At 44.1% G+C, this 129,952-nt stretch overlaps 2 protein-coding genes across 4 annotated transcripts; one reads left to right on the forward strand and one right to left on the reverse strand.

Annotated features, from left to right (window-relative positions):
* Positions 1-15,557: 15,557 nt before the first annotated feature.
* sgms1a (sphingomyelin synthase 1a) lies at positions 15,558-92,603 on the reverse strand. 3 transcript variants are annotated; one of them, XM_084322252.1, is made up of 6 exons: positions 92,408-92,603; positions 37,979-38,870; positions 31,768-31,885; positions 28,743-28,896; positions 24,621-24,787; positions 15,558-17,446 (listed from the first exon to the last, which is right to left on the reverse strand). In XM_084322252.1, exons 2-6 carry the CDS (start codon positions 38,593-38,595, stop codon positions 17,270-17,272), a joined length of 1,233 nt encoding a protein of 410 aa, XP_084178378.1. In that variant the 5' UTR covers positions 38,596-38,870; positions 92,408-92,603; the 3' UTR covers positions 15,558-17,269. The 3 variants fall into 3 exon arrangements, with proteins under 3 accessions (XP_084178378.1, XP_084178379.1, XP_084178380.1); XM_084322253.1 differs by lacking the exon at positions 92,408-92,603 and adding an exon at positions 66,496-66,581; XM_084322254.1 differs by lacking the exon at positions 92,408-92,603 and adding an exon at positions 52,595-52,686.
* Positions 92,604-93,819: 1,216 nt separating this feature from the next.
* Positions 93,820-115,066, forward strand: LOC311234063 (multiple inositol polyphosphate phosphatase 1-like). Its single transcript, XM_084321158.1, has 5 exons — positions 93,820-94,460; positions 101,699-101,893; positions 110,093-110,190; positions 111,979-112,109; positions 112,489-115,066. Exons 1-5 carry the CDS (start codon positions 93,875-93,877, stop codon positions 112,871-112,873), a joined length of 1,395 nt encoding a protein of 464 aa, XP_084177284.1. The 5' UTR covers positions 93,820-93,874; the 3' UTR covers positions 112,874-115,066.
* Positions 115,067-129,952: the final 14,886 nt, after the last annotated feature.

Consider the following 129,952-nt stretch of genomic DNA (forward strand, 5'->3'; position numbering starts at 1 on the left):
ATGCTGAGTTACAGCCTTATACGTCAATTATACTATAGATGTTGCCGTTTCTTGCCTGTATACGCTATTATTCCGAAATCAAATCTATATCATAGGTATTATGTTCCATTACGAATGCATGAAAGGGGGGGGGGGGGGTAGTCCTTACCTGTGATCGGGAGTATTCCAAGAAATTATATTCCAATTGTTTGATCGCCATCTGGTACATCCAATGTCCATTTGGTGCACGGCATAACCCACCACAACATATGGATCGAGGATATTTGACGCGCTTCTATGGAACCGGGAGAACCGCTCCGCTCGGCTGACAAGGAAAAGTGAAACCAGAGACATTTGGCCATTCCACAGGCCAAGATACAAGGTTACAAAGGGTGCTCGATACCGCCGTCTAGCTGGATGCGGCCGGTATTGCACTTTGGCGACCTCAGACTCATTCCCTATGGTAACACCAAGGTCCCTGTATGAATAATGAATAAAAATATCGAATAAAAGAATAAACGATCAAAACCCGAGAAATCTCGGGTCTGGCGACTTATCTCGGGTTTGGCCTCCATTGAGTTAAGTGTAGCCGGTCTCGTATTGCCATCTCTGCGTTGTGTCAAAGTTCGACCCCGAGTTTAGGGGGGTGAGTGTAACGGAGGTACCGCGAGTATATCCACAGTCACGATGGACTTCAAGTGTTGTGAAGTGACTGTGGACGTTAACGGTACTGCAAGGTAAACTCACTCCCCCTTAAAAGGCATACAGACACGTTACCAAAAAGTGAATTCACCTCTTGGTATAGTGGTCTGCGATGTTGCCCGCGGTGCGGGAGACCGGGGTTCGAAACTCACTCGGGGCAATCCCTTAACACTTTCAGTGCCAACGACGAGATTTCTCGTTAGTTCATGCCAACCGTTGAGTGCCAGCCGACGAGAGATCTCGTTTTTAATCGTTATTTTTTTTATTATCGATTTCCATAAATTTTTCATCAATCTAGCCTCACGTTACCAGTGGGGATCTGTCTGAGCTCGAACAGGGAAAATACCGCCCCCTATCGTCTCTCCGGATGGTACTGCACCCCATTGGATTGGATTGAATGAAACGCATGGAGAAAAAAAAGTCCTGCTTCCACATTTTACTTGTCAGGCATGTAATCCGAGCCTACTGCAGTCATCGCCCACCATCAGAACAGCAGAGAATATGTGTTTCCAGTACCCAGCGTTGGATCAATAAACACGATCGATATTTGGAATGGCGATCAGGAATTGGAATCATCTTTTTGGAGAACATCTGATCTGAGGTGAGGAATCTATTTTACCAGTCTTGGGATAATCAGAGCTATTTTCACCTATATATCAGCGTGTGCCATGTGTGTGTGTGTGTGTGCATGCGATCAGGAAATAAGATAATCGATTTTTCAGCCCGCTTCTATAGCGTGCATAAGTACCAGTGATGGGAATAACGGCGCTATAAGTAACAGCGTTACTAACGGCGTTAGTTTTTCAGTAACAAGTAATTATCTTCCAATCTTAATAACGCTGTTACTGCAAAAAAATGCGGCGCGTTACTATGAATGAACCTGTTTCTTTCATCAGACAGATATCTGCGCTGAGAGGCATCTGTTCTTCCTTGTTTAGTGTGCGAGACAAGCACAAACATGCTGACGATTAGCTGAGGTTGAGTAAAATGTCATGGTAAGCCAATCAGAGGTAGAGGTGGGGGGGTGCCTCCATAGTCTGACACACAGCCACAACACGAGCGATTCAGTCAGCGTGAGACCGCGGGTCCGTGTAGTGTACGTTTTGAGCCCAAATAATCCAAAACGAATCCAACGGAACAACACAAGCGAGCAGTCAGCGTGAGACCGCGGGTCCATGAGCGTTTTTTGTTCACTCTTGTTGTGTTGCAGCGCAGGGCACTATACAGTAGTGGAGGCTACTGCTGACAGGCTCAACATAGTGCTGCACTTCCTGGTTTAATAGCACAGTCTGGTGCGCAGAAATATATATTTGTATGTCATGCATGTCTTAAATGTCATGATTAGATTAGTTTAGATGATTCGATTAGATTCTTATATCTGTATGTTGTGTATGTCATAAATGTCATGAATTGAAAATGGGGGACCCTGATGTAAACAAGACGAAAGTCTTTCTCTGATCTGCTTCCCCTTAACAATTGTGTGTATTGAGCCGTACTGTATTGTACCCATTCTGCAATCTGTTAATTAAAATGTTCAATCAATCAGTATATATTTGTTATTTATTTTTGGTATAGTGCTTAACAAGCATAATTTAATGTTGCCCAGTTGTGGCCTGTTGAGGGGCAATACATATCAAAAGTTCCAAAACATCTATTGTATTTGTATGATCCACTATATAAACATAGTAATTATAATATCTACATACATGACATTTGATTGGAGGCTAGTCTCACTTTGTCCCACAGCAACATTAAAATAGTTTAGATTTGTGTATGTTGTTTATGTAAAAATAAATAAATATTGAAAGTAACGCAATAGTTACTTTCTGAAGTAACTCGTTACTTTAATAATTTGTAACTGAGTAAGTAATTTAGTTACTTTTTGGAAGAAGTAACTAGTAACTGTAACTAGTTACTTTTTAAAAGTAACTTGCCCAACACTGATAAGTACACATATACTATCGATAATCTAGCGTTTATTTGAAAACTATTCATAAATAGGCCGAAAAATGACAACGTGTTTTGTGTATTCCAGTGTATTCCAGTAAAGGCCGATTATCAGAGAATCTCTTTTTTTCTGAAACTTTCCAAAAAACGAGCGTTTTTCAAAATGGTATAAAACGGAAATGAACCGATTAAAAAACTATCCGTTTTGACAATGTTGACTGCAAACAAGTCATTGATAAGCGACGGCCATATTAGACACATACCTATAATTTAAGATATAGTTTATGCGCTCGCAAATATGAGAGCTCTGTCATTGAATATAGCGGTGGCACGCAACAGGGTTCCTAGGCACCGCATGGCTGGCATGGAAAGTGTTAACAGGGGTCGAACTTTAAAACAATGCAGAGATGGCAGGAGGAGACCGGCTACATAAGCACTGTAATGACTGAAATGAACGAGTCGCTGAAGCACACTGATATCTGTGCAACCCAATGAAGAATACAAACTCGTAACCACTAGCGTTCTATTCACATAACTGGATTTGTTTATTGATGGAGCTTTGAAAGCTACACGGGCAGGGCTTGACGTTGACACCTGCCCACCTGCCCAGGGCTAGTGAAAATGCTGAGTGGCTAGTGACTTTGGAAAACCACTAGCCACAGTGGCTAGTGAGCCAAAAAGTTAACGTCAAGCCCTGCATAGGTGTGTCAATGATAATGTTCACAGCGTTTGGAGCAATAATATAATTGCTAGGTTCAACACAGCCAAGGCATAGGTGTGTCAATGATAATGTTCACGGCGTTTGGAGCAACAATGTAATTGCTAGGTTCAACACAACTCTTCCACATCTACACCCTCCATCTTGTCCCAGTCAGCCGTTGCCCCAACTGGAGCTCCTTTTGCGGCTGAGTCACTGGTCGCAGGCAGTAGTAAACAATGGAGTCAACAGTCAGAAGCACAGTTGTACAGTTGGCGTGTAGCAGTATGATTACAATGATACTGTCCCCAGCAGGGGTTAGTGAAGAAAAAATGACCTATATTTATTACTTTTTGGGTGGGGGCGCGAGTGTGGGGATTTTTGGCTAGTGAAAATGCTGAGTGGCTAGTGACTTTGGAAAACCACTAGCCACAGTGGCTAGTGAGCCAAAAAGTTAACGTCAAGCCCTGTACACGGGTACAGTCTATTGCTCCGATGATGTTGGGTATAACCTGGAGGAAAATCCTCTTTAAATTTTTTTTTTCTTTTTTTTTTTACTTTCTCTTTTTCCCCCCTTTCTTTTTCAGTTTTTCTCCCATCCCAATGTTAGTCGTTATGCCAATTCCCAATCCCCTACCTGGTCGTTGCGTGCTCTGCCCCCTACCGTCGGTCTGGGAGGGCGGAGACTATCACAATATCACATGCTTCCTCCGACACATGTGTAGCCAATCCCCACTTCTTTTCACCTGGCAGCGCGGACTCTCACTGGGGGAGTGTAACGTGTGGAGGACACTACCTCCCGCAGGATCCGACCTCGCTGTGCAGGCGCCCCGACCGATCTGTAGGAGTCGCTGTTTTACAACGACCAGGACGCCTGTAGCTGTTCCGCAACCGTTGCTATTTCTGGGGTAGGCCTGATTGGCCCCGACAGGCACGTGACCCGCCGCGGCCACGCCCCGCGGCAGCCTCAGGACGCGGCAACGAGGCTGCTGTGGTTCACAGGCGCTTTCCGCCTTCAACGCCGCCCGCAGCATTAGGAAGGAGTTCGCGGCGCCTTTCACATCGCAGTCATCAGTCATAATAATCGCGCCGCAGTCGGCAGTCATGCAATCATTTATCATTTAACATTTGAAAGGCATACATTGTTGTATGAAATAAAATAGTATAGAGACATATGTACAGCGTCGCGCCGCAGTCGGCAGTCATGCAATCATTTATCATTTAACATTTGAAAGGCATACATTGTTGTATATAGCGGGGAGAATATGCTCACGCGAGCAGCATCGCTGAGCTCTGGTGACGGTCTTATTGGGGCTTATGCCGAGAACAGCAGTAACACAACATTGCAACTGTTGTGTTACTGCTTTCTGACCGAATTAGTCATTCATTTGTAGCTATAAAGACATATTCATAATCCAACATATGTGTAAAGAAACAACATATTCCGATTGGAAGGACTCCCAGCTCCTTCCTGCTCGCGTCTCACAGGGCTGAGCTGTGCACGGCTTTAGTCTCACTCGAGTGAGGAGGAGCGGAACTTCGGAAGACCGCTGGTTCTCCAACATACAGCGGTGTGCTCTTCAGAATGTACCGGGAGAAACGTTTACTGTACCCCGCAGACATAATAAGCATATAAGCAGTGCTTAGTGCTTACTAACGTTATTAGTTACGTTATTTCTGACCGAATTAGTCATTCATTTGTCTAGCACAGTCTCTAACAGTGTAACAGTAAGAAGCATTTTGGATAAAAGTATTCTGTACTTCTGTATGACAACAATGTATGCCTTTCAAATGTTAAATGATACACAGCGAAATCTACGCTCTCGCCTCTCATCCTGCTTTCGCAAACGGCAGCGATGTGAAAGGCGAAGCGAACTCCAACAGTAGCGTGCTTGCCGCTGGGGCTGCCGCGGGGCGTGGCCGCGGCGGGTCACGTGCCTGTCGGGGCCAATCAGGCCTACCCCGGAAATAGCAACGGTTGCGGAACAGCTACAGGCGACCAGGACCTTTTTTTTTTTTTCTTTTGATTGAATACTTTATTTTGACACAAATCGTATGACAAAAAAAAAAAAAAAAAAAAAAAAAATTAAAAGACAAGACAATAACAGTGTCAATAACGCTGGTCAAAAATGGATAAAACACAATAAAGCCAAGGCTTGTTTCCATTGTGGTCCATACATGGAACATAAAAAGGCACAGAAACACAAATGGACATGTACACTGACAGGACACATTCAATTTTTTTTTTATAAAAACACCTAACCTGACAACTCGTACAGTTAACTAATGTTAAAAGAAAATCCGCAAACCCTTAAAAGCAACTCATGATAAAAGAAATAAAAGCCAAGTTATGATAAAAGAGATAAAAAAAACATTTTAAGACCAATTTGAGTTGCTGCTGAGCCATGTTTTTAGGGCGGATTTAAATCCGAGAGGGGAGTTCAGGAGTTTTATAAATGTTGGCAGGGCATTCCACATTACCGTAGCCGAGTAAAAAAATGCATCTTTCCCCATGCATGTCCTGACTCTCGGCGGGACCAGGTCCGTGGGGCTTCCTCTTGTGGCGTGTTTGTGGACATCTCCTACTTTATTAAAATAATTTACTAGGTACTTGGGGACCGTTTCTTTTAGTACTTTAAAAACCAGTAGCATTTTAAGCTGGTGTACCCTTTCTTCAACCCTAAGCCATCCCAGCCTGCTAAAGTGGGCTGGCGTTAGGTGAGTCCTAAAGTGAAGGTTGTGCAGGAGTCTCACTAGTTTGTTTTGGGAGGTCTGGAGCTTTGTCTTAATTTGTTTTGATATGTTGCTGTACCATGAAGTGCAAGCATAGTCAAAGTGACATTGGATGAGGGCTCCAGCTAGGGTCCTCAGAGCGTTTTTTATTTATGAACGAGGAAATTCTAAATAAAAATTTGGTTTTTTGATTGACCTTAGTAATAACTTTTTGACCCACCCTCGTCGGGTTTTCCCACCCTCTAACACTGCCAATTGTGTTAGTATGGACGGTCGGCCAACCCGGAAGCACCACAGCTGGATTCGATCCCACTGTCTCTGTGGTGGTGGGCAGACGCTTAGACCGCTGCGCCACCCGGCCGCCCCGGAAAATCCTCTCTTGGCCTCGGCCTGCTGTTATTATTGATATATGGATATTGTATGTAGTTGGGCTGGGGGAAATTATGACATCCAACACTGCATTTTGTTCCACGCTCCAATTTCATATTCTACCGCTTGGTGCATTATGTTTGTACACACGGTCGGAGCTGTGCGTATAGATATACGCACAATCTCAAGCACACGTTCAATTGATAAATCCCACACTTTGCTTAGAAATGATCATACGCATGGTTTACGCACATATCTGTGCGTGCCGTACACACCATTGATAAATGAGGGCCTGCAGGTCTTCGTTGGCGTGTGACCCGTGTGTACCATGGTCACTCAGCCGTCTCCATCTGGCCGCGAGGCTATAGGACACCGCAGCACTCATTGGAGCCTTTCACAATCCACAAATTACACTGTCAGGGTTTTGACCCCACCCCCGGCCCATACTGAAAAATGCATACAGTCAACCATTGTAAAGTGACAGTGGGCGACAGTGGCTCAGGAGGTCGAGCAGTCATCTGGTAATCGGAATGTTCCCGGTTCAATTCCAGCTCCTCCCGGTAGACACTTAACCCCCCGACTGCTCCTGATGAGCAGGTTGGTACTTCGCATGGTTGCCTTCTCCATCGTTGTGTGAATGTGTGAATGTGAGGCATACATTGTAAAGCGCTTTGGATAAAAGCGCTATATAAGTGCGTGTACTAACACTAGAGCAGAGCCATAGAAACGTCCATACCATGGTGTAGTATAGTCTACACAGTCATTCAGAAATCATTACCCAATCATTGATTCCCAATAGATGTGCCTTTTAACCTTAGTTTAAGACTGAATTCCAACCCCTATACATATTTAACCCCCCAGAGGATGAACTTGACCTTATAAAAAGCCCGGTCCACTAAATGCATTTACATTAAGGCACGGCACACATGACACAAGCATGTTGGCCCATGCAGTGAAGCAGAAATTACTAAAGTGCACATACATACAGTACTGTACATACCCACAGCTATTGTGAACTGAACTGCTGCAGGGTCGCCGTCTAATTGACACTGACAAATGTGATGTGACGTATCATTCTACCATCTGGTCAGCCTTATGTGTTAGTGATGTGCCCCATTTCCAACCAAAGATACTCTTCAAAAAGCCAGAGATGGAGGCGGCTAGGTGGTGCAGTGGGCAAGGCACTCACCACCAATGCAGGAGACGCTGGGTTCGAGCCCAGCTCTCTGCATTGCTATCAGCTTGGCTGGTCGTTCATACTAATACAATTGGCAGTATTAGGGGGTGGGAAGCTGATGGGTGGGGATCGGACGTTGTGGACAGCGACTCCTACAGGTCGGTTGGTGCGCCTGCGCAGTAGAATCAGGAAGCGACGGGGGTGGCGTGCCCTCCAAACGCAGACCCCCGACGCTGAAAGATCGCGCTGTGCAAGTGAAAAGATGCGACGGCTGCTTCCTCGAATACCGGAGGGGACACGTGATGTAAGGCTTAGTCCACATTGCAGCCGGCTTGTGGGAGGCATGGCCTAACAGCGTTCGAGACAGGGGAGGGTAGAATTGGACGATACGAAATTGGGATGGGAGAAAAATAGAAAATGGGAGAAAAAAGTAGATAAAAAGAAAAAAAAAAGCCAGAGATGGCAAGTGTCTTTTCTAGGATGTATCGTAGAGATGTGTGCATGCTTTCTGCTGTGCCAGTGCGGCGCTGGTGGGTAAGCTAATTCGACAGATGGCCCAGGGACTGTTTGTTTACATGCGTCGTGACCAGTGCTTCCTTGGTTAGCGTGAGTTGACCTTTGGCTTGTTACATCACACATGATGTCGTTCTCGGAGGCAATCCTGGCTTGCCAAGGAATTCTACCAGAGGATTTTCCCACACGTTCCGACATTACAAACTCAAAGCTGTAATAATCTACCCAATGTATTTACAGACATAGTAACGGACCTCAGACCTTGATCTTCCTGGAATTTAACTTGGTCGCATTATCACCGTCGTGCACCACAGGTGACCTCCGCTCCTGAAAACCACATCCCAGCTTGCATGGATAATGTCACACCGTTTCTCTATGTATTTTACTTGCTATTTTGCTCTTATTCACTCAAACTCACAACATGTAATCACACACAAAGCACAACTACTTTAGTATTATACATAGTCTGGTAAAGATTTGCAAATCTCACCCAAACTTTATTAAAAAAATATTTCACTTTACTGTCCTATTTGTAGTCAAAATGTTTTTATCTGTAGACTTCTGTGTTCTTCTTCTCCTGCTGCTTTCATTTTTGAAAAAGCTGCAAGAAGTAAACAAGGAGAGGGAGAAGATTGCGGAGGCAAGTGTTTCAACTACAAATTGAGCTATAAAAGTGGATTTTTTAATAACATTTCTCACCAGACTAATAATATATGAAGTAATTATAATAGTGTGATTACACGTTGCGTGCTTGAGCGAATAGGCACGATCTCTGCAAGTACATAGGGGAAATGGTAAGACACAATCTCTGAAAGTACAAAGGGAAAATGGTAAGACACAATCTCTGCAAGTACATAGGGAACATGGTAAGACGCAATCTGTGGCGATGCTCTGCAGGGACACTGCTGCTGCAGCGCTTCATCACGGTCGGCTATCATGAGTCAACACTGGCCTGGCAAATGCACTATTTGAGTGGTGCTATTTGTAGTGTGCTTTACTGTACGGTACGCTGAGCAGGTCTGACAGGGCAACTGACCTTTGAACTGACGCTAAACCCTGGCAGGGGTTAGTGGGATTTCTGGTCCAGGGGCTCTAATGCTGGTCGTTTCCACGGCCCCTTGGGAAGCCTATCATCGTCATAATTGTCATGATCACCATCCCCCGGGTTCTCCCTGAACACAGAGCACCTCGATGCAATCTCAGTCGCTCTCAGCCGAGAGGAAATTTGAAATGGAATTGCTTGCTTTAAAATGCCCCTTAACATCACTGTGTTTCATACCTTTTGACTTTACACCCCCTAGAAAGGTATCAGGCATCAGAATATAAAACATCTGCGATGCCCTTATAATGGTAAATGGCTGCATTTATATAGCAGCTTTTATTCAAAGCGCTTTACAATTTGTTCCTCACATTTTACCCATTCACTCACACATTCACACACAGACGGCGGAGGCAACCATGCAAGGTGCCAACCTGCTCATCGGGAGCAATTAGGGGTTAAGTGTCTTGCTCAAGGGCACTTCGACAGGCTGCCTGGGAGGAGTGGGAATCGAAACGGGAACCTCCGGTTTACCAGACAACTGCTCTACCTTCTGAGCCACTGTCGCCACTTATCTTAGCCTTTCACAGCTTTTGCTGTTGTGTTGCTGCTATTTCAAATCCCTGTACAGTTTATATTCAGTAACATTATATTGTTACAAACTATATATAATAACTAACCTTACTGTCATGCACTTATCCTAATATACGAACCTACACTGTAGCACTCAACACTTTGATGAACATTGTTACTCAGCTGATAGAGTTGTGCCCTTCCTGATGAAGTCGCTTTGGATAAAAGCATCAGCTAAATGACTAAATGTAAATGTAAATTATGTATTCAGGCTCCAAGACAGCCATCAAAAATACATATTGACGAGTGAGTGCACTTCATAACGACCCCCCCCCCCCCCCCATCACACTAGCAATCATGACTGGATGAGAGGGTGAGAGAGATGGGTGATGGAATCCTGCTTATCTATCTATCTATCCATCTATCTCTATCTAAATAAAGGAGAGTACTGGAGGTGAAGTACACACCCATATTAGCAGGCCTCCTAAGCAAGGAGAAGGAATGAAAGCATGAGTCCCATTGGTCACTATTGTAATGGCAGCTTAATTGACCTGCAGATCTTTCCCACACAGCCCGCTTTCCAAGTCGTGCTTTAATAGATAAAGCTCCATTTCCACTCCAAAAGCTTGCATGGCCACAGTCTAAGTATGGTATCTTGTGGAAAGACCACACAGCTGCTGCCTGGAATAGAGTTGCTTTGTGAACTCATCAGAATAATGTTTATTTTGGCTATGTCACAGTGATGGGGGGGGGGTGTATAACAGCAAAGTGAAATATCTTAATTTAGTTACGTGCTGTATTATGCTGTTGACTTGGATTTGGGAGACTCGGGGTCAGGAAACGGTTATGTAATTGTGAGGATGAATTGTATACTCAAAGTCGGGCTGGTTCATCCCGTAGAGCAGACACAAGGCCAGAGCGGCCCCTATTCGAGATGTGGGGGAAAACACACACACACACACACACACAAAGTGTTTTTCTTTGTATATGAAATCACATGACTTTTTGGGGGGAGAGAGGCAGTCTTTCATTGCCACTTAAAAACCAATCAAACTGTTCCAGTTGTGGGAAAAAAACAAGACTATAGGCAAGCTTAGTGAAGCCGGAACCGGACACGCGCATGCATGTTTCGACAAAGCCTAGTTAAGCCCGACCCGGACACTCAAGCGTGCCTGTTTCAACTGAGTCAGTCAGTCAGTCACAGTAGTAATTGTAAAGTAAAATTGCATTATTAACTTGTTCAAACTCGAGATGTACAAGATGTAGGCAGTGCAGTGCATTAGCTCACTGTCTCTTTGGCTCAAGGAATTGAAATGCATCGAGACAATTAGGACTGCAAATTAGACTGAGAGCCCCTGTAGAGATCATGCTCTGTTTATGGAAGTAGACTGAAACTGTGGATTATGAACACAGAATGTCCCTCATTTGACTGAGTACAGTGTTGTGTGGGAGTCAGGCTCGGCTAGCCAGCGCAACCTCTCTAGGGGCGCCAGCAAATACTTGAGTGAGCCGAGGGCCGAGCTTTTCAGATAAATATACCATCATCTTTTCATCCCAAGAATTGATGGGGTCCACAGCAGGCCATTTAAAGCAAAAAAGGTCGTCTTGCCCTAGTCAACTAGAATTTATATACAGCTTAATTCAAGGACTGTAAATCCCTGAACTATTAATTTTACTAAATAAATACCCGTCAGATACAGTACTGTATGTGTTTGAGTGTGATATTATGAAGTGTGGTAGCTACAATACCATCCTATGCCTCCTATCACCCTTCCTATGACCATTCCTATGCTTCCTAACATCCTCCCTATGCCATAACATGCTTCGTATGCTTCCTATTAAATGAGGAAATTATGTCTATAGTCACTGTTTGAATGAGGAAATAATGTCTATAGTCACTATGTTTGAATGAGGAAATTATGTCTATAGTCACTGTTTGAATGAAGAAATAATGTCTATAGTCACTATGTTTGAATGAGGAAATCATGTCTAGTCCTGTTTGAATGAGGAAATAATGTCTATAGTCACTGTTTGAATGAGGAAATAATGTCTATAGTCACTATGTTTGAATGAGGAAATCATGTCTAGTCCTGTTTGAATGAGGAAATAATGTCTATAGTCACTGTTTGAATGAGGAAATAATGTCTATAGTCACTATGTTTGAATGAGGAAATCATGTCTATAGTCACTATGTTTAAATGAGGTCTATAGTAGTCACTATGTTTGAATGAGGAAATAATGTCTAGTAACTATGTTTGAATGAGGAAATCATGTATAGTCACTATGTTTGAATGATTAGTGGGGGATATTTTAAAGTGACTTAACTTCATTTGTAAAAGTGAAACAGAATAAAGAAACCACGTCAGAAATGATTCAGCTGTCTGTTGTGAAATAGGAAAGGGGTGAAATGCTGCCCCCCTCTGTAGAGTTATAGTCTTACAGTTTGTTGTTTGTTCTGTAAACAATATATCCCAAACAATTAAGATTAGCAAATGAAATTAAGATAATTTCAACAAAAAATCTAAGTGAAATGCAACCTTAATTTTTTTTTAACAGATTGCTGATTTGTCCAACAGTTTTGCTAAGGGGACAATCACCATGTTGTGATTTGGAAAAACATGAGTCAGAACATCATCCATGCTACTAAACTCCAGTCACTACAGCTCAGCACAATTAACACAGGCTTCAAGGTGCAAACAATAGCAAGCTTAATAGTTGTGTGATATAAATATAAATATGAGATTCATGCATTTGTGTACTCATGTATAGAAAACATTAGACGTTTTCCTATTATTTGTATGCCATTAATATAACCACACGAGTGACACCAAATAATTTGGTGTCACTCATGTGGTTGTATTATTGTGATTATTCTGAGCCGTGTGTGCTTAGCTGGGCTTCTTTAAGACAAAAAAAACGATTCATTTTAATTCCATTAATTGTTTACAACGCAATTGGAACTTGGTGAGGGTGACCTTGTGTTGTGGAACAACAGAATAACAGATGCCATCAGTAGAGAGAGCTGGAGGTGGACATGGAGAGAGCTGGAGGCTGACATGTAGAGAGCTGGAGGTGGACATGGAGAGAGCTGGACATGAAGAGAGCTGGAGGTGGACATGGAGAGCTGGAGGTGGACATGGAGAGCTGGAGGTGGACATGGAGAGCTGGAGGTGGACATGAAGAGCTGGAGGTGGACATGAAGAGAGCTGGAGGTGGACATGGAGAGAGCTGGAGGCTGACATGTAGAGAGCTGGAGGTGGACATGGAGAGAGCTGGACATGAAGAGAGCTGGAGGTGGACATGGAGAGCTGGAGGTGGACATGGAGAGCTGGAGGTGGACATGGAGAGCTGGAGGTGGACATGGAGAGCTGGAGGTGGACATGAAGAGAGCTGGAGGTGGACATGGAGAGAGCTGGAGGTGGACATGAAGAGAGCTGGAGGTGGACATGGAGAGCTGGAGGTGGACATGAAGAGAGCTGGAGGTGGACATGGAGAGAGCTGGAGGTGGACATGGAGAGAGCTGGAGGCTGACATGGAGAGAGCTGGAGGTGGACATGAAGAGAGCTGGAGGTGGACATGGAGAGAGCTGGAGGTGGACATGGAGAGAGCTGGAGGCTGACATGGAGAGAGCTGGAGGTGGACATGAAGAGAGCTGGAGGTGGACATGAAGAGAGCTGGAGGTGGACATGAAGAGAGCTGGAGGTGGACATGGAGAGAGCTGGAGGTGGACATGAAGAGAGCTGGAGGTGGACATGGAGAGAGCTGGAGGCTGACATGGAGAGAGCTGGAGGTGGACATGAAGAGAGCTGGAGGTGGACATGGAGCTGGAGGTGGACATGGAGAGAGCTGGAGGTGGACATGGAGAGAGCTGGAGGTGGACATGGAGAGGGCTGGAGGTGGACATGGAGAGAGCTGGAGGTGGACATGACCGATGAAGTACAAGAACATTTAGCCCACTTCTGATGAGATGTGTTCAACTTTGAACCATGCTCTAGGGATACCTAAGTGACAGGTATTCAACTACAGGCGATGGTTGTTTGTGTCCACTGCACAGATTCTTGACACCGATTTTGAGTTTCTTCTATGTTCAATAAATGGAATGAATGGAAAGCCATCGTCTGCCTGCAAAGTCTTAAGGAACGCGGCAACATTTTGAGAAATTAGCCTACCGTCTTCTCCAGAGTGTAGGGGTGCAACGGTACACAAAAACCACGGTTCGGTACGTACCTCGGTTTTGAAGTCATGGTTCGGTACGGGTTTTCGGTACAGTGGGGGAAAGTTTGGCTTTCCATGTTCCACTCAGGGGTGATGTAGTGTGCAGTAACTAATTGTACTTGTAGGGCCGTCAACAAATATTCTATATTGAAATTAATAATTGATTTGTTAAAAAAAATTAAAAATTATATTAGATTGGGGAAAAACAGCCCCCGGTGGGGGGTGTATTCGTTCGGTACACAGCCGTACTGAACGGTTCGGTACGGATACGCGTACCTTTACACCCCTAGTAGAAAGCTATCCATCTGGAGAAGACGGTACTCCACGTGTCCATCTACTGGTCACTTGTGTGTCTCCTAAGACGTCATCCTAGGCACTGAGCAAAGTGAATGAACACAATTACACAACACTTTTTCTCCTCTGAGGAGCAGTTACAGAAAACATTGGGGGGGGCAGGACACAGTACAAAGTAAAATACAGAATAGTAAAACATTTTATTTCAAAAGCCTCCCAAGTAGAATCCTCCGTCATATTTATTTATCATAGCTTACAAACATCTGGTACACACACAAAAAAGGACAAAATTGTATCATTGATTCACACGGAAGAAACAGAGAATAACAAACTTTCATTAATTAAAGGAAAGGAGTAAAAGAGACATATTTCCAGCTTGATTGGCAACAGACGGGCGAACTAGGACACCAACATGTAAACGCTAACCTTCTTCTTAATAACATGACCATCACATCCACACCTGAGGACTTAAGCCCCGATTTGCACCGAATGTTTGACTCCAGTTCAACTGGCCTCCGTGCGGAATGTGCTGTGCTGATGTGTCCCGATATTTCAGAAAGGGTTAGTTTATTATTTTCTTTACAGTCTGCCACAGGAAATGTTTTGATGAAAGCTACAGGGAGGGCATTTTAAAACTCCATGCCAATGGATTCACACAGGTTTAACATTTTGTTACGTCGAGAGACTCCTTCTGACCTCCCACACCCAGATATTACATCTCGACTAGATGTTCACCACTTTAGTAAAATTACCGTCAAATCGCGTCACGGTTTAGTGCAGTCTTCCTTTGGGGCCGCTACCATAAAACACAAATACTACAGAATATTGAAGAAACTTGGTTGCAACTCGGTACAGGGTTACTGTACGTTATCGTCAGCCAATCCGTTTTGCCGTGACTTAGCATACCACCCCCCCCCTCCCCCCCAACCATTTCCAAAAAGTGCTATGCAATTATTATTCAGTCTCCCCAGACAGCTGAATTGGGAGGAATACGCTCCTTTTTGTAATTCAGTCAATAGTAAAAAGTTAAAAACAGAATGCAAAAAGAGAAACAAGATGTCAACACATGCATGTGTGCTCAGAACCGTTAAACAAAAGACATTTTCACATTCATGGAAACCCATTTTGCTTTTCTTCTGTATGCATACATTTGGCCAAACATCAACGCTGCCAGCCCTATAGCCTGGTCTTCCCCAACATTAGCTTCATCTATGCCATTTGGCCAACTACACTAGCGAGTAGTTCTAATGATTTTTTTGGCATTGCACTTATGAGGCAATGTAAAAATCATACAAGCCCCCCCCCCCCACCTCCCCCAATGGACCTCTCTCAGGCCACGCCCTCTTTTCATGATGTTTTAACAGTTGTGATTAGAGGTTCAAGAAAAGAGGGCAGGGTTCAACACCGGTCCGTTACCAGGTAATAGGGTAAATTAGTACACTACACATATCACCATAACAACCACATACGTACCCATTACAAAACATGCTCGGAAGCTTTGCCTGAAGCTTCTGTTCCCATGACTAAACATTCCTCAAGCTCAATACAAATCGCCACAAATCGTCTCTAGAGGTGGCACGGTTATTATTACACCCACATTGAACATCTCGTCCTCCGCCCCGAATACAGAGGGTACAGATATGATACATAAAATCACAAGAAGACCATGTTGACCACATTCTGTGATGCCGCAACCCAGCTGCGTTTGCTACGCGGCCAGCGGTTTTATTATAGTGAGCGACTGTACACTGTAGGGAACAAGAGACGGGCTCAGTATCTCTTGAGCTACAGACTCGCAGCCGTGATGTCAAGTCCAGTGGCCAGACTTGTTTTAAACCCTTTCCAATTCTCCACTAAGGGATATTCAATGGATAATATTATGGTCAAATTGAACCCAGCTGATATGGTAGCGTTGACGGGTCACTGAATATCACTCACTGGAGAAGAAAAGTTTGGAACAAGGTCAAGACTGGCTGATAAGCAGGAAATTATGAAGGACATACATTTAAAAAAAATAATAAAACAAAAAAATTAAATGAACGGTCATTTTCTTCTGTTACAACAGCACTGACCAAGTAAGCATAAACTGATATAGAGCATCAATAAATAGACACGGACATTTCATTCACTGCACGTCATTTTGGGAAGACCAATCTTCAGGTAAGGCTGGCATAAGTATTCTTACATTCATGCGAAACAAGACTATATAACCATCGTTAGGTTCCACCCCATGCCACCCTGTGGGCCGCCCTACACACGAGGCCGAGGGACACGTAGGTACATCAACTGTTGTACAATCAAGCTAAGGAAGGCACTGGAATAATGCTATACGCCACATTATATACTCTTACTCTCAGTTCTCCATCTTGAAAAAGGTAAAAATCTAAAAATTTTATTTTTGGACATCATTCATTTCGAAAAATAAAGTAGTTGAAATACTTAGAAAAGTATTTTTTTTTCTCTTTCTTTTTTCACCTTTGACCAATTTACCAAGGATAGTTTACAAAAAGGTATTTGTTATAAAAAAGAGGGAAAAAAACTGCTTATAGCATTTTGGTTATTAAATAAAACATTTGATTGACACAATTTGCACTAAATAGATCATATAAGAATGTGAAGAAGACATTATTTGAAAAATATGAGTTTTTTTTGTGGCGAAAGTATTTTCAAAGTCCTTATGGTCGTCAAGGACACCGCTTTGAAATGTTCTTTTGAAATGCTTGTGAGATCTGCAACAAAGCAGAGATTGCAATGTGGCTCGTTTTTTTTTTCTTCTTCAAAAACCTTTCGTCTCAAAATAAGAGAGTGAGGAAAGTAAGAGAAAAAAATGGATTCAAAGAACCGATGGGTCACAGTGCAGCCATTTGTACAGATGTCTGCTAGGACTACTACTACTACAGGTAAAAGGACAGTGCTAGGTTAAACAGTGCCATCTTCCATGGATTAAAAACAGCACTTTGGGAAGTCTCTCTTTCTCTCTCTCCCTCTCACACACACACTGAAGCCCTCGCTTCCTGTCATGTAACCGCGGTCACTGGTTGTCCAGTCTGCTGTACTTCACACTGCGGCTCCACGGTGACACTCGCCATGACAACGGCAGCTGATAGTTCCGAGGTACGACGCCCTTGACGTTCTCCTCAAAGTACTGGAACAGCCGGTACCACCAGACCCGAGAGAAGGGGTTGCTCTGCGACGTCTCCTTCAGCGACTAGAAACAAAACAAAACACAAACAACTGAAAGCTTTGAACTGGATCAAGGTTTATCTAGTAGGTATGTGTGTGGGCTTTGTAACAACAAATGTTTACATCTCACTGTACTTTTGTGCATTTCTATGCAACAGATAAACACGGAACTTGACCGCTGGACCTAAACCCTGCAGAAGTGATAGACTGCTTGCCAGGGGTGCCCTACCAGCTGTGCACTCGAGGGAATGACATGGGAATAATATACACCACATGTCCTCCATGTTTTTTTACATTGTCATTTAGCTGACGCTTCTATCCAAAGCCACTTACATGTTCTGTACAACAAGTCAGCAGGAGAGGTACAACTCTGGCAGCTAAGGGTCAGTAACAGTGGGCCTCATGCATGAAGCGATATAAGAACAGATTTTGTGCTTTTTTTCTCAGGCAAGAACAAATTATAAGAGTGGTCGAGAGCACTCTTACCGAAATAAGAAATTCTTACCCCCCCCCCCCCCCCCAAAAAAAGAAAGAAAAAAGCCTACCATTGGTCAATTGCTCCCAAATACGACTTTAAAATCCCAGAACATCAAAAATAATAATAATAACTTATTGCGTGTGTTATGCTTCTGAAATGGATTATATATTGATGTTAGAACAGTTAGATGCGCTGGCTGCCCAGGCCGTACGCATAGAACGCATATATTCTAGATCTATTTGCAGAGCCAGATGAGTGGCTGCTTAACCGTTTCAGATTGAGATGTATGCAATACTCTGGAGCATCAACTCAGACACAACACATGCCGCAGTCATTCAGTATTGACAAAGCCTACATTGCTGGAACGATTCATTTCACACATATACAATACGTATAACATATAAGTATAAGTCTTCGCGGAGAATATTCCATTATTGAAAAAACGCTGATCAGAATTGACACCAGTCTGCCCCACTTCTCTGCGCCTCCGGGAGTAACAGCAAAGTTAGGTCTTACCTGGAGCAGTTTTGCAGGGCTTGACCTTAACACTTTGATTGCCCAAGCTTAATTCCATTTTACCCCCTTGAATGCCCAGCACCATTTCAATGTTAGCGTTAATATCACCTAATCTATGTTTTAAATTATGGCTATGTGTCTAATCTGCCCGTCGCTTATCAAAGACTAATTTTCCAGTCAACATTGTCAAAGCAGATTGTTTTTTTATCGGTTCATTTCCGTTTTCTAGCATTTTGAAAAGCACCCGATTTCACGGAAAAAAGAAGACATTCTATGATAATCGCCCTTTACTGGAATATTCTAGAACGTTGTAATTTTTCGGCCTATTTATGAATAGTTTTTAAATAAACGCTAGATTATCGATAGTATGTGTGCGCATGCACGCTCGTACCGCGAGCTGAAAATCGATTCTCCTAGTTACTGACCGCTCGCACAGTGAAACAGCCATATCACGTAATCACATAAAAGCTTATATCTCCGTGAAAACGGATCTGATTATCCTAAGCCTGGTAACATAGATTCCTTACCTGAGACCAGATGGTATCCAAATGGATTATTCCAATTCCTGATCGCCATTCAAAAAAATCAATCATTTTATTGATCCACCGAGTATAGTGTAAAAACACAATCTCCGCTGCTCTGAAGCTCCAGAGTGAAACTGGTCGACGGCGGTTGCATGAGTGAGAAGTAAAACATGGATTCCGGGTTTTTTTTCTCATTCATTTTCATTGAGTTCAATCCAAAAGGGTGAATGACCATCTGGGAGACGATAGGGGGCGCTTTTTTCCACATCCGAGCGCCTGGAGTGGTTGATTTTCCAACGGTAGACTTGGTTGATGAAATATGATTTCAGATCGCTAATAAAAAAAAAAATACGAGAAAATACGAGAATTCTCGTGATGGGCCTTCAACCAGCGGGGGTAAACCCGAGAAAACTTGTGATGGGCAATCAAAGTGTTAAGGCTTGTCCTATTGTCTGGGACAAGTCAAATAAATGGTCGGACAAGCATAATACAATTTAACTCGTCAGACTGGACAAGTAAAAAAAAAATATATATATATATTCCCCAAACAAATAGTAACGTTATTCCATCTGATCAGAAAGTGCCTGTCTCAGTGTCACACTGGAACCTCTCAATCTCTGTACGTCAATATTACTTGTCCCGGACAAACGGCGAGCGTCTTCTGAGTGCTCGCTTAGTTGACACTGACTGGCACGAGACCCGCGAAAATATCAGAATGTTTAATAGAATGTTTAATAAAAGTTGGTTGTTTTGTTGTTACCCGTTGATCTAATGTGCCTATTGTTAAAAGAAATTATTTCAAATAAAAATACAATTATTTATGGCAATAACAACTATACCATAATAACAACTATACCGTAATAACAACTATACACGTAGTCCAGGGTTTAACCCCTGGTCGTCAAGAGAGAGGGGAGATGAGAAAGATGAGCTGGTGCTGATGGGGAGTGAAGATGAGCTGGAGGACTGATCATAAAGTATATACCCCAGGGCGGCTATGTGGTGCAGTGGGCAAGGCGCTCACCACGAATACTGGAGACGCTGGGTTCGCCTGTTCGAGCCCAGCGCTCCACATTGCTTTCAGTTTAGCTGGTCGTCCGTACTAATACACATTGGCAGTATTAGGGGGTGGGAAACTGATGGGTGGGGATCGGGCGTTGTGGACAGCGACTCCTACAGGTCGGTTGGTGCGCCTGCGCAGTAGAATCAGGAAGCGATGGGGGCGGCGCCCCTCCAAAGCGCAGACCCCTGACGCTGAAAAATCGGGCCGCGCAGGTGAAAAGATGAGACTGCTGTTACCTCGAGTATCGGAGGGGAATCGTGCAGCCGGCTTGTGGGAGGCAAGAAACAGCGTTCGAGACAGGGGAGGGTTGAATTGGATGATACGAAATTGGGAGAAAAAGTGGATAAAAAAAAATATATATATATACCCCACACACACTGTGTTTAAGTTATTAAATCATAATAATTGTCCAAATCTCTTGTCGGTTTTATAGGCCTTTATTTTCACAAGTACATTTCGGACAAGTAGGTTTAGCTTTAAGTAAAATATCTAATAATCTAATATCAAAAAGTTAATGTCAAGCCCTGTTTTGTGTTCAGTGTCCCCCTGTACGCTCTATCATGTCTCTGGAAAGTAATCCGCTCGCAATCTGACATTGGTCGCACACACACACACACACACCGAGTCGTGAGTCGTGAGATGCACGTGCGTGCGTGTGTGTGCAACCAATGTCAGATTGCGAGTGGATTACTTTCCAGAGACATGATAGAGCGTACAGGGGGACACTGAACACAAAACTGCTCCAGGTAAGACCTAACTTTGCTGTTACTCCCGGAGGCGCAGAGAAGTGGGGCAGACTGGTGTCAATTCTATAATGGAATATTCTCCGCGATGCAACGAAACGCATGTCTGGCATACCTCTGGCAACACCGCAAATCAAAGGCAATCAATCCCGCCCCAATATATTTGATTCCCTGTTTATGTAATATAATTTGAGGAACCAAATAAAGTATTAAAATGTGTGTGCGTGTGTCATGTGTGTGTGCACTCAGACGTGCGCTAAGGCTGCCTCGCTAAGCCGTTTATTTATTTATTTATTTATATGTATATATTTCTGGAGCATTAACACTATCCCGCCCAAGCACGGAGATCTCCGTGTTTCGATTCCACCCGTTGTGGACAGAAGCACGGATATATCCGTGGCAAGTTGTTATTGCTTTTATTCCATATTAATAACCTATTCAAGGTCGCCGAGCTGCACTGCAGATTTACCCTATTCTTTGAATTCGAGAAGGTGCAATACCGGCCAGACCCTCTTAGGGGCGCTATCGCGATAATGCAGTGTGCACTGTGGCTGAAGGGAGCATTCTTTTTTTGGATTTTTTTTTTGAGTTTCCAGTAGCTGGATTCTGGATGTGTAGCCTGTACCTTGGATTACGTTTTGCATCGCAGATTTCACCATGCAATAAGGGGATTCATCATCAGCCAATGGACATATCGATCTACCAGATGGCGATCGATAACGGGGAAATGCTCGGGGGGGATCCCACCGGACCACGGTAAGATATTTTTCACGTAAAGTACAGCCCAATCGGGCATTATTATGATACTCAACCAGGCGTTCGGCCTATGAGGCTAACGCGGTTATTGGTAATCAATAAATCAGAAACGACGTCCCCCGCCCCCCCCTTTCATGCATACATGCTTGAGGATCGTGCCTAAAGCATTAATGGTTTATGGACTCAATTGACAATGAGAATGGACAGATAGCAATACTATAAAGTATAGATTTAGCTCTACAAACAGCCCCACGTCTGTTTACATTTCCCGGTCCTCTTGAGATTAATTAGACTCATCCCAGTGGCCGCGATTGTGTTAAATGCATTTATCCTCTCTGGTTGGATGGTGTATTGTACTTGTGCTGTATAATAACAATACATTTGAATCTAATCTCATTTTGAGATCAGTCGCAACTCGCAAACCGCTTCCTGTTGAATGGATCAGCATGCAATACCAGAAACTCTCAAACTGTTTTGCATACACCTCAACTGCCTTATAAAGAGCATGCGAGCGTGACTCTATGCAAATGAAGTGAGCGCGAACGCGCATTTGAGTTTAAGAATGAGTGGGATGCATGATGCAACCGACCTGGGTAAGGACGTTAAGAACGGCTTGATGAATGTGGCGGTGGCTTTTCTTATTGTTCTCTTAACAGACAGGTAAGCAAGAATATAAGACAAATAATAAGAGAGTATTGTTGAATGAGGCCCACTGTTCTTAGTATACACTCACCCATCGGTCTAATAACCAGCTGAAATATATAGATGTGACCCATCGGCAGGCCTGTACAGTGCGACATATATATCGCACGTGCGACACTGACGTCAGTCTGTGCGATGAATGAATTGACTTTAGTAGCACTGGTGCGATGGCCCGTGGCGCAAGCAAAAAAAAAGAAAGTGTGACGGTAAATTGAATGGACCACAGCGCCACGCTATCCACTTGGTACTTGTAGTCTCGTGCGATTAAAAGCAATGTCCTGTCTCGCGTAGAGTCCATAATCAAACACCAAATCCCATAATCCCTAGCGAACAATATCCCCGCGACTAAATTGCGAGCTCAATGTACACTGACTGGGTGACTTCGACAAGATGAAGCGCTTTTTTAAGGTATTAAATCCAACAAAAGAAGTACAAGATCAAAACCCCAAACGAGCCCGAGAGGGACCACCGTTAATAGAAACGAGACAAAAGGAGAAGATTAACAAGATGTACAGATATAACGCAGAGTGGGAAAATGATTTTCCGTGGATATTTTTTAATGAGGAAGCACAGCTATTATTATTCTGTCACTGGTGCCGGGAGACTCCGGAAAAGATCCGATCAGAGAATCCCTATGTCGCGGGTAACAATATCCTAAAAAGGGATAACATTAATAAACACAATACGTCCCATCGACACGTTCTTGCCCGGGATGCCTTCAACGCTAAATAAACTCCTGAGCGGGCCGGCACACTCTTGCACTCGCTGACTAAACACGACCAGAGCGGATGATGCTGATCTCCGTGAGGTAAAGTTTAAGATGAATGTGACATATTGCATCGCCAAGGAAGAAATGCTGTTCACTAAATTTAAGCCGCTAATTTTACTCTGTAAAAAGAACTCCATCGTATGGCTACTTAAAATTCCCCTCCGGGATCAATAAAGTATTAATTATCTATCTATCAATCAATCTATCTATCTAATAACGAGACAATATGCAAATAAGGTAATAATAATAATAATAATTAATTTAATTTATAAAGCCCTTTTCATTCATGCAGAGTTCCTTGTACTTAGTTCTGATTAATGCAATAGTGTGTGTGTGTGTGTGTGTGTGTGTGTGTGTGTGTGTGTGTGTGTGTGTGTGTGTGTGTGTGTGTGTGTGTGTGTGTGTGGATCTGAAAAAGTGGCCAGCAGACATGATGCTGGAACTGTGACACGTGTGCAGTGCACACACACACACGCACGCACACACACACACACACGAATAATTATAATAATAATAATACATTTATTTATTTGGTTCCACAAATATGTACAGGTGTTTGTATGCATTATATCTATTTGTTATGTTGGTTTATAGGTGTTTCTAGGTTGGTTTCTAGCTTTCCCTGTAATCTGAGTCCACACCAGCGCTGCCTGGTCTTGGACTGCTTCATATCGGTTATATGGTTATGTCCTTGTTCTTTTTGTTTTACATTATGGGCAAATAAAGAAAGAATTTGTCTAAAAGCATTTCTTGTTAAAGTTTGGATTTTGTGTGCCCTGTATGCAAGATTCATGTCCCTTGCCAGTCACATACCTATTTAAGTAATGAACTGCACTACTTGTGGTTGTTTTTAGAGATTTTAGAGACGTTTTATACTCGTGCTACAAGATTTTGGCCTGTGCTACAAAACTATCAACCTCTGTAGCACCAGTGCTATGTGCAAAAAAAGTTAACGTACAGCCCTGCCCATCGGTCTAATAACCAGCTGAAATATATATGATGTGACCCATCAGTCTAATAACCAGCTGAAATATATATATATATGATCGGGCGGCTAAGTGGCGCAGTGGGCAAGGCGCTCGCCACTAATGCAGGAGACGCTGGGTTCGAGCCCAGCTCTTGGCGTTGCTTCCGGCTTGGCTGGTCGTTCATACTAATACAATTGGCAGTATTACGGGGTGGGAAAGCCGGTGGGTGGGGATCGGACGTTGTGGACAGCGACTCCTACAGGTCGGTTGGTGCGCCTGTACAGCAGAATCAGGAAGTATCGGGGGCAGCGTGAGCCTCCCACGCGTTACTCCTCGCCACTGAGATATATATATATATATATATATATATATATATATATATATATATATATATATATATATAATGTGACCCATCAGTCTAATATCCAGCTGAAATATATATATGTGACCCATCAGTCTAATAACCAGCTGAAATATATAGATGATGTGACCCATCAGTCTAATAACCAGCTGAAATATATAGATGATGTGATCCATCAGTCTAATAACCAGCTGAAATATATAGATGTGATCCATCGGTCTAATAACCAGCTGAAATATATGATGTGATACCTCATGTTCTCAGCAGTATATACCCTCCCCAGTATATACCCCTTTCTCTACCATTGTGCTGAACCCACCTGCTGGTTGGCCAGGGTGTGGTACCACCAGAATAGACGTGTAGTGATGAAGTATGCCACCACCACATCCACGGTGTAGTGGTCATGGGCCAGAAGGATGCAGAAGATCCCGACCGCACTCAGGGTCCAGCAGAACCAGTGGTACCACCAGAAACGCTTGGGGGAATCTGTCAAAACACACGCAAAACACAGTCGAGTTAATTTTTTTCTTTTTCTTTTTACAAACATCAAAGCTGGAGATGAGGGCTGTGGAACTGACTGGACTGGTTTTTCGTCATGGTTTGGTGGGAATGCTATGCGTTTGTATGCGGGTACTATGAACGTGTTGATGTTGGGGTGATGATCACAACGCTTTTTAACGATTCACGTTCACGATATGCATCACTGCATTTTTCACTTCAGTAAACTTAACTGAACAGTACAAACTGACTGGTAATGATATGTTACATTTGTAACATTCAAAGTGTAGGCCAAAAATAAATATAAAGATTATATATATTTTTGCATTAAAGTTTATACAAAAAAAAAAGGGAAATGTCACCCATTTTAAGGATTCGCATATGTTCTTCCTGTGCCCCGGGACAGTTCTGTCAGTATTTGTGAACGACTCTTCTAAAGCTAGAAATCAAGAGAAAAAAAACTCACCAATAGGTGATGTAACTGGGATGTAAAATTGGAGACTTAGACAATGAGCTACAAGGTTTGAATCAGAATTAAAACCGCATTCCCCTGTAAACACGAGTAAAGTTAGTCAGTATAAAGCAAGCAGTGTCATAGTGGCTATGGTGAGAACTAAGGTATGAATAGAAATTAAGTGTGGATTGCGCAAGAACACATTGCAATTTCCCTGTGAATGCATAATGATTAAATCACACAAATAAAAAGTTATTCTGATACCTATGCCACCTTCATCTTCATTAAAAACAGTTCCCCCTCAACACCACTAGATGGCACTGCTGCATCAACCATGCTTCAGAGGACAAGCTTAATTAAACAGCAGCAGGTCAACATCATGGGACACGGTGGCAGAAGGCTTGTTTACACAAAATGTACAGTACACAGGAGAAATCTATTAATCCCTTCATCTTGAGAATGCACTGCAACTCCAGACCATTGTATCTAGGGACCCGGAAAAACGTAAGGAGGTCAACCCCTGGTGCTTTTGACAAATACTAAATCGTTGAGCTCCAGTTCTGGTCTCAGCCATAATCATTAGTTCATTCCTATACTAAAAGCCCAATCGGTGATCCGAATGTAACCAAATGGGCAGCCACCACGAATAAAAATAGAGACGTGTTTCTCTAGTTAATATAAGGACAAACACTAGAGAACAGGTAAATTATGAGTTTAAAATGTTTTATTTGCTGTATTTTATGGCTGTGAAAGATTTGTTTAGAGTAAATAAGTTAACTTATGTTATGTTTGGAGTAAAGCAGATTTACAATGGGTGAAGAAAGTTCCGGAGTATTTTCCATCTACAGATCAAACTCTTCAACAGTGTATGTAAATATACCCCACATTGATGTGGTCACAGAAATTCTATTGGGGCTTTACATCTCCAATCAACTAAAACCGATTGACAAGAGTACATCCCAGTTTTTCTACAATGAAGTAACTTAACATTTTGAGGACCAGCCCAATATATAAAAAAAAATTATGCAATTTAAACATGACAAGACAAACCTAGTTGAATGCGCAAAACCTTAATATCCCACACGTGAAACACCCAAATAAAGTACGATATACATGTGAATAAACTAGATTCCTGGAGCACCGTTTGAAAGCAGAAATGATTTGTTTGGCTGTGGTGCACCTGCCCTTCCCAGCACCATGTTGTTTCACTTTGTTTCAAAAGGTTCTTTTTGGATTCCTGTTGAAAGTACATGGTGCAGCTTTAAGAGATAAACCCAGCCAGTGGACAAAGACGCCAGAGAACATTTTACAAAAAGGAGAGGAAACTCACTCCATTGACCATATTCACACGGTGGCCATTTTGCTCTCATGTCATGCTCAGGTTGGGATTCCTTTCCACCCTCGGGCATACCACGGCAAAATGTGGTTTATATAAGATGCTTCCGTGGGGCGCACAAATCTTTCCAAATCTACGGAAAGTTCAAAGTGCTCGCCAACAGTGTGACATTTCCTCCACGTTTCCTGATAAGCTGGGATCAGGAGTTCAAAGGGGAAGTGGCGCAATACAAAAGCTAGGGATTTAACACCATCGGTGATATACACACAGATCAGTCTGCAGCGCGAAACCGCCTCCATCTTTTCTCCGTGACTGAAGCTGAAAGTCCCATGTCTGCAGTTTTTCCCCTCAATTCTACCCGGATGGCAAATTTAGTTGCTCGGAAGTCTAATGATAAGGTAACGTGTTCACAATTCCTACCCTAAGCAACCAAACAACCTAATGTGACGTTAACCCCTTCACAACCACACTACAGAAGGTTAACCTTTCACTACCACAGTGAAAGGGTTAACCTTCTGTAGTGTGGTTGTGAAAGGGTTAACCCTTTGTAGTGTGGTGCGCCCAAGTGGCAAACCTGCGTCGCGGCACGGCCGACCCAGGTTCGATTCCCGGACCCGGCGTCATTTGCCGAATGTCTTCCCCCCACTCCGTCTCCCGCTCTTCCTCTCTCTCTCTCTCTCTCTACTGGACTGCCCAGTAGAAAAAAGCGATAAACGCTAAAAAATAAATCTTAAAAAAAAACAACGTTGTAGTGTGGCAGTGAAAGGGTTAACCTTCTGTATCGTCACAGTGAAAGGGTCAACCATTTGGTAGTGTGGTAGTGAAAGGCCGTAAGAAATGTCCCTCCACGCTAGGGCTGCACGATTAATCGATTTTAAATCGAAATCGCGATTTGGAATGATGCAATTATCAAAAAAAAAAGAAAAAAGGAAAAAAAAATCACAATTATTTTTCCTTTTCTTTTTTTGATTTTTGATTTAACCAGGAAGTCCCATTGAGATACAAGAGCGGTTTGGGAGAGGGAGGTAAGGGGTTTTAGATTGTGTGTTGTGAAGTTTAGACTTCAGAGAGGGAGAGTAAAGTACAGAAAAAAAAGGTACCGTTGGGTACCGGTATCGATTCCCAGGTAAAAAGAAACATTTTCAGGCTCTGTGTCCTGAAAAGACCCACCGCGTAGGCCAGATGCAAGCCGCATTTGACAATAAACCTCTGTGGGGCTGTTAAAAAAATATATATTTATAAATCGCAAATTTAATCGCAATCGCAATATCTGTCCGAAAAATCGCAATTAGATTATTTCCCAAAATCGTGCAGCCCTACTCCACGCTCATCTATCTAGAATCTGAGAAGGAAGGAGGATGTAAACGTGGACACATAACCGGTTCATGACAGACAGATTCAACCAGATATCCCACTCTCGGATTGAGATACTCGATACGGAAAAAAACATTCTATACTAAAAGTCAGAGTCTGAATGACTGATAAGCACAGTCGACTATAGACCCGCTCCCCAATCCAATCCAATCCACTTTATTTATAAAGCACATTTAAAAACAACAAAGTTGACCAAAGTGCTGTACAAGTCCACAACATAATATAAAACATAAAAAATTGAATAAAAGCACCCAATAAAAACAGTACAATGTGTCACATAAAAAGGCAGGTCTCTCAAAAACGGTTTAAAAACCAAAAGCCAGAGCAAATAAATGTGTTTTGAGGCGTGATTTAAACACCTGCAGAGTGGGGGCCTGCCTAACATGCAGTGGCAGCTCATTCCAGAGCTTTGGGGCTGCCACAGCGAAAGCACGGTCCCCCCTAAGCTTCAGCCTGGAGTTTGGAACGGCCAAGAGGAGCTGGTCGGAGGACCTGAGGGACCTTGGGGGAACATAGAGAATTGAGCCCTGGGGAACCCTGCAGGGGAGAGGTGCTGTGGAGGATACAGCGTTGCCCAGGCTAACACAAAAGCTTCTCTCAGACAAATATGATCTAAAAAACTCCAGGGCTTGGCCTTTAATGCCAACCCAGTGCTCCAAACGGGAGAGCAGAATATTGTGATCCACTGTGTCGAAGGCAGCAGTGAGATCTAAAATAACGAGGATAAGGAAGTCACCAGAGTCAGTGGCCAGAAGGATATCATTAATTAGTGTACTTACACTCCTTGATGAAGAGATAGGTGAGCGTGAGCATGACCGTGTGGCCACTGTACAGGTAATCTCCGCACATGGTGTGAGAGCCCGTGATAGACAGGCCTCCGCCGGCGATCATCTTCATTATCCTCCTCATCTGGGACTCCCAGTCCCCGAAGAGCTGCAGGGGGAACCAGAGCAACGAGTCAACAGCTGTCACTCAGACAACATACAGTTCCTACCGCTGTAGCAGATTTCCATTTCTCCCTGAAGAGGGTTTAACACATGCACGCAAGCTCGTGTCAACAGCCGTCGCTCGAAAAACATACCTACCACTGTACCATTTTGCATTTCAGTTAGATAACTACCTCGAGTGACAATATTTTATAAAACATTTATTAATAATAAAAAAAAAAGATTTTGGCTACAGTGGGAAAGGTGTTTTAAGACCGTAAGCACAGGAAAATAAAGACGGCAACAACGAGACAGACATGGTAGTACAGGTCCGTTGTCCCATACGCCACCCACTCTTTCACGCTCAGGTAAACAACAAAAAAAGAAGTAAGCGCATACCCCCATGAGGATAGAGGAAGAAGGCATGCAAAGGCACACACACACACACAAGATCCTTGCAATGGAGGACAGCATGTGCCGATTCAGATAGGGCCTTAAACAGGAAGCCAGACCCCAGGGTCCTGAGGTACTACAGAGAGAGACCTTCATCTGTTCATCTGGTACAGGGCGAGGTGGAGGGCGACACAGCACACGCTTTCCTGCACTGTCAACTCTCTGAAAGGGATTGATGCGTTTCCATTTTGTCATTTCCTGATGCTCTGTGGGCCTAGACTTTGCTTCAGCGCGTGTTTCATTTTAGACAGATGAGTGAATACGTGTCATTTACACAAAAGAGATGTGATGATTTTAAGCTCTTGGTGCTGTTTGGTCAAGGGGTTGAATGAGTGCATTGCTCCATTATAGCAACCGAAAGTAAACGTAAGCTTAAGTGTTTTTTTTTCAAGTTACACACACACACACACACCACACACACACACACACACACGAGGGGACAAGGATAACTGAAACTCAATGCGCAGGTGTGTTTGCTCAGTGCAACAAGCAACAGAGTCAGTTAAATGTTATGTCCAATGCACACGGCGAGCGATTTCTGTTATGTTTTTTGTAGGGATGCACGATAATTATTGGGTCGATAATTTTAATTTTTTTTACACTTTAAAACTTTTTTCTTTTCATGTCAACGTTCACATGCACAATATATGCTTACTTAGGATTTGACTTGATTCAACAACAAAGCAGTCGGGGCAATGGCAAGCCGACTACCTACCTACCTACAACCGAGGTAGGTAGATTCTATTTTTAGAGACTACCGGTACCGTATCGGTTCAAATGTGAACGGTACCCATCCCTACTGACAAAGCACAATACCTGTTGGTTTTTAGTTCACTCATTGTTCAGGGAAACACATTGTTAATGACATTGACGGATTGTGAATTTTGGGATTGACTCAAATTATATTCATTTGGAAAAATAAATATAGTCACTTTATTTGAAGAGTCAAAACTGTTCTCTTGGCTTTGTTTTGTTCATAGTAGTAACGCTCATGTCATGATAAATCTGGTTAGGTCAAAACTACAGGAATATAGATAAAAAAAAAAAATATATATATATATATATATATATATATATATATATATATATACACACACCGGTTATTGGTATCGACCTTGAGGAGCAGAAAGTTATCGGTATCGATATCAAAAAATCGATATCGTGCACCCCTAGCTTTTTGTTTCCATTGTTATGAATGAGAGAACCCACACAGCAGCAGATTTTCGAGCGATGATCGCGCAGCAACTTCTGTCGCCTGGCTAAATATCGCCTCAATCCTATAATTTGTTTAGGCAGACAGGCGACATGGCAAGGACAATGAGGAAATAACATGACTTCTCCTGGTGTATCATTTGTAATATAAATAAATGTATCAATACATTCATTGATCAATAAGCTACGTATGATTACCATGCTACTTATGTTAATTATTAATTAACGGGAACAATTAAAATAAATAACGTTAGTTGGAGAAGGGATGTCTCCTCTGATGTCCCGGTAACATTACATCCTCGCCGGTTTGGCTTTAATCTTTTTCTGATTTACCAGAAATGCGGACTCCAACGTGGTCTGGTGAAAACGCACCTCCTGGATAGTCTTCACCTTGTTGTTCCACTTCATGATGATCTCCAATGGTTCGCTACACACCGATCAATATTGCCACCTCTCTCAAACAGTTTGCACTAATATACTCGTTATTAGCAGTCAATGCTGTCATAGCAGTGGTCATAGTAGGCTATCGTAGATCTCTCAGGACATCTTCAGGCCAATCGGTGGTAGTGAACGTATAGCTTACTATATTACCTGAAAGGTTGTGTGCGGTGTGGGGTGCTAAGCGATTGTTGTTGAGCGACAGCTGATCGCATCGCCAGGCAACGTCGCTCACCCGCTGTGTGCTTTGGACTTTACACTTCATACACATGACAAATACAAACTCATGTGGACAAAGATTTGCTTGCGTGCCTGAGCAAGAACGTGAAAATGTACATTCGATACAGTGTATCAAAACTGAAAACGGCACTGATCTCTCGTTCTGTTCCCTAGGTCTCTCACACACCCCCACACCAGGTTTGTCGTACAAGGCATCTGCCTGCATCCCATCAGCGTAGAGTGAGTGGGGGAGGGTACGCTATGCACACACAATCTGGCTTTTACAGAGCCAAACCAAGCTGTGATATATATATATATATATATATATATATATATATATATATATATATACACACTTTAGGTAATATCTATATATTTCTTCTTCAGACAGTTACAGATATCGTGCTGTACCGTAGATGAAATGTCTTGCAATATATATAGATTATGGCAGATATTGTGTAGTAGTTGAATATAGTTATTGAGGGCCACATTCATCACAGTATGGTATCATGAGTTACTCCCTAGTTGCACCTTGTAATAAACCTGTGTGTTGTACCTTGGGAGAGCATTTGAAGTGCATGCCAGGGACAGGCAGCGTGGTGATGTACATGGTGACACAGCGGTACAGATACAACGTGCCTACGATGAAGAAGAACCGACGGCCCGCTATAGATCTGGAAAACGAAGAGGAAGAAAAGCAATTACTACTTTGACACTTCTGATTCAACCTGGAAGTGAAAAAAATGCATACAAAAATGTATCGACAAGAAACAACAACAAAAAATGTATTACTGTATATCGGCATTGCACTATGGCCCCGGGGGCACTATATTTCATTCTGATTTTTGCATAACCTGTAAAAGAGAGGCTGACAATAAACATGAGAAGGTTTAAAGCCCCAATCTGTTATTTTCTTTGTGCTGTATATTATAAATGGAGGGTATATTAAAATGCATAATGTTGATGGGAAATAATCTTTTTTCTGGAACTTTCTTAATAACTCATAAAACCTTCTTAATCACAGATAATAAAACCTTAATAACTATGAATAAAACCAATAAAACCTTAACACATTGAGTGCCAGCAGGGGGCGCACTATTTATCGCTTGAATGCCAGCCTTTTTGGACTGATTTTCCGATATTTTATGATTTTCGCGGAGCTATTTCTATATTCTATATTATGGCTGTGTGTCTAATACGCCCGTCGCTTATCAATGACTTGCAGTCAACATGTACGAAACGGATTGTTTTTTCATCTGTAGGTTTCTGTTTTATACCGTTTTGAAAAACAGACGTTTTTGAAAATTTCCAGAAAATAAATGATTCCGTGATAGTAGCTCTTTAGTGGAATACAAGAGAAGCGGGCTGAAAAATCGATGATCTATTTCCTGGTCAGTGCTAACATCATACACGCGCACACGCACACACACACGTTCAGATATGTGAAAAATACATCTGATTACCCCAAGACTGGTAATATAGATTCCTTACCTCACATCAGATGTTCTGCAAAAAGATTATTCCAATTCCTGATAGCCATTCCAAATATCAATCGCGTTTATTGATCCAACGTACTCAAAACGCATATTCCACGCTGTTCTGAGGGTCCACAATGAATCCGATCGGCTCAGGTTACATGCCTGAGAAGTAAAATGTGGAATCCGGATTTTTTTTTTCTCATACATTTTCATTGGGTCCAATCCAATGGGTGCATTACCATCCGGGAGACGATAGGGGGCGGTATTTTCCCTGTTCAAGCTCATAAGACAGTCCCAATGGTAACGTGAGGCTAGATTGATGAAAAATTAATGGATACCGCTAATAAAAGCAATACCGATTAAATAACAAGATTTCTCGTCATTGGCACTCAAAGTGTTAATAAACTATAATAAAACCTTAATAACGCATAATACAATTTTCTTAACCTCTTAACTCAGTGTTTCTCAAAGTGGGGGGCGCAGAGGCATGACAGGGGGGGCCTTGAGATTTATAAAAAAATAAAAAAACGATTTTTTCTTTTTCTTTTGGATTACAGAAAATTATCACTAAAGTGCTATCTGTTGCAGCTGCACTGTTCTCCATGAAAATACCATTTCTCAAAATCTGAAAATCATTATTTAATAAAACACAGAAAAGGATCACCAAGTTACTCTGGATAAAAAAAACCTTTACAGACAACATTGAGACAAAGCTTCCTGACACATCTCCATCCAAACTCTTGGAAGAACTCTTTGAAATCTCATCTGATACCACCTAGAGAGCTAGATTTAAAAGTGTGGTGCTGAGTACCAAGTATCTCATCTCATGGCCCACCAAGTGTCTCATGATGCAGCAGTTAAGGTGTTGATACCATTCAGCACCACATACAGTATCTGTGTGAAGCTGACTTTTCTTCCATGACAGCTCTGAAAACAAAATATAGGGTTTGAATTTGAAAGGTCACGATATTGGTGTTATTTCAATAAATTTAAACATGGCCCATTTCATGACTATTTGTTGGGGCGAGGGGGGGGGCAAAATATTTTGGTCCGCCAAAGGGGGGCCTGACAGAAAAAGTTTGAGAAGCACTGTCTTAACTCATTGGCCGCCAAAAACTAGAATACTTGTGTTTCGTCGCCAACCGCTGAGCGCCAATAACGAGTTCTCGTTTTTAGATCCTTTGATCGCTATTCTAAACACTTGCGGACCTACCTATATCTCCCTTGCACCGCTGCCTACGTTAAAATTGCAATGACGATCGAATCCCGCCAGGTGGCAGTCTCGCCTACCTTTTGAACTGATAGTTTAGTGTGGGGAGTGCCTGCAGGAACTCCTCCCCCTCAGAGGGAATCCGGACAGAGCAATCGATCAGAGATTTTATCGGCTCAAACCTATTGTTTCCCGTATGATATTTTAGGTATATTTGACCGAACCTAAAACAAGCTTTTGTATCGACGTTGTAACAGTGTCGTCTTTTACCGAACCTTAAAACATGCTTTTGGTAACGATCGCAGTTTCGAGGTAAAACGACCCCCCCCCCCCCCTTGATGATTTTATGAAGAAACATATATATATATATATATATACCTTTGATTTGGAAATATTTGGAGTTTCAGGCGAGCAACCCGAACGATTTGGGCATATGCATACAAGACGTCATATCTCACAATCTAGAAGAAAAGACTGGATTATTTTGGAAAGGGGCGATGTTTAGCATGGAATAGCGCACAAACTGTAGTATGTAGAAATGAACTAGTTTGTCAGTGTTGGACTATAAACAATGCCTGTCAGATGAGCCATACTATTGTCTCCATAGCTATAATACAGAACACACGATGGGTCCGCAATAGGGCTGTCTTAAATACTTCGAAGCTTCGTTCGATGGGCATGGGATTGGAAAATTTGAATATATAAAAAAAAAAAAAAAAGTCTTGCGCTTCCAATGCAACGAACGTCATATGCCTCATTAACTCTGCCTCTCTTCGTTAACTACAACAAGCAATGCCGTTTGTTATTGAAGATGAGGTCGGACTCGGCACTGACAGATTTGTGTTCATTGTGCTGCTTTTATAAAGCCTCAAATGACTGCTTACAATAAATATTTCATGAAAGCAAAGTGTCTAAGATTTAAACTTTACAGCACTGACAATTCTCTATAGTATTTTTTATAGTGTCCCGACCCATATAAAAACATGTCTTAATAAAAAATTAAGTCGAATTCTGGCTTTGTCTCTATTAACTACATATAAATATATATATTTTTTTAATCTACTTTTTCTCCTTATTTTCTATTTTTCTCCCATCCCAATTTCGTGTATCCAATTCTCCCCTCCCCTGTCTTCAACGTTGCTATGCCCCCCACTGGTTGGTTGTAGAGAGGATAGAAGCCTTGCATCACTGATATTCTATATTCTATAATCATATTTCAAATTGCATGTGTCCGGATGGCAGAATTCAGTACTGTATCTACAAAACCTTCTGTTTAATCATCTTCCATCTATTAATTTGCTTAGATTTTTCAGGTCTGGTCAATTTGAGCATGGTGTTATTCACAGTCAAAGATAAAAAAAAAATGTATTGATATTCTCATTTGGTTCATTACAATTACTCAAAATAAAATGTTCATTCAATCAATCACCGCGCAGATTGATTGATTGAATGAAAATGTTATTAACACTTTGAGCGCCACTCACGGCTAATCTCGGGTTTACGATTGTGACGTTGAAAGCCACGTCACGGCTTTTCTCTGTATTTTTTTTTTATTTTTTTTATTAGCGATCTGAAATCATATTGCATCACGCAAGCCTACCGTTGGAGATCCAGGGGCCGCCGGCGATCCAGGGGCCGCCGGCGATCAGATGTGAAAAAAGCACCCCCTATAATCTCCCAGATGGTAAATCACCCTTTTGGAATGGACTCAATGAAAATGGATGGGGAAAAAAAATATTCCAGTCCACATTTTCCAGTCCACTGATGCAGCCGGAGTTACCAGAGTTCATTCTGGAGCCTCTGAGCCGTGGCGATCATGGGTTATACTGTACACACGTTGGATCAATATACTTATCGATTTTTTTGAATGGTGATCAGGAATTGGAATATACCATTTGGATACCATCTGATGTCAGGTAAGGAATCTATGTTATCAGTGTTAGGATAATCAGACTAGTTTTCATGGAGATATAAGCGTTTCCACTATATGTGATATGGCTGTTTCACTGTAAAAGCCATGAGGAAATAATAGCAGCGATTATCAGCGCACGGCACGAGCGTGCGTGCGCACACATATACTATCGACCATCTAGCGTTTATTTGAAAACGATTCATAAATAGGCAGACAAATGATAACGTTCTGGAATATTCCAGTAAAAGGCGATTATCATGGAATGTGTTTTTTCTTCGAAACCGAGTGGTTTTCAAAATGCTATAAAAAGGAAATTAAGCGATAAAAACAAAATCTGCTTTGCCAATGTTGACTGGAAAATGATTCTTTGATAAGCGATGGGCAGATTAGACACATAGCATAATTTAAAACATAGATTAGGCGATATTAACGTTACATGGGCCGTGGACCGTGGCATCAATGGGGTAAAAAGGAAAACACGGCCCGGCACTGAAAGTGTTAACAGATTGCAGAATGGGTACAATACAGTACGGCTCAATACACACAATTGTTAAGGGGATGCAGACCAGAGAAAGACTTTAGTCTTGTTTACATCAGGGTCCCCCATTTTCAATTCATAATGAATTGTAAGTAAGGGTGCAACTTGCACCGTGCAATCCATTCTTTGTGGATCTAGCCCACAGTATTTCTGACACTGGGAATACATTCCCTGAGATTCATAGATGTCCCTAGAATCAGATACCAAGAACATGCAAATGGATCATATTAAAAAAAAGTCTGTAAATGTGTATTCTACATTCTTATGGAATGAATGATACAAAAACATTTATTTAAAAATATATATATCTTTATTTATTTTTTTTGTAATAAATTTTGAGTTAATTTTCATAACGTGATAATTTGCTGTGTAATTAATTAATCTAATTAACGCGATAAACTGACAGCCCTAATAAATATTTATATAATTGTTTGCTTTATAGACGAAGGTTGCAACATAATTATGTAATGTAATGTTGTTGGCTGTGTAACGGAGAGCAGCCGCCCAGGCAGCGCAGCTCCCGACTTAGTAATTTAATTAATTAATCCAATCCACTTTATTTATAACAAAGTTGACCAAAGTGCTGTCCCACAACATAAAAAAAGTTAAAAAAATATATACAATTATAATATATATATATATATTTTTTTATCTCGAAGCTTCGAATTAAAATCAAATCTCGGCCCTGAAGCTTCGAATGCCTAAAAAAGCTTTGAAAGTCAGCCCTAGTCCGCAAACATGGCGAAAATTGTCAATAACGCTGGCGCCATAGAGTAGAGATGGGAAAACAGCATGGCAGTCAATGAGTTAATTGAACGCTACTTTTCCTCCTCATATTATATCATATAGTTCCTCCTCTGATGTCAGATGGCGGATAATCCACTGCACTTCATGCTCACCGCAAATAGGTTTGTCTAGCCTGGATGGAAACAGGCTTGGCGACATAGCGCCACAGATACAATCACAATTGTCATGTGAATCGACCCCCCCACGATAAATCTTTTCATATTGTTCGATAATTATCGATATTTTTATTAGTATTAAAAATATATATATTTTTTTATTATTATTTAAACAACAAATGTATGTTTATTTTGCAGCAATTATTTGTCGTTGCCGCCATCTTTAGTGTTACAGCCCCTCACACTCCAGTTCTCAGGCTGCAGCTGGTTTGAAAGCGAAAGTACCAAAAAAAGTGGCTGTGGCTCCAAGGGAGTTGAACAGTTCTGGCTCTGCTAGTTTATTTTCTATCTTTTTGCATATAACGCGTTTTTATCTCACAATCTATGGAAAAAGACAGGATTATCTTGGAAATGGATAATGTTTAGCGTGTAATAAACTACAAACTACAGTGTGTGGAAACAAACATGTTGGACTAGAAATAGTGTCTGTCAAATGAGCCATACTATTGTCTCCATAGCTATAATATAGAATATACAATAGTGTCCGCAAAGCTCGTGAAATATCGCGAAAATGGTCATGAAAAGCTGGCGCTAGACAGTGAAGAATGTGGGAAGCTTATGGCACTCAATGTGTTAAAATATATCGCGATAATTATCGTTATATCGCCCAGCCGGCCCACCCCTACCGAATGTCATAAAGATAAAACAGAATTATAGATGTCTTTACCTGTACTTGAGCAGAGTCCACTGCATCACCCACAGCCCCACCAGCAGCATGCCGTTGATCTCGCAGATGGAGAAGGCCCACTCCACCCGGTCGAAGAGATCAAAGAACTTGTCCGGCAGGGGCGGGGTGTGCTCTTTAGTCGGCACCCTCTCATGCACCACCGAGATGACCACAGTGGTGGTGATGAAGCACACCACCGCGTAGACGAATGCCACGCCCGTCTTCCCCCACTCGGCGGGGAACGGCGAGCGCTCCGTCTCAATCGCCATGGGGATGGGAATGTGGACCATCTCCTTCCGGAAGCCGTTGATCCCCAGCGAGCCGTTTCTCTGGGCTTTGCCAGTCCCGTTGGGCAGCCCGCCGGCGTGGCCGTTGGCGTGGCCATTCTTGTGCGCCTCGATGTGGGTCTCGATCCGCAGCGTCTCCAGCCGTTCCAGCAGCCGCTGCCCGCCGTCGGACGAGACCAGCGAGAGGGGCGGTGTCCGGAAGTCGGCCTCGGCGAGCCGGAGCAGGGCGCCGCCGCCGGTCTGCCGGAAGGCGTCGCCGTACTCCGGCATCCCCTCCTCGCTCAGCCAATGAGAGACATCCTCTGCCGACCACGCCCCCACCTCTTTCATCTTGGCCCAGTGGGGAGTGTGGAAGGTCAGGGACGTCCTGGGACGAGAGGGGAAGGGGCACAGTCTATGGAGTGGTGGTGTCGAGTCCTGACCAGGTGCGGTGCATGGCGTTTCTGGAGCATTTGATGGAGGCGCCCAGAGGGACTCCAGTCTCCGCCTGGAATTAAGAGTGTTTGGGGGGCAGCAGATGGCCGGGTCGGGGGTCAGGGTCAGCTGGTGATGGTGGAAACACAGTAGCCTCTTTCGTCTCCCTTCACCTCATCACTTGTTTTCCCCTATGGTAAAAAAAATTAAAAAGCAAAACAAAAACATTGATTCCAAAAACGTGACAATGACTACAAGTTTTAATTTCCACCAGAGCACCGACAGCTCCTAATCCCCAACCGGATGCCTGTACAGAGCCGGGCGGCCAGACTGTGTGAGTTCTGTGGTGTAAGGATAGAAAAGCATGGGTCACAGGTTGCTTAGCCGTTTCTAGCCTGCACTTGAAATTACCACTGAGCCCACTAAAGCTCCATTTCCTAGACATCCCTATGAATTATTCACACCATTCAAAAGCTTTTACAACAATAGGAGCACTAAAGCGACCAGCAGGTTTCCCCCTTTGATCCTCACAGCGGGAGAAACCTTTCAGAGACCAGTGGTTAACATCCCCTTTTTTTTTATATACACAAAGGCCACAGAGAAAGTTTGGGGCGTAACGCGATACCGCCTGCTCACATGTAAAACCTAAAGAGGAAATCAAACGCAGCCACAGCAACACTTGCCAGTCGTGCTAACACAGAGTCAACAGGACCATATGGTGCGCGAGTCGCAGCTTTAGAATGGACAAGTCCTAGTTCAAAGACACCTTTAATCACAGCAGTCTGGAAACAAGATCCATGGTGAAGTGATGGGTAGCAACTAAGTGATGGATGGGAAATAAGGGGGCAGGGGTCCCGATTTAATCGAGGACAGTGATTAATCGCCAAACAGTAGATAACTAAAATCATCACTTCTACAGTACTAGGCCTTAAAGGAAAACTCCAACATTTTGGGAAAATAGCTTCTTGTCTAACTCTTCCCTGGAGTTAGACAAGAAGATACATACCTTTTTTGTCTCTGTGCGTGCATTTAGCTTTGGGAACAGTCGCTCCGTTAGCGTAGCTTAGCTTCATCACTGGAAGTGGGGGAGATCCGGAGCCTGACGTTCCCTTACACTGTATACAGTCACGAAATACACTCCAAATACAACTCTAAAACGTTCATGTAAACATGTTGTGACCCGTGTATTCACCACGTGGAGAAATAAAAGATAATTGAATTAGACAATTACGTTTTATAAGAAAATATACTCTGAACTATTTTTTGCCTAACCACTTCTCTGAGCGCAGCCAGTGATTTCAACGTGTCGTCGTGATTGTTGACACTCATTCATTCAAAGGATCCGAACCGATTGAAGTTTATGGATACCATGACTTAAAATCCTCTTACCTTGACGATTAAAAGCCTCCCCAATTTAGAAAACAGTAATCCAATGGCTGGTATTGTTATAACGGACGCTCTGAGCTAACCGGAGCTAATGTAGCACTTGTGTTAATACCAGTAACAGCTGTTTGCCACGGGCACAGTTCTAGGTTCGAATGCGACAAGGAGTAATATACACAATTAAAAGAATTGTAGACCAGAGGCAGAGTTATAACAATAACCGGTGTTTTAATTAAAAGCGCGCTAGCTAAACAGTAATAATACATACGTACGTAAAGTACAACTTATGTTTTGAAGTATCCCTTTTAGATTAGGTCAGTAACCTTTCCTTGCGGGAGGGTTAGGTCGATATCCAGGCCTAGGTCGATTGGATCAACCCATTGGGGTTCATTCAGACGTCTCTGAGGTTATCATCGGTAACTCTATATTAGTTTATCAGGGAATGCAAATACCTTATTAGGTGAATTGGCCCATTAAACTCTTTAAACCAGGAAGTGATTCGGCGATAATCGAGGTCTATTATGACATCACCACAACCGGTGTAGAAGGTTCTATGTTCTAGAAGGTTCTATTATAACATCATACAATGGCAGAATATCTATATCCATATATCCAGTTAAATCAATTCAAATACAAAATACAATATCAAAATAACATAAGATGAACGGGATTGCCTCCCTTGGAAGTCCTTGTAGTCTCGTTCAGTTCAATCCTACCGGACTAATGGTGTAGCAATAGTTGAGCCCTAGTTGAGCATCATGGGTATTCACATCAGGCTGGCATTAGTCTTATCAAATGTTCCGGGGTTGGCTCGCCATCGGGTATCTATCCAGCTGAGCACGCTTGGTGGTGGGTGGTCTGGACTGCGCCGGGATGCTGGTGGAGACTTGCGGCTTCCAGTCGGTTGGTTAGTCCGGTCCGTCTGGGTGATGTTGCGGGTCCAGTGGTTGAGGAGAAAGAGGCTGGCTGCTTGAGAGCTGGCTGAATATATAGGAAACCAAGAGGTTCCGGAATGTTCTATATGACATCACAAAGGTTCCAGAACCTTCAAATCATACGCTATATACAGGAAGTGGGACCTCATGGTAAAACAGGAAGTGGTAGCAGAGATAAACAGGAACTATTTATGTAATTGATAATTATGAATCTGAACCCGGGGTTACACTAACACAGAACAGGATGGTAAAGCATATATAATGACTTCCTTTCTGGGGTTTTCAAAATAAAAGTGAGACGTTTATAGCAGCGGAAAACGTTTATTTTGTACATTATCTAACGTTAACACGAACCTAAACTAACGTTACAACTAACCTAAAGTTAGTTTAGGTTTGTGTTAACGTTAGATAATGTACAAAATAAACATTTTCCGCTGATATAAACGTCGCACTTTTATTTTGAAAACCCCAGAAAGGAAGTCATATATGCTTTACCATCCTGATCTGTGTTAGCTCCGGTTAGCTCAGAGCGTCCGGTATAACAATACCAGCCATTGGATTACTGTTTTCTAAATTGGGGAGGCTTTTAATCGTCAAGGTAAAAGGATTTTAAGTCATGGTATCCATAAACTTCAATCGGTTGGGATCCTTTGAATGAATGAGAATGTCAACAATCACGACGACACGTTGAAATCACTGGCTGCGCTCAGAGAGGAGTGGTTAGGCAAAAAAAAATTCCGAGTATATTTGCTTATAAAACGTAATTGTCTAATTCAATTATTTTTTATTTCTCCACGTGGTGAATACACAGGTCACAACATGTTTACATGAACGTTTGAGTTGTATTTGGAGTGTATTTCGTGACTGTATACAGTGTAAGGGAACGTCAGGCTCCGGATCTCCCCCACTTCCAGTGATGAAGCTCCGGATCTCCCCCACTTCCAGTGATGAAGCTAAGCTACGCTAACGGAGCGACTGTATCGATATTGTTATCAGTATAAAAAAAATAATAATAATAATACATCCATTTTATATACTGCTTTTCCAGGTGCTCAATTGTATGTTTATTTTGCAGCAATTATTTGTCGTTGCCGCCATCTTTAGTGTTACAGCTCCTCACACTCCAGTTCTCAGGCTGCAGCTGGTTTGAAAGCGAAAGTAAACAGGATTCTCTGCTGGCTGTGGCTCCAGGGGAGTTGAACAGTTCTGGCTCTGCTAGTTTCTTTTCTATCTTTTGGCACTTTTTAGGTGGACAAACCACCGCACATGTGCACCGTGACTGGAGACTAGCTCTGCTAGCACACATAGCCTACTGTGCAGGGTTCGAATTATCACCTGAGAGCTATGGGGGCCCCCTGAATTTTTTTTTTTTGCTATTTTTTTCCTGAAATTGTGGCTGTTTTCGAAGTCATATTTAGAGGAATATCTCATTAGGATTAGTCTAATACTAAGTAATAATGACATCACACAACAGTCTAATCATTACACTATTGTGTGATGTCATTATTCAGTCTCATTCTTAACCATCAATATTTGTTCATTTTCTTACTCACCTCTGATATATAATGCCATATTTACTTATTTGCATTTTGCATCTGATAAAATACAACAATTTAATTTGAAAAATGAGACCAAATTTATGAACTTGAATTAACATTTATTTGTCTCTGCACTTATAAATCAAAAACTAACAAAATAATCTAATGGAAAATAAATAGTTGTATGGCACAACAGCCGCATTTATCAGGATACAGTAAGTAACATTATCATCTGATAATAAAATGAACATAAAATGAACATAAAATAAATACTTGTATAAATCAAAATAAATAATGTTATAAACAAATATGCACAGGTAATCAAGAACTGAATGAAAAATAAATTAGAAGTAGCAGCATCTTCTTAGAACAACAAGAAGAAAAGTAACTACTGCAGCATGTCACCGACATGCAGACTGGAAGAGCCGGGATTCAAACCACTGACCTCTTTTATCCAAAGCGAGTAGTGACGACTAGCTCTACCTCCTGAGCTACAGCCGCCACATCATGAGCAATGCTATCACTGTGCAAGTATATTTTCTTCCTCAACTTCTTGCTCTGAGAGCTACAGTAGTCACAGTCCCATTCATCCACTGCTCTGCCAAATGGGCTCCAAATGATTGATTTAACAATGTCTTGGCGTTTTTACATGGAAGGCAGCCAATGCATCCCTCCTTGGCAAATAAATTTTTTTCCAAAAGGTCCACTGACTCGGACCCCAGCATTGTGGTGGTTGAGTAGCAGCACAGTCCAGGTCTAGTGGTGGAGACTCGGGTCTGGCAGTGGCAGGCCGGCGGCGTCATTACTTTTACCAAACTGTTCGTGCGTTTTGCGAATCTGATTGGCCACTGACGTTTCTGGTCATGTGACATGTGCACCCAATCGTGTGACTGCAAGTTATTTCGACGGTTAAGCTTAGGCGCTCTTTCGAAGTTGGTTAAGGTTAGAGTTTGTCTTAGAGCATGGCGATAGAACGCCAGCCCTGATTCCAAACTCTAACCCAACTGCGAAAGAGTCGCCTAAGCTTAACCAGTGATAAACTAGGCGTTAGGTCGTTTGCAGGCTGTTCGACGCGGAAATGGGCTAAGGCACTGCTCGTCACGCGATTGGGCGCACATGTCACATGACCAGAAACGTGCGTGGCCAATCAGATTAGCAAAACGCACGAACCGTTTGGTAAAAAACTAGACGCCAACCGGCGCGTTAACAATAACAGCTGCACTGCGCACAGGAGCAGCAGAGCTAACACTAGTACTAGCACTAGCAGTGTCAACTTCAGTGACAGTAGCGCTGCTAGCTGCTGCACTAACAGCGTCAGTCTTTGGCCTTTTTATAAAACCAAAGCTGTCCAGCTTTGTACAGCCTTGCGGCGGGTTGAGCCTTTTTTTTGGCGGCATGTGGCGTACTGTTTAGTGTTTATGTTTTCAGTTGTAGGACACGGACCGGCAGCCTTCTGTTTACAGCAGCTGCTTGCTGCTTCTTCTTCACTAGGTTGGAGTAGCGCTAAACTTATGGGCGACGCTCATGGGCGACACATAGCGGCTTGGAGGTGAAATGCAGCCTATTCCACAACATTAATTACTCAGTTCTTTTAAAAACTGAAAAGAAAAATATGATCTATTAACCATTTATTTAGGTAACATAAATAATACTAATTCGTACATATAAAAAAAAAAAAAAAAAAAAAAAAAAATATATATAAATTTTTTGAGAGACCCCCACAGGGGGTCTTGACTATGGGGGCTCAGACTCTAGCTATGGGGGCTGAGCCCCCATTGGCCCCCTCATAATTCGAACACTGCTACTGTGTACAGACGGTTTCAAACTGTATTTTAAATTAGAAAGCAAACAAAATAAATGGACAAGAGAAAAATAAATCTCAATTTGGTCAGTATTGTCATTTGGACAAGCAAATACTTTAAGTTGCAGGCAAGAAAGACAAGTCTGTCCACTGCTGCCCTGTTGCAGGTCACAAAAAAAAGATATTTTTTTTATTATCCATCGATATCGATTATTAAAATATATCGCGATAATTATCGTTATCGTTTTATCGCCCAGCCCTACTAGGCCTCCAAGCAGAGGTTCAAGAATCAACCAACCGACCATCACATTCCAGTTATTATATCCTTTTAACATTGAAAACAAAAATAACTCAGAGCATTCAAATCTCTATGCCATCTTAAATACAGCATTAATATTGCAGCACACTGCCCTGACCACTCTCCCCTCCTTGTTGTTCAAGTCTGGTTGCCAAACACACTGCCCCTAATTAAAGAAGGAATTCCACCACGATGCAACATAATTAACGTTTCCCGGATTGAACATAAGTGATTGATTTCCTCTATGTGGACAAAGCCATCTCTGCTAATCTGGTAGAACCTGACACCATAATGACACGGTAGCTTTATCACTCAAATTGAGCAGGTCATTTTCATTTCCCCCATATCTCCATCATGTCTCTCGATCAGCTTTCCACTCTCCCTCACCAGGTGACAGAGTAACCAGAAGTCAATGCTCGGCCCACTCAGGGTTTCCTCCCAGTGTACTGCAAGTCTGGCGGCGCGCCAGGCCTAAGTTGAGCCCCCGCCAGGCCTAAGTTGAGTCCCCTCCAAGCCTAAGTTGACCCCCCGGCCCCCGCCAGGCCTAAGTTGAGCCCCCGCCAGGCCTAAATTGACCCCCCACCAGGCCTAAGCATCCGGGACATTTTTATTTATATAACTATAAAAGAAATGTAACTAGTTACAGTGTGGGACAGCTTGGTTGGAAAGCTCAGTCACCAGCAACATCCGTTGGTTAAAACGTGAACGCACTATAAGAAAAGAGCAGGTCTGAGATCAGTGTTCTTACCCTCATTGGAGGAGGTATCGCCTTCATGTTTAACAACAATTGGAGCGATCCAACTAACGTGAAGGAATTATCCAACCACTGCTGCCCAGACCTGGAATATATAACCATCAAGTGTCGTCCTTTCTTCCTCCGGAGGGAGTTAATGGCGATCGTCCTGATCGGAGTGTATATTCCACCGCAAGCCAGTAACAACGTCGCGCTCTCCAGACTCCACAACGAGGTAAATAGAATACAAGCGGCGAACGTTAACGCCGCCATTTTAGTGCTGGGTGATTTCAATAGCGCCAATCTGAGAAAGGTATTACCTGACTTCTATCAGCATGTGACTTGCAACACCAGAGGCGGTAACATCCTAGATCACTGTTACACGCAATTTAAGGGTGGCTACAAGGCTCATTCTGATAGTAACTTTGGTCAATCAGATCACGCGTCCATTTTCCTTTCACCAAAGTACAAACAGAGAATCAAAAGCACTCCTGTAGTCTCGCGAGAGGTGCAGAAATGGGATTTGACGTCTGAGGAGACGCTCCAGGCTGCGTTTGACTGCACAGACTGGAACGTGTTCCGCGACACAGATAACATTAATGTCTACACGGAGACAGTGCTGGACTATGTTTGTACTTTGGTGGAAGAAACAATCCCCACTACCAAAATGAGTTTACCCAAATCAAAAACCCTGGGTAGACAAATCCGTCCGTGAAGCTCTGAGAGAGCGCACCAAAGCATACAACGACGGCCTAGTGGCAGGCAACATGAATGACCACAAGGTGGCGCGATACAACGTAAGGAGGACAGTGACAGAGGCCAAACGGCGCTACAGGGATAAAATTGAACTCCAGTTTGAACAAGCTGACTCTAGAGCTATGTGGCAGGGGCTCAAAACGATGACAGACTACAAAGGCGCCTCCCTCAAACTGAACAGTGACATCTCCTTAGCAAATGACCTCAATACCTTCTATGCGAGGTTTGATGCTGGTAATAACAACACCAGCCCACAAGCCACGGCAAAGGGGGGGGGGGGGGTCTGCTGCTGATGGAGACTCAGTGTTCAGGGTAACAGAGCATGAGGTGAGGCGGACCTTTAAAAAAGTGAATAGCAGGAAGGCAGCAGGTCCGGACGGCATCCCCGGCCGCGTCCTAAAAGTCTGTGCCGACCAGCTAGCCCCGGTATTCACTGACATATTTAACCTGTCCTTAGAACAGGCTGTCATCCCCACCTGCCTGAAGAAGTCCACTATTATCCCTGTACCCAAAAAATCCAAGCCTGCTTGCCTCAACGACTACCGCCCTGTAGCTCTCACCTCCATAGCCATGAAGTGCTTTGAGAAGCTAGTAAAGGGCTACATCTGCTCCTCCCTCCCCATCAACATGGACCCCCTGGCCCCTGCAATTTGCATACCGCCCCAACAGGTCCACGGAGGACGCCATAGCCCATGTGCTGCACACAGCAGCATCACACCTGGACAAGAGGCAGGGGAACTATGTGAGAATGCTATTCATCGACTACAGCTCGGCATTCAATACCATAGTCCCCTCCATACTCATAGCCAAGCTCAGGGACCTGGGCTTGAACTATGACCTCTGCCAGTGGGTCTTGGACTTCCTGACTGGCAGACCCCAGGTGGTGAGAGCAGGCAACTGCACCTCCTCATCCATCACCCTCAACATAGGGGCCCCCCAGGGCTGTGTTCTGAGTCCCCTCCTCTACTCCCTGTACACACACGACTGTGTGGCTCAGCGGAGTAGCAATACAATCATCAAATTTGCTGACGACACAGTGGTGGTGGGCCTGATCTCTGCCAACGACGAGAGGGCCTACCTGGAAGAGGTCAAGGTCCTGGCGGGATGGTGCCAGGATAACAGCCTCTCCCTGAACGTCAGCAAAACAAAGGAGATGATTGTGGACTTCAGGAGGTCGGGGGTCAAGGACTACAGCCCCCTCAGCATCGACGGGGCACCGGTTGAGAGAGTCAACAGCTTTAAGTACCTCGGAGCCTACATATCCGAGGACTTGACATGGACCACACACATTGACAGTGTTGTGAAGAAGGCACGACAACGCCTCTACTTCCTCAGGCGCCTAAGGAAGTTCCAAGTCAGTCAGAAGATCCTTAAGAACTTCTACTCATGTACAATAGAGAGCATCTTGACTGGCAACATCACCTCCTGGTTTGGGAATAGCACTGCACAAGACCGAAGCAGACTACAAAGAGTGACACGTTCAGCCGAACGCACAATTGGAGGGGGGCTCCCCACCCTCCAGAACATTTACAACAAGCGTTGCAAGGGCAAGGCTAAGAGAATCATTAAAGACTCCAGTCACCCGAACAACTGCCTCTTTGAACTGCTGCGGTCAGGCAAGCGATACCGGAGTCTCAAGGCGAGCACAGAAAGACTCAGAAAAAGCTTCTATCCCCAGGCCATCAGACTGCTAAACGAACAATGAACACTACACAACAACAACCACCAAACGCACATAGCACACACATCCACACGCACTTTAAACAGACACACTGTAGCACCCACTCCACACACTTTATATTTATTGATGAAGGATTGCACTACAACTCGTACACCTTACTGTAAATTGTACCTCATCCCATTTCTGCTTTGCACTATATAGTACTGTACATTAGTACACTGCATAGTATTGTATATTATATGGTAACTCAGAACATTGTACATATGTCTATACCGAACACTGTGACCTCATTTTCTTCTTCTAAATTACATGCTATACTATGTTATTTGATACTATCTTGTCTAGCACAGTCTCTGGAGCGTAACAGTAAGAAGCATTTTGTATGAAAGTATTCTGTACTTCTGTATGACAACTATTAAAGAAACTTGAAACATTGTGTGTGCATAATGATGTTGCAACACTAGGGCTCAGCCCAAACGTTTGACCGTTCAGACCTTCGTCACGTTGGCATTCAAATCTTAATTAATAGGTTCGAACTTCCGCTTTTATTTATTTATTTTTTTTACGTGAAAAATATATATCAGCATGTGATATATATCAGAATATCACAGTACTGGGGCGGTTAGGTGGCCGAGCGGAGATTGCGTTCGTCACCAACCCCGGAGCTGTGAGCTGGATTCGCCTGTTCGAATCCAGCTCACAGCTCCGGGGTTGTCACCAGCTTGGCTGGCCGTCTGCACTAATACAATTGGCTGTATTAGAGGGTGGGAGAAGCTGGCGGGGTGGGTCCGGGTCGTTGTAAACAGCGACTCCTACAGTTCGGTCGGGGCGCCTGCTAAGCGCGGATAGGACTTGAGGGGGATAGTGTGGTCCTCCCACACGCTACGCCCTCTCGATGAGAATCCGCGCTGCCAGGTGAAAAGAAGCGGTGATTGGCTGGACGTGTGTCGGAGGAAGCACGTGGTAGCCTCCACTCTCCCAGATGATCTGACTGTGGGGGGTAAGTGCGCAGCGACCAGGAAGGGACTGGGAATTGGCATACGACTAACATTGGGATGGGAGAAAATCGGAGGAAAATGGAGGGGGAAAAAGATCAAAAAAAAAATATATATATATATCACAGTACTATGTTGCGTTTACAATAATTCTAAAGTCACGCGCGACAACAACATAGTCTAGTGAGATGAGGAGGGGTCACCGTCGTATCAGGAAATGAATCATCATGCAAAAAAGAGAGTTGAGTGACTCACACTCACCAGTCATATTTCATAATACGTTTCTGAATGGACGTTTGGATTAAAGCAAGTGTATGCAGTGATGCTGATGCTTTCCCAGCGGAACACAAGTTACTTAACATTACACAGGTAAGTCATGTTATGCACGTTAATTAAGCTATGCAGAGCGCAGCCCTTTAGCTTGCTAACGTTAAGATAGCAGGAGCCGTCGGCCAACAAAGATGTTTTCAACAAATGGATTCACAAAATGGATTATCATCCAAACGTTATTGAAGCCTCCCGTGACCAGTATGTAGCCACTAGCCAGTACTTTTAATAACCGCAGCAATATGCGCTACCGTCCGCTACGTTATATGCATAAATGTGTGCTAAGACTCGACAGTACTGAACCAGAAAAAGTATTTTAGGAGCACATTTTTTGCACGATTAAAAACGATGGTTCGAACGTCCGTTCGAAAAACCCTGGCGAATGTCCGAATCCCAAAAACAGGCTTGGGGACAGCTCTATGAAACACTTGTCGCTCCTAATCACCAGATCCAACTTCCATGTCTAGAAACATTAGCTAACCAATAACGTTAACAATGTCAACAACGTTAGCCCAGCCTAACAGTGTATATTGATAACATTAACGTTACTTCAAGCAGAAGTGTGGATGGATGGTCATGGATGATTGACCCCGAAATAAGGCTAGCTAGACAGAACACTAAGTTAAAACCGGTTATGGCTATTTTAACATAATTATATGCATAGACGTGAGTGGCAGTCAACTTGCAGGAGCGAGACGGCAGTGAACATGGCTCTACAGCAGTGTGAGTGAACATGGCTCTACAGCAGAGTGAGTGAACATGGCTCTACAGCAGAGTGAGTGAACATGGTTCTACAGTAGTGTTGTCAAAAATCGATTTTTCGATACATATCGATTCTGAATATTTAAAACAGTTTCAATACTCATTTCCCGCAATATCGATACTTTCTGCACTATCGATACCAGCTGGCTTTCTCGCCGTCTTCTCTCCTACAGCAAGTTGTTGACACACAGGCACACACACGCTGGCTGCAGTGCACGCATTGCCCATCCCCCTCCCCCTCACAGACCAGTCTCGTCAACAAATCCTCTCATTCACTCCAAGTGCAGAGCCTCCGGCAACTTGTCGTGACAGCTCCTCTTTCAACATCACTGAACCATTAAACAAAATGGCTCAGTAAACTACTAACTTTAGTTTAATACACGAGGTGTGGCGTTGTCTAACATTATCTAGCTGGCTAGCTACTGATAGCTCATAATATGAACAGCTGATAACATCATTGGCGTTCGTTTTTGCAGCTGTTGGCTAGCTAGCTATCGTTATTCCGTTGGCTAACGTTAGCTACCTAGTCACTGTAGCTAGCTAATACGGGCTGTGGTGGCTACCTTTTAATTAGCAATGGAGTGGCTATCTAACTAACTGTACAAATCGATGTGATTGGCGGAGACCGTATTTTGTACGGTTGGTTGGTGTTGTGGATTGTGGGTGGCCAGCTGGCTAGCTGGTAGTTCGTAGTGCAGTAGCTGGCTGGATAGCTGTTGTATTGTGGGTTAAGGGTAGACAGCTAGCTGGCTGGCAGTTCATGGTGCAGTAGCTGGCTAGATAGCTTGCTAACGTTGGCCAATATAGCTGTAACTGAATGCCAATGATGCTAGCCTTGTTATGTGATCTTATGAGTTTCAGTTCATAGGAAAATACTTTGACTATAATGGTCAGAAGTAAATTAACTTAGATGCTGTTATGCTTAACACGCAGAACTATTAACTTTACTTAATTTCAAAAGATTAGATAATTTAGTTATGGTCTGATCTAAAGAGAAACAAAGGGTTTTAAAAGTGTTATATTTCTCTTCTCTTATAGTACCAGAGAGAAGCTGAGGAGCAGCAACTAAAGCTAAATTTAGTTAATTATTTTAATAAAATACATAAAAAAAATATTACATTTTAAAATTTAAAATGTTTCCCTGTGGTATTGAAAATGGTATCGAATATCGATACTTTTCAAGGTATGTATCGAAGTTCAAAATTCCAGTATTGTGACAACACTACTCTACAGCAGAGTGAGTGAACATGGCTCTACAGCAGAGTGAGTGAACATGGCTCTACAGCAGAGTGAGTGAACATGGCTCTACAGCAGAGTGAACATGGCTCTACAGCAGAGTGAGCATACGATACTAGAACCAATTAATTGCTTTCAAAGTTTCCATGGCTGTAATATATACATTTTATTTTATTTATTTTGTTGTTGAAAACCGCATTCCAAGACTGTACATTGTTCTCAGATTCTTTGTTAAGACTATATGCGCTATAGACTGTTCTAACTTTACATACACATTCACATAAATAGGCCCCTTTGTATATTATCAGTAATATAGTTGCCGACAATGAAACTAGGAAGGGTCAACAGTCAGAAAGAACACCAGTGTTCGAGGCTTTGCTTGGTGCCACACTTTGGTGGCAGTTCTATTGAAGCCTGTATTCAAATTATATAAATATAGCAGCTATCTGAGGAAATATACATCAACCGATATATCAAATCATGTTAGCTAGTTAACAATGCAACAAATCACAGAATTCTGACATCAGAAGTAATTACCTAGTTAAATTACATATGGTCATAAACGAGGAGATGGATGCCGGCCGAACTGAACGTTTCCACACTTGGCACCAATATGCGTTCACACGCTACACAGTGGCGATCACTTTTTTGTATAGTTTCCTTGGTTGCCGACAGGATAAATAAACAGGGGATAAAGTTGTTCCTAGCAACAGAATATTTCTGAAAACAGTTTTGTTGATAGAAAAAAAAAAGTGTGTTGAATAAATTGTGTATTTATAACATTCACATTAAGTAGTCATATTTTCAAGTTTCCAGTGAGCTTTTAAAAACTTCGCCAGCCCCGTCAAAAAATACTAAAGAAATTGGCGGGTTTACCACCGGGCTAAACCACTTTTCTGGGGGGAAACCCCGCTCCTTGTGTGTTTGGTAGGAGTGGCAAACTTTGACTGGCGTTGACTGCCCTTGTTTGCCTCACTGTAGTTCTTTGTGAAGCTGGAAGCTGGAGCATGCACAGTAGTTTATATCTCTGGCCTGACAATATGTACAGAACTGGCTATCAGCTCATTTTAATCTATAGTGAGTTCAAGTATAGCAACACTACTATCACCGACAGTTTTTCCTCAACATTGCCTGTTGCTAGGTTTTTTGTGAGGTTTTTCCTTACCTTCGCTGGGGTATGTCTGGGAGTGTTGCATTTATTAATTTTACATTTATTTTGGATTTCATGGTGTTTTTTGTTTTTGTTCTCGATTTATTGTGATGTTTCTTCTTGACTCATTTAAAGAAGACGTGTCCGGCCCATGGGGACATTAACGTGTGCCTTACAAATAAATTAAGATTTGATTAAGTTCAATAAATTCATGTGGTTTTGGAAGGTCAACGAGTAACTGTTAAATAATCGCAATCTCAATATCGAATGATTATGATATTCACCATCATCTAGCAGCCCTAAGAGATATCCAGAATTACCCTGTAAGTCCTCTACCTTCTACTTGTCAGTCTTCTGTCTACCGTCAGAGCTCAGCATCAACAGGGAGATGAACGCAAACCACCCACATCTACTGCATAACCCGCATTTGTTTACAGAGCGATCGACACAGGGTGGCTCTGCTAGTGTTGCGGGGAATGAAGGGTTCATCTGGAGGCCAAGGCTGGAGCTGGGAGAGGGGGGGACAGATAGAGGGGGAGAGAGTGAGGGCCAGGAGGAACTTATAAATCAGACAGGCGGAGAGGGTCACTGTCGAGCACTGCTCAGCCCCACCCGGCTTGTCAAGAGGGGAAAGCAGCCAGGCAGTCCAGCCCAGCCAGCAGATCCCTGGCCAGCGGCAGTAGCTAAACACACCGCCTGACTGGCTGCTCGGTGAGTTGGCAGGGAGACAGAGCCCACATCCACTACCTCAGCTCACCTCATCCAGGCCAGCAAAAACAAGCCCCGGTATAATGGGCTTTAAGCTGGGCCGCCTATGGCTCGGAGGACACTCCCGCTGAGGTCACCAGCACGATCTGACCAAATAATCTATAGCAATTTTGAATGTTAACTCACTCCCCGCCAAAAACGAGTTTAACTCGTTATAGCCTGCCAATCGAATACTGCCAACAACGAGTATACTCGTTATTGGATCGTTATTCCTTTCATTCGCTATTTCCATTCATAAACATGCAGGCAGCTGTGTCTCATCACTGGGGATGGTCTGAGATCGCAAAAGTCCAATACCGCCGCCTAACGCCTTGCGGCCGCTATTGCACTCCATTTGAAACTATGTGACTTGGTGTCTGGAAACACGATTGTGATCAGTACTTGGAATGGCGATCAGATAATTGGATTATTCTTAGGGATGCCCTGATCGATCGGCCAGCGATCGGTATCGGCCGATAATCAGTATAAATATGAGATCGGGGAATTCCGATAATGCTTGCTACTTGCCGATCGCGGAAACCGATCGATGACGCGCACGAAAAAACATAACAGAAAGACAACTCTCAGCGGAGTTGTAATGAGAGAGCGAGTGTGAGAGAGAGCGAGTGAGTAAGCGTGTGTGTGTGTGCGAGCGTGAGAGAGCGCGTGTGTGCGAGTGAGCGAGCATGAGAGTACGTTTTACTTACTGTGTAGTCGACTCGAGGCGACGGAGCCCGGCTAACCCATACGCTACAGTGCCCCAGGTAGTTCAGACAACCAAGCTTGCAGTGCGTGAAGAACCGCCCTACTCTGCTCTGATTCGCAGACCCACAGGTTGCCGGTGGGGGAATGTGATTGGGCCAAAGCAGTCACACACACAGACAGTGGCTCCAGTCACATCAAGTCAAGTCAAATCAAGAGTTTTATTTGTCACGGCATACAAGTATACAATGAAATGCGGGTGGTCTTGCCCGCAACGATGTGCAATACAGTAGTACAACATATAATGGAATCCAATAAACAATAAACAACATTGTGCAATAAACAGGTAACATAGTGGGACATCACGGTATTTGTACATAGTTATTTACAGAGCATGAAGGACATGCTAGGTCCCTTGGTAGTGCAATACACTGTTACTATACTATTTTTAAAGTGACCTTTCCTTTGTGGCCATAAGTGTGGGCGTGTGCAGCATGAGTGAGTGCTTTCTCATGTTAAAGTGGCTGCTAGTGTGCGAGCGTGCACAGCGTGCGTGTCGTGTGCGTGCTAATGTGTGCTTGTGTGTGGAGAGTTCAGTGTTCTGTGACCCTCAGTGTTCATTGTTCAAGGCTCTGATGGCCTGGAAGCCTCTCTGTCCTAGTAGCTGGTGTTCGCAGGCGTCTGCCTGACCTCAGCAGCTGGAACAGGCTGTTATTGGGGTGGTGAGGGTCTTTCATTATTCTGCAGGCTCTGGATTTGCACCTCTTGTTGTATAGAGCCTGCAGGGGAGGTAGTGCAATACCCGTGGTACGCTCGGCAGAGCGCACCACTCTCTGTAGGGCCTTCTTGTCCTGTGCCGTGCTGTTTCCATACCAGGCAGTGATGTTTCCAGTCAAGATGCTCTCTCCAGCTCCGGCGTAGAAAGACTGGAGTATCTTCCCCGATACTCTGAACTTCCTTAACTGTCTCAGGTGGTAGAGGCGCTGCTTCGCCTTTTTTACGACTGTGTCTATGTGTGTTGACCATGTCAGATCCTCTGAGATGTGGACCCCCAGGTACTTGAAGCTGCTCACCCAGTCCACGGTGGCCCCGTTTATCCTCAGTCATGCGTTGCAGACAGACGCTGCTTGCAGAGAGAGCGGAGAATTTCGACTTGTTGTGTGTTGGCAGCTTGGCGCTGATAATACATGCAAATGGTTCAAATGCATTGAATTCAGCTCAATTCGATTTCAAACGGCAGTCTTTTTTATTATGTATAGGTTACTAATAATTAAATTATTTAATAAATATTAATTAACCCAAATCCTAGTTTTTACAATATAACAAAACCAAAAACGATCTGTATCGGCAGTGTATCGGCCGATATGGCTCATATAGTGATGCACAGATGTGAAAATTGTGGCCGATACCGATAACCGATATTAATATTGCTGTTCTGGCCGATACCGATATTTACCGATGTCGATATCTCTGTATAGAAAACACTTTGATAATCAAATAAAGAGCTATTTTCCAAAACGATTTTTTTTTTTTTTTGTAACTTATTTTCAGAAATGACTGATATTTAACACATCCTGCGCCAAAAACGAGTTACGCCGTTTTTGCCCGCCATGCGTTGAACGCCAAGAACGACTTACGCCGTTTTTGGGATCAATATTAAATTTTTTCACCATGGCATTCATAATTCATCCAGCCAACCTCCGGACTCCAGCGAGACCCTGTATGAGATTGCAACGCCTCAATACCGCCGCCTGGTGGATGGTCGGGCGAGTTACAGTCTCGCCAAAACCGGAAGTGCCGATCAGTGCGTCGAGGAAATCCCTCCGGCAGTCACATCTTGTTACGGGACTCCAGACAAACACTATAGTGCATTTGGATCGCTTTCTAAACTTAATAGATATGATTTCGGCATTTATTGCGCCATACAAACCGGAAATGGATGTAGGAGATCGGCATCAAATAATTGGGATATTTCTCCTCCAGTCTCATCGGCGAACGGTAAGAGGACACTAACATTATTTTCTGCTTGATTATTTATTAATTTCACTGCAAACCATCTGATCAATATATCAACCCATACTAAATAAAGCCGTTACTGACGATCAAGGAATTATAAACGACCCCCCCCCCCTTTCCTTCACGCATGATGAAGCATAATGTATACCGATTATACATTTGAATTTTTTTATATAGCGTGTATAGGAAAGAAACGCCAATCGATAATCTATCATATGCATCAGGGCCTATAACTCGTTTTTGGAATTACTGCTAAACTGTTTAAAAACACTTATATTCTAGACTGTATTAAGACAATAATGTATGAATGAAAAAATATAACGTTCCCACATCCTGAACGATAGATAATCGATGTTGAATGGGCCATAGTAATGTCAATATAGCAATAAAATAAAAAAAGTTATAGCCCTGCAAAGAAGGTAAACATCTCCATAGGCTTTCAATGGTGGCAGACTGGGTATATTGATGGATATAACCCATGGCGCCCAATGTGTTAAGGCTAAACATGTAAAAAGAAAAAAAATACACTTTTCTTTTTATATCTGCCCATATCGGCCCTATCTTGATATTGGACCGATACCGATGTGTAAAAAAACTGCCATATCGGCCGATATTTCGTGCATCAATAGGCGATAGTGATCGGTATCGGTAGCAAAAAACGTGATCGGGGCATCCCTAATTATTCTTTTTGCAGTACATCATAGACTAAGGGCTATACGTTATCAATCTTGCGTTGATCCGATAATTCTTTCCCCGCGATCGGAGCGTGTGTGTGGCGTGTTCCGTTGGTTGCGATCAAAGCATGGAGGGGCGGCCCCCCTTTCATGCATCCATGATGAAACATAATACCGATAATCTAGCGTTGATTTCAGATTGATTATTGATCCAGGCGAGGAATGGCACGATTTATAGTGAAAAGCAGTAAAACACTGTTTGGCAGAGTTTCCTGGGATTACACAGAATTACTCTAAAACTATACTCATATTCACCACGGTATAAAACGGGAATGTCTTGATGAGAAAATTATCAGTTTTTTTGCATGTTGACCAGAAGAAACTCAATAACAAATCGACAATATCATTAGATCCATAGCTATAATATTTAATATAGTTTTAGTACTACAAACACCGGCATGTACCCCCATTTCATTACAGCACTGGCACACACTGCCATACGCCCACAGCGATCTCTGGCGTCCAATGAGTTAAGAGACAAACACTAATGGTAACAAAATAAACATGGCTATGGAATATGGATACAGTGAGATGAGACCGGATTGCGACAGCTACAATCTGTGAGGCCCCAGCTGCATGTTTCAACATAGTGTGAAGGAGGATGCAAAGGAAAGCAGAGAGAGAGAGAGAAAGAGAGATTGAAAATTGTATTAACAGATTGCAGAATGGGTACAGTAAATACAGTACAGCTCAATACACACAATTGTTAAGGGGATGCAGACCAGAGAAAGACTTTCGTCTCGTTTACATCAGGGTCCCCCATATTCAATTAATCATAACATATATGACATAGATGAAATACAGGTAGACAGTACCGTTACATCTAGACATTTATGACATACCAGATATAAGTCTGTACTGTTTATGAGTACAAAAATAGTCTAAAAAGAGAGTACATTTGAGGGGGAAGAAACTGTACATTGGAGGAGGTTGGGTAGGTGGGGTGGGGGGTGGTTGGGTAACTGTACATTGGAGGTGGTTGGTGGGGGGGGGGGGGGGTGGGGGGTAAACTGTACATTGGAGGGGGTTTAGTTTGGACATTTACAGGGGCTAGTTTCGAATTGCAGTCTCCCGTAGGTGCTCTTTGAGAGTGGTTTTGAAGGTGGGTAGTGATTCACATTCCTTTACAGCTGTGGGTAGGGCGTTCCGGCATAATTGCGAAATGTGTTTAGTCCCTTGTTTGAGCCGAATCTGGTTTTAACATGATTTGTGGAGCTCCCTCTGGTGTTGTGGTCACGGTATTCACGGACCATGGTATTCACTGAGTATTCTTACATGTACATGGGTAGAGAGAGAGAGAGAGAGAGAGAGAGAGAGAGATGTACATGGGTGGGGGGAGAGAGAGAGATAAGAGAGAGAGAGAAAGAGAGAGAGAGAGATGTACATGGGTTGGGGGGAGAGAGAGTGAAAGAGAGAGAGACACACGCACTGAATGAGTGCTAAACAGTCTAATTGAGAGAGATTAGAGATTAGCAGTTCATGACTCAGCTATGTGCAAAGGACCTTTGCTCAGTGAATGGGTTTACAGGGTAACCAGTGTAAATAATGACTAAACTCCGCCAGCAGGGGTAATAACAAACCATGCCTTCATTCACCTTGATGACACACCATTGACTCAATGTGGGGACAGATGGAGAAAGAACTGTATTAACATATAGTGTAGGTGAAATTGTGACCCTTCACTTACTAAGAGAAGAAACCACCACGGCACACAAAACCCCACTAATGCAAACATATGGTTAGCCTCAAACATATGGTAATGGAAATGGTAACAACAGATGAGGTACTCAATAAACTGAGCGCCCTCCAACCTAACAAGGCCACTGGCCACGACAACATCCCTTCCAAATTCCTCAGAGACTCAGCAGCCGCCATCACCCCAATCATCACACACATAATAAACCTCTCCATAAAACAGGGACACGTCCCCAAGGACTTCAAAATTGCGAGGGTGACCCCTCTGCACAAAAAGGGCAGCAAATTAGACCCAGGCAACTACCGCCCTGTTTCTATTCTCACCTCCATCTCGAAAGTCATGGAAAAAATAGTCTACGAACAGGTCGAAAAGTACCTAGCGGAAAAAATCTAATCTACGAATTCCAATCTGGCTTCAGAACATCCCACTCCACTGACACATGCCTTCTCTATTTGAATGACCACATCAAACAAGAGGTGGACGCAGGCAAATACTGCGGCATGGTCATGCTGGACCTACAAAAGGCCTTTGACACGGTCAATCACTCCATTCTGATTGACAAGCTAAAAGCAATTGGTTTTGATAGTCTATCACAGGGTTTCCGTTAGAAAAAATTGTTGTCGGTCTCCGTGACCTGCAAGATTTCAATCTACCGGACAAATGAGATTAATTCCGGTCATAGTTTAGAATAAAGAATGTCATCCTCAAGGCATGTAGATTTATAATATTATTACTTAAAACTAGGCTACTTTTGCGTATACAGTCATTAATTAATATATTCCAAATAAAATAAGTCCCTCGATACTCCGTGCTGCTGCTGACTTGAACTAAAATAGACCGCGTATGTGGGCAGTCGGTCCGACAGTAAACAGCAGTCTGTTATAATCACATTTTTATGAGCTAACGAATTCCGTTATATTGGACATTTGTATTAATTATATCAAGCGAAGAACTGAGAAAGCAGAGAGGCGGCAACATTATCGTGGTTTGCGTGACGACTCTCTCCACCTCGCAACAACTTATTTGCAAAGAGTATGGCGCTGCAGAGAAGCTCATTCAGCTGTTATTGGCTCTTTTCTGGGAACCGCACAACAGCGCCCCCCACCCAACATTGGCTGAAAATGGCCGAATTGGAGTACTGATGGAATACTGCATTGTGCCGTTGCCTCTCTGGCTCTGCAGCTTCACATGCACTCGCACACCCAGCACTAAGCTCTCGCTGACAACGTCGTTGTCATTATTAGAAGCAACGAGGAAACAAATGTAATGATCGTTTCGTTCATCGCATAGGCTATTTAATTTTAGCCTATTTTAATACAATTCAAATAATCAAATTGTGCTTAGACTCAGGGAATTATTTTCACCGGACATTAAGACCGGAGATATTAAATAAGTCGGACTTCAACAGATTTTGCCGGTCAAAAACCGGTAATTACCGGCTAACGGAAACGCTGGTCTATCAGTGAGCTGGATGCAATCCTACCTTGAGGGGAGGGAACAGATGGTGGAGGTAAACGGTACCCTATCCCCCCCCCTCACAGTGAGCTGTGGTGTTCCACAAGGAAGCATACTAGGACCGCTACTGTTCCTAATTTATGCAAATGACATGTCGTCAGCTTGTGACTGCAACTTGTTCCTGTTTGCGGACGACTCAGCCCTGCTGGTCTCTGACAAGAACAAGTTACAGGTTGAAAAAACCCTCAGCTCGGAACTAGGCAGAATCTGCATATGGCTCGCTGATAACAAACTATCATTACACATGGGCAAAACAGAGTCCATTCTCTTCGGTTCAAATAACAAACTCAGCAAGACCGACGGCTTCTCAGTTACAGTGGGTGACAATATTGTCACAAGAAAAGATGAAATTACCTACCTGGGTTCCATCCTAGAGGCTAATCTCTCCTGTGACAAAATGGCATCCAATGTAATAAAAAAAGTCAACCAACGAACTCGATTCTTGTACCGGATCTCCTCTCTGGTAAACAAGAATACCCTGAAGACTCTGGCAGGAGCACTCATTCAGGGGTACTACGACTATGCTTGCACCTCATGGTACCAAAGCACCTCAAAGGCGCTAAAAACAAAATTACAAACATCTCAAAACAAACTGGTCAGACTACTGCTTGACCTTACTCCTAGAACCCACCTCACCCCTGCCCACTTTGACAACCTAGGATGGCTTAGAGTAGACGACAGAGTACAGCAACTTGCAATGGGCCTGGTCTACAAGATACACTACACGACCAAGGTACCCATGTACATGTCAAAATACTTCCCAAAGGTCAGTGAATACCACGATCACAACACCAGAGGGAGCTCCACAAATCATGTTAAACCCAGATTCGGCTCAAATAAGGGACTAAACACGTTTCGCAATTATGCCACATCAATGTGGAACGCCCTACCCAAAGCTGTAAAGGAATGTGGATCACTACCCACTTTCAAAACCTCTCTCAAGGGACACCTACGGGAGACTGCAATTCAACACTGGCCCCTGTAAATATCCTAACCCAACCCCCTCCAATGTACAGTCATTTACCTAGTATGGTTGTCAATAGTCCAATGTACAATTTTGATTGTTTGTACATTGTCCCCCCCCCCCCCTCAATGTACAGTTTTGCTTGTATATACAGTGTGCCCCCCCCCCCCCCCAACCACCTCCAATGTAGATTACCCAGTATGGTTGTCAATATCCCAGTGTACCCAACCCCCCCCCCCACCCAACCTCCTCCAATGTACAGTTTCTACGTCAAATGTATATACTCCCTTTTCCTGACTCCTTCTGTATCACAAACAGTACTGTATTTGCAAATCTGGTATGTCATAAATGTATAGATGTAGCAGTACTGACTATCTGTATGTCATGTATGTCATATATGTCCTGATGAATTGAAAATGGGGGACCCTGATGTAAACAAGACGAAAGTCTTTCTCTGGTCTGCATCCCCTTAACAATTGTGTGTATTGAGCTGTACTGTATTGTACCCATTCTGCAATCTGTTAATAAAGTTTTCAATCAATCAATCAATCAATCAATCAATGGTGAGCCTATCTGCACGAGGTAAAAAAGGAGGTGGCATATCTAGACATTTCAAATTCACACACAGGAAAATCTTTGGGCATGCCACCCGGATATACAAGCATACTCTGATCAAACCATCTGTGACTCATGCAAAGCACACAGAAGTGAGGTCAGACTAGACTTGGACCCTATATTTGCTCCTGGCCGAAGAACTACAACGGCAGTTTAGAAAGGATACAACCTAAAAAGGAGCCATGTGTAATATTGAATCATTTGGACGGAGGATCACAGGTTATTACACGTTATTTGCAAGTGGTCGAGTCAGTGTACATTTGGTCCTCATTACAAATGATGTAATATTATACACATGGCACCTTTACGATGGAGATGGACTACATATCAGGCAGCACAGCTTCACCCTGTGGATTTCGCTATCGGTTTCACTTGATGACAAGAGGGGTGGTGGTTCCACTTAGGGGTGGGACGATACATCGATCCAGATCGATACATCGATGTAATTATCAACGATCGAATCGGATCGATGCGATGTAATGAGATCGATTCATATCGATACTCTTATTTTGAAAATCCTGTGGCGAGTCTCATAACTGATTGTGTTAAATGGGCATATGATATCATCTCATATCGATCGCAGGCACCTGAATCTAATCGTATCGTATTGTATCGTGAGAGACTTTGTGATATCGGCAAATATCGTATCGTTGTCCAAAGAATCGATATCGTATCGTATCATGATGCAACTGGTGATTCCCACCCCTTCCACTTCAAGTGAACGCCGGCTGGTTCGCCAGAAAGCACCAAAGGTTCCGAGACTCTATAACGGAACCAGAGCCACTGTCTGTCTGAAAGCGGTGTGTTTCATGAGTCACCGTTTTCTCTTGTTCAGACCAACTTGACTCAACTGTGATTTAGCTTACTAAAGTAGTAATATTTTTTTGTAATGAAAAACTGCCATAGTACAGGGGCCAGTGTTTCTAGCTACAACAAGAGAGGAGGCATACACACAGACAAAAAAACACAACCACACACAGGTGTAAACAGGGTGGTGTCTTTGAAGATTTCTTTTTACGAGTGTCACAAAACCCAACCATATCCTGCTCAGAGTGTGATATATTGAAGTAAAATAGCCTCAACAAATTGTCTGTCGATGTGTAGCCTACTCATGTCACTAGAAAATGTATCTGGGTGTTGTACAGTCCACAACAGTCTTTTTAACAAAACAATCCACTCTCTCCCCTTCAAAATGCCGGAATAAAAGCTTTCATATAAAAGTTGCTGTCAAACTCTGAACAGAAATGCGATTGGTGTCCAAATTTGGCCAACAAATGCTCCATCTCTTTCTAAACCTGATAATGTCAGCACGATTATAACAACACAAACACAGGCCCGGGTAATTTAGATGTCAACAGGCAAACAATGATGATCACGGATTCAGAATTATCATTCACCGAAGGGAAAACAGTCCTGCGACTTCATTCATCACAAAGCCTGTGTCAAACTCAAGGCCCACGGGCCAAAAACCTGGCATCTTCCGGTCCGCATACTGAACGGGCCGCTGCCTCTCCTCGGCACAATTCAACTGGCCTGCGATGGAAATTAAGTGCACCTCGTTTCCCTGCTCAGTAATAAAAATTACTTTAACTTTTAAAAACAAAAAGTAAAATCAAGTGAATTATTGCCAATTCATCATGCCTACTCTGAAATCAAATCCATGGAAATTATTTGTTTTGCGCAAGATAAGTGAAAGCTATGGTAGAAAGAGATGAGATTCTTTGCTTATACGTGACCCGTGTGTTTCACTTAAACCCCTTTTGGACATGCACTCAGGACAATGCGCATGACATATGGAAATATTGCACTTGTTTTAGGTGAGGGGTGGCGCCTAGGTAGAGCGAGGGCATGTGCAGAAAGCCCACCTCCTCCGCCTGCTTACGGAAGATCAGAATTTTTTTATATTTATTTAAATGACATGATACATCTCCAAGTCCAGGACCCGTTTAACCTAGAATTGTTAATCTAAACAAAACAACAAATTAAAGAAACTGCATTTTTTAGGTATTATGTGTCATGTGTCATTTTGGCCCCCTTGGTAATTGAGTTCGACAATCCTGCATTAAAGCAAATGCAATAATTTGCTAGGATACTCAAGGAATCACATTATGTGAAATTAACATTTGGAAGATCCATCTTGATATGCTTTGTTATCCTCCATGTCTCAATATTCCACACATGCACCAGTTGTTTAAATGGATTCATAAACTTGCAGAAGATTTTGTGGAAAGGGTGGTCATGACCCAAAGGAGGGCTGATAATTAACTGTTAAATTGTGCAAAACAGAAGAGCGGCAGTGGGAGTGGCCTGGCGCAAAAAGGCACAACTTCTAAATGGATTCACGCAGGGAGCGAAATTAACTTTTTGACTCACCGGCCAGTGGCGGGTAGATGGGAAGAGTCTACCCGCCAAGCATATTTCTTACCTGCCAAAATTGTTTTGATTAAAAAAAATATATATATATATTTTATATAATTTTTTTTTAAATAAAATATATATTATATAATCATACTTGTAGTTGTATTATCTGCGAGACATCGCCACCACGCAATAAGTCAAAATGCTTGCTATCTGCAAACAGCTCCACGGTCTGTGTGTATACTTGAGTAGCCTCCAGCTCCAGCAAGGATTCTCCGGCCCTGCAGCTAGACCCTATATTCAGCTAGACCCTACATTCAGCATGCAAGGATTCTCCGGCGATGCAGCTGGACCCTATTTATAACGTTACGGTTATTTTGTCAAATCACATTCAACATGCCCTCAGCTAGAATACGCATTCAATCAATGTTATAAGACATTGATATCAGGAGCTATCTGTAGCTACTGCTAGCCCGGTAGATAACGTTAAGACAATTTAGTTTACTGGGACAGATCGATCTAACGTGCGCTAGCTAACGCGAGCTAACGGGGGAACGGAGGTATTATGCACTCGAGTCGACTATTGCTGGAGCATTTGTTGATATCAGCAGCTATCAGTAGCTAGCCAGCTAGATACCGTTAGACAATGCCTCGTCATGTGTATTAAACGAAAAGTGAATAGTTGACGGTAGCTCATGGAGGTCCGCTCTTCTAGAGCAGACTGCCTGTGTTGACATGAGCACTGCGAGCAGAAGCCCTTAGCCAATAGTATCCCGCTGCAGGGCTGGGCGGATATGACTCGTTGGCACGTTTTTTTTCAAAATAAGAGTATCATACGAACCTAACCGTTATGCAAGTTATCGATATGACTGGAGATGCGCTTGGGGCGGAAATGAGACCCGCACAGATTTTCAAAATAAGAGTATCGTTATGAACTTGATTGATTACACGCCACACGGCGGGCAGCCCTCTAAGTGTCAAGCGTCAAAGGTAAAAACTGACCGCCCCTGGCGGGCGGCGGGCTTTAGTTTCGGTCCCTGGATTCACGGTTAACATGAACAAACGTTGTGGAAATCTTGATCATGGGGCAAGGACACAATCATACGTAGGGATGGGAATTGATAAGATTTTATTGATACGATTCCATAATCGATTCTGCTTATCGCTCCGATTCTTTATCGATTCCCTTATCGATTCCTGATACATTTATACTTTAAATAAATAAATTGGAAATGCAACAGAACTAAGCTGGTTAGAATAACAATATGCAACTTGACATTGATTGTCATTTATTGTTGAGCCCCCACCAAAATGGTCGCAATTTCGAGCCCTTACAAATTTAGTGACTGCTCGCTCCGTGACCTTCGTTCACCTTTTCCTGAGTCAGTTTACCCCGCTGTGCTAGCGTGAAAGGACTAGCTGCAGCCTCAGTCTATTGTGATCATCTAAAATGGATGAAATGGGAGAATATTTATACAGTGAAAGCATTAGTTTTCATTTAGGTTTTCCTAGTCAAGGAATCAAATAGTCTGCTATGGCTGCATGCCTGGCGCTAACGTTATTGTTTTAAAATGCGCAACTGTCGGAAAAACATGGCATCGATAAAAGCAATCGATAGTCACGGAGGCATGCGATTCCAGGAATTGGACAATTAGGAACCGGTTCCCAACCGGTTCCGGTTCTCGATTCCCATCCCTAATCATACGTAGATGCATGCTTCACCTCTGCTGCTACAAGCCGGTCCTAGGGGACACACTGGTTCCCTGCTGATGTCACAGCGCCCTTGATGGCATCACACCTCCCTTTACCTTTTCCATTCAGGTCAACAAAACTAAGATTACCTCACTATCCACGTTTAACTCTTAAACACCGTCAAAGAAAAAGCCTACTTTAGAGAAAACAAAAAAAAGCAGACGTTTGGCTTTCTTTTTGGGGTAAAAGAAAAACGGGAAGCCACACTGAACTCAACTCATGACTTGATTTGCGGTCTGTGGAAAAGGTGACAGATCTAAATAAATACGTGTTCATGTGGAAACGCATCATAGTCAAATGACATGTTCCCCAAACGCCACTCCTCCCATGTGGTGGCGGCGGCGGTGGGCAGGGTGAAGCCTGGCTGGGGGATTAGGGTTAGCAGCACAAGGCAAGGCAGCCTGTCGGACATCATGTATATTTCAGTAGATAGTAAATTATAACACTACCTTATGCATACTGCACCTTATGTGACACTGTGAATATTGTGAATATATTTTTCAGTTAGTTAGATAGTAAATTATATTGACCCATTTGTTTACACTGCTTGTGTTGTTTTTACTACCTGTACCCCCCCCCCCCCCCCCCCATGCTGCTATGATGCCTGAATTTCCCCAAGGGGATCAATAAAGGAATATCTTATCTTATCTTATCACCAGAAAGACTTCAAGTTCAACCTCAACCCACCCTCAGGCGATATGTCAAAGCGGACACAAACACATCACCATCCACAGCACAGCACAGCTGAACAGTCCACAGCTCGCCCCCAGCACTCTGGCAACCAGGGAGGGAACAGAATGACTCATTCACAATGGCCAATGGTGTGTTCCAGGGATGAGGAGTCAATGCAGACTTCAGACCAAATTTCCGAATGAAACGGCCCAGACTAGGCCTGTCGTGGCCTACACCAACAGTGGCGTATAGACAGACATATTGATGCCGACCCCTGTGTTTTCAAAAACAGACGCAGAAGTTATTCCCAGGGAACTAAAGAGCTAGCAGCACCGCAGCTAGTTCTACAGAAACCTGTTGGGGAGTTTCAATGTACTTTGTGTTTCAAAGCACCCGCACTGACATTTGAGATAAAAAATTAAGCTCAGGCACCTGGGCCTCACAACTTACCCCTATGTCACGTGGTATTCCTTTGCTCCCTCTTCACCTTCTCAGAACCATGTGAGCCGGAGGAGAAAAAAACGCTCTGAACATGTTTCTCTCAATCCCCTCCTCCCAGCTAGCCGCCCTCCTCTCTCTCCTTTTAGATGAACCCCGCCCATTATCAGCCAGCACACACCTCTCTCTCCTTTCAACCCTTTCCTCCATCCCTCACGCCATCTCTAGCTTTGCACAGGTCTTATTTTGTTGCCTTCTAAATCCAAATACGTAGTCTGCCTTGTCTTTTGTCCCCAATCACAAGTAAACAGTTGAGAGGCCTGGTAAATCCTCACAACTTTTAAAGTCGGATATATGTGTTGTCACACCACAGACAACTGCATTATTAACCACCCAACCACATTTGAATAATTAAAATAAAACATTTTAAAATAACCATTATAAAACCCAAACCATTATTATGGTCAGAGAAGTCTATTAATCCATGTACTGCTCAAGAGCCATTTTATTTTTCCATTCAAAGTTCTAACTTTGTTATAACCCACCAAATATATCAAATGGATCCTACTTGGTTAGAAAGCTTGACTAATTAGCAAACTAGGTTAGACTACCGAAATCTGTGTTTTTATTTAACTATACCTCACGGAGTATGGCGCCAAATGTTTGCATTTCTCATTAACATACAAGATATGGTTAGCACTAGCTTTGCTACTAACCTTTGAGCTACTTATAAAATCTGGGGGAGAACCATGCTAATGCACCAGTGAGTCATCAAGCCATGATTTCCGGCCAGCCCCAACTCCACAATTCAGTACTACATAGTTCAGAGTATTTTCAGTGTTCTCTAGTGTTTTCAGCAACTATTTAAATATTTCTAACATGTATAATGCGTTTTAAAAACAAATATCTGAATTTGCTTTACATGTTGAACAGTCGAGGAGATAGGACAACACTTTACACAACCCGACACACACTATGCTAAGCAAACCGGTAAGCACACACAAACAGAACGCTGCAGCATAAAACTATAACCAACCAGAACCACCAGGCTAGATGAGTAAAATAGTAAATAGTCGGCAAAATACATTTTGCAGTTTCACTGAGAAGCAAACCACACCTTAAGATGGATGACTGCATTAATTTCAAGTACTATATTTGATACAATTTATAATAATAAAAGAGGAGGCAAAATCTTTAAGTAACTGTCAACATGGGTCACCATCACTCACCTAAATCCTTTGTTTGCCGTTCTCTCCCTCGGGCACTTGTTCTCTCTTTCACACTGCTTTATTGAAACGGTTCTCGTATTACAGAACTTTATCTTATTTGAGACAAAGTGAACAACCACCCCATGGGTGAACTTGGTGCTCCCACCTGCATCATGTTACACCTGGCCTGAATGACGTACAGGCCGACATTGCGAGGCAAATATCAAATATTTACCTTTGATGCTTGAAATGTGTGAACTTAGTGAACATGGCAAACATACCTGACTGTTATGCTACCTGGCTTAGTCTAGCGATAGAGGGGGGTATCATGCACCTCCCGGAAATATACTTCTAACCAGACTTTCTAGATTGGAAAAAAGGTGAAAAGAAATGATAGGCTATGTTAACAAAGTTGTCAGAGTGTCCCATGTATAAGGCGTATGCTATGGAAGTTCCCTGCGGCTCCACTTTGTTGAAATGTACATATAACTAGGGCTATAGGATAACCACCGGTTAATTCGCGATTTTATATTGGTTTGTCATGACAAACCAATTACATAATCCAACATATGTGTAAGAAACTAACATATTCCAGTTAACGGTATATTTTTTTAATGATTCGTTACGGCAAAATCAATACTTCCATTTGTATAAATTACATTAACCGAGGATAGTAGAGCAGAATAGGGATGTCCCGATCCGATCACGTGATCGGGGCCGATCACGTGATTTTCCGAAGATCGGGATCGGCAAAAAATAAAAGATTTTTTTTTTTTATTCAACAAACATGACCATGTTCACGTCTTAAACTCATACTGAGGCCTTAGTTTTTGTTTTAATTTGCATATCATCATTCATTTATTTATTGTCACAGAGCAGAAGAATTTTGCCAAAACAAACCAATAGTATTCAGCTGCAGAACAGCAGACCAGCCACACTCTCACATCCAAATTATTATTATTATTTATTTTTAATCCCAATTTCTCACATTACATTCACCCTGAAAAGTTAACTTCATAAATCATTTGATGTATAATTAAATCAAAGGAAATGCGTTTGGGTCCGAGAGTGTGGCTGGTCTGCCGTTCTGCAGCTGGATACTATTAGTTTGTTTTGGCAAAATTCTTCTGCTCTGTGTGACAATAAATAAATGGATGATATGCAATTTAAAACCAAAACTAAGGCCTCAGTATGAGTTTAAGACGTGAACATGGTCATGTTTGTTGAATAAAAAAAAATTAAAGTAAAAAAAAATTTAAAATAAAAATTAATATTAAATTATTATAATTTTTTTGATCGGATCGGGAAATATCGGTATCGGTAGATACTCAAAATCACATGATCGGGATCGGATCGGGAGCAAAAAAACATGATCGGGACATCCCTAGAGCAGAACTAGGCGTAACGCGATTGGCGCAGAGAGAAACATCAGTGGCCAATCAGATTGCAGAACGCGGAACTGCAAGTGTGTTGGTAAAAGACTACACGCGACCCGCCTCTACCATGTCAGCATGACCAACCTCTCCATATACCGATGATCCTCCTCTACCATGTCAGCATGAACAACCTCTCCACTAGGGCTGAACGATTAATCGATTTAAAATCGAAATCGCGATTTGGAATGATGTAATTATCAAATTGCAAAATATATATATATATATATATATATATATATATATTAGGCTTGGGCGGTATGACGGTATACCAGGGTATTTAGAAATCCCGACGGTATTGAAAATCAATACCGTCCGTCACCGTCAAAATCACAGATGCGCTTCGGTTTCTATAACAGTGAAACGGAGTTGAGTGTAGTGCACACACACGCCAGCAGAGGGCGAGACCAGTCTAGTGGAGCGAGTGGGTCACAACGGTGTTCACATTTTAAGGTAATGTTGCGACAGTGCTGTGAAAATATCGTAAAGCGTTGTGACGAGAGTTGGTGTGTGTTGTTGTGGAGCAACTGGTGGAGCAAGCAAATAATCAGTCTCTTATTATATGTGAACTAAAGAGTACAAGGTTTACACAACAGCCCCCACTCGCCTTTTTATTGTATTTGTACCATCCTGTACTATCCGCTGTCAGCTGTTTATCTCTCTCTGTGAGCTACTGAGCTTGATTAACTAGCGTTAGCTCACGTTAACTAGCGTTAGCTCTGCGGCTAATCTTAGATTACCCTGAACTAAATCAATGACTAGGTTATAAAGCATTCGAGTAGTTTTCACTGCACATAGAAGTAGCCAAACAACGGGAGCATTTCGGGAGCATATGACCAAAACCCAGGCAATTTCTAGCCCTTAAGGAATCAAATAGTCTGCCATGGCTAGGCTAGATGCTAACGCTAAAACGGTGCAGGCTTCTACCGGTGCGGGACTACCATTCTGAGAGCTGACGATGATTTGTTTACTTGGTAACACGGGTTGCCCCCCCCCCCCCCCCCCGCGCTGATGAAAATAAGTCATACCGTCAAATACCGTACACCGGGGTATTATGTCATAAAGGTTTGACGGTGTGAAAAAAAGGATACCGCCCAAGCCTAATATATATATTCTTTTTTAATGTATTTAACCAGGAAGTCCCATTGAGTTTAGGGGTGGGCAATTTGACGATATTAAATAAATATCGGGTACAGTTCATTAACGATACACTTTTTAAACATATCGTGGACATCGTGATGTTTTGCACAAAACCTCACGTCAGTTTCTAAGCCGCCGCCGCGGCTGAGATGAGACTTACTTTAGCGCAGCACTTTCCTCTCTCCCTCACACAGACACACACACACTCACCCAATTTACGTCACGTACACACACCCAGAGACAGAGAGGCGGTAACTAAGTTAGCCGCTAACTAACGTTAGCTGCTAACCCTGGAAACACTCACAGGAGAGTGATCTACGACACCAGTCCATTAGTATGGAAAGGGGTGGGGGGGGGGGTGTTATATTGACGAGGCTTGACAACAGAGGTTTATATAATCATATTGGCGTAAATGTATCCATCAAAGGGTTAAATCAAGCATTTTTTAAGTGCTTTAGAGGAAATGTAAAAATATCGTAATATATATTGTGTATCGTGATGGAGCAAAAAAAATATCGTGATATCATTTAGAGGCCATATCGCCCAGCCCTAATTGAGATACAAGATCGGTTTGGGAGAGGGAGGTAAGGGGTTTTAGATTGTGTGTTGTGAAGTTTAGACTTCAGAGAGGGAGAGTAAAGTACAGAAAAAAAGGTACCGTTGGGTACCGGTATCGATTCCCAGGTAAAAAGAAACATTTTCAGGCTTGGTGTCCTGAAAAGACCCGTTTCCTGTCTCTCTGCCCAGGTTGTAAGCAGTGGTGCGAGTTTTCAGAGCTGCTCTGGTAGTACTGTCCACCCACGGTTTCTGGTTCGGGAACACCCTCGCCTTCTTTGTGGGGACGTTACTATCAGCTAAGGTTGCTATGAAGCTAACAACAGTGTCTGCGAACTCGCTGACGTCACTGGCGCTTCCTTGAAACATTCCCCAGTCTACGTCCTCTAGAGCGTCCTGAAGCGTGGCCTCTGATTGGTCGGACCATCTCTTTACCTCACGTAACACGACGGCGTCACGTGATCTCTGTCTGTAAGCAAGAATCAGGAAAATGGAGTCATGATCAGATGTGCTTGTAGCCCCCGCTAATGGTGGAGCCGGTACAGCCTGTAGCCGGCTCTGAACGGGGTGTAGCAGTGGTCGAGCGTGTTTCCTCCCCTGGTGGAGCAGGCGATGTGCTGAAAAAAGGATGGCATCACTTTCTTCAGATTCGCCTGGTTGAAATCGCCGGCTATAATCATTGCTGCGTCCGGGTGTTTAATCTGGTGGATGTTGAGATGCCCCTGTAGCTCCGCCAGGGCCCTGGCGGTGTTCGCTTGGGGAGGGATGTACACCGCAGTCATGATGATCGCGGTAAACTCTCGGGGAATGTGGAACGGGCAACATTGAATGGCCAGATGTTCCAGGTCCGGCGAGCATGAACTGGAGAGTATCTTGATCTCCTTTGGGCTTACCCAGCCGTTGTTGGTAAGGCGACCGACACCCCCGCCGATGCTCTTACTGGAGGCTTCTGTACGGTCCGCTCGGAAGACGGTGAAGGAGTCCGAGGGAGAGACGCTGTGGTCCGGAGTCGCTGGTTTCAACCATGTCTTCGTGAAGCACATGATGTTACAGTCCCTCACCTCTCGCTGGAATCGGACCCTCGCCCGTAAATAGTCCATCTTACCCTCTAGCGAACGTGCATTTGCCAGAAAGATGGATGGGATCGCCGGACGGTAAGCAGATCTTTTCAGCCTTAATCTGATTCCGCTTCTCCTGCCTCTATGTTTTTTCCTGCTGCCGCCGCCTTCGTCTCCGTCCCTGTCCCGCCTGATCTCCGATGGCCAATCTCGGCATAAAGTGACTCTAAACTCCTCTTATTTCTTTTATTTATTTTTTTATCTTTCCCCCCCCTCCTTTTTTTCGATTTTTTTCTCCCATCCCACTGTTAGTCGTTATGCCAATTCCCAACCCCCTTCCTGGTTGTTGCGTACTTCCCCCTACTGTTGGTCCGAGAGGCCGGAGACTGTCACATGCTTTCCTCCAACGCATGTGCAGCCAGCCGGCAGCCAGCCTGGCAGCTCAGATTCTCACTGGGAGAGTGTAACGTGTGGGAGGCCGCACTACCTCTCTCCAGATCCTACCCTCGCTGAGCAGGCGCCCCGACCAAACTGTAGGGGTCCTAAACTCCTCTTTAAGTCCGGAGTTTAGGTCAATAAGTGACTGGCAGTCGTATGACGTCCCCGCCAGTGTTGTTTCCATAAAAAAAGTAGTAAAAATAAACATAATGACTAAAAGTAAGCACAATCGTTGCGGGGCAAAACCAATGGCGACTAACCCGATTTAATGACTTAATGACTATTCGAAAACCAATGCCCATCCCTAATACTGAATGCATCACATCAGCTTGTCAACGTTGTGATCTAGCTAAGTGACATTGTAACGTTGTGACGGTACATCACCACTAATCTTCAGTACAAAATACTGAAGCTGCTCCATAGACTTATACTGGGTCCAACTAGGCAAGCCTTGTCTCGTTTCATCCGTCCTATCATTTTCTCACCAGATAATATCATATGGGACATGTCATTGTAGCTAAGCGACATTTACATCTTATTTCATGTTTTATTTAGTGCCGTCAGGCGATTAAAAAATGTATCTAATTAATTACAGGATTTGTAATTAATTAATCTAATTAATCACATTTTAATCGCATAACCATTTTATGCCTGATATTCTATAATCATATTTCAAATTGCATGTGTCCGGATGGCAGAATTCAGTACTGTATCTACAAAACCTTCTGTTTAATCATCTTTCATCTATTAATTTGCTTAGATTTTTCAGGTCTGGTCAATTTGAGCATGGTGTTATTCACAGTCAAAGATAAAAATCTTTTTATTGATATTCTCATTTGGTTCATTACAATTTACTCAAAATAAAAATTTTTAGCTCCGAAGATGGCAAGTGCTTGTGGATAAAGAAAACAGCAGAAGTGCTGTTTGGAAGTACTTCGGGTTTGAAGTAAACGACGAAGGAAAAGCTAAAGATGCCACGATGCCCATTTGCAAGCGTTGTTAGAGCAGTGCCAACGATACAGCCATTAGCTAACGTTAGCTAGTCGTTCCTCCGTTAGGTTATGCTAGCTAGCTGGCCACCTTTATAATTACTTCATGGAAACGGAGTAACGTTAAGTCGAGTTCATTCATACTACACGACGTATGAACTCGACATAACATTACCCCGTTTCCATGAAGTGTTTAATTAGCAGCAATCTTGTTGAAAATGTAACGTTAATAAATGCTCCAAGCATAGCTCCGGTATCTCTCTCTCATGAAAATTTTTGTAGTTGTTTTAACCAAATAAAAAGCAGCAGCACTATTGCATGTATTTCTTTCTTTAGGAGAGTTTGTTTCACAGTTTTAGCATGATGTTTTATAGATGGCTAGGTTAAACGGGTTTTTGTTTTTAACCCTTTATCTGCCAGGGATTATTCTGATTTTATACCCCTCTCTGCCACCACTGTAAGTCTATGGAGATGTTCCCCTTCTTTGCAGGGCTATAACTTTTTAAATTGTATTGCTAAATTGTAGAGCCATATGGAATCCGCGATCACGGAATCGCGGAATTGAGCAATAAAAATAGAGTCTACTATAAAAAAATTAAAAATAAATTACTTTGCTTTCATGAAATATTGTAAGCCGTCAATTTGAGCCGACCTCATCTTAAATTGCTTTGCTTGTTGTAGTTAACAAAGAGACGCAGAGTTGATTTTGCAAAAATATATACAATTATTATTATTTTCTTTAATAATAAAATTGTATTTTCATATTCGAATCCCATGCCCATCGAACGAAGCTTCGAAGTATTTAAGACAGCCCTATTAAATGGACTGTTATATCTTATTAAATTGTGGACATTTATTCATTCCCACTTATTAGACACTATTTCTGATGGTAAAATGAGCGTACAAAGCAAAATACAGTTCTGAAATATTAAAACGGAAAAAACGGAATTTAAAAAAAAAAAAAATGGAATTTGGAAAAAAATTAAACGGATTTCATATGGCTCTACTAAATTGACATTACTATGGCCCATTCAACATCAAGTATCTATCGTTTAGGATGTAGCAACGTTCTACTTTTTCATTCACATATTCATACTAAAATACGGTCTAAAGTATAAATATGTTTTTATCGTTTTCTGCAGAACATGATTTATAGCCCTAAATACATATATTACATCATCAAATGTAGTTTGATACCGATTGTGTCATATTAAAACTTTCAATTGTGCAAGGTCCTAATCGTCATGCCTCATCATCTGCTGGTGACCGGATGGGGGGGGGTTTATAAGTCCGTGGCCGACGTTAAATAATTCATGTAGTATGGGCGATACATAGATCACAGCAGTTTATATGGATCATAATATTCAAACACGCTAAAACTTACTGCAGCTACCTCTGACCGTTGGGTGGTCAGCGTGGAGCAGAAAGTTCGCGATTATGGGATGTTGATATATGCGATCCATTTTCAGGTTGTATAATAATTAGGGCTGTCAGTTTATCGCGTTAATTAGATTAATTAATTACACAGCAAATTATCGCATTATGAAAATTAACTCAAAATGAATTACAACATTTAAAAAAAAAAAAAATCTCATTCATTCCATAAGAACGTAGAATACACATTTACAGACTTTTTTTTATATGGTCCATTTGCATGTTCTTGGTATCTGATTCTAGGGCCATCTATGGATCTCAGGGAATGTATTCCCAGTGTCAGAAATACTGTGTCCGTTACTAGGCTCCAGTGTATCAAGATGGAGTCCCGCTAACGATAGCGAGTGCCCGGACGAAATATGGGCGAGCACCACTTCCGGCGAGTCACTTCCTGTTTGGGCGATCCACCACCAGATGGCGCTCTTGAACCGTTGGAGAGTTGAGAGCAGATCAACAGGAGATCTCAAGACTCCGTGGGTAAAATATGATTGCCATCACAGATTTTTTAAATATTGATCTCAAAGACGCCTTACGGCGTCATTGGCAGATTACGCATGGCGGAGAATGACGTGGGAACACGTCATTGGCGAATAAAGGGTTAAGAGGGGTTTGATTTAGATTCGATAATTTAGTTATTTTTAAATGTCTGATCTAAAGATAAACAAAGGGTTTTAAAAGTGTTATATTTATCTTCTCTTATAGTACCAGAGAGAAGCTGAGGAGAATCAACCAGCAACAAAACTTTATTGTAAAAATAAAAAAAAATAAAAAGTAATTTAAAAATAAATAAATTAAAACTCATCAAATAAATTGGGTTGCACCTAAATCGGCATGGTCTGTCGGCAACCGGAAACGAAATTTTTTTTCTTTTAGGCCTAAATTCCCAGTCGAATGTATAAAAATGAATTCATACAAAAACATTATTGATATGAGGTGAACTTATTCTTGTCAATCTTTTTGATTTTAGAAAATGTACCTTCTACTGTGACGGATATTTATTATTTATAAAAGAAAAAATTGTAAACATGTTTTGATAAGAACAACTGTTGGCATGTTTTGTACATTAACACATTGGGGACGAAGCACGGATATATCCGGCTTTCGAATCCATGCGTTGTGGACAGAATCACGGAGATATCCGTGGGAAGTTGTTATTGCTTTTATTCCATTTTAATAACCTGTTCAAGGTCGCCGAGCGGCACTGCAGATCTTTCCTACTCTATGAATTCGACAATGTGCAATACCGGCCAGATCCTCTTAGGGGCGATATCGCGCTACTGCAATGTGCCCTGTGGGCGAACGGATTAGTCGCTTTGTTTTCTTTCAATGGAGTTTTCAGTTAGCAGGATTCTGGATCTGCAGCCTGTAGCTTGGCTTACGTTTCGAATCGCAGATTTCACCATGCAATAAGGGGATTTATCATCAGCCAATGGACATATCGATCTACCAGATGGCGATCGATAACGGGGAAATGCTCAGGGGGATCCCACCGGCTCATGGTAAGATCTTTTTCACGTAAATTACAGCCCGATCAGAGCTTGCTATGATACTCAACCAGCCGACCAGCGTATGTGGCTACTTAGACGAACACGGTTATTGGTAATCAATAATAATAAACGACGTCCCCCCCCTTCCATGCATACATGCTTTGGGATCGTCCGGATCATATGCAGTTTGAGTTATTTCTGTAGCATCTGTAAAACGGAAATGCCATTGGATATAACGTTAGCAGCTATTAGCTCTATAACTAGCCTTCCAGAAAATATACTAGCCCAAATCCGCTATAAAGCTTATATTCATGGCGCTATAAAATGAGAACCTATTGATGAATTTTTTTTTCTTTAAGCCATTTTGAAGGGACGGTTTATGCACTCAATTGACAATGAGAATGGACAGATAGCAATACAGATAGCAATACTATAAAGTATAGATTTAGCTGTACAAAAGCCACACGTTTGTTTACAAAAGCTGGTCCTTAACCATTATATTAGACGGGCCCCAGTGGCCGCGAAAGTGTTAATGATGATTTCACCTAATTGTAAGCAAAGGCTTATTTGTTGAAATACATTACTAATCAGGCTCCAATACAACGGTACACTAACGGTCCAGACCAGGGACTTAAGTGTTGGCATGAAACAGACATAAGGACAACAAGCTTCAAACAAACCCCTGCGGTCTGAGATCACTGAACTCACCAAGTGCCTGTTTGGAACCTGTTTGCACAAGCAAAACATTGCCTACGCCCAATACATTCAGCAGCTAGCAAAGACAGGCTGTCTTTGTCCCGACATTTCAAAGAGTCTCGGCTTTGCTGGATACAGAGAGGAGACAAAAAAAAATCTTGGAATGTGGAGCATTTTGCAGATTAAATTCCTTGTGTTTTGAGGACAGACCAAAAAGGTATCAGTAATGAAAATGAGCACTGGCAGTTTCCCTAGCTGTTGTCTGTTCTACACTGCTGGAGGGGAGCAAACATATGCTGAGAACTGTTTCAGTCACAGAGTAGGCTTATCATAGCGGGGGAAAAAGATTATTTTGCAACATGTTACTTTGTTTGGGGGTTTGGCTCATTTCTTTACTCTTTAAGTCTTGAAAATACCTCTTAATTTTGTAGGGATGGGAATTGCTTGACTCGATGAGGAAAATGGAATTGTTCGCTAGGAATTGTGGGATTTAGTGTTTGATGTATGGACGCAGGCGGGGACATGGTTTTTAATCACATGATAGACTACAACTAAGTAGAATAGCGAGGTGCATTGATTCACTTCACATAAATCCTCACACTTCACAGGCAAAATATATTTATTTTCTCACACAGACTATCGCACGGGTGGCATTACAGTAAATTAATTCATTGCACAGATGCCCTGTCTCAGTGGATACCTTAAGTCCCACCCTAACCCGAAAAGAGATGGATTTTTTTTTTTTTTTTAAATGTATTATCGATTTCTGAAGAAGTATCAATTATGGCCCATGAAATATTAAAGGGGACATACATTGCTATTCCTTTCACTATTTGGGCAACTTTACACAATTCCTGTGAGTCTATGGAACACATTTGTATTTCTAATCAAGTACTCTAAAGCAGTGGTTCCCAAACCTCTCCTCGAGACACCCCAGCCGTTCCATGCATTTGTTAAATTCCACCACCAGCACACCTGATTCAACTTAACTAGCCCTTTATTAGGTGAATCAAGGTGTGCTGGTGGTGGAATTTAACAAATACATGGAACGGCTGGGGTGTCTCGAGGAGAGGTTTAAAACAGCATTTTTCCACTTCAAGATTTCAAGCTGTTTTGGGCTGGGCTCCGCCCATAAGCGCTTTGAGTGACAGTCACCCACAGTCTGCACTGGCAGACCGAGAGAGATAGAGGAGGGGGGATACCAATACATTTTGCCGCGGGGGGCATAATCCCACGGGACAATGCATTGGTAACTTGTTTTAAATGACAATATATACCCCTGTGAATGTTATTGCACGGATCGGAATACAGGCGCGTGTGTGGGAGCGTGTGCAACGATATTTTGACAGTGATATGCAAGTGGAGAAGCTCCATCTCTCCTCCCCCCCCCCCCCCACACAAACACAATGGAAGTTGTGTGTAAATGCTTATGTCTCTCTCTCTCCCTCCCTCTCGTTCTCTGCTGTCTGTCGGCACCCGCGCACGTCAACGCCTTTGAGGAAGTAATTCCACTCGCTCTGTTGTTGAGCGAATTGTTGATTGTGGGCGGCCGGTGCCTTACTCACATCAGCAAAACAGTCAAATCAGAATGGCTTAGTTGAGTGAGGGAGGATCTCGTGAACTCGATGAGTCAAAATGAGAATTAGAGACACAGACCCCATTGATCTAAACCCCCATTGCTAGGAATTGGAAACAATGCTAAACACTGGAAAAGGCCATTTATAAGACACGGGACCTTTAAAGCTGGGTTACAGAATGACTTTTCAGGCCACTTTGTTATTTCAGTGCTATATATATATACATGGCCGCCTAGTTATAGTTGAAAGTGGGGGTGCAAGATTTTTTTTTTTTTATATATTTTTTGACAGGCAAGGTGTGGTTTGGAGGGGGTCCGGCACGACCCCCTCCATGGCAGATTTTTTTTTAAATTTAATGAACCTGTACGTGCAATTTCCTGCAATATAGAGCCACCACTAGACCCCTGGCCCTTCTATCCTCTTTGTTTTACTGTGTCCTACCAGTTTTTATTACTTTCATTGGTTTATTATGTTTTTAATCCTATATCTTGCACCATACTGTTTGTTTTTGTTGCTTTCATTGCTTTGCTATGTTTTTTTTCTTTTTAATCTTATACCTTGCCTCACACTAATTTGTTTTTATCAACTTGCTTGTGAAGCACTTTGGTGTCAGCTGCCGCTGCCTGGAAATGTGCTATACAAATAAAACTGACTTGACTTGAATCTTGACCAATAAAGCTGCTCTTTTCACTATAAAACTCAGTTTATATTGCAGTATGATAGCCAATTACTATAATAATAATATATTAATATATATATATACTGTATATACACTGTATATTGATTTTTTGCTCATTAATTTTTATTAAATCAATCTCCTTTCAAATAGGCCAAGTTTTAATAAGAAAGAGAAAAAAGATATATTTCCATTACCTGTAAATCTTGTGTCTCTTTCTATCCTTCTCTGCCTCCTCCCTGAGTCTGCAGTGCACAATCATGACATCGATCTCAAAAAAAAAAAAAAAAAAAAAAGGTAAAAAAAAAAAAAAAAAATGGAGGCCCCTCGTCACTATAGGCCCACAGGCCGCGGCCGTCGTTAATCCGGCCCTGCTCGTCTGCCATATAGATAGCGTTAACGTTTGCAAATAAAGTCAACGTCATCCAGCTCACACCACATATCTAGATAACGTTAGCTAGCGGCTAGCACTAAAGCTAACGCCAACCAGAGAGGGAAACGTTATTATTTATTCGAGGAAACCGTATGACCAGATCGCAATTCGGGACCGTGAAACACTTTTATTGTATTGCGTGGTAGAACCGTAGAAGTTCTACTACCACTCAATAGTAACTTATGTCTAACATAATCCTTTTATTTGAACAACTTACTGGAAAAGCCTGCCTGCCTGCCTGCCACCAATATTATGACACACGCTTTGATATTTACACTCAGCCTACCTGCAGCCAGACTGCAGCGCTGTGAGCCAAGGTCTACGCGCTGGAGATGGGAGGCACTGGATCAAACCATAATGGGGCAGGGGGGGGGGGGGTTCGCAATCTTTGGAAACTTAAAAACTTGTTATTAAGTGTCATTGCGTATTATTAATTTGATTGAAATTACGTAGTTATGATTAGATAATATTTATATATTGGGGGGGGGATATATCAATGATCAAAAAGTGAGGGAGCAAAGAGACAAGCTTGCTCCCCCAAGTTCAATACTGGTAGAGCACCCGCTTCGTCTGCTCAATTACGTAGGCGCCTATGTATATATATATATATATATGCTATTAGCACTCAATGGCAGATGGATGATGTTTTCTGGATCCTACTACTGTAGGGCTGTCAACAAATATTCTACAGGTATATTCCATCAATGCACTGCATGAAGGACAGGAGTCAGCACCAGGGTTTCCGTTAGAAAAAATTGTTGCCGGTCTCAGGGTCCGGTAGATTTAAATCTACCGGTCAAATGAGAGAAATTCCGGTGAGAGTTTATTGAGCTTAAAAATAATTGACATCCTCAAGGCATGTAGATTTAATATTTTAACTTAAAATATTAAAGGCTACTTTTGCATATACAATCATTATATTCCAAATAAAATAAGTCCCGAGACTCCGTGCTGCTGCCGACTTTAAATCAAATAGGTGTCTGTGGGCAGTCGCCCGACATTAATAAACAGCAGTCTGTTATAATCAAATTTTTATGAGCTAACGAATTCCGTTATATTGGACATTTGTATTAATTATATCAAGCGAAGAACTGAGAAATTTGGCAGAGAGAGACGGCAACATTATCGTGGGTTTGCGTGATGACTCTCTCCACCTCGCAACGACTTATTTGCAAAGAGTATGGCGCTGCAGACCAGCAGATTCAGCTGTTTTAAGGCTCTATCTGGGGACCGCTCAACAGCGCCCCCCCACCCAACAGCTGAATTGCCAATGGCTGAATTGGAGTACTGCACTTTGCCGGTACAGATGGGTGGGTTATGGTGGTTTCTGCGGCTCTGCAGCTGCATGCAGTCGCAAATCTAGCAGCAGCCAGCTCGCGCTGACAACAGCAGTGTCATTATTATACCTGCTTGGTGAAGCAACGATGAAACAAATGTAATTGTAACTGAGGGGTACAATTCCCTGACTGTATTGAATAAGTATGGTATCATTAAACCACTACTGAGTTATGTACATTACTACTGGCCATACAGTACACATGTATATGCAGGAACCGAAACTAAAGCCTGCCGCCCGCCAGGGGCGGTCTGTTTTTACCTTTGGCGCATGACACTTAGAGGGCTGCTCGCCGTGTGGCATGTAGACGTGTAGTTCATAAGCAGGCCCCTAAAAATATTTGTATGCGAACGGTAAAAATCAATTACGCGCACGCTGTGCGAATACAGATTATAGCCTCTCTCGTCTTTTTTTTCCTCCGCTGCGAGATCGTTAAAAAACTACAAGTCCCACATTGCACTCAAGCCAACGGTCCAATCACAGTAGAGTGAAGTGACTGGTTTCATGGGAAATAAAGCAAATGACCAATCGGAAGCTCTCATTTTTCTTGTTTACTTCCTGAAACTCCGCGATCAGGGCTCTCGTTTTCCGAGACACCAACTTATTATAGTCTCTCTTACCAATAGCAATAGATTTTAGAACACCTAGATTTATCGATAGCAATAGTAATATAACGTTAATGCAACAAAACGAATGCCTTGCTTTGTTAATCATAACGTTGATGCAGTAGCGTATGTCGGTGTGTTGGCTGTAACGGACATGACAAGAACATAACGTGTACACATTAAAATTGCGATAATCTATTCTAACATTTTCAAATCGATGCAGTTAAATTTCCCCCTTAGGATCGATGCATTGTTACACCCCTACACCAAAGTCACTGGCCCACTGTGTATCTGTGTGTATAATAACTTGGCTAGCGTTATCAACAGCTGAGGTGGGCAATGGGTCCAGCTGCAGCACCGGAGTGCAAGCGATGTGATGTAATTGGCAGACTCGACTGTCAATCAATGGTCTACCTGACACGCAAACTCAAACAATGTTTCTGTACTGGAGGTGTGATTGATTGATTGATTGAAAACTTTATTAACAGATTGCATAATGGGTACAATACAGTACAGCTCAATACACACAATTGTTAAGGGGATGCAGACCAGAGAAAGACTTTCGTCTTGTTTACATCAGGGTCCCCCATTTCAATTAATCAGGAAAGTGTACAGTAGGAAAGTGTACAGTATTTCAATAGGCAACCCTGAAAGGATTATTTTTCTAGAAGAGCAACACAGCCAAAACAGACAGTGGAGCTGTTTGCAGATAGCAAGCATTTTGACTTATTGCGTGGTGGCGATGTCTCGCAGATAATACAACTACAAGTATGATTATATAATATATATTTTATTTAAAAAAAAAATTTATATATAAAATATATATATATTTTTTTTTAATCAAAACAATTTTGGCAGGTAAGAAATATGCTTGGCGGGTAGACTCTTCCCATCTACCCGCCACTGGCCGGTGAGTCAAAAAGTTAATTTCGCTCCCTGTGTATATGTGATGAACACCCACACAATAACACGGCTTAACAAAGAAAGTCCTGTTTGTAATATTTATTAGAAGAGCATCAATATTATCTTACATTATTGAGAATTAGAGTTGCGCTTGTAAGGCGAAGAATGTGCATGAATAGGTCAAGAGCGTAAGTCCATGAGCATATTACGAAGGGGGTAATTAATACCACCTGTAGCATAAGAATTATATAAGGTACACTTGTAGGTCAGCTGGAGATACTAGGGGGGTTCCCTCCGGTTGTAAGCCAGCAGGGGAGAGGATTTGTCGGTAGCAAAAGTCTGGATCAACGAGGAATAAAGAGACTCCAGGTACAGGAGACGGTGCAATAATCCCTTGATCCGTAGACAAAGCAACAGCTATTCTCCGGTATGCACTGCAGCATGGATGAAAGCTAGCCAGCCTCAGAGTCCTAGAGGCGGGCTCGACGGGGCTCCTCACAGGGTAAATCCCACACGGTAGTGGGGGTAGACGATTCTCTGCTCCAGCAGCCACAGGACCAAAGCAATATAATCCAGCCGAAAAGGGCTCTGTAGTCGTCGGTGTAGGTTATCCAGTGTACATATCCACACGGTTCTCGTCTAGGGCTCCTCGGATGGCGGCACAAGGTTAGGCCGCCCAGCCTGGATAAGCACACTAGCTCGGTACGATGAAACGTTGGTAATGCTGGTCACTGTAGAACGGTAGCCGCACGATACACTATACATAATAGACTATTACTTAATAATAGAATAGGTCGAACTCGACGATACAGCGTTAAACTCTGACACTTCAGCTATCAATTCGCACGCGGTCTCAAGGCTCTATTTCGGGGCAAAACGGGCCCACTTCACAGCACGTTGTATCGTGGTGAAGGCTTCAACTTGTTACTAAGATTACTGCTGTATCCACCTGCGCCGTATTTATACGTAAGGTGAATAATCTAGTACCAGCCTTATTTCTGTCTCGTATTACTGCGCAAACCTGGGCATGTTGAGACATGTCTTAGCGGTGACTTTGAACTAGACATTGGGGGTATGGCCGTGGCGCCTAGGGGGTCGCTGTCCAATAGGAGAACGAATATTATGGTCTGGCCTGTACTAGGTAAAGGGATATTCCGCGTATATGTACAAAGAATATACAAGGGATATCAGACGATATACAAATACTATACAATATATCTCAAGTAATAAATATATATATTCGGTTTAATCTGACCCTTTGTAACAGTAATGATTGTTTCGTTCATCGCATAGGCTATTTAATTTTAGCCTATTTTAATACAATTCAAATAATCAAATTGTGCTTAGAGGGAATTATTTTCACCGGACATTAAGATCGGAGAGATTAAATATGTCGGACTTCAACAGATTTAGCCGGTCAAATACCGGTAATTACCGGCTAACGGAAACGCTGCCTGGCATGTCATCCTTCATGTCCTCCTGGCATGTCATCCTTCATGTCCTCCTGGTATGTCATCCTTCATGTCCTCCTGGCATGTCCTCCTTCATGTCCTCCTTCATGTCCTCCTTCCCAGTTCGGAAGTCATAGAACACATCATCCATTCAAGTTTTGGACAGAACTTCGGAAATAACAATATATTATGGACACGTTCAAATAACTTATCTAAAAAATAAAGCCAATAATGAATGAACCTTTAAGAATTTGTGTGCAAGTATGTGTATAGGCACACCCCCAACTTGGCAACTCGGGTATCCCAGAATAATCTGAAATGTCCACCTTGCTGGGTCGCTCATATGTAGGGTTGGGCACCGAGAACCGGTTCTAATAGGAACCGGTTCTGGAACCGGAAGAACATATTTGCATTTCGATTCTTGAAAAAAAAAATGTACTTTGTTAATTAATACCCTAGTTACAGTAAAGCAACCAAATTAAACTGTATCAAGTCAACTGACAATGTGAATAGCATGAAAACAATTTTAAGATACAAAAAAATAATAAAAAATCTCCTGCGAAATAAGCTGTGACCTGTACCTCAAAGAATCGGAATCGAGAATCGTTTAGAACAGAAATCGAAATGGAGAATCGGAACCGGAATCGTTCAAATCCAAACGATGCTCAACCCTACTCATATGTGCTCCGGTCGTATTTACAATATTTCTGACATGACAGGTGCAAGTGGCTTCGGTAGAACACTCTGGAGAGAAGCACAGAACGGCACAACAACCCCCATGCTAGCAGGTGCTACCTGCTAATGAAGAAACCACCTGTGGATTCAGGAACCACTGATTAGCACGTTAGGCTGCAGTCGCAGACCCAAAGGAGTGAGGAGGAGAACACCACCACACTACCTGCAACAGAGACACCAAGTAAGTATATCTATATGGGAGACTGAGGAAGATTAGGTCACCAGGGAGTAGTAAGCTTGTGCCACAACATGCGTTCTCTCCTACATCCAAACTGCAGCTTATACTACTACTATACAACAGCCTAGCAACGTCATTTATTAGCCTAATTCCTATAGCAATGACAGCATTGTTGGGTCATTAAGCACACATTTTCTCAAATTGGTGTGGTAGGAACTAGGAAGAGTGAATAGAACAGATGATCTTGCTTCTTATAAAACACCGTTTGCACCTTTGCAACTGATCCATGAAACCCAGCAACAAGGTCTGACTGAAGTGTCTCCTTACTAACATAACACTCATGTGTTTTGACAACCAATACACAGCAGTTGGCCATGGTTGCCACTTGCCAACTTGCCATTGAATGGTTAATCATCACCCGTTAGGACGTTTCATATCAATTCCCTGTTTGCTGACCAATAAGCCTATCTATCTGATCTAATATTGTGAAATTGCGCTATTTGAATTTTCACAATGATATAGCAGTGTTGCAGTTAAAAAAAAATTTAAAGACTTACAATTCTGAGTGCATGTTATCATGTGGTTTCACTTTCAGACTTGCACATAAACACCCTATTACTGCATTGTAAAATTGTTGTGAAGTGATAGTCTAGGCTTAGTCCAGTTCTACAAACCACCTAAATTTAGCATGTGGCCATTTCACCATTTCATGAACTAGGCCAAAACATGCAAAAATTAGGACAGGAGCTTGTTTATAGCCTCCTTTGTGCTCTAGTGTTAGGTCGACTACTACCAATATGGCTGGCTCCCTTCAATGAAGATGCTCTACCTTGATCAGCCAAACCAAACACCCTGAGAAACGCCGGTGACAAGAAAGGAATGTGAGAAAAGGTCACAGTTCATTCTGAACAAGTCAGGACAGGGGGGCTGCTGTACTCAGGTGTGCGTGTGTGAGGTAATGGAAAGATAGTAGAGAAAGACAAGAACAAAAGTAGGCCTAGACAGGGGAAGCCTGTAAAACTGGAAATTACTTATCCGATGATTTTTGGCCAACTGACATTTTCTTTCCTATCTCTCCATCAAAAATGATAAATACGTTGAGTAGCAGCCACGTCTGCCATCTTTTCTTCTTTGCAACCAGATTGTGCAACACCTGTAACTGCCTCCTCTCGAAGTCTTGCCTACTGCGAAGGGCTGCAGTTGGACTAATGGACTCTTTTGCTCTCAGGTCGATTGAGAATGAAGGTGGTGACATTTCTGACACTAGGCGTGTTCGAGATTGATTTCGGCTCGCCACGAGAGTAGCCGAGTGAAGCCAGGGGAGGAGTCAGAACGTCAGACACTTCAGATTGGACAACAGCCTCTCGCCTAGTCTCGCATGGCAGATACGCGTTCACGTTACCACACACACACACCTGTCCAGCTCATTATAATGCGATGGCCATGTACAAAATTAGATCAGATTCAAATGTACAGCACACCATATACCTGCTATAGTGGAATATACTATTCATATACCATAATGTATACCATCTTGTTGCACGCTCCTGACCACCGCAGCGCGCACGCACAACACACTGCTGAATCATTCTGTTTTGCATCAATATATATATATATACAGTATATATTGAGGCAAAACAGATGACGTGTGTGTATGTGTGTGCGCGGGATACAGTATCTGCTCAGCTGCTGCATCGTTAATAAACTATAGATTTATATGGAATTCGTTAATCTATCTAGCGATTGGGTTAACTGAGAGCAGACATCTTATACTGTACATAGAGCGGTAATGCTCAGATTGCTCATTGAGTCATGACTATAAATGCAAAACGTAATTGTCGTATTTATTATCATTATAATAATTTAATTCCAATGATAGAAACAGTCCGTCTGTAGAATCGACTTGAAGAAGCAATCACCATTTGTTCAGGGGGGTTGATAAATTGTTATTTTGATATAAACTCCATTGGAGAGATGATTAAGACAGCATTCATTACTCTGATAAAAATAATTTAGTGTCTGACAGCTTGAAGTTTATCATGATGATAACGCATAACGTTATTTGAGGAAGCTCTTGGTACCCAAACTCCTGTATCCAATAATAAATATATCTGATAGACGGGTAGACGGGACCCGTACTGTAATAAAGTTATCAATCAAACGTCTCATAACTTCCTCTTGTGGGCGTGGCTGGTGGTGACAACCAGGTGACAACTTTTCTGAGCCAATAGGCGCTTTGCGCAACGATAGCAAGTCGTTCCCCATCATGGATTTGCGTAGAGCAGTCGGGTTGAGAGGTACTGTGGAGCCTCGCTCTGAAGGCTGTGCGTGGCTCGCCTCCGCGAGAGTTCCTCGCCTCGCCTCGTCAGATTTCCAGAGCAAGTCGGACAACATTTTAACCGGCATGCAACGCGCTTGGCAAGGCCATAGTAAAACCTGCGCAGATCTGCGTCCGCCTCGCCAATCTCGAACATGCCTATTAACTGGACAATGCTTGCTCTCCCTTGAGTAATGTTGAGTGGCAGACTGAGGCACTGCTTGCAAGTAACCTTCCCTGGTTGGTCAGTTTTACAAAAGCAATCCAGTGTTAGTGTGTTTCCTAGTGTGTTACAGCATCTCGTGCCACTCAACAAAACTGCTAACATTATCGATAGCCAATGAAAATCTGTTATGCAAGAATAGCAGGTCTGATAAATGTTGCTTTCGCGTTTCACTTTAGACCAGGGCCCTATTCCCCGTACCTGGTTCAACTAAGTCGATCAAGAGTCCCATTATCCAGATTCAATTAACCCGATGTTTGAAGCCGGGATTTTCCTGTTCCTCGAAGGTGGATTCAGTCTCGTTAACTCGAACCAGACTTGAGACCCAGGATAAGTGCGCGCGGCCGCTTCAGTTGAAAAGCCAGCACGTATCGATAGCAGAGATCCTGATTTTCTAACGGCATTGATTGATTAATTGATTTAAAACTTTATTAACAGATTGCAGTACGGCTCAATAGCCTCGCCGACAAGTTAAATGCATAATCTATAGGCTAATTTTAAATCCCTCATTACCCCAATCAATCAGATTATATTTCTTTAAACTTGCCTGCTGGCAGTAGGTTTATGGATTGAATAATCAAATGAGATCTTGCTAGCGAAAACAATTAGTTCAACTGTTATACAGAATAAGGATACGGCTCTCTTACCCATTGATTGATGTATGGTGGATCGTTTACTTATCTGCACTGTGGTGTGACGGTTTGTGGTTTTGACTTTCACGCAGACGGCCCGGGTTCGAATCCCACTTCTCCTAGTCTTTTCCTTCTTTTTGCAATGTAGGAATAATTCAATTTGGTGCACGTTGAGAGCTATATAAAGAATGACATCCTCAATGCATGTAGATTTATAATATTTTAACTTAAAACTAGGCTACTTTTGCGTATAATCATTAATATTATATTCCAAAAGAATTATATTGGAAACGCAGGGTTTCGAACACCGGTCGCCCGGTTGCCAGGATTGAGCACTACCGCTGCGCCACTGTGCCAGACGGGATATATTCATTGTTTATCCATTAATGGACGAGAGACCCGTGTTTAGAATATTTTTCTTTTGAATGAAGTTTTATCTCTTTATTCTCAAATGCATTAATGTGACGTCAACGGCTCATTCAATTTCTCAAATCCGTCAAACAGCGCATCTCAGACATTTTAATCCCAGTTACAATATCACACAAAAACCACAATCCACGCATAGACACTTCAATTTTATGCTTGAATGAAACACAATCCGGGCGCTCCGTTAAGCAAATCTACAGCGGAGAATATATGAAACTAATCAGAGCCAAACGGCCGATATTTTTAAAAATATCCCTGCGGGATTCACATTTGCAATGCGCCGTTATTAAAATAACCACATGCAGCGTGTATCGCGACTCCGAGCGCCGTATATGACGTGCATTATTTTATTTAGGACAAAGTAAATCTATAGGCTCAATATGATTTATTATCAGCATTTAGTTCTATTATTATACATTTCAAAAGCCCCCTCTAGGAAAATGAAGCACAGAAACATAATTCAGAATGGTATAAATGGGATCTCTAGACTGTGAGAATCATTTCAGGAAGCGAGCTGTCATTTATTTGCGGGGGCGTGGCCATGGTTCATCCGGCTAACTGAAGTTAACCCTGCTCTCGACCAGGCTCAAACTTTTTGATCTGTTGTCATGGTGATTTGGACAATCGAGCGTCGGGGAATGGAAAGGTCCGGCTTAAGTCAGGCTAGACTGGAAATTATCCGGCTAACTCAGTTATCCAGGTACGGGGAACGGGGCCCAGGTGGGAAAATAATCAAAACATATAAAAAATTAAAAAAGTATGCATTTTTTTTATCATGATTTTAGGTCAGAAAAACCGGAAATCCGGTTAAAAACTGAAAAATCACATCCCTGACAAAGGCAGGCTGCAGCGTGGTGTCATGCAGTCTGCCATCTCTCTAGGACCTGTACGCCTCCAGAACCCTGAAGCATGCAGGTAAGATTGTGCCCGACCCCTACCACCCCGGTCACAACCTGTTTGAGACACTCCCTCTGGCAGGAGGCTGCGGTTCATCAGGGCCAAAACATCACGCCACAAGAACAGTTTCTTCCCCTCTGCAGTGAGCCTCATCAACAAGGCTCGGGACCCTCACTGACACCCCCCACTGTGTTACATTAACACACCTCTACTGGACTATATACTTGCCCACCGCATTGTTACTCAGTCTAATTAGTGTATATAATTGACCACATCTGCCCAGTTGTCAGGCCTATTCCCATTTTATTTATAATTGTTGTACTATATTCTATTGTGCTATATTTAATTTAGTTTATACATCACATCATTTTATTCAACCTCTTATTTACAGTTGTACAGCCCTGGCCTATAATTTATTTCATAATTATATTCTATTGTGCTTAACTTAGCTCATATTTCATTTTACTCCACCTCTTTATTGTATTATCTGTCTGTTAATGTCTGTCTGCTAATGTCACACTGATAAACTCCAAAGTAAATTCCTTGTATGTGAAAACTACTTGGCAATAAAGACCTTTCTGATTATGATATAAAATAAAATCTAACCTTACTGTCATGCACTTGTCCTAATAAACTAACCTACACTGTAACACGCAACACTTTGATGAACATTGTTACTCAGCTGATAGAGTTGTACCCTTCTTGCTGTCTTGTCGTACAGAACTTGTAAGTCGCTTTGGATAAAAGCGTCAGCTAAATGACTAAATGTAAATGAGTAAGAAAAGGAAAAGAAAACATCAAAACCACATTTGTTGCTCAACAGAAGCCTTTCAGGCTTCCTGAAATACACAAAGTAGGCTACATTAACAGCTACTAGCCTAAATTTATAAAAAGGTGGTTGCAGGCCACAGGAAACTGGGGCACCATGTGATTGGCAGTAGTTGCTTCTAATTATGGGAGAAAGAACCAGACTGTAGTCAATCCATCGTGTCCTTCGAGGGCAGAGCTAGGAAGGAATTCTTACAATCAATCGTATTGCTGCAGTGTCATTGTAATAAAAAAGGTGGCAGAACAAACAGCAACTAATATTGTAAGTCAACAGGGCAATGTAAACACTAAAAAGTAAAATTATACTGAGTGCAGCCAACAACAGTGAAGATGATTTCATCCCTTTACCAGTCACATGTCCAGGACCAGAGGAAGTTGATAGAGTTGTGCCTATGTGTTGGGCTGGTTGACAGGTGGGACAGTTGTCAGAGGCTGAATCCCAACTACGCCTACAGCAAATTCATTGTTTCTGCAAGCGCAAAAAACACAGACTTGTCTTGTCAGATGAGCCCGTTTGCTTGTTCATAGTCTGACATGCTTGGTATTGGCAATGAGGCTTGCTCTGCAAACTGGACTGAAACCGCTGACAACAATGAAACCTATTCACTGGCATTAACATTTTGCCCCCTGACACTCTTCGCTGTCACACTATCTGTGTCAGCACAAGTTATTTCCTCCATACCTTAACCACAGAACAATGAGAACATATCCCAGTTTATTGGGACAGCCGTCTTGTGTGCATTGTTTAACCATAAGCTGTCTTCTGCCAACCTGCATGCGTAACTCGGTTAACCCGTTCACTGCCACACGACAGAAGGTTAACCCTTTACTATCACACAACCGCCTTCGGTTGTGTGATAGTAAAGGGTTAACCTTCTGTCGTGTGGCAGTGAAAGGGTTAACCGGCTGTCGTGTCGCAGTGAAAGGGTTAACCTTCTGTGTATTGTCGCAGTGAAAGGGTTAACCGTCCAGATTTGAGTGGTGTGGCCTTGGCTATTGTATTAGTTTCCATATGGCATGTCTTGCTGACCACTGGATGACCATTATCTTTTTGAGGATTGCTTTTCCCTCGTAAAAGCGTATATGGACAATTTAAATAGATCCCATGGCAAGCAGTAGATTGGTCACAGGCCTCTAGTAACCTACAGTAAGACATTATATAAGTCAGGTATTATTGAGAGTAAGTATTGAGAGGCGTGGGATAAGTCAGGAAGGAATCAGTTGGGAACAACAGAGCCATTTATTAACCAACTCTGGCACTGCTACTCTGGTTGGGAATTGTTGCCCGTTTGTGATACACTGCAGGTGTAGGCACACCTGTTTTTTTTTAGAGATAAATAGATAGGTGCATTGAGTGAAATATAGGCTATGCTTACCAAGTATGACACAGCAGAAGACGGGTGTAGTTTGCTCGTGATAAAATAAAGGTAACATACGTAACGGTATTTAGTTGCCATCACGGCCTCAGCAGCCGTTCTATGGTGTGTGGCTTAAGAGCTTATAGCCTGCCTGGCTAAAAATAGACAGGCAAGTTGGCGTCTACAACTCTTTAAGCTTTTAACGCGAGCTAGTAGCTTCTTGGGGACGCGTCAGATAGCAATACAAATATTGCGATTCGCAAGACTGATATTATATAGAGTTACTTAACGTAATAGACAGACTGATAATGTCACACAAGGTCCAGTGCTAGCTAACAGCTACAGTAACATTAGCTAGATGTCGGTGGTCTTTGGAACGGTGTACTGTAGCAGCACGTAGCAAAGCTGCCTGCCAGTCAGATTGAATCAGGGTTCGTTTCAGGGGTTCAAGGCTAGTTTAACATGTCTCAACAAATGCGCATGTTTGTATTAATTAATGGTTGTGCCATTATTGCTATCAAATGTAATGATTGTGAAATATTTCTGCAATGAGTTGTATGTGTATGTATCAAGCATCCTTGACTTCCAGGGACAACGATGTAAATAAAATAAGTCATTGGCTTTTTCGTTCCTATCCTTGACAAAAGCAAATATGTGATGTAATGATCTGTATATGTGTTGTTGTCTAAATAAATACCTACCTACCTAGGTGTTATTATTAACCGTTAGCTAGTCAACAGATACAAATATATATATATATATATATATATTAGCCGCAATCGCCAACATGTCAAACCGCGCTAGCTGACGAAAAGAGGAGACCCTTCACTTTGTTTGTAGCGCGCGCAACCATGCAGCCAAACGTTGTTTATTTCGGCATGATGATGATAGCTAGTGGAGTTGACACTTACCGCATAAAACACAACATCACATCACGGCGACTTGTAGCTCACACACACACGGAATGTGGTGGTGATGACGACGACGAGTCAGCTGTGCTTTTTTCGACCCGAGATGAAAATCTTCTATCACATGTCGAGATAATACAGACAAAACGGTTTCGCTGCCAAATGACCACACTGCTCAAATGTTAGTATACAACGTGTCCCTCTGGTTACTGTTAGTCGGTGCGGTGGGTGTTTTCATGGGTAGGCGTGTTGGTGACTTTATCACTGGTGGTGGGCGGGGGGGTGGAGGTGTGCGTGTGTGTGGGGAGGGGGTGGTGGAGGTGTGTGTGTGGGGGGGTTCCCACTTCCCAGCACTCACAGCGCCATATGTAGCGATACGCGAAAAGTGGAGTAGATCTGCAGAGCCGCAAGCCCAACGTCTGGGCGGGGCTTCGGGGCTTGTACTCGGTTTGAGGCGGGACTTCGGGGCTTGTACTCGGTTTGACTGCGTGGGCGGGGCGTCGGGGCTTGTACCATGTCTTGTTTCCTGTGAAACCAGGAAGTAGTCAGTTTGTGCTGTTTATTTTTAACCCTAACCCTAACCTTAACCTTAACCCTAATCTTAACCTAACCCTAACCTGCAACCTAACACGGAACACAGAAACGCAAATGCTGTCGAGTCCTCACTGCTTATAAAAATAAACAGCACAAACTGACTACTTCCGGGTTTTACAGGTAACAAGACAAGGTACAAGCCCCGACGCACCGCCCACGCACAGTCAAACCGAGTACAAGCCCCGAAGTCCCGCCTCAAACCGAGTACAAGCCCCGAAGACCCGCCTCAAACCGAGTACAAGCCCCGAAGACCCGCCCAGACGTTGGGCTTGCGGCTCTGCAGATATACCCTATTGAAAAAGTGCACTGTTGTTGTTGGAGGTCCGCGCGCTCTCTGGAGACATCTGTTGGTGAAAATAGGGTTCTACTTGAGATGTAGAAATCAAACTAAACGATGTTCCGTTTAGGCTGTGAATAAAATATATGAATGAAATAAAACAACATACATTTTAAGAAATTAAATAAAACATAACTATATCAATTTGTGTTATGTTATAAAAATGTTTAATTGTATTTATCTTATTTTATCTGTAGGGTAGTCCGGGAGCAAATAATCTGAACATGTGAGATATACACCGGTAACCCATCTCTTCACTTAAAAAAAAACTCGAAGTGCATAGAGCTGTGGCCCTCTGGATAAACAGAGAAAACAAAAACACAAACGGTATTATTTATTTCTAAGCGTAACAAATATATGGCTATGTATTTCTACTGTAAATGCTATTTAGATTTCATACGAAACTCTGGGAAACGGATTGGTCGGCCACGGTTAACATCGTGGAGACGTGGATGACGTCAGCTGAAAACAACGGGACAAAAGCAGTCAGGGCCGCGTCTATGCTTTTACCTTTGGTAGGTCCACTGCTTGGGTAGATCATGTTTACCGTTCCTTTTAAATTCTTTATCATTGTTATTTTCTTCCTAAGTAACATTTCATGTTGTTATGTGGCGCCTACTGGTGATGGTCCACATACTATACCAGCAATTGCCAAATATTTCAGCACGAAAGGGAGGTATGAGGAAGTCAATCCATATCTAATCGAGGATATCCTTGCTGTCAACACATCTATTTTACAGCCTCCATCTGCAGAATGTCGCGAAATTCATTTGACTGCTATAATAAGGCATGGCACAAGGTACCCGACGGCCACAAATGTCAAGAAGATGCAGAAGCTCTACCACCTCGTCGTGCACAACGCGTCTGGCGAAGACAACTGGCTGCGTGAGATTCAGAACCACTGGAAGATGTGGTACACGGAAGACATGGATGGTCGACTTGTCCAGAAAGGTGTGGATGACCACAGACATTTGGCCGTTAGGTTGTCAAAGTTATTCCCTTCGTTGATATCAGAAGAGAAGCTTCGAAGTGAACACATAAAGTTCATAACCAGCTCAAAGCATAGGTGTGTGAACAGCACATTGGCCTTCAAGAACGGACTGTCGGAGCTTTGGAATGTTCAAGGTGAATGAATGAATGAACACTTTATTTAACAGATTGCAGAATGGGTACAATACAGTACGGCTCAATACATACAATTGTTAAGGGGATGCAGACCAGAGAAAGACGTTTGTCTTGTTTACATCAGGGTCCCCCATTTTCAATTCATAGTGACATGACATACTGTATACATATTCGACAACATACTGTAGCGTTCTGTCGTACCCGTATTGTTAGGAAGAATGAGGAGAGGTTTATGTTTCTTTTGGTTATTTAATTCCACTTCAATGAGTAACATACAGGTCAATACCTCACTCGTTAGGAACACACACAGCTTCCTCCTTCACGTCTATTTCACGAACACAACGTAACTTCCGGTGCCACCTCCTATCTCCCCGGGTGCGTGTTGCTTTTTAACAGCGGAGGAGTGCAAGAATGTGACCATGTGACCGCGGCAGCGCGAGAGAGCGGCAGTGCAGAAATAGGCTGTCTATTGCCATTCTCTAAGACAAACGCTAACCTTAACCAGCTCCTTAACAGCGCCTAAACTTAACCTTTCTAACCTTAACCAACTCCGAAACAATGCCTAACCTTAACCTTAACCATGCCTAACCTTAACCATAGAAAGAATATTGCCATTCTCTAAGACAAACTCTAACCTTAACCAGCTCCTTAACAGCGCCTAAACTTAACCTTTCTAACCTTAACCAACTCCGAAACAATGCCTAACCTTAACCTTAACCATGCCTAACCTTAACCGGCGAAAGAATACATGTTAAAAAAAAGAAAATTGATGGGATTCGAACTTGAAACCAACGGACCGCAGGACCGCCGCGCTGCCAGGTGAGCTAAGCTTCGAATGAGAATCATGGCGGTTTACGGCTAAATAATGCCGCAAGCTCTGCCGCTCCGCTCTGCGGTTGCCGCGCCTGCCGCGGGGCGTGTCGCAGCCAATCAGGGAAAACGCGGAAGCATTCGGCGCACTCCTTCGCTGTTAATAAGCAATAGGCCCCCCGGGTACAGTGACACACAAGACCCCAGATCATTACACTATCCCCCCCCTTCTGAGCTCTCGCCCCGAGAGACACATCAACACATAGCACATTCCCAATAACATTTTCCATTTCAAGCAGAACACACTTTTTTTCTTTTTTTACACAAAGTCCTTGAAACGACCTGGCGGCAGCCTCCGCCTCTGTGGACGCGTTGTCCCTGCCCGAAGGACTGAATCGACCTGCTGCGGAACAGGAACCGTCCGGGGAGTGCCATGTCTGTCCCGCACAGGGAACACAGTCTGTGATTCTGAGGGGCCCCCCGTATGGGAAGAGGGGAAACCCCCCGCTGGTGGACCACGGTGCACTCCCCTCGAACGGCGGTTACATCCGGGCCCAGTGGTGGTCGGAACATTGTCTCTAGGTGAGGCCGCTGGGAGGGCTGGGTCTTGCAGTGGGAGGCAATCCCCTCTGTACGGGGCCAGTCTGTCTCTGAAGAGCAACTTTCCTCCCCCTGAGCGGCAATTGTACCCTGTATACCACCTCCCCCACCCTCTCTAGCACCCTACATGGCCCCTGCCAGTGACAGTCAAGTTTAGGGCACCGCCCCCTCTTCCTCCGAGGGCTATACACCCAGACCAGTTCCCCGGCCTGGAAATGCCTCCCCTTAGCCCGCACATCATAGTTCCCTTTTTGTCTCATGCCCGCCTTTTCCAGCTGACCCCGGGCAAAGTTGTGGGCGGACTCCATTCGATCCTGGAGTCTCCTGGCATACTCCCTCCCCGGGGTACAGGGGGAGTGTCAGGGGGCTTGCCAAACGCCACCTCCGTCGGTGTCCGGAGCTCCCGGCCCAGCATGAGCAGTGCTGGCGTGCAGGAGGTGGACTCCTGTACAGCGGATCGGTATGCCATGAGAACGAGGGGGAGGTGCGTGTCCCAGTCTCGCTGGTGCTCTGCTGTGAGAATGGCTAGCTGCTTGCCCAGAGTCCTATTGAACCTTTCCACTAACCCATCACTTTGTGGGTGCAGAGCAGTGGTTCGGGTCTTCTTGGTGCCTAGCTGCTCGCACATGGTGGCAAAAACATGTGACTCAAAATTTCTCCCTTGATCGCTGTGGAGGGTTTCCGCTGCGCCGAACCGACTGGACATGCCCTCCACCAGCGCGTCAACCACAGTCTTGGCCTCCTGATCCGGCAACGCATATGCCTCCGGCCATTTGGTGAAATAGTCCATGGCGACCAGCACGTAGCGATTGCCATTGTCCGTGCACGGAAACGGCCCCATAACATCCACCGCCACTCTCTCCATGGGGGCTCCCACCCCGAGCTGGAGTAGTGCGTGGGACTGATCAGGTGGGCCCTTGTATGCTGCGCAGAGGTCGCAGCGGCGACAGAAATCCTCTACGTCCCTTTTTATCCGTCCCCAGTAGAACCCCTGACGGAGGCGGCGGAGAGTCTTTGTGATGCCAAAGTGCCCAGCCCCCACGGTGCCATGGGAACTTTTTAACACAGTCTCTCTCATTGCTTTGGGGACCACCACCCGCCACCTGTTCTCTCCCGTAGCCGGCTCCCTCCACGCTCTCTGTAGAACCCCGTCCCACACCCGCAGAGCCGCAAAGTCTGCCCACAGTCCCTTTGTAGCAGTGGTGCCCCCTGCCACCTCCCCCCAGGGTGGCTTCTGACCTGACTCTACCCATTGCAAAACAGGTTTTAAATCAGGGTCCTGCTCTTGCTGCGTTCGCCACTCCGCTTCTCCGATCACCTGCAGCTCCCTGCAGACCGGCCCGTCGCCCTCGTGCTCGGGGCATATTGTTACCTCCTCCCGGAGCTCTCTCTCTCTTGCCTCCCTCTTCTCACAGTATCAACACCCCTCCGGAGCACAGGGCCGTCGGGACAGGGCGTCAACGTTGGTGTGGCGGACGCCGGCCCTGTGCTCAACGGTGAAGTTGAAGTCTGCCAGCCTCTCCAGCCAGCGGCACACTTGCCCCTCCAGCTCTCGAAAGGACGTCAGCCACTGGAGAGCGGAGTGGTCAGTTCTGATTGTAAACGGCGGCCCACAGAGGTAGTACCTGAAGTGTTTAACTGCCTCAACGACAGCCAGAAGCTCCCGGCGGGTGACGCAGTAATTCCGCTCCGCTTTGTTGAATGTGTGGCTGAAGTAAGCCACCGCTCTTTCTCCGTCCGGCCCCACCTGAGACAGCACGGCCCCCATACCCACGTTGCTGGCATCCGTGTCCAGGACAAACGGCAGGGAGGGGTCTGGGGGTCGAAGCACAGGTGCTTCTGTTAGTCCTTTTTTTAGGAGGTCAAACGCCTGCTGACACTCAGGCGTCCAGGTGAAGTCAGCGCCTTTCTCCTTTAGTCGAAATAGGGGCTCAGCGATGCAGGAGAACCCCCTCACAAACCTCCTGTAGTATGAGGCGAGCCCCACAAAGCTCTCGAGCTGCTCTTTGTCTGCGGGGGTGGGCCACTCTTTCACCGCCTTTATCTTCCCCTCCTGCGTGCTGATGCCCTCTCCCGTCAGTTTGTGTCCCAAGAACTCCACTTCTCTCCTCATGGAGTGGCACTTGTCGGGGTGAAGTTTCAGTCCTGCCTCGGCTATCCTGACCAGGACCCGTCTCAGCGTCTGGAGGGCCGCCTGGAAGGAGCTGCCGTGGGCCAGTATGTCGTCCAGGTACACCACGCACTCCTCTGGAGGAATGCCAGCCAACACGCTCACGGTGGTGTAGTGGTTAACACTGTCGCCTCACAGCAAGAAGGTCCAGGGTTCGATTCCCGCTTGGGGACCAGGTTTCCATGATGCCAGGTACCCAGGTGGGGTATCTCCCAGGCCTTTCTGTGTGGAGTTTGCATGTTCTCCCCGTGCTCGCAAGGGTTTCCCCCCCGATAAGATAAACCCAATGGAAAAACATGCACAACAACAGATCGCTAACGCTGTGGCGTCCTTGACGAAGACGGACAGGAGCACTTGGATTGGTCCCCTGGCGCAGCTCACGTTGATGCCTGTCTGCTCCCGGCTGCCCTTGGGGGGGAAGGACGACGGGATGGGTTAATCGCAGAGACGAATCGCATCGGCGATTCTAAAGAGACAATGCATGCGTGTGTGTTCCGGTGTGTGTGCTAAAAAAACGAACCACTGTGTGTACCGCTAAAACATTGAGTGTCGTTGCATGCCGAATAAAGACCTCCGCAACAGGTCCTGCATTATTATTATTATTAGCCTTTCAAACGTGGCTGGGGCGTTACACAGCCCGAAGCTGAGGACACGGAATTGCCACAGCCCCCTCGGTGTGCAGAAGGCTGTCTTAGGTTTAGACTCTGGGTCGAGGGGCACCTGCCAGTAGCCAGCCCGTAAGTCTAGTGAGGAGAACCAGGACGACCCAGCCACTGTGTCCAGCGCCTCATCAACATGGGGCATCGGGTAAGAGTCTTTCTTTGTCACCTTGTTCAGTGGTCTGTAGTCGACGCAGAATCTCATTTTGGAAGTGTTCTTCTTCTTTACCAACACCACTCCCGAAGCCCAGGGACTGGCAGAGGGCTCTATGATGCCCGCCCGCTGCATCTCATCAATGGCGCACTCTGCAGCTTCTCGGTACGCCATGGGAAGGCGGCGGGCTGGTGATCTGATAGGCCGGGCGTCCCCTGTGTCTATTTGGTGATGCACCAAGTGAGTGCAGCCAATTTCAGCATCTGTCAGTGCAAAAATGTCCTTGAACTCATTTAGCAACTGCCACAGCTCCTCTCGCTGTTCCGGCTCCAAGTGGCCACCGTTGCGTTCCCATATGCCCCTCACAACTGCTAGCCTGTCAGCCTCTTCCTCCATGTTAGGCTGCGCCAGGGGGAGGGGGCCCCCGGGTGTAAATGGGGCTGCTGATGGGGACAGGGGCGTACTGCCAGCAGGGGAAGGGAGCTGCCTGTCAGGGGCAATGGGCATGGGGGGTGAGCGTTCAGCCGTCGAGTGGGCAGGGGAATATCTCAGGCGGGTATTCCGGGAGCGGGAGCTACCGTGACTGTCCAGGGGGCTTGCAGAATGAAACTGTGTCTCTGCTGCCCTCACTGCCAGTGGCGCTGACCTCGGAGGAAGTGGGGGGGATATCATCTCAACAGTGGGGCCCCCAGGGAAACTCAATGTGTTCTCCCCCAGGTCCAGCAGGCATTGGGCAAACTTCAAAAAGTCTAGCCCCAATATGCAGGGGTCCTGCACCTCTGCCACCCACACCCGGAACTCCACCGACAGGCCCCCCACTGTTATGACCACCTTTCCCTTCCCCAACATGGGGGCTAGCTCACCAGTCACTGTCTTCAGCTGCACCGACGTCTGCTCCAGCTGTGTCCCCACCGGGACCATGTCGGGCCTCATCAGCGTCGCCGTCGAACCCGTGTCCACCAGGGCCGAACACGGCGCCCCAGCCAGGGTGACGGGAACATAGCAAAAATTGCCTGCATGCGTCCAGCCCACTACCATGACTGACTCAGTGTCAACGTCTGCTTCTGGAGGGAGTAGAGCCCCACCCCCCCGACTGTGCTGATTGGCTCCCTCCGCTGGAGGCAGAGCAGCATGGGACATGGCGCCAGGGATCTGCTCCGCCCCATCTACACGGACCCCCTGCCGTTTCCCTGCCTCTCCTGGCGATTGCGGCAGTCCCTGCGGAGATGCCCGGGTTGGCCACACCCCCAGCAGCGCATGGGCCCCGGTGAATGAGCCGCACCTCCTTGTGGTTGCAATGTTACGGCACGCACCAGCTCTGTCATCCGCTCCATCATTGCGCCCACCCACTCCGGCTCCCTTGGGCCGCTCTCCCTCGCAACCCTCACCATGGGAGGGGCCTCCCTCACGCCCTCCGGTGTGGTCTCGCCCCGCAGGTCTTCTCTCTCCAGCGCCAGCTCCAAGGCTCCCTGCAGCGTGCTCGGGTGCCGCAGCTGAACCCGCTCACACAGGTCTCGCGGCTCGATGGCGCGGACAAACTGATCCCTGGCGTACTCACTCAACACCGCGGGGGGGTGGCCGTATGCCCGTCTCGTGAGTGTCTCAATGTCAGTTGCCAGTGCACGAAGGGACTCACCGGGCCGTCTGTGCCGGTTACATAGCTCTGTGACCACAATGCTTTTATTGTCACATCGACCGAAACGCCTCTGCAGCGCCCCCACCACAGCTCCATAGTCTCTCAGCTCTTCCGGTCCCAGTGCAATCAAACATGCCAGGGTATCATCCGTGAGGGACAAAACGAGACGGGCAGCAATTTTTTTTATTGTCCATCGGCCAGCCATTCAGTTCGGCTGCCAGCTCAAATTGCATAAAAAACGCCTCCAGACTGCCTTTACCTGAATATTTCAGCGCCTGGTCTGCTCTCCATCCGCCGTGTGCACCTCCACATGGTGCCACGCTCTGCATGTCATTCCTACCGGATGCCGCCGGGTGGAGTACCGGTGCCGCCGTCGCGTGGCCATCACTCTCCCGTCCTCCGAGATTGCCAACCCCGACTTCGGCAGCGACCTGCATTCTTTCCAGGTCTGGAAGTCCACTTGACAGACCTTCATCCTCCCTCTCCTGTTTAATCTCGTGGCGTGGCTCTTCTTTTGCCGTCATTGCTAAGCTAACGTGACGTAGCTAGCCAAACAGCGGAGCTCCCCAGGGTACACAGTGCGCGTCAATCAGAGTTCACTGATCCCACTTCAGACACCAAATGTAGCGTTCTGTCATACCCGTATTGTTAGGAAGAATGAGGAGAGGTTTATGTTTCTTTTGGTTATTTAATTCCACTTCAATGAGTAACATACAGGTCAATACCTCACTCGTTAGGAACACACACAGCTTCCTCCTTCACGTCTATTTCACGAACACAACGTAACTTCCGGTGCCACCTCCTATCTCTCCCGGGGGGAAACACACCCCCGGGTACAGTGACACACAAGACCCCAGATCATTACAATACATATGACATGACATTTATGGCATAGGGACATACATGACATACAGCCAGGTATATAGTACTGTTACATTTGTGACATATACGATATGCAAATATACAGTACTGTTACCCATAGATCCTAACAGAATATATACATATGATGGGGAGGAGACTGTACATTAGGAGGGGGTGGGAGAAAAAATATACATACGGTGGGGAACAAATATAATACATAAGGTGGGGAGGAGACTGTCTATTAGGAGAGGGGGGGGGGGGGGGGGTTGGGTCTAATGTCATATGGATTTTCACAACAAAGGTGTACAGTCTATTTGCAATGACCTACTTCCTTTTGTCCAACTACAGATAAAGAGTTTGACCATATGGTGAATGATGCCCTGATGAGGTTCTTCGACCAGTGCACTAAGTTTGTGAAGGATGTTGCTAAAAACCCCTCAGCTATGGCAGAGCTTGACAAGTTCAAGTTGGGACCAGAGATGAGGAGGGTCGAGGAGAAGATTGCAGACCGTCTTGGTGTCCAGTACAATCTCATTACTGCAGGTATCTAATCTATAGATATACTATACACACATCAATACATTTAAGATGTATAGGCCTATGCTTTTTGTATGTTGCTCTCTGATGCAGTTACCCTTCTCCATAATCCCCTTGGAAGTTTTCATTTAGTGATCCCCAATATATGGTTAAAAACAAAAAATTGGACGTTTATTTTTGGTGTTGTCACTAGGGGTTGCAACATTTTGGGAATATTCAAAGTTGGAAACTTTCCATGGGGATTAACAGGAACATGTAAAAATGGAAATATAGGGGTTATTTGCACACGCTGTTATGTTGTTACCATGTCATATGCAGATATAAACATATACATTTCTACCCTATCATAAGCAGACATAATTGCAAACCCTCTAACTAGAAATGAAATAATCTACAATTTAGTTATTAATTGAACTTGAATTAAATGAGTTGACTCTTTGCATTGTATTATATATTGTACTGGAGTGCTCTGCCTCTGTCAAAAAAAGCAAATGGGTTCTGCATGCATTTTAATATCTCTTATTACTCGGGATAATATACCACAAAACTGAACGTTATTGGCATATATTGGAGCGCAGTTAGTTTGTCTCCCCTATTTTGAGCATTTAGCAACAATCAGATTTGAAATCAGTTTCAAAATGGCGGCACTCTGGCAGGAATAAGAAACCTACTGTACATACAGTAGATTTCATTATCTGTTCTTATGCACGCCTGGTGATACTAAATTCAAATTGAATTTGGGCGTTTGAAAGATAAGATATATAATAAGGTCATTTATAAGCCTGCTATTCTATATTCTATAATAATATTTCAAATTGCATTGGTCCGGATGGGAGAATTCAGCACTGTATCTACAAAACCTTCTGTTTAATCATCTTCCCTTTATTAATTTCCTTAGATTTTCTGTACATGTGATCTCAAGAAGGTACTGAACAAGCTCAGTGGCAGTCTTTCATGTCTGGTCATTTTTAGCATGGTGTTATTCACTGTCAAAGATGCAAAGACAAATCATAATTCATATTCTCCTTTGTGGGAGGGGACACCTGACTCGTTTACCAGGAGGGCTGCTGAGGGGAAGAAACGTAAGGTTATGTATATAACCAAGTTCTATGAATACTGGTGACGCTCAGCGCCATCTGCACTAACCTCACTTCGTGCACAGCACTGAATAAAAATCCACAATGTACCTTTACATACCAGCATCCGTCTGGCCACACCCCTATCCGCTACCTTCATAAGAAGGTGTGTGGTCACCTACTCGCCTCCTTCCCAAACTTTCACCACAAGGCGAGGTCAAGGGCCGCAGTGGCGTCCCGCCGCTGAGCGTCACCAGTATTCATAGAACTTGGTTATATACATAACCTTACGTTCTATATCATACTGGCTCCGCTCAGCGTCATCTGCACTACAGGAGCTGAGCGGGAGCCTGAAGCTCGACAAATGTACCCCGCTGAGGCCCCCCACAACCATCAGACCGGAGAGGACCGAGCCCCCCGACCCTCCCTAATGGAGGATACCCTCCCTATTGGAGGACGGGAGGGAGACGGATCCGACCGTGCGAAGAGAAACTCGAGCAACTCAACGCACAGGGTGAGCAGACCGTGGCTTGACCCCACGACTACGCACACGCACAACCCGCATGCCACCAGGGAACGAACGGAAGGAACAACCCTCGTTACTGCCCCCAAAATCACGGGGTCAAGAGCAAACTCAACCCCGTGGCAAGGCCGTAGCAGCGGAGCGCGAAGGAAGACCCAGACCCACTGAAGGGACTGGATCCCCCGGAAAAAGGGGGCCTGGAGAGGTCAATGACGCCAAAGCATCAAGACCTCACCAGGCGGTCACTTAGTGACACCGCCCCCCACATCACCAGCGTATTCGGACAGGGCCCCTCCTAGAGCGAGCCCTTCCCCCCACTAGTTCGCCGCCTGGCACACTGACCCTGCAACACAGGCAGTCAGCATGGCCGTAACTTGAAGCACTCAAAAGACTATACTACAGCGGAAGCAGGCAGCGCACCGGGGAGACGACCCCAGAGGGGTCGATCCCTTAAACCAGGCAGCAGGCGTTTGACCCGAGCCTGGAGCACTGCGGACGAGACAGGCGCCAAAGGGGTCAACTGAAAACAGCACCCCGGCGGAAGGGGCGTATGCTGGCATTGTTGCGCACCATGACAAAGCCTCCACCAAAAAACCCCGACCCAGAGGGGTCGAGGCAGAGAAGGCTGACACGATTGGCAGACGTCATGAACGTGCAGGGGCACACTCAACCGGGTAACCCGGGAGTTGACTCTGCTCCAACACACCAGGGAATCAACCACCCTCTTGGTACCACATGCGGTGGTTGTTCCTATAACCCCTCAAGAAAAAACTCAAACACACCTGCGGGTATACACTGGCTATACCGCAGTACAAGTGTTTCAGTTTTCAAAAAAGGGTTATTCCAGGCCTACGGGTCAACGAAACATTACTTCGGACCGGGCCCGGCGGCTCGGGAAGCACACAGGGTCACCAGAGGAGGTCCAAAAGACCACCCCAACAGCCCCCTCTTCGCCATGCGTGAGAGAGGAGCGAAAAGAAAGGAGAACCAGCCCCTTCATGATAATGCCAGGTACAACATGTACCCAACAAAGGGTCTCCATAACGCCCAACCCTGTGACACCCGGGCCGACCCGGGTGTCACAGGGGCACAAGTCCCTCAGGGTACCAGAACAGCAGATCTGCGTCCCCGGCGGACAACGGGTTAACTGACCTGGACCAGCGTGACCAGAACCAGTCCCGTGCCCTAACCACGCCGACATCCCCACTCCAAGAGAGGGGGTAGGTACGCGTGTCAATCTAAAACATGAAAAGAGGGCGCCACCCAGACGGTCCCATTCGTACCGCGCTCAGTGGCCCACCCCAAGGGCGTGAGACCCCTCTACCTATGTTCTGATCTATTCCGTTAACATCCCCCAGACATGAACGAGAATCCGTCGAGACCTAGTAACAGGCGCTCGGAAGAGAAAAACCCCCATCCCAGTTGCCCTATAAAAACGCTGTTTTAATAACGAGCAACCAAGGCGTACTAGCCTCCTGCGTGATTCTTATTTGAAACACCCCGAGCCAGCACTATGTACGCGTCGAGACCCAAACACATCAATGGATAGTCTAACCAGACACCAGACATTGGTCCTTCAAGTCGCCTGGGAGAACGACAAGGAGTTGTCGTGCTTTATATTCTTCACTCTTTTTATTATTAAAAAGAAAGAAACACAGACTGACGTGAATCCCACGTGACGCGGCCGAGGGTAATTTTTTTTTACATTCTTACATCCCGCCACCCTCACCACAGAGAGGAGACGGGAATCCTCAGAGAGACTTCCCACGTGAGCCACAGATTGAAAAGTCACGGTAACATTGAGCCATGTGACCAACAGACTCAAGTTACACGTATATCGAGCGTAGTAGAACAGTAAGTTCCTACGCTCTGCCCCGACAACTTGACAATGACAGACCCTACATACGGGTCTGAAAAAAACTCACGGAAGCCGTCGTCCAATAGAAACGTGCCTAGTGACGTTTTCTATGACGGGGGGAAACCCATGACTCAACCGCCCGTGATAGGTGCGGAGTCAGGGAAACCCCCCCCCCCCCGTGCCAAGCTAACGGCTTGGCCCTGACCGAATGAAAAGAGAGTCCAAGAAACCCCCGACCAATCAGAAGAGGGAAGGAGGGGTTTATCCGGTACCCCCTCGCAAGCCCAACCCTTGCATACGACAACAAAAAATAGCCATATGATACCTTAAGTAGCCAGTATGCTAATGAACAGCGCAAAGCTAATTCAATGCACGCTAGCCACAGACAAGTCTGTGAACAGGGTTTATAACAAGTCCAAGTTATGTATGTGTGAACCCGACACCCGTGTTTATGTTGCAAGACACAGAAAATCTGATAGAGAGACAGAACGGCCTGAACTGCGGTACCTTTTCACACACGAGCATTACTGCAGACCAACACAACAGTGTTGCGGCTCAATATCACTGTTTAAGCAACAGAGCACACAACTAACCTCTACCTTTATGTGAAGACCTAACCTTCAGGTCGAGGCAGAAAAAACCTTTTTCAACCGAGTGTAAGCTGCAGGCCTTGCTTAAGCTCTAACATGAATGTAGCGACCAACAAGACTTAAAGTCTAGCCCTCCTATCAAACCCACACTAGCGAAAGGTTCACACGACGTATCCAGTGGTGCGTTCCTGAAATCAACTGGGATTGCACGCACCTAATGGCGCCACGCACGCTCCAGGCGCGTGTGCGCGCTCCCGCGAATGCGCATAAATGTCCCCTCGCTTGAGCACAGACTACAGACAGTGCCTAATTGCCTCTACGAATGGAATGTAACACATGTCATTCACAACAAGTTAGGTGTGAATGTATCTGAGAACGTATTTAACACACCTGACGACCGGCGCTATTGATATGCAATTAGCGAGTACTTATCTGGGCTTGCACGTAGTGCACCCCCGTCCCATGAAGAACGCATGCCTGGTCGTATCCCCATCATATGTTTAGTGAATAAACACACAGTTTGTAACAAAAAATAGGGGAGGGACTCTTTATTTCTCATAAACAAAATCATATTTGGGCCGGGAAGGGAACGGGGGGGGACCACAGAGGGAAAAAGAAATTTTTTTTCAGCAACGCCTGCCACGAGCCGCTCGGGACTTGCCACCCCGGGGAGCCCCGGAGGGACGGTAAAGGATAGGAGGCTGGTCACGACGATCCCTACCGTCAGCTCCGGGCGTAGATGGGCCGGCTGCAGTGGCGGAGGCGCCCTCTCTCCTCCTGGCCTTCTTTGCCGAAGGTCCAGCAGTGGCGGTGGTAGCAGCGGCGGAACCCCGACGACGAGCCTGCCGTCTGACTCCACCGGCGACATCGGGCGGGGGGAAATGAGGCTGGAGCACGGAACGCTCCTCCTGCATCTCCCTGCAGGTCGAGGTCATCAACTGCAGTGCTGACCCGAAAAGTCCAGCATCAGAGAGGGGTGCCGTCAGAAGTGGAGTCCTCTTCCTTTCCGGCACACGCGCCTGCTCCAGCCAAAGGTGGCGCTGGACTAGTGGCCAGGGCGCGTACTTTCCCAGCGGCGATGGCCTGCGGCTGGATCAGATGCAGGATGGCTCCTGCCGACTGGGCGAGCTGATCATGTTGCAAATCAGTCAGCTCCGTACCGCCCGTCAGTATCCCGGACATGAATCTCGCCAGCTGCGCGATGTTAGAAGTGGCAGCCAGAGATTGAGTCGCAGAGAGAAATGACTGGTCACTCCAGAAAGCCAACCGCCTCGCCGATTTCCCTTGGGGAACCGGCTTCCGTAACGGCTCCCACACCACCTCAGGACAAAGGAGAGCTGCCATCGGCCTATCAAGCCGAGGCACCCCCTCCTTCATGCCGTCTACCAAACCCACCACCCTCGTGACTCGCACGTAGGCGGGGTGAGGCCCATGATGTGGGAGACCACCTGTCCCTGACGGACGTAGGCCTCCATCGAGGGGAAAAATGGACAGACAACGCCCATCTCTCTCACAGGACGGCGTTGCCATAGATGACCTATGAGATCATCAGGGACAGGAACAGGCAGTGGCTGCGGCAGTGGCACGCCGTTTGCGACTGCCGCCGCCGCCATGAGCTCGGGGAACAAAGCATGCAGTTCCCCCTGCATACTTTCCCCCACCGAGCTTGCGTCCCTCACATGCAGCAGACTACCGGTTAAGGAGCCACATTCTGATGTGGCTGATAGCAGGGCATCCCGCCGCCGAGTCGGAGGTTCTAACCCAACATCCGCGTACGAGGAACCCCAAGGAGACCTATCACCCCCCTCCAGTGTTACCTGGACGGGCGGCGGACATGTCTCCACCGGGGCGTCGAACAAGAACCTGTCCGCTTCAACCATGTAGTCCTCTGTTTCCATTGGCCATGGAGAATCAGACGCATCCTCATCCGGCTCCAGCAACTCACCAAAACCAGGCCGTTTGCGTCTACAAGCCACCATCTTACGACGGGAGCGAGCCGACGCAAAAAGTTTGCGTCTCAAATCCTCCGCCACCAGAGGAGCCGGCCGCCCAACAGCGGACGACTCTCCGGAGGCAAAGGAACCAGAGCCGGAACCAGGCCATCGCACAGGGGACGGCGCTGGTGCACCAGCTCCTTGGAGAGGCAAACTATCTATCGGACCCCTACCGGGCGCGGCTGCCGACCACAAAAGAGGCCTCAACCCCGCTCCAAGACGCACGACAGAGGAGGCAATGGAGAACCGCTGGTGAAGGGTAACGTTGCTATCGCGACCCTCCGAGGTAAACATTATGACTTAGCTTTTTTCTTTTAAAATTTATGAGAGAAAGAAAAAAGCAAGAAAAAATGTAAACACGTAACTCAACTTTCTTCAGCTAAAACAACCTTGTCAAGTGGGGTATACAACAGGCACTTCCTTGTGGTGAAAGTGAAGAAGGAGGCGAGTAGGTGACCACACACCTGCTTATGAAGGTAGCGGATAGGGGTGTGGCCAGACGGATGCTGGTATGTAAAGGTACATTGTGGATTTTTATTCAGTGCTGTGCACGAAGTGAGGTTAGTGCAGATGACGCTGAGCGTAGCCAGTATGATATAGAACTGAGTCTATGGCGGGACTTTAATGTCTTGGGCAGCCGTAGCCGCCTGCCGTGGGTGAGCATGATGAAGAGGCCGTGACCCGGGTGGGCGGGGTCTGCCATGATCTTCCTCGCCCTCCTCAAGGCACTGGTGGAATGTAGGGACTCAAGGGAGGGAAGGGGGCAGTCGATCACCTAGGGCTGTCGCGGTATGACATTTTCTCACCGCGGTTGTGTGTGTGGCTAATCACCGCGGGATGCGGTGGTACCGCACTTCTATTCAAAAAGATTAAAATGTTTCATTTTTTTTATTATTATATATTTTTTTATATACCTGTATATATATTTTAGAAAAGAATGCTAAGGTCGTAGGAGTCCCGAAACTATTTTTTTGTTATCCACTTTTTCTCCCATTTTTCTATATTTTCTCCCATCCCAATTTCGTATCATCCAATTCAACCCTCCCCTGTCACGAACGCTGTTTCTTGCCTCCCACAAGCCGGCTGCAATGTGGACTAAGTCATACATAGCACAAGTCCCCTCCGGTACTTGAGGTAACAGCAGTCGCATCTTTTCACCTGCGCAGCTCGATCTCTCAGTGGCGAGGAGTAACGCGTGGGAGGCTCACGCTGCCCCCGACACTTCCTGATTCTACTGCGCACCAACCGACCTGTAGGAGTCGCTGTCCACAACGCCCGATCCCCACCCATCAGTTTCCCACCCCCTAATACGGCCAATGTGTATTAGTACGGACGACCAGCTAAACTGAAAGCAAATGTGGAGAGCTGGGCTTGAACAGGCAAGCCCAGCGTCTCCAGATTTCGTGGCGAGCGCCTTGCCCACTACGCCACGTAGCCGCCCGTCAAGTCCCGAAACTATTTTAAACATGTTTGATAATCTATCCATTTGTCCCTCAACGTTCTGAAATGTGATAAAAGTAGATTAGGGTGTTGCCTGCTCCTTTAACACATTCTGTGCCACACAGTTTGCCCATCTTATACCAATCTCTGCAGTGCTGTAAGCCTATGGAGTCCCTCACCTTCTTTGCAGGGCTATAACTTTTTAAATATTATAGCTGTATCGACATTACTATGGCCCATTCAACATCGGGTATCTATCATTCCGGATGTGGGAACGTTATATTTTTCCATTCATACATTGTCGTGTTAGTACCGTCGTGAATATAAGTATGTTTTTAGAGTGTACTGTCTTGTACTGTCCTTCAAGATACAAATTAAAATAAAATGTCTTTATAAATTAATAAATTCTGTGGAATTAACCAATAGACATAATGTCAGTATCATCAATTCTTCCCATAGTCGGTTTACTTCAGTTGTGCTAGTACTCAAGTACATGTACCTAAGTATGACAAAGTATTTAAGCCTTGTATTGGCCTGATACCAATGTCCGTATCTCTGCTCCACGATGAACAAATTAACACCACACACATTGTACTATAATGAAATGTACACAAAAAAAATTATATGACTTTGTAGGCTCTCAGTTGTATGGATTTAGCTGAATGTATCTTTCAATGATTTTATGATACAGTCATCTCTAACATTCTTTATCTGTCCCCCTCAGATATGGCTGAAGCTGCATTCTACTTGTGTGCTTATGAGTTTGCCATCAAGACTGAGAACTCCCCCTGGTGTCGACTCTTTGATGAGGTTGATGCACAGGTATTCCAAATAAACTGCACTGTAAACTGACCATAGGCCAGAACCAGAACCCTCCCGGATATTGCAATTCTGCTATCATAAGAATAGCGCAAATTCAAACAAACCCCACAATGTTTGTGTCAGCGTGCAAATTTGACCAATCATCACAATATTTCAACATAAAATGGTCATTCTGCTCGCAATTTTCTGGTTCCCTGCGATATTTCAGCATAAAATGGTCAAGCTGCTTGCAATTTTTTGGCTCTGATTCGCACGGCCATTTTACTTTGCTTTGCCTAAACGGAAATAGCAATTTCTTTTTCATGGACTCGCAATTTTCACAATTCCCCACAATTTTCTCACAATCAAAAAACTTTAGCAAACTAAATTGTGATATTTGAGAAAAGCTTTTTTTGTCACAATAATATCTAACAAAAATATCCTAGTGGGTCTAATAGGCTTGCTGTACCAATGCAATCAGTAATGGTGATTATTCATTCTCTGGAAGGATGGTAAGTATAGGAAAGCCATTGACTTGCATATTTAATGGTTAATAACCACATTTGCTCTTGTTTATACTGTATATACCTTGAAGAATATTCGGTCCAGTCACTTGGCAGACTGAAAAGCACAATGCATTTAATTTTCTGTGTTGTCAGCTTGCACTTATACAACAAGGAACTGTAAGGGCCCGTGTCAACCGGGGTCGTTTTATGAGTTGTCAGCTCCTTTCTGTCATTCATTTCTATGCTACAGACGCGACAGGTCGCGCTCCTTTTCCCAGCGTCGAGTTTTAGCGCTCTCGGCGGCCAGCGTTTTTGGGCGGAGCACTCCCAGCGCATAAATTTGAAACTAGTTCAACTTTTGGAGAGGAGCGCGCTCATCAAGGTAACTTTTTTCGACCGACCAATCAACATCGAGCAAGTGGGGGAGCCGCGGGAAAACGCTCTGAGCTTCTTTTTTTTTGCTTTTCAAAGCGGTCCGTCTTGGAGAAAAACGTCCCCGGTGGACACAAAGCCTAAGGCACTATTCCGGTCACAAACAGTGTGTTGTGTCTTGTGTTACACACACTGACCTAACTCTCAGGTAGCCAGCTTGTAATTCTACCCCCACACAAAAAGAGATTGCTATCTTGGGAGTGTCTCCTTCAGTCATCTCACACAAAGCCCACCCCTTATATTGACGATATCTGATATACTGCTGTTTAACCCTCTCCGTGTACAATCTCATATATCAAGTTTCGAATTTTGAGAACTAAACACTCTGATGAAAACGTTTGACTGCTAGAATTTACCTCAAGCCCCGCCCTCTTTTTTGTCCAAGCAAGGGAAGCAACTAGGGATGTTCGATATTGGCCTTTTTACTGATATCCAATATACCGATATTGTCCAACTCTTAATTTCCGATACCGATATATGCGGGGTTTCCCCCCCAAAAAACTGAATCATTTCAGGTAATTAACATTACATATGTCTTGTTGTGGAATTAACACAACATTATGCATACTTTTGACAAAAGATTATGTGTTCTTACTTGCTTGCCTGGGTAAATAAAGGTTAAATAAATGTAAAACAAATAAATTAATAAAAAATTCATACCGATAATTTCCGATATTACATTTGAATGCCAATATCGGTAGGCCGATAATATCGGACATCCCTAGAAGCAACCATTGTGATTAGAGGTTTGAAGAAAAGAGGGCGTTCAAATAGGTAAATTCTAAAATATAATTTTGAGTTAAGAAAAAAATAGGAGAAATTCCAGAAAGGCAGCACCTGAAAGGTCTATTCTCTCTGGTTGCATCAACAGGTTATGGAGTATGCAAATGACCTGAAGCAGTTCTGGAAAAGAGGCTATGGTCATGATATCAACAGCAAGTCAAGTTGTATCCTCTTCCATGATGTGTTCAGCCGCCTGGACACAGCAGCCAGAGAGAGCCAGTGAGTTAACTCTTCTCTCTGCAATTAGTGTTGGGGCAAGGATAAACTATGTCCCAGCAAGGGAGCATAATCATAAATAGTTGTCGACCGATATGGGTTTATGGCGGATGTCGATAATGATATTTAGAGAGCATGGCTGCTAAATTCTTCTTCTTCTAGAAAACCAGCCTGGATTATTTTGAAACGGGGCAATGTTTATCTTGGGGTTGTGAACGAACGAGGGTATGTAGAAATGAATGGAGGTTATTTAACAACATGGACAGCATATTGCCTTGGCACAAGTTTATGCTATTCCAGAATGTCTCTAGTATTTTCCCCATTTTTTAATGCTTTGTTTTTCTTGCAATGATGCTTCAAACACTACCTCCCTGTTCCTCAGGTCCGGCGGTCAGGTGACCGAGGCCGTGACTATCCAGGTTGGTCATGCAGAGACACTCCTGCCCCTGCTGACCCTCTTAGGCTTCTTCAAGGACAGCGAGCGCCTGACCTCTGCCAACTACGCCGCGCAGGCCCAGCGCTCTTTCCGCACCAGTCACATGCTGCCATACGCGGCCAACCTGCTTCTGTTGCTGTACGACTGTGGAGAGGACGGCCTGAGGCTGCAGCCGCTGCTTAACGAGAAGCCCCTGGCCTTCCCCGGTATGGCCGGCCAGCAGGCGTCCGCGCCGCTCTACCGAGAGGTTAGGGAGCACTACAGGGAGCTGCTCCGGGGCTGTGACTTTGAGGCAGAGTGTCAAGTGTTTACACATCCTACTACAGTTTAGGGCAGACGGGCAACTGTGTTTACCGTAGGGATCAATGGGAGGACACTTTCTGTGCCTTCTTTCTGGAGGCCTGAATTATTCTCCAAATTGAGTTTTTTTTTGTCTCCATACTTCTCCTAGATCATTCATAACATGCCTAAGTGGTTAAATACACAATTCCATAGGCATAAAATAAAAGAATGTTGATTAAAAAAAAAAGGAATTCCATAGGCAATGGAGCAAGAAGTTGTCCACATTATTTCAGATTCAGATTCAGAGTTTTTATTTGCCACATGGAAGCAATACAATCATCATACAAAATCATAAATACAGTTCTACCATGGGCAAAAGGAGCAGGAAGAAGAATAAATCTTATGGTTACCTGCCCCCTCTTCTTAAACTAAACAAGGGTCAGTATTCGTTTCATTTGTTCATTTCAAACCATACAACCTATACAATACAAGACAACCACAAAACAGCACTACAACCACCACAAAACAATAGACAACAGCAACAACGGACACCACCCATGGTCCGAAAAGTGGGATGGAAGAAGCCAAGCCTGTGAACTTCCATTCCCCACACCCCGACCATCAACCGCTACACACACAACATGCAACACAGCTCCGCTTCCCACATTCCCCCGACATCTCAACAAGACACACATGAGTCTGACCAGTCAATACATATTTTATATACATACTCCTTTTAATGGCAAACATCATGTTCACCCTCCTCCTTATACCTTTCCAATATTCCTTTTTTTAACTTTCTTTTAAACTGGTATATGTTTTTACTCAATTTAACCTCCTCGTCCTATCCATTCCATAATCTTACTCCACAAACAGATATACACATAGATTTTAGAGTGGTTCTTACACCCGGTTGCTGGAGTTTCTGTTTCCCTCTAAGATTATAAATCCTGATTCCTACCCTCTCAGTGAACCGATATTGGATGGGGGTTGGAAGAGAGTTATGTGAAGCTTTGAACATGATTTCGGCAGTTTTAATTTTGATCAAGTCCCATAATTTAAAAGCTGATGCTTGTAAAAACAATGGGGTAGAGTGTTGGTTGTACTTAGCGTTGTACACAATCCTAATGGCCTTTTTTTGCAGAATATAAAGAGGTGATATATTGGAACGATAAGTATTACCCCATACTTCCAGACAATAATTTAAATATGGGACTACAAGTGCATGGTAGAGGATGAGAAGTGACCTTTGGTTGACAAAATTCTTGGATCGATACATAATCCCCACACAGTTGGCCATCTTGGATTTTACATGACTGATGTGTGGTTTCCATCTTATCCTGTCATCTATGATCACACCCAGGAATGTGGTTTGATTTACTCTTTCAATACATACATTGTCTATCATAACTTTCACTGTTATGTCACTATTGCGCTTTCCAAATAACATTAATTTAGTTTTACTCAAATTCAACGACAATTTATTCTCATCAAACCATTTTTTTAACTTGATCAACTCCTGTGTGATCACCTGCAAAAGATCCTGCAAATTCTGCCCTGAACCAATTATATTAGTGTCATCTGCAAAAATAATGAATTTCATGATGGATGATACTCTACACACACTCGACTGACAGCTGATGAATAAGACCAAATAACAATCTACCAATGAAGATAATGCCAATTGTCAATTGGGCAGCGGTTGCTTAACAAAAGTTGGTGGCCCCAACAGTTAAAAACCAAAGAGCCGGGCGCCCCAGTGGCGAACCACATAGCGCGCTCAGCCGCGACACGACCGACCCGGGTTCGACTCCCGAACCCGTCGTTATTTGCCGAATGTCTTCCCCCCACTCTGTCTCCCATTCTTCCTCTGTCTCTCTCTACTGGACTGCCCAGTAGAAATAAAGCGATAAAACGCCAAAAAATAAATCTTTAAAAAAAAACCAAAGAGCCTAGATCAGGAATGACGTTTCAAATTCAGCTATAGTGTACATTATCGTATTACTACTGCTGTATTACTTACTGCTGCAGGGCCATAATTAGCCTATTGTATGGATGTGGGTAAGACACAGGATAACTGGAATTAGCAATGATTTCTTTTGGCAAAATACTGTTATTATATATTTTTTATTTAATTACATGCTTTATAACAAGTTAACAGTATTGAATTTTGCTGTGATATAAAATGGGTCAAACTGTTTTGCTGATGGAAAAGTTTTTGTGCTAAAAATAAATGGACAAGAGCAAAGGAATGTGTCTGTTTTCTATTGTACTGTCAACCCGGGACCCAAAGTTATATATATTTCTCTCCAGAACATGAATATTGCTTTGATTAAATATGATTGGTTTCAGCTGCTTGGTTATTGAGGGCAGTAGCCTAATGGTTAGCAGTGTTTCCCACAGGATTTTCAGAGACTATGGGGGGTGCACCTCTGACCCTCTAGGGTTTGTGTGTACATTTTAAAGTTAAATCCATCAATCTGGTGCACTTTGAGAGCAAAATAAAGAGGCTAATAATAATAATGGATTGGATTTATATAGCGCTCTTGTCTGACTGACTGTTGCTCTGACTCAGAGCGCTTCACAGAGTCCATTATTCGTTCATACACAGTCATACCGGTGGTGGTAAGCTACAATTGCAGCCAGAGCTGCCCTGAGGCAGACTCACGGAAGCGTGGCGAATAATCAACGCCTACGGCCCCTCCGACCACCACCAACATTCATTCACATGCATACACATTCATACGAGGCAAGTAGGTTAAGTGTCTTGCCCAAGGACACAACGGCAATGGGATGGACATGGGCTTGAGCGGGATTCGAACCACCAACCCTTCGATCATTGGACGCCCCACTCTACCCCTGAGCCATGCCGCCCCATAGGCTAGATCTATGATGAACTTTGTGGTCAAAACACAAAATCGACTAGACTAGTGCTTCCCAATCCTCTCCTCGAAGCACCCCAGCCGTTCAATGTATTTGTTAAATTCCACCTCCAGCACACCTGATTCAACTTAACTAGCCCTTTATTAGTTGAATCAGATGTGCTGGTGGTGGAATTTAACAAATGCATGGGACGGCTGGGGTGCCTCGAGGAGAGGGTTGGGAACCACTGGACTAGAGCATACATTTGAGCCATCAAAGAAATTAAGCAAAAGTGGTTACCTGAGTTTAACTGGTTTATTTTTTTAGAAAATAAAGAAATATAGTGGATTACTATTACGACTACTACCACTGCCAATACTACTGATACAGCCCTATTGGCAAACTTTATATTTAAAAAAAAAAAAAAAATTTAAATACAAATTTTTTTTGGTTCATTATACAACTGTGGCAGGACTAGACCTGGGCATTGTACGGCCCGCGGGCCGTATCACCGGCCCACGAAAGATTACATGATAATAAAAAATACAAAAAAATTATAATTTTTTTTTTTTTTTACATTTTTTCTTTTCATGTCAACGTTCACACGCACAATATACGCCTACCTAGGATTTGACTTGATTCAACAACAAAGCAGTCAGGGCAATGGCAAGCCGAAAACCTTCGAGTGTGGTTTTTTTTTCACAACTGAGGTAGGTAGATTACATTTCTTTTATTTGCAATTAATTTCAAGGCAACTAGGCAGCAACAATCTCGAACACATGAAAACCCTGAAAGAAGTCAAACCATCAGCTGATCACCAGCACAGGTACTCATCCATGTTAGGAGCACTGCATGATGAATTTTCAAGGCGTTTTCAAGATTTCAAAAAGGTTGAGGATGAAATGCAGCTGGTTTCCTCTCCCTTTACCTGCAGTGTTGATAGTGCACCCACTGATGTTCAGCTTGAACTCATTGACCTGCAGTCTGATTCACTACTGAAAGAGCACTTTAAGTCAGCATCACTGCTAGAGTTCTACTCTGCTCTCAAGGAGGAGAACTTTCCAAACATGAGGAGACATGCTCAGAAGATGTTGGTTCTCTTTGGATCCACCTACATATGTGAACAGACATTCTCAGTCATGACGTTTACCAAGTCCAGGTACAGATCCTCAATCACTGATGAACATCTGGCAGCTGTGCTTCGCATCTCCACCTCAGACATGCAACCTGACTGTGATGGACTTGTTAAAGCTCAACAGAGACTGGATTTATCACACTGAATGGAAAAAAAAGAACTAAAGAACACCAAAATGTGGAAATATAACAAGTGAAATGGGACACTTGATATTTTTTTTTCTTTCTTTTGCACAGTTCTGAAAACATTAAATGTTTAATATAGGCATGTAAAGTAAAAAAGGCTACAAAATTGGGACACTTTTCTTTACACAGTTCAGTGACATGTCTTGTTTATTTTGGCTATAAGATGATGTGATGTCTTTAGAAAGCTAAGAAAATCCTTGTTTCAATAGTATATGAAACTCAAAATAATAACTTTATTTGTATAGCACTTTTTCATACATGCCCTTTGTTATTAATGTTTCACATTTTGTTTATCATTTTGGAAATAAATTCTATTTGAATAAATGATATTTTTGAAAGCTAACCTCACCTTTTAATTGCCAAATAATAACATACACTCTTACCAGGGGTCAAAACAATGCCATTTACTGCTTTTTATATAGAAATAAAATGTATATTATGCATAATTGAGTTTGGAATTTTGGCCCGGCCCTCCAACATATTTTCAGTTGCTCATTCGGCCCCCCGGGAAAAATAATTGCCCACCCCTGAATTAGATTATGGCGGGCCGCCACAGTCTAGGTAATTAATGCGAAACCCTGGATTAGAGGAACAGGCTTATTGGAATGTATCTCAAACCCCACCCTCTTTTTTTCTTCAAGAGGATGAAGAAAAGAGGGTTTGAAATAGGTCCATTCCAGGATCAGCTTGGGAAATCTGGGTTGTGGAACTGAATCTTCTTTCCTCAACTAGTGCCGAGGTGCCCTTGAGCAAGGCACTCCTATTCCTGCTCAGTGGCCAACAATGCACTAGTAGTTGTTGTAAAATAATATTTTAGAACTCAATATGGGGTTTAATACCGCCGCCTGGTGGTATGCGGCCGATGTCGCACTTCCTTTCTGACTCTGTATCATTGAAATTCCTCCGGGCGGAGTTTTCGAGTAACGTGGACCGAGGGGTATACCCGATTGCATTGAATCGCTTTCAGGACGCCAGATTCATTATGCTGTGGGGGGTTATGGCGTGGGCCAAATGGACATACGATCTAGCAGATGGCAATCAAATAATTGGAATATTCTTTTTGGAATCTCATCGGCCACAGGTAAGCGCAATTTAACGTCAATTTCAGCTTGGTTGTGCATTGTTTTCATAGCCATCGCCCTGATCAGCGTATGCTGTTGTACTAATGAATGCCGTTATTGACAATTAATCAGAAACGACCCCCCCCCTTTCATGCATGCATGATGGAACATAATATACCGATCATATGCATTTGAATTTTTTATTGTAGAGTGTATAGGGACGAAATGCCAATGGATTAAGTATAATATGTGTCACAGGCTATTACTAGCCTCCCAGGAATGACCCCAGACCACTCTAAAACCATACTTATATTCACCACGGTATAAAACGAGAATGTATGGATGGAAAAAAGATTCCTTTTTCACATCTTGAACGATAGATACTCGCTGTCAAATGGGCCATAGTATTGCATATATAGCTATAATATTTAAATAGTTATAGCCCTGCAAACAAGGTGAGCGACTCCCACCGTTTACAGCGGTGACGGTAGCTACTACAGGATGAGGCTAATCCGTGGCGTCCAATGAGTCTAGTCTAATATTACTTGTTCAGGTGAGGATTGTTTGCAGTGCAGGGACAGTGTAGCCTACGGGTGGGTAGTACTGATACCGGCTTTTGGGTGGCATTTTTTCCTGGTCATGGATTGGTGACTTTTCAATGTGCTAACATTTGGGGGGGAAATCATGTTCTTTTGCATTTTTTTATTATAACAGGTAAATAACATGTTTAACCTCCAGGTACTTGCATTGGTAGAGCTCAAGCACTTAAATAATAATAATTATGGGTGGATTGTTCAGCCATCGACCATGAGAGAGTTCCACCCTGTTAGGGACATATATATAGCTATTGCAAAGTGTTAACTCTTTGGGCGCCATACCCGAGTATAGTCGGGTTATCTCGCCAACCGTTGAGCAGCAAAACCTGAGTATACTCTGGTTTTGATCCTTTGATATTTTCCTTTGATCCCCGTTCTATACAGTCAGCCGGAGCCCTCTAGGTGTCCCTGGCACATCTGCCTACGTTGGAATTGCAATGATGATCGAATCTCACCAGGTGGCAGTATTGCCTACCTTTTGAACTGGAATGGCTTTTCCCTTTTTTTTTTTTTCTTTTTTTTTTTTCAAGGGCTCCTCCTCTGAGGCAGAGAGACAGCAATCGCCTCGAGATTTTGTTGCCTGAAGCCCATTTCCCAGGAGAGTAACAAACGCCACCAGGTCAGCTTTATATGGTGACAGAGACAAGGTAGTAGGAGGAACACCAAAACAAGCAGTTACGGCAGTCGGACTGATTGGAATCTCAATACTATTTGAAATAGTTTAAAAAATGTCAGACCAAACATTATATAGGGAAGTCCCCTACAAGTCCCTCCATGCCCTCGCCCCCCAATACCTGTCTGATCTCCTCCACCAGCACACTCCATCCCGGAACTTACAATCCTCTGATCTGGGTCTCCTCTCCATCCCTCGCACCAGGTTACGGACTTTCGGTGACAGAGCCTTCAGCGTGGCGTCCCCTACCCTCTGGAACTCTCTCCCCCCCCGAAATCCGCAACGCCCCAACCCTGGACACCTTCAAAACTGCTCTAAAAACACACCTCTTCACCAAGGCTTTTCCCCATTAGTTAGTTTAGATTAGGTCCATTATCCCTTACCTGCCCTCATCCCCCTTTTTTCCCTACTTCCCTAGCCCTATTTTTTGTTATGATTGTGAAGCGACATGTGAAGATACATTGGATCAGCCCGTGCCTGGCACAAATTGAAGAGGAGTGGACCCGGCATAAAATATACTCCCACAGGACCTCTGTAATGTCCTCACCCAGGTCCTCTTCCCATCTCCTGATATTTTGTAATGAGGTAGGGCGCAGTGAGGAAATCAAACCATACAAGACAGATATAATAATATATAATAATATAATAATAATAATTGTTAGACTAGAAGTCTTTATTTGTCATGCAGTTTAACACACACGCGCGAGATGGGCGACCCACAGGAACACACACATGCACTGAGTCGCCGATGAAATGTCTCTCTGCACTTTTCCCATCCCGCCGTCCTTCCCCCCATGGGCAGTCGGGAGCAGATAGGGCGTCAACGTGAGCCGCGCCCCGGGGACCAATCCAAGTGCTCCTGTCCGTCCTCGTCAAGGACACCACAGCGTTAGCGATCTGCTGTGCATGTTTTTCCATTGGGTTTATCTTATCGGGGGGGAAACCCTTGCGAGCACGGGTAGAACATGCAAACTCCACACAGAAAGGCCTGGGAGATACCCCACCTGAGTACCTGGCATCATGGAAACCTGGTCCCCAAGCGGGAATCGAACCCTGGACCTTCTTGCTGTGAGGCGACAGTGTTAACCACTACACCACCGTGCCGCCTAATACCCTTTGTGACAGGTATAAGTCAAGTCAAGAGTTTTATTTGTCACGGCATACAAGCATACAGTGAAATGCGGGTGGTCATGCCTGCAGCGATTGTGCAATAATACAAGTAATAAAAATAAGAATAAGACATAGATGAGACATAACAGGTATAATGTACATAAAGTTTACAAAAAGCATGGTAAAGACATGCTAAGGTCCTGCGGTGCAATACAGTGATAGCTACGGATGAGGCACTGGGTCTTATGTACACTACTGTACAATACTATACAATATACAGTTATACTATATATCCTTATGCTATCTTGCTATATCCATCTATTTACTATACAAGAACCACTCCTGTTCTTTTTTTAAAGTGACCTTTTCATTGTGTAAAGTGACCGTTGAGTGTGTGTGTGTTCGTGCTAAAGTGTCTGTTAGTGTGTAAGCGTTGTGTGTGTGCTCATGTGTGCTTGTGTGTGGAGAGTTCAGTGTTCAAGACTCTGATGGCCTGGGGGAAGAAGCTGAGCCGAAGTCTCTCCGTCCTAGTTTCTGGTGTGCGTAGGCGTTTGCCTGACTGCAGCAGCTTGAACAGGCTGTTGTTGGGGTGGTGAGGGTCTTTCATTCTGCAGGCTCTGGATTTGCACCTCTTGTTATATAAGACCTGCAGGGGTGGTAGTGCAATACCCGTAGTACGCTCTGCTGAGCGCACCACTCTCTGGAGTGCCTTCCTGTCCTGTGCCGTGCTGTTTCCAAACCAGGCAGTGATGTTAACAGGCATGTCCAATTCCTGCATGTACTGAAGCTCCTCCATTACATTGCAGCAGCCACGTAAGAATAAGGAGTAGGCTTGGAGTGCCTTGACATCTTCCGATTTTATTGTTTGGCATGCCAAGGTGTCACCCCCCCCCGGTCCTAATGGACCGGTCATTGGACTTACAGCACCACTCATGAACAATACACCACTGCATTTGTGTTTGTCTATGTTTATTAATTTGTTATCTGTTATGCTCACGTATCTGTTGTCTGTGTATCTATTGTCTGTGTTGTGCCCCATTGTCTAGTCTAGTGTATTCTCCCCCTGTGTCTGTATCTATGTGTTATTTAGTCTCGTCATGTTTCAGTATGTTACCCCAGGTTGTTTCAGTCTTTCCCACACAGCTGGGGCTTGTTCCCAATCACCCTCATGTGTCAATTAGTCTGTGTATATTAGTGTTGTTTGCCCTGCCCTCCTGTGCTGGACCATTGTTCATGTTACCCTCGTCCTGTGTGCTGTCAACCTTTTATGTTCTCCGTATTCCCCGTGAGTCAGTTTTGTATTGTTTTCCACGTTCAGTAAAGAACTTATTACTTTATTCCACGACTCGTGCTTCCTCTATTTCATCCGCCACTACCTCAAGTCTGCATTCTGGGTTCTACTCCTCTCTACCACCGACATGCCAGCGAAACGTTCCAGGAATCGTAACACCAAGGCCTTTTGCATGTAAGCGTTTGCTATTTTGTACTGGTTTCCAAAATGTTCCTTAACACTTTGAGTGCCAGCCACGAGAAATCTCGTTAGTTCATGCCAGGCGTTGAGTGCCAAGGACGAGAAATCTCGTTATTTAATTGTTATTGCTTTTATTAGCGAAATCCATTCATTTTTCATCATTCTAGCCTCACGTTATCATTGGGGCTGTCTATGAGCTCGAACAGGGAAAATAACGCCCCCTATCGTCTCCCGGATGGTAATGCACCCATTGGATTGGATTGAATGAAAATGCATGGAGGGGGAAAAAATCCAGAATCCACATTTTACTTCTCAGGCATGTAACCCGAGCCTACTGTAGTCATCGCCGACCCTCAGAACAGCGTGGATTATGTGTTTTGAGTACCCAGCGTTGGATCAATAAACACGATCGATATTTGGAATGGCGATCAGGAATTGGAATAATCTTTTTGCAGAACATCTGATGTGAGGTAAGGACTTTATTTTACCAGTCTTGGGGTAATCAAGAGTTTTTTTCACAATATATCTCAACGTGTCCCCTATGTGTGTATGTGTGTGTGTGTGTGTGTGCGCTGACCAGGAAATAGATAATAGATTTTTCAGCCCGCTTCTCTAGCGTGCATAAGTACACATATACTATCGATAATCTAGCGTTTATTTGAAAATGATTCATAAATAGGCCGAAAAATTACAACATGTTTTGTGTATTCCACTAAAGCAGGGGTCTCAAACTCAATTTACCTGGGGGCCGCTGGAGGTAGAGTCTGGGTTGCATCAAATATTCCACAAAAAAAGGGTTTCAAGTATTAAAAAAAAAAGTACAACTGATCCAATCTTCTCACAAACTCACTAAAGCCTCACAAACACCAGCAACTGAGCATTCTCAATGGTGTCAGTGGACTCACCCACAGCTATGGAAATGCACTGTGCATTTTTTTTTATTCTATCACAAAGCTGTTTAATCAAATCATCAGCCAGTATTTCAGTTATTCTGGTTGCTGTGCTATCTGAGGAGGATTTGCTTTTGTTTGCCTTCAAACATGGTCTCCATCACTTCAGTCATACATTATTTTATTATGTATGCATCAGAGAATGGCTTCTTGTGTTTAGCCAACACCCATGCCACTGAGTGAGGACTTGGTTGCTTTTTCTCGTTGTGACATAGCTTTAACAATAATTCTGCTTGCAGCTTGATATGATGATTTCATTCCATTTATTTTTGTGGTTCTTAGCACTGAATTTTGAGGAAAGGCTGCATCTACGACTATGCTTGCACCTCATGGTACCAAAGCACCTCAAAGGCGCTAAAAACAAAATTACAAACATCTCAAAACAAACTGGTCAGACTACTGCTTGACCTTACTCCTAGAACCCACCTCACCCCTGCCCACTTTGACAACCTAGGATGGCTTACAGTAGACGACAGAGTACAGCAACTTGCAATGGGCCTGGTCTACAAGATACACTACATGGGCGCCCCAGTGGCGTACCACATAGATTCCCGAACCCGTCGTTATTTGCCGAATGTCTTCCCCCCACTCTGTCTCCCATTCCTCCTCTGTCTCTCTCTATTGGACTGCCCAGTAGAAATAAAGCGATAAAACGCCAAAAAATAAATCTTTAAAAAAAAAAGATACACTACATGACCAAGGTACCCATGTACATGTCAAAATACTTCCCAAAGGTCAGTGAATACCACGATCACAACACCAGAGGGAGCTCCACAAATCATGTTAAACCCAGATTCGGCTCAAACAAGGGACTAAACACGTTTCGCAATTATGCCACGTCAATGTGGAACGCCCTACCCAAAGCTGTAAAGGAATGTGAATCACTACCCACTTTCAAAACCACTCTCAAAGAACACCTACGGGGGACTGCAATTAGAAACTGGCCCCTGTAAATGTCCTAACCCAACCCCCTCCAATGTACAGTAAATGACCAAGTATGGTTTTGTCAATATTCCAATGTACAGTTTTGCAGTGTCCCCCCCCCCCCCTCCTACCCAACCCCCCCCCCCCCCCCCCCCACCTCCAATGTACAGCCCCCCCCCCAACCCCACCCCACCTACCCATCCTCCCCCAATGTACAGTTTTTACGTCAAATGTATATACTATCTTTTCTGGACTCTTTTTGTATCACAAACAGTACTGTATTTGCAAATCTGGTATGTCATAAATGTATAGATGTAGCAGTACTGTCTATCTGTATGTCATGTATGTCATATATGTACTGATGAATTGAAAATGGGGGACCCTGATGTAAACAAGACGAAAGTCTTTCTCTGGTCTGCATCCCCTTAACAATTGTGTGTATTGAGCTGTACTGTATTGTACCCATTCTGCAATCTGTTAATAAAGTTTTCAATCAATCAATCAATCAAAATAACTGTTTTGTTTCGTAGTGGCGTTTCAAATTGCCACTCTTCACAAGAGCTACAGTACCGTTTCTTGGCATATTAGGCACATTGGTTTGGTGCTGGGAGGATGCACGCATATTTTTCAGTCCATTCAGCATGAGCATGCCATATTTTTCTACTAACTGCCTGCTGGCGAAACTAGGCTACTAGCTACATTTATCTCACAGAGATACTGTAAAACTGGGAACGAGGTTACTAGCTACACCTGCAGATTAGACTAGATTGGACCCGCTGAAAGAGACAACACTCATTCCGTGAAAACCCGCCCTACTCTGCTCTGATTCGCAGACTGTGGGTGGGGGGGAGAAACGCTGACGGGACGCTGAATGTGATTGGACCAGAGTAGACAGACACAGACAGGCAGAGCACTGCTTGCAGAGGAGACAGCGGAGAATTTCGAGAATGCCTGCCATACGCACTGGATATATTTTCCTTACACTTGGTATCATTCCGAAATCACGTTTCAACCAAGTCACTAACGTAACGTTGCTGTCATGAGCCTGCGCTATGGTAGCCTACAAGTGATAAAATAAATAAAACATCCAACTCGCACAACGACTCGGCAACAAGTTGCGAGCGGGCCGCACTAACACTAAACTTTGATGTCAAGTAGGGGGCCGCAAAATATCATCCAGCGAGCCGCAATTGGCCCGCGGGCCGCGAGTTTGAGACCCCTACACTAAAGGGCGATTATCACAGAATATAATTTTTTTCTGGAAATTTCCAAAAACGTCAGTTTTTCAAAATGGTATAAAACGGAAATGTACAGATGAAAAACGATCCGTTTCGTACATGTTGACTGCAAGCAAGTCATTGATAAGCGACGGGTGTATTAGACACATAGCCATAATATAGAAATAGCTCCGTGAAAATCATGAAATATCGGAAAATCTGTCTAAAAAGGCGGGCATTCAAGCGCTAATTCTGGCGCCCCCTGCTGGCACTCAATGTGTTAAGAAGACCCTTTGCCACTACATAACCACGCTCAGGAGCCATATGCTGGCAGCTACGCACCAATTCTTGTGGCTGTCCTCTTGTGAATTGCTCCAAATAATACAAAGCATCAGCTTCTGTTGCCTTTTCCTCCACTCCTTGTTCAAATGCTTTGATAAATGCCCTGTATTGGAGAGGGTCACCTTCCAGGGATATCTCGTGGTGGCAGAGACCTGGAATGCTGTTGCTGCACCAGAGCAACAGTTATTTCATTTTGCCTCTCCATGATGGTAAGTATGTTTGCAGATTGGTTTGGATTGATTTGAACATGATTAGTTGTTGATTTACCTTTCACATGTCTCACATCCACAGGTTTGTTTGGTGGTATTGACAATTGTGTCAATTTACTTTGTTGCATTAATGTCCCAGGTTGATATTCTCTTGCAATAGGATTTAAGACCTTGACAGGTTCCTTTTCCCTTGTTTCCCTTTCCAAATAGGAATTCATTGCATTTGAAGGTGCACAAGATTAACTTTTAATTTCAGAGGAGTGCAACACAGACAACCTTGCAGTGGTTGCAGCCAATTCAGCATCCACCTGAAGTTGTTCTCTTTTTCTCAACTGTTGTTCCTGCTCCTCCAAAGCATGTTTTTCCTTTAGAGCTGCTGCACGGGCGACGAGTGCAGCTCTATCTGCTTCAGCTATTATCCTGGCAGATGCTGAACTTGATCTACCACTTTTAGCACTCCCTTTTGAATGTTTACTTGCAATGTTTGAAATACTGTCATTTGGAGTAATACCATCATCACTTAAATGCACACCACCTTCAGTTGTTGTACCATCAATTTCATCATGTACCTCATTACCTTCATTGTTTGAAACCCACAGTTTTGCATTTGAAATACACTCATTGTTTGACAACATTTTTGCTTTAAACCAGGTTTCTTGTTTTTCCTTTTCATCCTGTGGCATATAACCCAACAGATTGGCATGCATGCATTTAGCCTCATAACACACCTGACTCAGTTCTGTAAGAGCATTTTCTACCTTTGCCTTTTCATTATTTACCATGAAACCTTGCATTGCATTTCTTATGTTGGCTGCCATGTTAAACTGACTTTTTCTGCTGGCTTGCAATTTGTCACATTTTTCTGCAATCGCCTTTGCAGTAATTTTAATCACATGTTTCTCAGTTTCTGTTATGGCAGTGGTAGCTGAGCCAAATAGCAGAACACACAGGGAGAGAGAGAATGGAGCGTTTTAGGTTTGTTTATTCCTTAGGTACCAGGCAGACAGGGTTATAGTTAGAATGTACAGGAATGTGCGGCTTGGGCGAGCAGGAGCGCTCGCTTGAGATCCACACGGACGTCCGGGCGGCCGGTGTGTCGAGAGACAGCGTAGGCTGGCAGCGATGGTCCTGGGCACAGGGAGAACAGAGGTTAGAGCAAGGCAGGCAATTATACAGAGCAGCAAGGTTGGGTACGTCCTCGTACCTAGGTAGATAGGATAACACTCGGACGATGAGTGGCAGGATCTGTAGGGTAGATATCGGGGTTGGTGATGAGCGGATGACTCTCAGCTGCGTCGATTGCTGCCAGGTGACAGCTGCCCATATAAGGGCGTGGAAGCAGGGGGAGAGGGAGAGGCTCTCACCGTGATTGTGACAGGACCCCCCCCCCCCTCTACGGGCGCCTCCTGGCGGCCCCCCAGGCCTGCCCGGGTTGGCTTGGTGGAAGTCCTGGATGAGGGCAGGATCCAGGATCAGCTGACGAGAGACCCAGCTGCGCTCCTCCGGGCCGTAGCCCTCCCAGTCCACCAAGTACTGGAAACTAGGGCTGCAACTAACGATTATTTTGGTAGTCGACTAATCTGTCGATAATTTTTTCGATTAGTCGACTAATCTAACGAATCTTTTTGTCACACCCTCCATCTCTGTTTCCTGTGGGCGCGGCTCCTTTTTCAGGCTCCAGTGCATGTTTTACCTCACATGCTCAAGTCTGCACACCTGTGAATGTCACCCTGTTGTCCAGTCCCTCTGCCTTAACAGTTAACTTAACATAACATGATCCCATAGCAAATTAAAATAATGACTCATGAAACATTTGAATTTGGATCAATTAAGCAACTTGCTTAAATCAAAATGTATTTGAATAACATAAATACAATACAACAATCAATCATAACTAAATTAATTAATTAAATAATACAAATTAAAGTGCAAGTGTTTAAATGTAAACAAAGAAAGAAAATAAGTAGCAGCATCTGCCCCCAGCACCGCGGCTGATGGGGCTGTAACTTGGTCCAGGAGGGTGACGTGGAACAGCTGTAGGGGGAGAGGAGGGGAGGACAGATCAGACGGACTTCTAGGTATTTTGTTTGCTGTGTGTGAGAGGAGTGTGTGTGTATGTGTGAAACTTTATTTTAGATGATGTACTGCATAATGCCATTAATGTTAAACCATGGGAAAGCTAGTTGCCCCAACTGGAGCTCCTTTTGCGGCTGAGTCACTGGTCGCAGGCAGTAGTAAACAATGGAGTCAACAGTCAGAAGCACAGTTGTACAGTTGGCGTGTAGCAGTATGATTACAATGATACTGTCCCCAGCAGGAGTTAGTGAAGAAGAAATGACCTATATTTATAACTTTTTGGGTGGGGGCGCGAGTGCAGGGATTTTTGGCTAGTGAAAATGCTGAGTGGCTAGTGACTTTGGAAAACCACTAGCCACAGTGGCTAGTGAGCCAAAAAGTTTACGTCAAGCGCTGGTTACGTTACATACAACATACCGCAGCCTCGGCATAACTGAAATAGCGTACAGCAACGCTGTAAGCTTGGTTGGCGCTGTTTAACGTTACATACAACATACAACATACCGCAGCCTCTATAAGCCCCAGCAATAGAGTTCGCTTAGCAAGCATTATCCATATCCATGAGACGTTCTGTTTTCCAACATGTAAGCTAACAATACTATGGCTAACTATCTAAAACTTACCCATGTTCCGAAGCTCCGGGTGCATTCTTTCTTCTTACCCGGGCCATTACTACAGAATGCAGTCAGACAATGGAAACGATACTGCCCCCAGCACTTCCTGTAGTGCATTGCAGTTACAAATGAACATTTGCGTCTCTGATTTTTTTATACAACGCATCGACGCAAAAATTCCCCGTTGGCGATTTTTTATGATCGACGTCGTCGATTATGTCGACTAATCGTTGCAGCCCTACTGGAAACCGCGGCCGCGACGACACACGACCAGCAGCCACCGGACAGTGTAGGCGGGATGGTCGCCAATGATCAGCGGAGGGGGAGGCTCCGGGCTGGAGGGGACAGAGGACTGGAGGCCACCGGCTTCAACTGCGAGACATGAAATGAGGGGTGAATGCGCATGTGGTAAGGAAGCTTGAGTCTGACGACTGAGGGGTTAATAATAGACAGGACCTCGTAGGGGCCAACAAAACGGGGGGAGAGAGCTTCCGGGAAACGGATTTGAGTGGAAGGTCTCGGGACGAGAGCCAAACCATCTGACCTGGTCTGGGGCTGGGGTCCTGTAGTGGTCAGCAGAGCGGCGATTCCGGTCAGCGGAGCGGTGTCCTTCCATATCTTCCTGCAGCGGCGAAGATGCGCCTAAACCGAGGGAATGGAAATCTCCTCTTCCTGAGTTGGGAACAGTGGTGGCTGGTAGCCCAGAGAAGACTCGAAGGGGGACTGACCTGTGGCAACGGAGGCCAGGGAGTTGTGAGCGTACTCGATCCACGGCAGGTGGGCACTCCAGCCGGAGGGGTTCCGGGCTGTGACGCAGCGGAGGGCGGACCTCAGGTCCTGGTTGGCCCGCTCAGACTGGCCATTGGTTTGCGGGTGGTACCCGGAGGAGAGGCTGACTGTGGCCCCCAGGGCCCGGCAGAAGGCCTTCCAGACCTGGGAGATAAACTGGGGACCTCTGTCGGAGACGATGATGATCCCGTGAAGGCGGAAAACGTGGAGCACCATCAGGTCCGCAGTCTCTGAAGCAGAGGGAAGTTTGGGGAGAGCGACAAAGTGCACAGCCTTTGAGAACCGATCGACAATGGTTAGAATGACAGTGTTACCGTGTGAGGAAGGCAGGCCGGTGACGAAGTCCAGAGCGACGTGCGACCAAGGTCGACCAGGAACAGGTAGTGGGCGGAGTAGCCCAGCAGGTGGTCGGTGGGAGGACTTAATTCCTACAAGCAGACAGTGCAGGCAAGGACGAAGGCAATTATGCCACATCAATGTGGAACGCCCTACCCACAGCCGTAAAAGAAATGTGAATCCCTACCCACCTTCAAAACCGCTCTCAAAGAGCACCTACGGGAGGCTGCAATTCGAAACTGGCCCCTGTAAATATCCAACCCCCCCCCCACCAAAACCCCTCCAATGTACAGTTTCTTCCCCCTCAAATGTAGATACTCTCTAAGTTTTAGAAACTCTGTCTGTATATTTGTATATCTTGTATCATAAATGTCTGGATGTAACAGTACTGTATTATCTGTATGTATGTCATAAATGTTACGATGAATTGAAAATGGGGGACCCTGATGTAAACAATACGAAAGTCTTTCATGGTCTGCATCCCCTTAACAATTGTGTGTATTGAGCCGTACTATACGTATTGTACCCATTCTGCAATCTGTTAATAAAGTTTTCAATCAATCAATATCATGAGGACG

Source organism: Notolepis coatsorum (assembly GCF_963971535.1).
Source record: "Notolepis coatsorum genome assembly, chromosome: 9".
Classification (NCBI taxonomy): Eukaryota; Metazoa; Chordata; class Actinopteri; order Aulopiformes; family Paralepididae; genus Notolepis; species Notolepis coatsorum.

What these genes read in the sequence shown, in the direction of transcription:
- sgms1a (XM_084322252.1), bottom strand. Translation starts at nt 38,595, where the DNA reads ATGAAAGAGGTGGGGGCGTGGTCGGCAGAGGATGTCTCTCATTGGCTG. An exon ending in TGGACTCTGCTCAAGTACAG is followed by an intron (nt 31,886 to 37,978) that starts GTAAAGACATCT and finishes TTCGTTTTCCAG; the next exon opens with ATCTATAGCGGGCCGTCGGT. An exon ending in CTATCTCTTCATCAAGGAGT is followed by an intron (nt 24,788 to 28,742) that starts GTAAGTACACTA and finishes GTGTTTTGACAG; the next exon opens with ATTCCCCCAAGCGTTTCTGG.
- LOC311234063 (XM_084321158.1), top strand. Translation starts at nt 93,875, where the DNA reads ATGTTTACCGTTCCTTTTAAATTCTTTATCATTGTTATTTTCTTCCTA. An exon ending in GGAGCTTTGGAATGTTCAAG is followed by an intron (nt 94,461 to 101,698) that starts GTGAATGAATGA and finishes GTCCAACTACAG; the next exon opens with ATAAAGAGTTTGACCATATG. An exon ending in TTGATGAGGTTGATGCACAG is followed by an intron (nt 110,191 to 111,978) that starts GTATTCCAAATA and finishes TTGCATCAACAG; the next exon opens with GTTATGGAGTATGCAAATGA.